This window comes from Dipodomys merriami, unplaced genomic scaffold (assembly GCF_024711535.1).
Source record: "Dipodomys merriami isolate MVZ:Mamm:240054 unplaced genomic scaffold, mDipMer1.0.p SCAF_141, whole genome shotgun sequence".
In the NCBI taxonomy this organism is placed as follows: Eukaryota; Metazoa; Chordata; class Mammalia; order Rodentia; family Heteromyidae; genus Dipodomys; species Dipodomys merriami.
In genome coordinates this window covers 924,914-1,069,092 of record NW_027202727.1, presented here as the reverse complement: position 1 = coordinate 1,069,092, position 144,179 = coordinate 924,914, and the positions used below count along the sequence as shown (strand labels likewise).

General features: G+C 44.2%; 1 pseudogene; it reads left to right on the top strand.

The window, feature by feature from the left end:
- Positions 1-64,439: 64,439 nt before the first annotated feature.
- LOC138826293 (uncharacterized) lies at positions 64,440-130,815 on the top strand (annotated as a pseudogene).
- The last annotated feature ends 13,364 nt before the right edge of the window (positions 130,816-144,179 follow it).

Below are 144,179 nucleotides of genomic sequence, written 5' to 3'. Positions count from 1 at the left end.
TGCCTCAGAATAGCTTCACATACCAAATCCATCGGTTGATGAGTCTCCTCTTCTCCTGTAAATTGTGCTGGTTTTCTTGAGTCTTTTCCCATACAGCATGCATCTGCTTTGAAATCATCTCCCTCTGCTCCTCAGCAGCCCTTTCTATGGGATGGTGTTTGTGAGCCCTGTGCTCCTGAGACTGGGAGCAGCTCCTACAGAGCAGGGCCTTGTCTACCTCACAGAACATCTGCTTTGTCTCTCTGTGTGTCCCACACATGTATTCTTCAGAGCTCAGAAAATGCCTGAGGCTGGCTCTTCTGGCAATGGCCACCAGGCTCCTCAGAACCACGTTGGTTTTGAGGTCTCTCTGCTGGCAGGGTCCCCTGCACACAGGGCACGTGGCTGGAGTCTGGGTCTCTTCCCAGCAGAGGCAGAGACAAGGTCGACAAAAACTGTGCCCGCACTCTAGGGTGACTGGCTCTATGAAAGTATTTATACAGATGGCACATCTCAGTTCTTTCTGGAAGGCCTGGGCAGTGTCAGGGTCCATCATTCCTAGAATCTAATGAGGTACTGGTGGCTCACGCGTAGAAGCCTAGCTACTCAAGAGATTGAGAGCTAAGGATCAAGCTTTGAAACTGCCTCGGCCACAAAAGTCCCCCTGACACAGATTCTTATCTCCAATTAACCACTCCAAAATAACAAGTGGGCTGTGGCTCCAGTAGTAAAGCACTAGCTTTGACCACAAAGTGGCCCAGGGACAATGCCCAGTCTTGAGCACAAAGTGACCCAGCAACACTGCCCTACCACTGGGTTCAATCCCAGCAACTGACAAAACAATACCACCACCACCACCACCATACCAAGGAGAGAAGAATTAAAAGAGGAGTAGATTCTCCCACTCTAATCCTCACCTGGAGTATCTAAGCTCCAAATGGCCTCGGTCCTGCTGATGTAGGATCTTCAGCAATGCCTGAGTCTCAGACTTCCACTCTATTTATACTGAAAGAGGGTGGGTCCAGGAAAGGAAGTCTCTGATTGGTTGCTTAGGGAAGCTGATTTACATATCAATAGGAGCTGGAATGTACATCCTGGCAAGCACACCTTTCACTTCCTCTTTCAAGGACCTACCTCTTACAATTTGGTTAGGTTATTTGAGTTAGGTGCAATGTAGGTTTGTCCAGGATTAGAAAAGTTTATTGTGTTTGTTTTATTTTGTTTTGTTTTGTTTTTTACTTCTCTGTATGTTTTATAATGGAACTATGCATTTATTAATTTTCCACAGGACTGTAGGCCATATTACTGACATTATCCACTGTATCTTGTGGGTCTTCAAAAGTAGCTGAGTTCGTATTTCTTAACAGGTGATCATCCTATACTTTTTTTATTTGTAATTTCTCAGGCCTGATGTTGGGCTGGTACTTTACCAGTTAGGCCTTGTCCTCTCTGTGTTTGCTTTTGTTTTTGGAATAGAAACTTGTGTTTATTCTTAGGATCTCCTTGACTGAGTTCTTCCAATTCACACTTTGCACAAAGCTGAGATGCCAAGAATTATCTCTTGCTTGAGTTGTGATCAGGATTAAATCTGCCCACAGACCAGCCCCTCCCAGCTTTCCCATCACCTGCCTGAATCATACCAGTAATCACGTGACTATCGTTGATCACCTGACTATGAGGGAACAAAGATCCTAGGCTCAGAGATCACTTCCTCTTGTCTAATGTCTGTACTGACTCATCCTTGTGATGTTGTTTTTCTTGTTGTTTGTCTGTCAGTGCTGGACTTGAACTCAGGGTAGAGGATCTGTCCCTGAGCGCTTCTTCCACTCTATTTCTCTTATCTTTCTTTCAAATATTATTTTTGCCTTTTTATTATAAAATGATGTGGTATTCTAATATATAATTTAATAACTCAATGCCGTTATTGAGAATGATCTAAAAATTATCACAAACATAAATATACATATATATATATATATATCTATATACATTGGATTAAAAGAGCACATTATCAATATTCAATTCGCTATAAATTTTATCCTATCAGAATATTCTCTTTAGGGTTATAGGTTCTGTAGTTTCCCTGGCATAACCGTTCCCATTTATGGTTTTTTTACTATAATCAATTTTGTACCTTTCTTGCTGTTGATCCACTAGCTTTGAAAGCATAATCCCCTATCTGAATTTTCAGCAGAGAAATAGTAGCCTAACACTATGTTTGCATCTTTGACTCTCAGGCATTGACTCTCAATCTTTTTTTAAATTTTTCTTTTTAAAAAAATTTTGTCATTAATCAATGGCTTTTCTATATGCCAACAATGAGAAAAGTGTGGCTGAAATTAGGAAAGCAACTCCATTTGTAATAGCCCCACAAAAAATAAAATACCTAGGAATTAACTTAACCAAAGAAGTGAAGGACCTCTATGATGAAAACTTTAAAATCTTGAAAAAGGAAATCAACACAGAACTTAAAAAATGGCAAAACCTCCCATGCTCCTGGATTGGAAAGATTAACATCGTGAAAATGGCAATACTTCCCAAGGCTATCTACAAATTCAACGCAATACCTATCAAAATTCCACCCTCATTCTTCAAGGAAATAGAGGAGGCAATCCAAAAATTCATATGGAACAATAAAAGACCCCGAATAGCAAAAACGCTCCTCAACGGAAAGAACACTGCTGGAGGAATATCAATACCAAATTTCAAACTCTACTATAAAGCCATAGTAATCAAAACAGCTTGGTATTGGCATAAGAACAGACCTCAGGACCAATGGAATAGAGTTGAAAACCCAGAAATGAACCTACAGACCTATAGCCATCTAATCTTCGATAAGGAAGCTAAAACAATAGAATGGAAGAAAGACAGCCTCTTCAGTAAATGGTGCTGGCAAAATTGGTTAACTACATGTAGAAAACTAAAGCTAGATCCTTATATATCACCCTGCACCAGAATCAACTCCAAATGGATCAAAGACCTTGAACTCAAAGCAGACACTCTGAAAACATTACAGGATGGAAAAGGAGAAACCCTAGGTCTCCTTGGCTCAGGTCGAAATTTTCTGAATAGAGACCCGGAAGCACAACAAATCAAAGAAAGGTTGGACAAATGGGACTGCATAAGATTGCAGAGCTTCTGCAGGGCAAATGACATAGCTGGCAAGATCAATAGAAAGCCCACCGATTGGGAGAAGATCTTTACTAGCCATACAACGGACAAGGGTCTCATATCTAAAATATACTTGGAACTCAAAAAATTAAACCCCCCAACAACAAATCCTCAAAGAAACAACTGCCCAATAAATAAGTGGGCGAAAGACTTAAAGAGAAGCTTCTCTGAAGAAGAAACAAGGATGGCCAATAGACACATGAAGAAATGTTCAACATCCCTAGCCATAAAAGAAATGCAAATCAAAACAACATTGAGATATCACCTCACTCCAGTTAGAACAGCAAAAATCAAGAACTCTAACAACAACAGATGCTGGAGGGGATGTGGACAGAAAGGAACCTTACTTCATTGTTGGTGGGAATGTAAACTTGTTCAACCACTTTGGAAAGCAGTATGGAGGTTCCTCAAAAGACTTCACATAGATCTCCCCTATGATCCAGCAATCCCACTTTTGGGCATTTACCCAAATGTTTACAAACAAGACCACACTAAAGCTACCAGCATAACTATGTTTATTGCAGCATTATTTACCATAGCTAAGATATGGAACCGACCCAGATGCCCCTCAGGAGATGAATGGATCAAGAAAATATGGTATATATACACAATGGAATTCTATGCCTCCATCAGAAAGAATGACATTTCCCCATTTGTTAGGAAATGGAAAGGTTTGGAAAAAATTATATTAAGTGAAGTAAGCCAGGCCCAAAGAAGCATAGGTCCCATGGTTTCCCTTATTTGCAATATCTAGTATAGGTATGAGTCAAGCGGAAAAGGTCAGATAATGTGATGTTAGGAAAATGAACCCTTAAATATGTATTTTAATGTTTTCGTTTCTTTCATGCATGTGTTTCTAACGCATTTATAAGATTATTTCTTTGTTGCTTTGTATGTCCTTCCCCCACAGTGTAACCCCGCTTTCACTATATTTGATGTCAGTATAACATGTGGAGGAGATGGGGACAAACAAGTCGTTTAAGGATTCAGGTGGACCTGTTGCAACAATGAGAAGTACAAAATGTCATGTCAAAACCAGCTTTACAATGTCGGTGTGGGGGGGGGGGAGGGGGGTTATAATTGGGTGGGGGAGGGGGGTATAATTGGGTGGGGGGAGGGGGGAGGCGGGGAAGGGAAGTGAAGGGTAAACAAAGGAGGAGGCTGCAATGCTTGGTAAGAAATATATGCATTATCCTGCCCATGTAATTGTAGCCCCTCTGTACAGTATGTTCTCAAATAAAATAAAATACAATTTAAAAAAAATTTTGTCATTAGTGCTGCGGAACTCTGGGTCTCAGGGAAACCTCAGCTCTTCAGCTCAAGGTGAGCCCTCTACCACTTAAGCCACAGCACCACTTCCAGCTTTCTAGTGGTTTATTGGAGATGAGTGTCAACGACTTTCCTGCCCGGGCCAGATTTGAACTGAGATCTCAGATCTGTTTCCTGAGTATCTAGGATTACAGGGGTGCACCACTGGTGCTGGCTAAGCATTATTTTTTACCTTCATATGATAATGACAGCGGGGATGAATGCACAATAATTGGGTACATAGAGTGAAAGACAGACACCAACAAAGAACCATCACAACTGGACAGCAAACAGTTGTATTGTTACAATTGTTGGCTATTGTTAACCACTCAGTATGCCTAATGGGTAAATTGAGCTTTGCCATTGTTATTATTAATCTCTTAGCCTGAGTTAATATTCTCTTCATTTTTACCCCAAAAATTATGACTTATTTTTTCTGAAGCCATTCTTTCATCTTTAGTGTTCAACCCTGCATTTTCTTTCTTCTCCATTATTACCAGCTATTTCTCTAAGTATTCCAATTGATTTTATTTTATTTTAGTTTTAGAAATTAGTACTGAAACTTAAAGAATCCAATCTAATAGAAAGTTTAACACCCCAATGGTCTAGTATAGAGGTGTTTCTATTTTTTTCTTCCCAGGTAACAGGATCTAGTAATCAGAAGTCTGCTATAGAGCTTTGTGTCACTGAAACCAGTACTGCTTTTTTGTTCTCGAATGTACCTGGGGCTTGAACTTAGGGCATGAGCACTATTCGTGAGGGTTTGTTGTTGTTGTTGTTGTAGTTGTTGTTTGCTTTTTTTTTTCTCCTACTACTTGGACCACAGCTCCACTTTGGTGGTTAATTGAAGATGAGTCTTTTGGACTTTCCTATATGAACTGGCTATGAACTGCCATCCTCAGAGCTCAGCCTACTGAGTAGCAAGGATTACTGGGAAAACAACAATGCCCACTGAATTAAATGTTTTTTTTGTTTTGTTTTTTTGCTGTTATTCTGAGATACACCTTCTTTCATGGTGAAAAGCAGTCACTGGGGACTCATTTTTGCATGGGTTTATTTTTATAGCATTTTTTAAATATTTTCTTGCTCTCTTGTTGCATTGTTGCTACTTTATCTTATCTTCATTTTTTACATGCAATGTTTTATTATATGTTACCTCCATGTTTCATAACAAAATGGGATTACTGTGCATAAAATTCAAATTAGTACAGTATTAATGGTTTGCTTCATTTGAGAAAGGTTCTCTCCTATACAGTTCCCAATGTATAGAATCTTCACTAGTAGTGGTTTACCATTGGAGAAAAGGGTCTGACAGGAAGTTGGAAATAGCCAATAGCGAATCTCCAGAGAAGGGAACTCTTAACCACATTCCAAAAACTCACACTGCCATTGTCAAGATAAAGAAACACCACAACCGCAAGAAACTTCTCTATATAATGTGACAGCAATGGGGAGGTGGTAAAAAAAAAGTGTAAAGAAAGTTCCTTTTCACAAAAAGAGGAGGAATAGGTCCTCTGATTCAGGGCGGTGGGCCAAGAAAAGGGTTTGTACCTGAGTTCTCATTTAGGGAAGTTGATTTACATATCATCTGGAGTTGGAATTTCCATCCTGGAAACCACAACTTTAACTTCCTCTTTCATGGAAATGCCTCTTACAATTTCCTTAGACAGTGACAAGTGTTGTTTATTTTGGCTAGGCGAAAGTTAAATTTGAACAGGATTGGAAATTTTTTTTTCTTACCTTTTTGTATCTTTTATTTTTGTACTATGAATTAATTACTTTTCCACCATACTATAGGTGACTTTTTATCTTGTGATTTTGAAAATTAGCTGAGCTTTCATTGTGGAGTTATTAGATGACCATCCAAGTCTTTTTATTTGTAAATTGTCATGCCTCCTGCTTGTCTGGTGCTTCACCACTTGAGCCATTTCAATCTTTATATTTTCATCGGATTTCTAATCTCATAAAAATACTGTATTAATTTCCTATTGGTAATGTAGTTCCCCAATTTTAATTTGTGCAAGAATTCTGAACTGATTTCAAAAATGAAGGACATTTTAAAGTAATTCATTAAAAAGCTATGAATATGGAGCTGTATATAATTCATTACTTTTGTTTAATTTTTCACACCTCAGTTGTAGAGTATGCTCAAAGGTGATTTTTACACTAATCTTTTTCTTTGAGGAATTTTTTTAATTAAGAAAATATTTTAGAGATATTAATGTTAGTTCAGCTATTTTTCTCCTTCATAAGGAATGTGATTTTAAGTTAATAAACAGAAAATCTAAGACAGATGATACATTTGGTATTTACATCAATTTGTGTAATTACTTTTTTATTTAAATACTGAAGAGTTGTTTCTGAATTTTCAATTTATTACCTGAGCCAAAGGTATATCATTACACTTGCAGAATCTAATCCACTTTACAAAAACTAAGTAACATATTAGTTTGAATTTTATTTTTTAATTCAACAATAATATTCAAGTGGTATCATTTCAATAAGTTTCACTGAAAAATTATTAAGATATGCCATATCTATAGATATTTCATAATTCTATATTCTTATTTTTGGATTACGTTTCTGTAATCCATGAGTCTGTACTCCAATTGTGTTAGACTTCCAATTGTTCATCTCACATCTTTGCTTTGTTCCAGGATTTCAGCAGTAATGTTTTCTTGTTTTCCGTGGTTTTTATTATTTTTTCATCTCACTATCACCGTTGTAACTTTTTAACAAACAAAAAAGAAAATTCACTATTGCCCAGCTCAGCATTCTTTACATTTTCAAAAAGCCAAGTGATGCTAGTGACATACAACATACATCATGAAATGATTGATATAATGTATACAATACAGTAATATCAAAATATTGCATAAAATGTAAAAAATGTAATGTTATGAAATTAAAATACACTATTATTAAACTGTGACATCAAACATTTTCTATTATTATCATAATATAATAATATAAAACCGTGCCATCACTCTCCAACTTCCTTTGTAAAGAATTTACACTTTGTGGAAACCTACACCTGAGCCCCTTTCCTGGTAATGAATGGACTGTTAAATGTCTATAAAATTTGGGCCAGCTCCCAGAAGCCTCTGGTATGTTTGGCTCCTCCCCTCTCTCACTCATTATACTTAGGCTTAAGAGTATGCCACCTAGTACTATGGCGACAAAGTAAGTTAGAGGACAAGAGCCCTGTTCCCCAGCTGGAAGCCTCCAGGTCTTCATGCAAAAATGATCTCCAAGTTGTCATTTGTCTCAGTCCTGCAGCCATTATTGCCCATACATGTAAGCTCAGGTAGGTGCTTGAATAGCAAGCTGTTGTAGCACAATCTGCTCTGTAGTAGGTGTCCTTGAGATGCCAAGGTACACCAGCCTCTCCTTGGGAAGGATCCACATAGTCTTCAAGCTTTAAATTCTTAAAATCTTGTTTCTTCTTCATAACTTCCCTATTCCTGAAGCCTGAGAGGTCTGAGGGGCCCTCATCCGCAGGGGTCTGGATGGCTGCCAGGATCTTGTCCTGAAACTCAGGTGCCTTCATCTGTAAGAAGCAATAGCAGCTCCTTCTTCTTCTCCTTCTCCTGGAAGAGCAGGTTGACACACTCATCTTTCTTCTGATATAGCTCATCCAGTACTTCCATCTGTTCTTTAAAGAAATGTAGGGACTCTTCAATGGTGCTGATAGGTTTTGACAGCTGGCTGCACCCATGTTGGAGTTTATCCATTTGCCTCTAGTAGCCCACTTTTTCCAGGCAGCTTGTGGATGAAGCAGAATTTCAGGGTCTTCTTGGGCACTTGTGTGTCCTGCTTCCATTCCCGTGGTTTCAACTTCTGGAGAAGAAACCCTACTGCTTCAGATTTCTCTGTCTCTTGACTACCATATTGGCCAGGAACCCATAGTAGGTCTGTTGCTCCTGTAGCTGCTGGCTAAGCTTCACCTTCTTTAATTCATCAATGGATAAAGATAAAAATCCCACCTAGTCTTTGGGTTGTCTGTCCTCTAGGACAGTCACAGCAAGTAGAATCACCCCCTTTACTTTTTACTCACTCCTCCTTCTCTAGTGAAAGCCAGAAAGCTCAGCTGGGGCCCATAGCTGCTCCTGCTTCTGTCTGTTGGTTTTAAGGCACATCACAAGTGTTGTGTAATATTTGATGGTCCTTCTTGGTCCTCCAACTTTTTTCAGCAACTGTGTCTGCTTCTGCAGGTGCTGCGGCAAGGCCTCATTCTTTAAGGTCAGCTGCAAATTGTAGGCCCTGTGCTGTTCACAGGTAGCTCTGATCTCCTGCAGCTGTTCATGAAGCTCCTGAGATTCTGAGCCACTTGGCTCCTTAACTCAGCCGTCTCTTTCTATTCTTCTAACTTCTCCTTTTGCTGGTCCAGCTTCTTCCTTCACTTGGAGCTTTGAGTGCAGCACACGAGAGAGCTCCTCCTTCTGTTTCTTAGCCTGTGGAAGGCATCCTGCAGCTGGCCCAGCTGCTCTTTTATCTCTAGGTTATGCAAAATTGTGCATCTCATGGCCTCATTAATGTGTAATCTGCCCAATGTCTTGAAGAGCTTATGCAGATCCCAGGCCTTTTCCTGCTGCTCCAGTTACCACAGCCGTTCCTGCTGCTTCAAATTTTGGAGACTGAGGCTCTAGTTTTCCTGCCTTTGAATGTAACACTGCTTCTCACATTTCTGTTGCTACTTCTGCAACTAATAGGTCTTGGATGGCAGCTGTAGCTTGGTCTGAGTTGGTCCTGCAGGCTGCTGCTGGAGGGTAGCTCTGCCAAATGCCATTGAAGTTCCACCATGTTTATCTCTAGGTCAAACACTTATCACGCCCATTGCTCTTTCTCATCTCTCAGTTCGTTCATCTGTTGAACCTTGTCTTTCCTCATGGACCTCTCCAACTTCAAGTCCTCTGCAACATGGTCTCTCTCCAGGCTTAATTTGGTCATTAATTCTTTCATGTTCTCTAGCTTTCTCCAGCCATGCCTTCTCTCTTATTATCTTTGTTTATCTTTTGGTTACTCTCTTGGGGTAACGTAGGACTTCTGACATATTGTTAGTTATTCCAGTGTCAGAGGAAAGGACACTAGCAGGAAAGGAACCAGAGGAAGATTCCAGGTCTGCATGGTCTTTGGTCTCACCCTTGGTTGATTTACAGTCCACAGTAATTATTGTTATGAGGTTACCTGTTTTCAGTTTTCTTTTTGTTGGTGTTAGTGGGTCCACCAGGTCAATTCCTCTCCAGATACTCTTGCTGTTGTTTCTTGCCTAAAGAAAATTTTATTTTGCATGCGTTTCTGGTTTGGTTAGATATCCCAGCAATGGGATAGGGAAGATGGAGGGGCCATATTCCCAAGCTTTCTGAAATCACTTCTATTCTTGCAATCACCCACTTCCTACAGGATCTCTGAAATTCACTCAGTCACCACATAGCACCTTTACTTCCTTCACCTGCTGGTAGTGATATGATCCAATAGAGGAAAATGCCAATGGTACTAGGCAGCACAGAATGTGGATGTGGCCTCGATTCTTGTATCTTATTGTTCAGCTAGAAACAGGTATGCATTGTGGGATCATTGTGATCCAGACACAGTGGGTGGAGTCACCCCATACCTGCTCTTACAGTCCTCCCCCATTTACATATCTACTTGGGGAGCAGGGCAGCACCAGCTCCTGTTTGCCCTGCCCATCAAACCTGCCCACTTGGGCTGATAACTAGGATTAGCTCTAGTTGGGTGCCTCCACAGTTGTACTGGAGACTGCTCAAAACAATGTCGTCCATCCCACAATTACAATCACCAAGTGATCCTGAGTGGTTGTTCTCAGGAATAAGCACTCAGGATCACTGTCATAGTCCCTCTTATGCTGGGACTATGGAGGGATCAGACCCAGAGCTTAGGGGATGAGTGAGTGACAGAGAGTAGGGATACTGGATACTGCATCATTTTGCAGTCTATTTCCTCATATTACAACTTGGTCCACATATTTTTACATCACAGAAATACCGTCCAAATAATTTCCATCCACTCCTCCAGACTGCAAGACTGTGCTAGTCCCATAATTCGCTCACTCCTTACTGCAAGTTTCTAATCTGGGTCTGAATCTGTTCCCCTGCCAGCCAGGTCTCTATTCCACACCTAGCATACCATGTTCCCATAAGAGAGAACAATGGATTGAACCAGCCTTTGTCTTTTTAAAAAAAAATTATTGTGAAAATACCATACATCGGGGTTACAATTACATGGGCAAGGTAATGAGTACATTTCTTATCAAGAATTCTTGGCTCCTCCTCTGTTTCCTCTTCCCACCCTTTCCCATCCTCCCCCCGATCAAAGTTGTAAAGTTCGTTTTTCAACATAACGACTTGTACATCTCATTGTTGCAATGGGTCCACCTGTATCCCTATTTAAACGCTTTGTTTTTGCCCTTCCCCTCCACAAATTATACCAACATCAAATACAATGAAAGCAGCGGTTATGCTGTGGGGGAGGGGCATATGAAACAACAAAGAAATCATCTTATAAATATGTTACAATCACAAGAAAAAAAAAACAATTCAATACTTATAGTGGGGTTCATTTCACCTAAAATCAACTTATCTGATCTTTTCTGCTTGTCTCAGACATATACTAATTACTGCAAATAAGGGAAACCATGGGACTTGTGTTTCTTTAGGCCTGGCTTACTTCACTTAATATAATTTTTTCCAAGTCTTTCCATTTCCTAACAAATGGGGCTATGTCATTTTTTCTGATGGAAGCCTAGAATTCCATTGTGCCGGAACCTGCCGGCAACAAAAGGGAATCCTGAATTAGGGGGCGAGGATGCAGAAAAATAAAGACATAAGACATAGGATGGGGTCGGGAGGTCTGCACCTCAAGATTACAGTCCCGTTTATTTTTAATTTTTCCTATTATATACTATTAGAAGTCAAGAGGAAACATAAGGTTACCATATTGCAGAAAAACAAGGAAAGTTTTATTAAAAACAAAGTGCAGTAAAAACAAGACAAGATCAACTGATAGAAAGTAAAACAAATTCTGTAGACATAGCAAAGCAATCCCGGGCACCTAGTGTTTTTCATGAAAGCCAGTTCCTTATGCGTGCCTTTAAGTGAGCACAGGGGTCAAGATGACCATAGAGCTTTACTGTGGACTCCCAACATCTCCCCCATCTTTGTTTGAAGAAGCGAACCCACCTGTCTTAGGCTGGGTGGATCACCTTGTCTACCTTACCCGTCATCGGGAACTTTTTCAGAGCAAAGCTGAAGGCCCTGTCTTAGGTTGGTCAGACTGGCACCCCCTCTTACCCGACTCTGGCTACAGTTCCTCTCGGGGAATTCATTTATATAGAGCTTGATCTTATGTAGCTGTATGGCTAAACTCATAAGAGAGTTTTGCAGTGCACGTATAAGGAAGGCATAGAAAAACTATCAGCAAAAGCATTCCCACGCCAAGCAATGACATTAGCAATCCTTTAACATAAGTCAGGGAAGTGATATAGAGTTGAAATTGTTTAAACAGTTTTTTTTAGCAGTTTTTGCCACTTTAGCGTCCAGAGGTAGGGCTTGTGTAGTACTATGAGCAAGCTGATTAAGATAATGGACAGTTTGTGCATTTTGTGTTAGTGCCACAGCAGCTGCCGCTGAAGAGGCAGCTAACAAAATAAAAGCCAAAACATCAGCTACAAGTAGCCCAACAAATCGATGAGGGCGCATTAGTTTTTTCAATTGTCTTAACACCTGAATGCCAGAATCTTTATACCAAGTTTTAGAAATATTTACAGGAAGCATAACAACAGATGGTTGTCTAACAATAAGTATGGATTCAGTTATGCCGCTATACAAGCAATTAGTAAAAGAACAATTAGAACAGGTGACATTAAAATAATTAGCTCCTATAGAGATATTGAATGGTCTATACATAATGACATGGGGTGGTGATACACAACTCATAATATTTTTTGAAAGGGATGAATTGGGCCAGGTTATGTTGTTGAGTGCAGCCACTAGCATCCAAACATGATGTTGAGGATGCCCATTCATCCACCACAGTCCAAAATTGTACTTATTAGTAAGATTAGCTCCAAACCAGTCCATTAATTGAAATTTAGTTCCAGAAATATTGGTAACAAATGGCTTCACATGCCTGCACCTTATTGGATGAGGCTTTCCTGTAGATACTACTATTTGTGAAGAATTAATGCAACGGGGTATCATATAGGATGGAGTAAAATTTGCATGAACTGGGTAACCAGTTGGTAAAGATGTCATCTGTATATTGTACATTTGATTTTTGTCTGGGATCCAAATTTTATGAGTCATGGATAGCATTATAATACAGCCTGGAATGGAGCCTTTAGAGCTGGTGGTAAAGTAGAATGGAGTTCCAATGTCTGAAGCTGAGGTATCTCCCATCTTGGTGTGCTGGATGAAGTGATCAAGTGCTGTACTGTATGCTGATCTATTGACGTGAATGAGAACTTCAATTCCCTCCCAAGTTGTAGGGCGCACAATCGGGGGATCTGGCACGTAAGCCCAATGTGTCAGGGTTTGTGTCATCAGAATGAGCCTCCACAATCCTAACGCAATGCTCAGGCAACCAGAGGGATTCATTTTCTTCCTGCGAAAAAACACAAACATGTCCTCAACCCCATGTTAAAACTGGATCGAGCCCATGCCAATCACCTGTTAAAGGATCCTTCCACTTAACTCGGCCAAAAGCTCTTTGCTCTCTTTTTTTCCCAAAGTCACTGTACTGTGGAAAGTCCATTACAATCTAAACTTAAAAATTTAGTACAAATAAAGCATGAAAAGAATATTAACAGGAGAGAAGGGGTATAATTCCCCCCTTTTAATTCAAAAATTTGGTGTTTTAACAGCCCATTGGCTTGTTTAACAATTTCTTGCTCTTGAGGAATATAGGGAATATCTGTAGAGTGAAAAATCTGGTAAGATTTACAAAAAGTTTGAAAAGCTTGTCCGACATATCCCGGACCATTATCAGTTTTAATATGTTTAGGAAGTCCCATAAAGGCAAAGCAGTGTAGGGAATGAGCAATACCATGTTTGTTAGTCTCCCGGCAAGAGGAGTAGCCATAATAAAATTAGAGTAGTTATATGGTAACATGGACAAAATGAAGCCATCCAAAAGATGGAATCAGGCAGGAGTTTAGTCTACTTTTTCCATGGTGGAGGAGGTCAGGGTAACTATGTCGATTTCCTCCCCGTGACTGTAAGGCTGTAGCAACCGCAGCAACAGCAGGGTCTTTCAGTGTCTCCAAGGGACTGTCACACCTCGTGCTAGGCTGTATATTTCTACACAGACTGGTTAAGGATACAAGTAATACCTAGGCTTGGCAGGCTGTGGCCCCACTAGTTTTTAAGACTATTTAGACAATAGCCCAGGACAAATTATCAAAATGACAAGCTTTTTAACTAGATAGTTCTTTTAATAAGGCTGATTTTCTAGGCAGATGTAGAGGGCTCAGGCCTGTACTACTATTTTCCATGCGTTTTTCTTCTGTCTATTTTGCCACATTTTTTTTATGACTCTGGTCCCTTATTCTAAAAAGGGGATGATGGGTGAAGATTCATCTTCTGTAACTTCTTCAAGCAGACTCAGGGGTGTTGATCCTACTTAGCCAGGATCCTATAACCTTAGTCTATTTTAGAAAGAGGTTACAAGGGTTAGATATCATTAAGAACAATATTTTAACTTTTGACAAATGCACAGACTTTTTCTCCAGCTACAGCAGTGTAGCTTGTTTAGCACTCTGGTTTGTAAAAGCATCTTTTTTTTTTTTTTTTTTTTTTTTTTTTGTCTGTCGTGGGGCCTGAACTCTGGGCCTGGGCACTGTCCCTCAGCTCTTCAGCTCAAGGCTAGTCCTCTACCACTTGAGCCACAGCGCCACTTCCGGCTTTTTTCTTTTTGCTTATGTGGTGCTGAGGAATCGAACCCAGGGCCTTGAGCATGCAAGGCAAGCGCTCTACCACTGAGCCACCTTCCCAGCCCTGTAAAAGCATCTTTAGGAATGTGACCCCTAGTGACCCTAACAATGCCTAAGTCACCCGTGCAGATGTAAATAGACAGATGTTAATAGAAACACACTCTCAAGTTTACAAACGATTTTCTTGAACAGATAAATTTCTTGTAGCTGGTGTTAGCTCAAAAGTTACTGTCAATTAGGGCTTTTGAAACATACAGGGGCTGGGATTTAAACCATCTCACACATTTTATAACTTCACTTTTTAGTACTATCACAGATTACTAATGTTTCTGTCCCTACAAGGTAGACAGTCATGGACATTAGGCATGCTTACAAACTATCTTCCCATGACATTCTGGCTCTGACCAATTTTTGAAGGGCCACACACAAATGACTCTAGGATCTGACATTTTTGCCATCCGAGCAGTGGCTTACTGCCTCTGTATGCTCCTCCATAGCTCTTGTCTCACGAATGTCTTCTCTACACTGGGATAAATGCCTCATCTGCATTTCCCTTAGCTGGTTGCTGGACTTGAACTCGGGGCCTGAGTGCTATCCCTCAGCTTTACAGCTCAAGGCTCGTGCTCTGTCACTTTGAATCCCAAAGCAATTATTTTGGTAATCCTAATTTTTCCACTTTGAGGCAAATGTTAACAACAATTTTACTTTTAAACTTTATATCCAGAAATCCATTCCTAATTTTTAAGCCTCCTATTAATCTCTTTTATTATTTTATATTTTAGTTTTTAGTTACATTTTTAAAAAATCCTTTAAAATCTTGAGGCCAATTGTCACTCATTGTCTCTTGGATGTTTGTTTTAAAACAGATACACATTAAAACTTTTAAACTCACATGACAATTTTTCCTTAATGCAAGAATTACAATCACCATTACTGTACCAAGAAGGTAAACTTAACACCTTTATGACTTTTCTTTTTTTTTTTTCTTTTTTTTTTCCCCCTACCATCCCCTCCCTCCCTCCCTTCCCCAAGGTTCTTTTTTTTTTTTTTTTTTCTGATTGTGATTAAGTGATTACTTAATTTCCGGAAATTCACAGTATTGTGGAATAATGATGCTCATTTAAAGTCACAAGTTCATTCTAACTTTCCTGGAGCAAATTGTCTATCACAGTCTGTAATATATAACGGTGCTCATATGTTATATACCATATATGTGATCAGCAGCATGGGGATATTTAGTAGTGGTTCAACCAGATGAGTGGGAGTTCTTTGTTTCTTAAGTCCTGTTAGTTTTGTCATATCACCTAACATTTTGGATTCATCATCCACTTATCAGGGAGACCATGTACTGTTTGTCTCTTCGTTCTTGGCTTACCTCGCTCAACATGATTCCTTCTAGCTCCATCCATTTCCCTGCAAATGCCATTATTTTGTCATTTCTAATGGCTGCATAATATTCCATTGTGTATAGATACCACAATTTTTGGATCCATTCATCTGTGGTGGGGCATCTAGGTTGTTTCCATATCCTAGCTATTGCGAACAGTGCTGCAATAAACATGGAGGTGCATGTGTCCTTGTATATTGGTTCCTGTTGTTCAGGGTAGATGCCTAGAAGTGGTATGACTGGGTCGTAAGGGAGGTCAATCTTTAGCTTTCTAAGGACCCTCCAGACTGCTTTCCAAAGTGGTAGTATGAGTGTACATTCCCACCAGCAGTGTAATAGCGTTCCTCGTTCTCCACATCCCCTCCAGCATTTGTACCTTTATGACTTTTAAAAACATATCCTAATTGTAGAACATCATTGAAAGCAAGTCACATTATACAAATACATTTTAACCCTCTTTTTAAGTCCAAGGGGCAGTTTTAGCAATACTAATCAGATCATCGCATCACTAATTTTTTTTACCATCATGTTTCTAGTATTTACCTGTAGAGAAAAAGGACAGAACAAAGTGGGCCACTTGGCCCCTCCTGTGGAATGGGCACACACCTAATCTCACTCTTTAGGGTATGATGAACTGCGTTTGTGCCAACTTGTCCCCTTTCACCATGCGTGGACTCCTCCCATGGCCTGTCCCACCATGTATGACCAGCTGAACTGAACTATGGCCTGTTTACCCCTTACTCCTAAAGCTAGGTCTTTTGTTGGCTTTTACATTTTTTCCTTTTCTTATCTCTTGGTTTTTTGAATGAAAATACATACTTTTAGACAGACAGGACAGTAATGTCTTTGACAGTGTTAAACAAACTTTTACATTTAAACTTTTAATATTTATTCCCAAATTTTAGCCAAGAGAACTAAATTCCAAACAGCCAATGCATTTTGTTAAGCCAGATAACTTGATTACAGTGTAAACAGCCTTATGCATTTTAAAATACCAGATTTTTTAATTTTTTAAGTTAAAGAATCCTTAAAAGGTCATTTAAAACAATGTGAAAATTCTTTAAAATTTTTGGTAATGTCCAAACCTCATAACCTTTTGAATTTTAAACTTAAACTCGCCCAAATGTTACAGCATGCTGATAATTCTTATCTTAAACATGTTCACAAACACACACAAAACACACACAGATCTTAAAGCGCACAAAAATCAATCAGTTGTATGAACATATAAAACTGGTACCAATTCTAAAACAGAACTAGACAAGACAACAACAAAAGGCTGAGTTGGGGACTAATGGGCCCCCAGTTCATCCCTACCTCAGAAAACATAGAACAGAAAACACACCGAAGTAAACAAGACAAACAGTGGCCACAAAGACAAAATCAGGTCTCAGTGAATGGGGCGACATCTCACCACTACTCACAAGTGGGACTCAAATCCACTTACCAGGGGATTCCAACCCCCTCTACTCACCTCCGGAGGATTTTTCTTTTAGATTCCTGCAAACATTGACCCAGGGGCCTTCCAAGGTAGAGGAAAATTGCCAGTCATGTTGGAGAAAGGGAAAGAAGTCCCTAGTGGCCGTCCCCTCAGACTGACAGGTTCTCCCCCATATTCAGACCCCCTGGGTCAAGGCTGGAGGCTAAGGTCTTGCTGGTGTCACTTGTAGGTGGTCAGTGGCATTTTCATCCGGCTGTGAGTTCTCCCTGCCGGCCCTTTTAAGTTATTGTTAGATCCTCCAGGTTTTTCACCCCCACCAACCCCCGACTTCTTGATCCAGAGAGGGTGAAGGAGGTGGCTGTGAAGCATAGAAAAGGGGGTCAGTTTAAAGTATAAGTAAAAAAGAAGGAGCTAGAGAGAAACAGATATTGAGCGAGTGTTAGCCAGTCTCCTCTAGGCTCTCACATCAGGATGAATCTGAGAGAAGAAACATTCCAAGAATTCCAGAATACATACACACAAACATTGAGACAAAACACATTTACAGCGTGTGCATTGTAGACTGTCAGACAGAAAGTGTTGGACTACAGATGGGCCCAAATGTCCGCACTAGTGGATAGTTTACCCTGATGGGGATCTGGGGGACGGCTCCCATTGGCCCAGTTGCCTGTCTTATAGTGCGTCCGCCAATACATCTTGCCAACCCCAATACAGAACCTGCAGGCTACACAGATACCAGACAATTACAAAGCAGCAATGTTTTAACTTACAGGGCATTTGCATCATAGTGTCCCTGAAAGTTTTTTGTTTTTTGTTTTTTGCTAAGTTTCTAAACTAATGGTTCCTTCCTCCAGGAACCAGGGGTATACTTCCTCAACAAAGTAAAAGAAACATTCTAACTGACTCTGTCTAACTTTCACTGCTTGAGCATGAAACATACCCTTGAGAGCCTGCACATATAACATGTGGCTGTTACCTTGCCCCATAATTTCTTACTCCCGACTATACTCTCTCCCGCTCTCTATTTCTGGATGTCCTCTTACCTTAGCTGGGTCCTCTGCCATGATCCCAGGTTTTCAGTTCCCTGTTCGGGTGCCACTTGCTGGAGCCTGCCGGCAACAAAAGGGAATCCTGAATTAGTTGGCGAGGATGCAGAAAAATAAAGACATAAGACAAAGGATGGGGTCGGGAGGTCTGCAGCTCAAGACTGCGCACCATTTTTTTTTAACTTTTCTTAATATATACTATCAGAAGTCAAGAGGTAACATAAGGTTACAATAGTCCAGAAAAACAAGGAAAATTTCAGTAAAAATAGAGTGCAGTAAAAACAAGACAAGGTCAACTGGTAGAAAGTAAAACAAACTCTGCAGACATAGCAAAGCAATCCTGGGCACCTGGTGTTTTTTAAGTAAACCAGTTCCTTGTACTTGCCTTCAAGTGAGCACCAGGGTCAAGATGAACTTTAAACTTTACTGTTGGCTCCCAACACCTCTCTACTACTTTTTCTCTTTCTTTCTCTACTTTTCTCATCTTCGTCTTCATCCTCCTTCTTCTTCAACCCCCTCTTTCTCCTCATTCCCACCCCAGCCACCATGATAACCAGCCCTGTGTGCACCATGTGATCCATAGACTCACCCCAACCCCAGAGATCAGCAGACACAGTCAGACCTGGATCCAGGCCTCTGAGACCAGAGCTAGAAGTGTTCCTTTGCCCTCATTCCTACACGGAGACCAGAGATGTGGGCTTGGAGCTGGGGAGAAGATACTGTTGAAACTGAATTCCCCATGAGGTGCTCAGAGACTCAGAGTCCGTACCGCTTCCTGAGAGATGGAAGGAGGCTCAGGTCTTTGAAGAAAAAGTTATCTCAGAAGTGCCGCGTTCAGGCAGAAAAGCCTGGGCCTGTGTTATATAATTTGAGAAATAAAGGACACGCAAGCCTGGTTCCTGATGGACATACCTGTCATCCTAGCTGCTCGAGAGGCTGGTTCAAAGCCAGCCCAGACAGAAAAGTCTTTGAGAATCTGTCTCTCAAATTACCAGCAACAATTCAGACTGGAGGTATGGCTCAGATGATAGATCGCCAGCTGTGAGCAAGAAAGCCAAGCAAGATTCTTTGTATGTTTCTTTTCATCTCTAGAGTGAATACAAGGCCCTGAGTTCGAGGGAGGGAGGGATGAAGAGGAGGGCGAGAAAAAGGGAGGCCTTGGGTTCAAACAAAAAATGCAATTTGAATTTCTGTTTAATTCAGTTTTTCCCTTTCCACAGCCACCCCTTCATCCTCTCCCTTCCCCTGCCTGCCCTTGCTGCCCACTCTCTTGTTGGTGAAGAGAGGGAGATCTATCCTCATGTCTTTATTTCTTTGTTCCAAAGCCTGGTAGTGATGTGGAGACTCCACATACCCAGGGAGCCCTCCCCCATCTCCTACCTACCCTTTAGCCCTCAGACCTCCCCTCCCTTAATCAAAGTAGCTTCAGGAGTCACACCCAACTCACATCTCCCCAAAGCCAGCCCAGTGAGCCTGCCACCCCACTCCCACCCCAACTCCCACCTGAACTCAGACTACCTTTGGGGTCCACGGGCATCTGGGCATCAGAAAATTAGCTGTAATTGCTCTGTACTTAGCACCTTCATCTTCCCGGCGCTCAGCTGGGGCATCGTGTCTGCGATTTCACTCTTAATCAAGAGGCCTTACAGTCTGACTTCAGAGACTAACTTTTAAAGCTCCTCCTGTGTATGAAAATGAAGGATGTCTTACTTGCTCCACCATGCAGTAAATCACAGAGGCCTGGCAGAGAACTGAGACTGTATTTCACAAAATGTGAAGGGAAGAGCCTGGCACAGGGAAGGTAGAAAGGGTGGCAGAGTTGAAGGCGAGACTCAAAGCTCCGGTGAATCCTGGGCTGCTGGGGAGGTCAAAGTAAAGAAGATCATAGATCACAGCCAGCAAAGCAAAAAAGCTCCATCTGGTTGAGCAAGCAGGGCATGGCGGCTCACACCTGTCATCCCAGCTCTGCAGACAGCATCAGTAGGACTACAGTCGAGGCTGACCAGGACAAGAATGTGAGGCTCTATCTAAAAAGTAACTAAAGCAAAATGAGCTGAGGGCTCTGGTTTGCATCTGCCTTCCAAAAGTGCATGTGTTGCAGGCTGACTCCCATGGGCCTGTGTCCATGGCCCTTCAAAGTGGGGACGTTGAGAAGTGACAAGTGTCCCATGGTGTCATGAGGGTAGGCTATCGATGGTGGCATTTGTGGCTTTATCACAACAGGAAGAAACTGGCACCATGGCACGAGCCTGTATCCCTAGCTACTTCAGAAGAGGAGTTCCGAGGGTTGTAGTACGAGGTCAGCCCAGACATGTTAGTTTGCGAGACCCCATTTCAACCAGTAGCTTGGAGTGGTGGCCTGCCCCTGACATGCGGACACAGTGGAAGCACAATGGCTAGGAGTAGTGGCACGCTTGTGCCATCCCCAGAGGTATGAGACAGAGCAAATAGTAGGACCACAGACCACTCCAGTGCAGGCATGAACAAGACCCCACCTCGAAAATAACCAACCAGCGAGGGGCAGTAATTAAACAACACAGTATATCTAATATGTCTACTAGTTTTCCTTCCTCTTCTTTCAGAGTCTTTTTGATGGTGCTGAAGTTTGAACCGAGGCTTTTTGCTTGCTTCTTGCTGACTGACCAGTGCTCTACCATTTGAGCCATGCCTCCAGCCCAGATGTTTCTTGATTACATTGGAGATGGAGCCTCATGTGCCTGGTCTGGCTTTGAGCCGAAATCTTCCAGATCTCAGCCTCCTGTGTACCTAGAATTATAGTTACGAGCTTCTTGCCCCTGGCTCTTTCTAGATTTTTGAGTAAAGCTCTGTTCTCTTGACCCTAAGGTCATATTCTTCCCCATCTTTTATTCTTCTGTCTCTTCCATCTTTTCCCAAAGCCTCAGGAAAAAAGTAGAAGAAAAAGAACAAAGCTTTGGGGCTGGGAATGTGGCTTAATGATAGAGTGCTTTCCTAGCATGCATGAAGTCCTGGGTTTGATTCTTCAGTACCACATAAACAGAAAAAGCCAAAAGTGGTGCTGTGGCTCAAGTGGTATAAAGCTAACCTTAAGCAAAAGAAGCTCAGGGATAGTGTCCAGACCATGAGTTCAAGCCCCAAGACTGGCAAAAAGAAAAGAAAAGAAATTTCCTGCCCAGGCTGGCTTCACACTGCGATCTTCAGATCTCAGCCTTCTGAGTCACTTGGTTTACAGGTGTAAGCCACCAGCACTCAGTAAAAACACTTTAAATATAAACTAACAGACAAGTCGAGTTGTAGATTTACAGCAATGATATTACTAAGCAGCCACAGGTCCCTTGCAGGAACACCAGATGGGCAGGAACCACAGAGCCCAGCACAGCTCTCTCCCACATGGCCTGTGTGGGAGCAGTTCCACTGGGACAAGAGGATGCCCTCCACTCTCACTTGCCAGGGGAACCTGAGCCTGAGGCCCTGGGGGTAGCCAGGGACTCCACATGGAGAGAGAAGGAAAAGGGCAGGTCTGTGCTAATCAAGTGTCCCATCACATCGTGTAAGACCATGTCAAACATGTAACCAGTTATTTTCTCTTGGTTTACCATCAAGTGACCACCAACTCATGCCTCATCTCATGGGGGGGTGCTCAGGAGCAACTGGACAGGTGGTCTGCCTTGTTCCCGTCCAATGCCACTCTGTGATTCCCCAAATGACCCCCATGGCAAGGTGCAAGGAGTGTGTGATGAGTTCTTGTGTTCCAGTTCATAACCACAACTCTGTCATCGCCAAGAGTTCCCACTACAGAAAGGACCAGCAGCCCTGGGCCTGGGTCATGAGGCTGCAAGGTCCTCCACACTAAAACTCCCCAAACAATCACATGTCTGCTTTCTTGTAAATTCCCTCTTGTCCAGTCCTGAGAGCCTCAACGACAAGCACGCATCCCAAGCTTCTATTTCCAAAGGGGAGCTGGGAGTGGAAGTCAGTCCACAGTGAGCAACAAGCACCCGGCATAAACCAGCCCTCAGCCGGTGAATATGCCAACAGCCCAGTGGGCTTCTCTACCCAGGCCCAGGTGTGCCACAGTGACTCTGGCCCCATGCCTCTTGTCCCCAGAAGGTGGTGCTCAGATCATCCATAAAGGCAGTGCCTACCTGAACCTCCAAGATCTGAGCTAGTCAGCTGGGAGTCCAGGACAAACTTGCTCTCAAAAGATTCAGTTGGAAGTAATCACATAAGCCAAGTAGTGAAAGAACAAGGCCTGGGATGAGGAAGGTAAGGAAAAGAAAAGGAGGAAGAAAGGGAGGAGAAGTAGGAAGAAAGAGGAAGGGTAGTTGAAGAAAGAAAGGGAAGAAGAGAAGAAGGAGGAGAAAGCAGGAGGAAGAAAAGAGATGTGAAGAGGGGAGAGGAGAAGAGGAGAAGGAGGAGGAGGAGGTGGAGGAAGAGGAGGAGGAGGAGGAGCAGGAGGAGGAAGAGGAGGAGGAGGAGGAGGAGGAACCTTAACAAGCACACTATAAGATAGAGGACAAATGTAGATCTGAGCCAATCTTCCCATGTCTTGATGTTTCAGCCAGTGACCAGAATTTTTGTGAATGTCCCCCAAGCCTCTAAGTGTGAGGAGAGCCACAATTATGCCATGTCCCCTCATCCAGCCATGTAGCCCTGGGTGCTCTCTTTCTCAGAAACCTTGTGACACACTACACACATTGGCAGATCTGTAGAGCACACTGTAGAGCACACCATCTCCACCCTGTCCCCAACCGTCACAGCCTAGAGATCATAGCAAGTCCAATGTGAAGCTTCTGGTAGCTCCAGAGTGCCCCCCTCTCGGGCCTGCTCTGAGCCCCCTCCTCTCCTCCACCTCGCCCCTCCCCATACAGCCTCAGGTCCTTGAGCTTGCTCTCACAGACAGTGTGGGTCTGCTTTCCAATGCTGTGACAAGATCTAAGGAATTGAACTCGAAGGAAGAAAGGTTTCTTTGGGCTTGTCTCCATCTGTGGTTGGCTGGAGCTATAGCTTTGAGCTGAGGTAGGCAGCACATGTGGCAGCAGAAACACAAGGTGGAGAAAGGAGAGGGGAATGGGCTGGGAAAAGTTACTCCATTCAAGGTCACATCCCCCACCCTGTGGAGGCATTAATCCATAGATGAAGGTAGCAACCTTGGAATCCAATCCCCTCTCAAGGCCCCACCTCCTGATAGCTCACTCAGCTATGAGGTCATCAGTGGATGAGCCCGTTGCTAGAGCCAGAACCCCATGATCCAATCACCACTCAAGGTCCCGCCTCCTGACAGCCCATTCAGCTATGATATCATCAATGGATGCCCAATGGTGGAGCCAGATACTTCCTGAGGAGATCCAATCACCTCTCAAGGCCCCGCCTCCTGACAGCCCACTCAGCTATGAGGTCATCAGTGGATGAGCCCATTGGTAGAGGCAGAGCCCTCAGGATCCAGTCACTTCTCACTATGGCCACCAGCTGGGGAGCAAGCCTTCAACTCAGGAGCTTTTGGGGATATTTCAAGTACAAACCATACCAGAGGGCATCATTGTTCAAGTACCCCAAAATCCTCCACCCCACCTGGTACCCTCCTACAGTGGGGCACCCTAAATGGAACACAGTGTGCCACTGTGGATAGCTGAACACAGGATCCAGGACTCCCTTACTGGAATGTTACATTTGCATAAAAACAGTCTGAGGCCTTATTATGGTTGTTGACAATCATTGTGTTTGTCTAATTGAGCTTGTAAGAACCAAGAGGTTCCCCCAAATCCTGACCAGCTGCTCTGATGGATTTTAAAGCAGGAGCTCTTCTTGATATTCAATATAAAGAGACCATATTTCCTCTCCAGGGAGACACTAATGACAGAGAAATGTGATTTCCTGCTGCAAACTTACCAATCCTACTCCACCTCCACCAAGCCATGTGTTAAACCCTTGGTCCCAACAGTGCTCTTTCCCCTTCACCACAGTAACTACTTGCAGAAAACATCGTCCTCCATCCAGCTGTTTATATTTTTGCAATATCAATTTGTGATACTGATTGATATTCAGCTTTGGGTAAGGAGAAAGCACAGAGAACCCCTAGGATAGGAGTGTGGCTCTGTCACAAGTCAGCTCTGTGTTTTCTGCCAGTCACTTGACCTTGACTTGGACCTTCCCTCTCAATGAGAGAGGTTCCTCATCTGTAGACTAGAGATAACAAAAGCACACATTGTGGCTGTGAAATTCAAGGGCAAAGTGCATATAAACTATTTGGCATGGGTGTCATACATCTGGTGGGTGCTCAGCTGACCATTTGGTCCAATTACTTGGTGGTAATTGAAAAGGTGGTCCAATTACTTGGTGGTAATTGAAAAGGGGAAAGGGGACATTATTTCAAAGTATTGAGATCCGTGGCCTGAACCAGGCCCCTCTATCTCGCTTCTCCTCTGACCCTCATTTCCCACTCCGCTAATGCAAGGTAACAGCAACAATATTCTGGAAGTATTGAGTGACTTCTATGACAACCAAATAAAATGTCCAACCATAAAACATACCTTCTTCGGTGGGTTACTTTTATGGCTCCCCACTCAGAGTTCATCTCCTCTGTGGCCTGTCCCTTCTATCATAGGTAATGGTGAAATAATTCTTCTCTCGGCTTCATCTCCATGTCCCACCAGTCTGTAACTGAGGAAAAAGGAGTTGCCACATGATGAGAATCAATCTGACTCCATTTTCGGTTCTAGATGATGAATATAAATGATTGGAAAATTAAAAAACCATTAGGCTATTAAAAATAACTTCCAAGAACCATCTCTCAATAAATTATTTTCAGTCTTAAAAAACACACCTGCAAAGAATATAAATGGTAATGCCAAACATCTGAGAAGTCAGTAATCAGATATAATGGTAAATTTCTCTGATATTATTGTCTAATTAAGCAATTTGGCTTTCGTGGAGATTGTATGGAATTGAGTCAGTATAGTCTAAAAGGGATGTAGAACCGATTTCTTTTGAGCTAAAGACAAAAAAAAGTATATTAAAACTTTAGTACAAGGAAGAATAGGTTACAATTTATGTTTTCTGCTCAATTGGCTGCTTTTCCAAAGCATAATTCAAGAGTTAAAAAGAAGCCTGACAGATGAACTGTGAGGGGAGCGGGACTCCATGTAGAGACCCCGACCCTGGGTAGGTACCAGTGCTCTGCATGGAGGACAGGTCTTGAAGCCAGTCTCAAGCAGATACCAAAGGGGCCTGACATTCATTCAGAAGTATGGCTGTAACCAGGAGAGGAAAATTGAGACAGACTTCAGTCAGCACCGTGAGCCTCAGAGTGATATAACAGAAATGATTTTAAATAACAGCACTTCCGTTGTCACTTTTCTTTCTTGGATACTTCTCCTTTTGCACCAATGGATTTGTTGCTGCTTCTGCTGCTGCTGTGGAGACAAATACAGGAGACAGAAGTTATTTAAAAGGTACAGAATTTCATCTTAGCTCATGGTTTTGATCCAAGGTTTACCAGTTCGACAACTCTGGGCCTGCACTGAGGCAGAGCATCATGGCAGCACATGAGAACCTGTGCAGGGGGAAGCTGCTCACCTTATGGCCTGGGAGCAGAGAAAGAAAAGGAGGAGGAGCAGGAGGAGGAAGGGGAAAGGGCAGGGAAACAATGAGAGCAATGAAAGCTTTCTCCATCGGCTGGTGGCCCAGGGAGGAGGAGGGAAGAGAAGAAAGGAAACATGTGGTTTAATCCCATTTTGGGTCAGCCATGCTGCTGGCCCCAGGCCAATGAGTTTTACGTCTGACCACATTGAGACAGGTAGAAAGAGGGAGATGAAGAGCTCCAATGGAGACACCACTTGGTGGCTCTCATTTGTGTCAGCTTACAGCAAAATGACTGGGTCCCCCACATGCATAGCCAGAAACTGCAACACTCCCTCTGGCTGGAAAGGACAGTGGGACCACTGGGCCAAGTACAGTTCCCTGCATCCAGGACCTTTAAGGCAGCCTGGAGTGTCCTTCCATGAGGTGTTGGAATGTCTGAGCTAGCTAGCTAGCTGTGTGAGCCTGCAGGAAGGTTACAGCCAGCACCGACAGGTGCTCACTGCTCACTGGCCATTCTGGGGCACCAGCTACACTGGCTTATCCTTGGCCCCATGAAACAAAGACACATGCACTCACCTATTTACACATGAGCAAAGACAGGTACAGAAAGATTCCATATCAGCCTAAGGCTGCAACAACTGGATTCGAACCTGGCTGGATGCCACAAGGAGTGCCTCCTGCTAAAGCCACACCTGCTGAAGTTATACCACTGAGGCCCTACCCCTTGCTGAAGCCACACCCCAGCTGAAGCCACACCTCCTGCTGAAGCCACACTCCTAGCTGAAGCCACACCTCCTGCCGAAGCCATACCTACAGCTGAGACCACACCCCCTGCTGAAGCCACACCCCCAGGTGAATCCATACCTCCTGCTGAGGCTATACCTACAGCTGAGGCCACACCTCCTGTTGAAGCCATACCTTCTGCTGAAGCCACACTTCTACTAATGCCATATTATCCACTGAAGCCACGCCTCTAACAAAGGCCATGCCTTTAGCTCATCTTCAAGCCACCCTAGAACTATGTTGCACAACGGTAAGGTTTGTAGAGGAAAGTACAGCAGTTTCTAAAAGTCTTCCACTTTTTATCCAAACTCACAGTGATCTGCGAAAATGAATTACATGATAATTGGGCAGTATGGGTTTTCTGACTGGTAATTGTTGTAATTAATTCAGCCTCGGTGAAATGCAAGGAGTTAAAAAAATGCCTGTATGAGGGAAACACTCATCTTAATACAAAGTACTTAACCAAATATGACGTCTTCTAATAAATCCTCCTTATGCGTTGCCAGCTGCATACGCAGCTGTCAGCAGAGCAAGAGCACTGCAAAATTGCTCTACATCTCTCTCTAATTTCCTCTTGGTATGGACAGCTCATTTGGCGATAACCCTTCCCTCTGGGCTTGGAGGCAGTATTTCCCAAGAGGGCTCCATGCAAGGCCCAGGGCCACATGCTGCCTCATCGAAGGTTCTAGAAACATCCACTCTGACAGTAGTTTGGGGAGATCTGCCAGGAGAAACACTGTGCTGGTGTTGGGCAGCCACTGGGTTCAAACCTCTGCTCAGTCGCCCAGGACTGATACTCATTCTGCCAAGGAGGCTCCTGACTTTCAGACATAACCACACAGCCCTCTCCCAGGACCACTGCTGGGATTTAGATTTGCTGTTCCAATGCTATTATCAGGGTCTGAACCAAAGACACCCCCAGCGGCTCATGGGACAAAGGCCTGGTTCTGTACGATAGGATTTTGAGAGCTGACTTAGTCATAAGCTCTCATATTTATCCCTGGGTAACACTCATGATTGGACACTGGAACTGAAGCCCTGTTGGAGGAGGGCACAGTCACTGTGGAGTATCCTCCCAGCGTGGGTCTTTTTCCCAGAAACAACTTGTCTGCCTCTACTTCTTGGCAGCCAGGCAGTGCGCAGCTCATCTTGGCCCCAACGTAGCCCTCATCACAGGCCCAGAAATGAGATAGTAGAGCTTGCCACCAGCGTCCAATTACAGTCACCCCCTGCTTAGCTGCTTTTTGTCCAAAATTTGATCACAATTGGTGAAAACCCAAAGCCACGATAATCTGCTCAGATATACGGCTAAAACAAAAGGCAAAAAACTTTGTGTATTATTATTATTTTTTTAGCATTTCCTTTCCTCCTGAAGACCACTGTTGGCATTTGAATGGGTGAATGAACTGGTCTTGTTGGCCACACAATCATTGACAAGATGGAAACTTCACCCTATAGAAAAAGTCATGAAATCAGACAGCACTGGGCATTTGGCACAAGTAGCCTAGCGAGCTCAAAGACCTGAGTTCAAATTCCAGGCCAAAGAAGAAAGGAAGGAGTGAAAGGGAGAGATAGAAAATTTGGTTTTATCACCTCTTTTGCCTTTTCTGTCCATAAATCCGCATTTAGATGACAAAGGTGTCTAGAAACCTTGAATCCAGAAAATCCACCTTTCTGAGAAGAAATCCCCCTGGATTTGGGAGGAGTGCATGAGGCAGTGGTGAGGTACAGGAGTACCGGGTGCTGAGCTCCTGGGCAGGTCAGCGTTCCTGGTCACAACAGGAGATACACCTGCTCTGTCCACCCCAGTGCTAAGGTTGGTGTCTGCAACCTCACTGACTCTTGACAGAGACTCTGGAGGGTGGGGACAAAGGCCGGTCTTCCATGGCAGGGGAGAGGCTAGGACAAGGGAGAGACCTCTCCAGAGGACCCAGCCCAGTACCAGTGAAAAGTGTACATGGCCAGCAAAGGGCCCATCAAAAGGGAGCCGGGATTCCTGAGGCTACACGGCCTGGTCCCTAGTCCCCTTGGCCAGAGTTACCTGAAGAAGCAGAGCCCCTCACCAGTGTGGGATAGGATGGTGAACTGCAGTGACCCCTAGGCCCCAGTGCAAACACAGGACAGTGACCTACAGTGACCCCTAGGCCTCTTGGTGCCCGGAAGCCTTGGCAGGAGGCCAGTCTAGCTCTACTAACTGCACATGAGCAGTCACAGCAAACTTGGGCATGTGCAGTTGCACACCAGGGGCGTAAGTTCTACCTGTCGATCAAGCTTCCTATCAGTTCACACTCAGTGAGGGACGGGTTCACCTGATCCCTACCTGAAAAATCTCAGCCAGGCCCGCGTTCCCTGCAGCCGACTCACTGTCTCTATAATAACCTCTTGAATGTGTTTTTCTCCATCATTTTCCTCACTGCACATAGCAAAGCAGAGCAAGTATGCTAGCCCAAGTCTGTTCTCTCTTTAGAAAGCCAGGAATTCCTTCCTGGGAGCGTCAGGAAGGACCCATCCTCACAACAGCTGCCTCTCATCTCCAGACAAACTAGGAGCACACCACAAACCTCACCCTCCTGCCACCAAGTCAGCAGCTGAGGACTCACCAGATCTGAGCTGGGAGCTCCCTGGCAAGCAGGGAGAGTGGATCAGCGTATTCTTCCCCAGCTGTCTAACTTCCAGCTGACTACAGTTCCCCCACACACACTGGAGTTGTGCGAACACAGCCTGCCTCTGCAGTTGTGGCACACAACAGCACCCAGTGGGCACCAGCTGTCTCCACGGCTTGTGCCAGCCTGGCTGGGGCAGAGAGAATGTGTTTGCCTTCTCTGCCTCCTCCCCCCACCCCGTACCTGGCTACAAGTCACCTCTGTTTCTGATCAAAGATGTTCCAAATTACAGCCTGTCATATCTACAGCACATTAAAAACAAGCTCCTCTCTCTTCCGTATCTATACATTCTCATTCCAATTGTTCGAGAGAGAATGTGCTGGAGTTGCTTCTGCTTCTCTGCATTTGAACATCATCTCTTTTCTCCACATTCCCAAAGGCAGGGTCCTTGGTTAGCATGCTGGTTACCTCTCTCTCCCTGTCTGCACCTACATGATCTAATCTGCCTGGGGCAGGCCGGTTGTTTGGCAATCAAACTTGGTGATCTAACAATTGGAAAGACAGATTAATTAAAGAAGAAAGGATTTTTCTTTCCTCCTTTCTCGCCTTTCAAAGGCTTTTTGAATAAGAATCAACAGAAATCAAAATAAAGGAGTGAGAATACCTCCCCGCCCCTGTCCACCCCCAAGTCCATCCCAGCCCCCCACAAGAGTGTGCTCTTGACATTCATCTGCTTAGCTTCCATCTGACACCAAAAGTCAGCCCTCAGCCCTGGGGAATCAGAGGGACAGGAAGAACTTTGAATGGGATATTTATAAATTCCTCTGATAACAGCACAAAAGAGAAGCCGGACAGCTTTATTGATTTAAACATTAAAATTACATGTGCTTTTTTCTTCATTTTCCCAGAGGTGATAATGTTTCTTATTTTTAATGTAGATTGAAATCTCAGAGACTTTCCACAAGCTCCTTGTGGTGATTACGAAAGATTAGTGATAACACGTCTAATTAGTGTAGAGAGACATAAAAATCAATGGCAGCAGTGTGGAGAGTTAAATTGATGGACTCAGAGTGTCCAAGCCAAGATGGGCCTGCAGGCTGGGCTTTGCCAGGCCCCAGGCATGCTCCTATCCCCAGGCATTGTGGAGGCCTTCCAGGCTCCCAACAGTCCTTCTACTGCTTGCTGGAAATGCAAGGAAGAACAGAGCCCCGTTCATTGCCAGAAAAACACAAGCCAGGCCAGCAAGTGTCCCATGCTCAGAACCACGTGCTAGAGAGACCCAGGTGGTCACCAAGGTCCTCCAGGGGCTGATCCCCCCCACCTTGACCCAGAGGTCAGGAGAGCTAGGGGGATAGAAGAGGCCCAGGGCCTTCTCTGAGAGTGGGGATAGATGTGGACCTGAAAGGCTTGCTCCAAGACAGCTGTGCTCCAACTGTGCCACTTGTGGAAATGGCTGAACCACAAGGGCTATGACACCACTCATGGGGACAGAGCTCTGGCTGGTCCTCAGATGCTCCCCATGGTATCCCTGGGACTTTGGGCCTGCCCAGCCTGAGAGGTTGACGTAAGGTCAACAGCGCCACCGTGTGTCTGTAAAGAGCAACATCAGACTCTGACCAGATCAACATGGTGGTTTTTCAGTGTAAGAGAGATAGGAACTTCAAGAGAGGGATCCTAACTTCCTGAAGGAAAATGTGTTTTAATCAATTGCTTAGGGGAAATGAGAAATAAACTCAAGAATCTGGGTGGTGGTATTTCACACCTGTAATCCTAGCCACTCAGAAGGCTCACATCTGAGGATCGAGGTTCAAATCCAGCCAGGGCAAGAAAGTCCTTGAGACACTTATCTCAAGTGAATCTCCAGAAAACTGCAAGTGGTGCTATGGCACAAGTGGTAGAGTACTCATCTTGAGCTGAAGAGCTAAGGGGCAGTCAAGGCCCATAACTGACAAGAGAGAAAGAGAGAAGAAGGAAGGAAGGAAGGAAGGAAGGAAGGAAGGAAGGAAGGAAGGAAGGAAGGAAGGAAGGAAGGAAGGAAGAAAGAAAGAAAGGAAGGAAGGAAGGAAGAGAGGAAGGAAGGAAGGAAGGAAGGAAGGGAGGGAGGGAGGGAGGGAGGGAGGGAAGGAGGGAGGAAGGAAGGAATTCAACAGAGCTATACCAATAAAACAAATAACTCATAACTGCCATGTGTGCCATTTACCCCTGCTGGCCTCACACTGAAGATCCTCCTGTCTCTACCTTCTGAGTAGCTGAGACTACAGCTATATGTCACCACACCTAGCCCAGAACCTGCGTGTTTGTAAGAGCTTTAAGAAGATAACAAGGAAGAAGTGCGATTTGTACTGTGAGCTCTTCACTACATCGTCCTGTATAATCTGTGCCTAAAGAACAGAGCAATGCAGTGAAGATGGCTGCTGGGTGCTTGTACCTCACACCTGGCATCCCAGCTACTCAGGAGGCTAAGATCTGAGGACCTTGGTTCAAAGCCAGCCCAGGCACTTATCTCCAATTAGCTGTGGCTCAAGTGGTAGAGCACTTGCCTCGGGCAGAGACAGGACCTAGGCTCTGAGTTCACTTTTCTTATTTCCAACCAAAAAGTTTAAAATGTCTGAAGAAAGCTGAGTGAGAAAGCAAGCGTTTGCCTCTGCAGCCAATCCGACTGAAGTGCATCCTGTGTCTCTGCTGACAGGGAGAGAACGATGGCAAACCCAGTCAGTCCTCTGCCTTCTATCTTCTGTTCCCTTCTTTAAGTGGGGGCGCTTCCTAACCTCCGGCACTTCTCCTGAACAAGGATGTGTACTTTTCAGGCTCTGAAGCTTGCCTGCCTGCCTGAATGTGTCCCTGGGAACTGAGCCACAAAAGACACTCGAGGAGCAAATGTTCCTGCCTGTGGCAGGTGGGAACACAGGGACAGGGAGCGCTCTTCTCTGTTGTGTTTTAAAACACAAGAAGTTTGCCATCTTTCAGGACCAGATGCTAATGTGGTTCATGGCCGAGGTTGGCCTGAGCAACCAAGATCTTGGCAGGTTTCAGGATGAGGCTACAAACCAGCATCAGGAGAAAACAGGGCATGGTGTCAGTTTTTAAACAGGCCAGAGAATAAATCTCTTGTGTGTTGTTTTTTTTTTTATGAAATTGAATATCTTTTAAAAGCATACGCAGGGCTTACCATGGTGACTGACTCACCTGTTATTCCAGCTACTTGGGAAGTGGGAACAAGAGGATCAAATTTCAAGACAAACCAGGACAGAAGAGTCTGAGTCCCCCATCTTGACCAGTGGCTGACTGTGGTGGTGCAAATATGTGTAATCCCAGCCAAAGATGAAGCACAATGGCTAGGCATGGTGGTACACACTAGGCATCCCGAGCAACACAGGCAATACGTGCAGGAGGACAACTCAGGCCAGGCCAAGCCAGGCATAAAGTGAGACCCTACCCGGAAAATAACCAGTGCACAAAGGAGCTGGAGGCCACTGGCTTAAGTGGAAGAACACCACGTGTAGCAAGTGTGAGGCACTGTGAGGCACTGAGTTCAAACCCCAGTGCTGGCACACACACACACACACACACACACACACACACACACACACACACACACACCTACACATCAAGAATAAGTTCTGGTGTAATTTTGGAATGGAAAGAAAAATAAAAAGGGGGAAAATTCCTAGCCGTTGACTTCAATTTTTCTACAAATTGGTCAAAAAGAATTGCAATTACTGCATATATAGGAACAAATCTTTCCTTTTAATACAGACCCGACCCCCACTGCAGATGCACAATAAAATCTATGTGGAGGCAAAAAAAGCCATCCATTTACATCGCTGTAAATCTCCTGTTTGAGTATTTTTTCCTAAAGGAGACAGGAAGGGAAGGCTCAAGAAAATAAAATTTATTTAGAGATTAATGTGGTTCAAGAGATTTGACATTGTTCATGCTCCACAACATTTGTTCCAGCTAACATCAGTGAACTCAAGTTTCCCCATGCATTTTAGGCTGGCCTTTGCTTGAAGTGTTTGCCCTGCCTCTTTGGGAACACCAAATTTATAGTAAATGCATCTTGTTTCCATTTTTATTTCCTTAGTTGGAAACATATTTTCCCACATCTTGGAAACTGCAAATTACCATTTGTGTCTTTTACCCACTATTTTGACAAAGGTAATCAGCCTTCATCTTATTGATTTGTAAATGCTCTTGATATATTATGATCACACTTGCTTTCTATGATGGATGCTACAAACGGATGACAGCCCAGATCTTGCTAAGCTATTTTTTTGTTTAGTCTATGGTGGTGATTTTCCAAACTAAAAGTTTTTAAACATATTAAGTTGTCAAACTTACCTATCAGGGGTTGAAGGTGTGGCTCCATCGGTAGAATGCCAGTCAATGAGGAAAGTGCCAGGTTCTAGTCTCAGTCTCAGACTTAAAAGAGAAAAAGAAAGTTACCCATCCATATTTAAATTTCATGTTGGACTAGAACATAAAAGTAAGCACATATACTGTTCCAAGGTTTGTATGCTTACTCACATATATATATATATATATATATATATGTGTGTGTGTGTGTGTGTGTGTGTGTGTGTGTGTGTGTATGTGTGTGTGTGTGTATATATATATATGTGAAGTATATGTACATATATATGAATATATACAAATTAAATATATTAAATATATACAATAGAATTAAATTAAGAATTATATTATGTCTTTCTCAGGGAAACAAGTAGCCTGTGGAGTGAGTCAAGCTCAGAGGACAGATGTGGAAGTTAGATCTAAAATGTGACCATCCCTGAAGGCACACACTGCACTACAAACGCACTTCCACAACCTCACTGCTTACGCAGGGAGGATTTCCATGGTGTGACTCCTCTGAACAATGACCTGACAGTCTTCCAGATGAAAGCTGCAGAGCTGAAATATGTCCTGTCTGAGGGGCTGGGACGAGGGGAGGTGGGCAGACAACGTGAGAGGGAGGGTGAGCCCTGATCATTTTGGAACCCCACTTGCTCCTCAGCCCCAGTCAGCATGTAGAGCCTCTGAGGCCATCCATGCCTCAGTGGATCCTTGAGAGTAAAGGTGGCTGTGGCTGTGGTTGTGGCCATGGAAGTGGCTGTAAGTCCATCAGTCAGGTAGGCTGCTGTACCCACAGGGTTCAGCTCCATCTCCTCCCCAAGCACCAGACAAGGCTGTGGAAAGCCAACCAAGCCTCCCAGTCATTCACCCCTACCTCAAAGCGATGGGAAGTGAAGAGGCCAGAATTACATCCCCATTCTGTTTCCAGGGAGATGAGGAATTCTGCAGGAAGGGTTTCTGTCTGTCTGAAGGAATTGGGGGTGTCCCATCCCAGCATCCCAGAAGCAACATTGCTCACTGCTGTGGAAGATCTGGGGGTCACAGCCTCTTAGACATAAAAGCAAAGAATCTTGGAGCCCCATTCACTTGGGCCTCCCAACCTAGAAGCCAGCCTTGTGGAAGCAGTGGCCAGGACAGGCCAGGACAGGCCAAGCATGGACACGGACTTGGAGGGTCCTTGCACCCCACCATGCCATCGTCCTTCTTGCATGGAGGGTGAAGGTCGTCAGGAAAGCAACGTGGAAGTGCACCTTGTCCCTGTCTCTGCGTCTCATGGCTACAGGACTGGAAAGCTGTATAAACTCAGTGTCAGGCCCTGGCTCAGATTACACTACTGCCATCCCAACTGCTCAGGAGGCTGAGGTCAGAGGATTGCAGTTCAAAATCTGCCTCACCAGAAAAGTCTGAAAAACCGCATCTCCAGGATAACCAGCAAAAAGTGGGGCCAGAGACATGGCTCATGTAGTAGTGTGCCAGCCAAGCAAAAGTAAAATACTGAGTTCCAAGTCCAGCAGCCCCAAAGAAGAAAAAAGAAAAGAAAAAACACCAGGACCATTCAGAGAGTGGTGAAGTACTTTCCCAGAAAGTGAGAGGCCATGAATTCAAACCCAAGGCCTGTCAGGAAGGAAGGAGGGCTGAGTCACATTGGACAGCAGGGATTTCCACTCTCCTGATTGCCTCAAGGTGAACACAGGTGTGGGGGGACGAGGCCACACTTGTCCTGATAATCCCACATCTCATTTTCTGCCCCATTTCCAATGCAAGTTTGCAGGTGTGTGAGTGAGCGGGATGCCTATACTCAGATTTCTGGTCCTATTATGTAGAATGCATGATTCCAAGCCAGAAACAAGGCTTAGAGAAGATGAATGCAGACTTGGGGTTCTCTGAGTCATAAACCTGCTTGGGGGAGTCATGTCCTATGGTTCTGTGCACATTTCCACCTCTCCTCATTTCTCTCCCAATTTCATTATGATTTCCTTTCGGGCCCTGTCCCGTACTGGGCCTTAAACGTCATGCCCAGCTCTCATATTTGTTACTGTGAGTCAACAGCAGAAGGGAGGTGTTGAGTCCCGGCCTTGAACTCATTGGATACAGTCCCCAGAAAAATATCCCTCACTGAGAACGAAGCCTCAAAAGTGTGGGGGGTGTCTCTCTGTCCCCAGGGTGACACTGGCCATTTCCCAGGTCTCTCAGCATCATGTCATCAGGGAACCCAATGGAGAATGTCAGCAAGGCTGCGCTAGGAGGGTGGAGGACCCCAGCCGACAGAGCCATCACCTCAGGCCAACTCACTGACTGATCCACAATCCCGGCTCCTGGGCTGGCTTCTGTCTTTCTGAGCACATGAATCCCAGCTGAGATTTCTTCCTGCAGCATCTCTGTGCTGAGGCTGGGGGGGGAGGGGCGGTCTTCATGCTTGCCAATTCACTTGTTAGATTCACACCAAACACCTCACAATTCAAATTTCCCGCAGATCTCTCCTTCTGGTTGACCTGTGGCCTTGAGAGAAGGAGTTTGGTGTTGGCCAGACACAGTTGGATGAGGCTTCCCTGCATGATAGAGAACAGTATTTTGCTTCTTGTTTTGAGCAGGCTGATCTACCCCAAAATGAAAGACGAGGTGGACCCCTGGGAAGCAAACCCTATTAGTGGTGACAACTTCACTTGTTCCATCTGACCTTGCCTAATACACCCCAAAACACACAGTAGGTCTACTGACCCACCCTTGACTAGCATACCCAGGAGCACACAGTAGGTCTATTGGCCGACATGAACTGAACTTCCCAAGAGCACACAGTGAATATAAAACATTCAAAGACACACAAGGGCATAGTATGCCCAAGCACACACTAGGTCTATTGGCTTATCCCTGATTAATATACCCAAGAGCACACAGTGTGCCTACTTCAACCAAAAACACACCGTAGATGTTCTAACCTGCCATTCACACCCAAAAGCACACACTGGGCCTAGTGACCAAGCCTTTCTTAACACAACCAGGAGCACACAATGGGTCTCAAATGCATAAGAAAGAGTACACAGTGTGTCCAGACTGGAGACCAGCCTTCAAGAATGAAGAACCTACTCCATTCCTGGGCCATGTGTGGATGGGTGTTCGAGGTTTTGAAAACTCAATGTAAGTGCTACTCCAGGGGTGAAAAGAGCCAGGAAATCTCACTTCCTCCAATGCTCAGTGGAGCCACTTCCCTGCTCTGTGTCCAAGGGGAACTCTTCCTCCCGGGGGTCCGGCAAGGAGCAAGCACCACCACCCCACAACCTAACACATACGTTCCCAACCCATAACACCCCAGCCTCCCTAACCATCTCCCCATTTTCCAGCCAACTCCATCCTTGCTCTGATAGCACCACCACACTCCTAAACCATTGCAGGATCCCCAAAACAGAGTTTCCGTTGCCAAAGGATTCCCTAACACCTAGCCATGAATATCCACCCATGAGCCCATTAGAGATTACGAGAAGCCCAGCCATATCCAACTCCACACTGCCCGCTGCACTTGGCAGCATACTTTCCTTTGTCTGTCTGGTTTCACCAGCTGACCCCGGCCACCCCTGTTTGCTGGGACACATGGGTGGAGAGGAGGCCCCCCTAGATTTACAAAGCCAAGATCTGAGGCTCCTGGAGGGCCCTGGGCACATTTGTCATTTATTTCATCCCTGCCCCTCCCCTCCGGGAGCCCAGTTTGGTAGTCCTGGCTGCTGGATGGAGGGTCCCGTTGCCTTGACAACCAGCACCGAGCTGCTATTTCGGGACTTTTTCTCTCCATCCTTGGAGCCCCAGGAAAGCAGGAAATGCCATAAGGCATTTGTCTGAGTGTGTGAAATTTTCAGCAAAGCGACATTAATAATGTCATGGGGTACCTCAACATCTAGGGCTCTCCCAAGATGGGCAAGCAGAGACAGGATGCCAATGGCGACATTTCACCCAGCCTGTCACCTCAAAAGCCACTACTAATGGCGACAGCCAGGCAGTGTAGTGGGAGTTTGTTCCTGAGGGAACCCCCGGCCCCCATCATGCCATGTTCTGTCATAATCAACAGCTGCTATGTGCCTGCTGAGCACTGTACAGCAGCACCATCTAAGCCTGGGGGGGCAGGGGGTTCTTCAGGACCCTCATTATAAGAACATAATTTCCACACAGTCCTTGGGAAGAGAGGCAACTGTGCCTTCCTCCACACACTCAGCCATCACCTGCCAGTCTGGAAGGAGCCCCAGGGCCCCACCAGGAACAACGAGATGCACAAAGCTTTGTCCTGATGACACCCATAGCACTAAAATGGCCCATAGCACTAAAATGGTAAGCTCATGCAGGCGGCAGGGGAGTGGGGGCTTGGGAGGGGGGGGTTGGGCTCACAGGGATCTGTGGGCCAGATGAATAGCAATGGTGACAGATAAGCCATGTTGGTGTTAGAATGGATTTTCATAACGGCTTTTGCATGATCCTGTGATCCTTCTACAATCACTCTGGAGTCCAGCATGCTGTTCTCACCATGTGACGTGTGTTTTCCAGCTAGCTGTGGCTCTGCTACAGACTACCCCAAGATGGAGGGTTGCTATGGCTTGAACAGGTGGGGAGGAGAGGGTGGAGAATGTTGCCTTTTATAGGTGGAGCCTCCTGGATGGTAATTAGCTTATGAGGACCGTCCCTCATGGATGCATTAAGGCTGGCCTTGGAGTAGTGTGGGTCCCAGAAATGGATTTGTTCGCAGCCACCGCTGCCCACTTACTTTGCCCTCAAGTAGTGGATATGGACAAGGCCAGGTCAAAAGGGTGTTCCATTGTGGACACATGGAATGCCTGATGGGCAGCATCTCCTGGACTCCAAGTTGGCACATGCGTTCAACATCACAGAGGTGCTAGCTGTCCTCTGGTGGCTCTGGGTAGAGTGAGGGCCCCAGCTCCTTCCCAACGGGTCCCACAGGCCGCCTGGGCATCCTCATAACATGCAGCCAAGGACATTTGGATGATTTTGATAGCAAGATATAAAAGCTGCCATTGTCTTCAGATTTGGGCCCAGAGGTAGAATATGAAGAATAGACATCGTCTATTCTTCATAAGTTGCCAAGGCTCAGACACATGGGAGCTACCAGAGACCCCCCTCTTTCCATGGGGTTCATCTTTAGTCAGTGTGATCACTTTTAATCTAGGAATCCCCTGGGAGCACTATCACCCACAAGGAACCTTCTCTGAGCTTCTTGCCAGGGTGACACCCATCAACTCATTGTGCCCTGCTCCTCTCACCATGCCAACTGAAGAGCTGAGCTGAGAGTAGTTTTTTAAAAATCCCCAGGGTCACACAGCTAGGAATGGGTGGAGTCGGGATTGGGCTTCCCTGCAAGTGTCCAGGCGAATCCCCTCCTCTCCGTTCCCCATACAAGTCTGTCATGGAGATTATAGCACAGGCTGGTTGCCTGTGCTGACATTTGCTGCCCCCATTTCCCTGCTGACCTCCTGCCCTTCAGTACGCCTTCCCCCGCTCTATCTGTGCCTCTTGAATCTGCCCCAAAGCCTCCCCTTTGCCCTTGATTCTCAGGCCAAACTTCCTCCCAAGTACTCCCAGCATCCTCCCAGCAGGGCCCCTACAAAAACACCCATGGTCCGCCCAGCCATGTGGAGGCCTGGCATACCACCTGCCATGTGGTGGCTCACCATCAATGTCAGCCTGACACCAACACATCTGCCCCAAGCCCTCACCAAAAGCCAACTGTGCTGGCCTTGAATTCAGACTTCTAACCTCCGCCTCATGAAGATCTTTTCTATTGCCCAAGTCAAACTGCCTAGCTGGGCACTTTTCTGTCATGACAGACTGCCCAGGTCCCAGGGTCCCAAGAGATGCCCTCCCCTAGGGAGAGTCAGATATCTTTGCCCTGCAGCCACCACCACACAAAGCTAGCATGAGTTGAACCAAAGGATTTCAAAAATCAATGCCTTTCCTTGATTCTCACTGCATCCCTCTTACAGGAATGTAAAAGCTAAAAATGACTTATGAATGCATTTATGAGAGGTACAAGATGCAGATAAGGAAAGCTATCATATTTGCTAAAATCCATAAAGCAAATTCAGGATGTAATATGAGGTCCCCAAATTGTAACAGATAATTTGACACAGTTCTGCTCTCTGTTGATCTGTTTCAACTCTGAAATTGCATGCATATTTTAAACAGTCATTTACTGGGTGCCAGTGGCCCATGCCCATAATCCTAGCTGAGATCATGGCAGCCCAGGTGGAAAAGTCTTTGAGAAGCTACCTCCAAAACAGTCAGCCAAAACCCAGGCTGGAAACATAGCTCCATTAGTAGAGCACCAGCCTAACAAGCAAGCTGAGCAAGTGCAAGTTCTTGTGTTCGAGCCACTTGATAAGGAGAGAAATCAGAATGTGATGCCCTTTGTGTATAAATACTAAATTATGAAAAGATTAGTCACTTAGTTGTAAAATAAATACTGGATTCTTTATAAACTGTTGGGAGACAGTGCATTATCAATCAGAAAATTTTGAAAGAGGAACCTCATCCACTTGTAGGATAAAATCAACATTACATATAGATGAAGACATACATGTAAAGTGAAAAACCACAGGCCTAGTGTAGCAGCACATGCCTACAATCCCAGCTATATGGATGGCAGAGATAAGAGTATCACAGTCCAAGGCTGGTCTCAGACACAAGCATAAGACCCTAGGTGGAAATCAACTAAATCACAAAATGCTGGGGACCTGCCTGGCAAGCACAAAACCCCAAGTTCCAACCCCAGAAAGCCTTTCCAATAAAAGTGTAAAAACCAAAAACTGCAAGAAGATCACAGGTGCCATTAGGGAATTAAACAAACTTTCTAAACAATACTGGAATTCCTCCCACCCTAAAATTAAAGATATACATATATGAATGATTAAAGGAGTGAAGTTGATTGACTTGTCTGCATGAATAACCCCTTGGCATAACTATTTTAAGATAATTTTAATAATTAAATATGTATGCCTACTTAATTATGTAAAAATGTAGAACTTCACCATGTAAGAAGGACCTAAAGGAAGGTGATTTGGGTCTAGGAAGAGCTTTTGTATACAGATGCGGGACACAAGGTGAATAACTAACTTGCAAAGAGCTCTGGGGAATTCACAGGAACTGCTATACTTCAGAGGGTAAACATGGAGTTGGGCAGGAAATGGGCTGGCACATGCCACTAGTGAAAGAGATGTGAATTCCAGTGGAACTCTGTGTCATCAGCACCTGGAATACACTGACACCCACGGGGGAAGAAAGTGCTGCCCCACCTACAAGGTGCTTTTATCTCTGAGAAATGCCACCAAGTGGCATTCATCACAACATTAAAATTAAGTATCTTGAACCCAGGATTTCCACTTTGAGAAGCCATGACACAGAACTGAAAATAGTAATGGATTTCCAGCCACCTTCTTTCTGTGGTGACTTATGCACACACAACAGATTGTGAAATGAGGAAGCAGAACACATAATAGTCCATTCAGAGTGTGAAGTAGTATGCAGTCTCTAAAAAGGTAACATCAGACTCTGTCCAAATGGTTAAAATGTAATGTCTCACACATTTTGTCTAGGTTATACCCACCATGAGATTTTTATCTCAACAGATAATCAAATAGAGCTGATCTTGGAAAGGTCACTGATCATTGAAGACCCAAATAAGGTTTCTTTCCCTTCCCAAAAATATCCTCTCTGTTAAAAAGGGATCTCAATCCAGTCAGAATGACCATCTTCAAGAACACAACAACAAAAAAGGCAATAAAGGGACATAAAAGAGATTCATAGAGGGAAAGAAGAAATCAAACTATCCCATTTGCAGATGATATGAACTTATACCTAAAGGACCCAAAAACTCCATCCCCAAGCTCCTAGAGCTGATCAACCACTTTGGTAAAGTAGCAGTAAACAAAATTAACCCACAAAACATCAGTAGCTTTTCTGTATGCCAAAACAAGGTACAATCTGAAAGGGAAATCATGAAAACAACTTCATTTGTAATAGCCTCAAAGACAAGTACCTAACAATCAAAGACCTATAAGATCTTTACAATGGAAACTATAAAAATCTGAAGAAAGAGCCAGGTGCAGTTGGCTCACTCCTGTAGTCCTTGATACTCAGGAGGCTAAGCTATAAGAATCATGGTTCAAAGCCAGCCTGAGCAGAAAAGTCTCTGTTGAGACTCTTATCTCTGATAAACCACTCAAAAAAGCCAGAAGTAGTATTGGGGCTCAAGTGGTAGAGAACTACCTTGAGTAAAAAGAGGCTCAGGGACAGTACCCAGTTCCTGAGTTCAAGCCTCAGGACCAGCAAAAAAATTCTGAACAAAGAAATCAAAGAGGACACAAGGAAATGGAAAGATAGTCTATGTTCATGGATAGGTAGAATAAATATTGTGAAAATGGCCATACTACTAAATTCAAAACAATACCCATCAAAATCCCAATGATGTTCTTTACTGAGATAGAGAAAATTATCCAAAAATTCATATGGAACAACAAAAGACCTAAAATAGCCGTAGCAATTTGGGGGGAGATGGAGCAATGTGGTGGTATCACAATACCAGATTTCAAGCTCTACTACAAAGCCAAAAAAACCCAGCTTGGTATTGGCACAAAAATAGATCCAAAGATCAATTGAACAGATTAGAAGACCCAGAAATAAAATCACTATAAAGTCATCTGATATTCAACAAGGGAGCCAAAGACATACAGTGGAAAATACATCACCTCTTCAACAATTGGTATTGGGAAAACTGGGCAGCTATATGAAGAAAACTAAAGTGGATCCCTGCCTTTCACCATGCACTAACATCAGTTCAAAGTGGATCAAAGACCTCAACATCAGACTCAAAAACTGAAACTACTACAAGACAGAGTAGGAGAGACATTAGACTTTCAGGTATAGTCAGGAACTTCCTGAATAGAGTCCTAGGGGCCCAACAGATAGGAGAGAGACTGGACTACATGAAAATAAAAAAAGTTCTGCACAGTTAAGGACAGAATCACCTAGAAATACAGCCAAACAATTGGGAAAAGATCCTTACCAGCAATGCATCAGGCAAATGCCTAATATCCAATATATACAAGGAGCTCAAGAAACTAACCCCTCCCCAATCTAGTACACTAATCACTAAATGGGCAAGGGAGCTAAGGACAGATTTCTCAGAAGAGGTGAGAAGCGGGCACCGGTGGCTCACACCTGTAATCCTAGCTACTCAGGAGGCTGAGATTGGAGGATCATGGTTCAAAGCCAGCCCATGTAGGAAAGCCCATGAGACTTTTACCTCCAATTTACCACAAGGAAACTGGAAGTGGTGCTATGGCTTAAGTTGTAGAGTACTTGCCTTGAGCTGAAGGGCAGTGCCCAGGCCCAGAGTTCAAGCCCCATGACAGACAGAAGAATAAGGAGAGGAGATGGGAGGAAGAGGAGAAGGAGGAGGAGGAGGAGGAGGAGGAGGAGAGGGGGGAGGGAAGAGGAGGAAGAGGAGGAGGAAGAAACGAAGAAGAAGAAGAAGAAGAAGAAGAAGAAGAAGAAGAAGAAGAAGAAGAAGAAGAAGAAGAAGAAGAAGAAGAAGAAGAAGAAGAAGAAGAAGAAGAAGAAGAAGAAGAAGAAGAAATGGTAAGCAAAGAAACATAGAGGAAATATTCATCATCCCTGGTCATAAAGTAAATTCAAATAAAAACAACCCTGAGATACTATCTCACCACAGGTAGACTGGCCAACATTTTGCATTCCAACAAGAAATGTTGGGAACAGAACCCTACTGTACTGCTGGTGTGAATGTAAACTAGTACAACCATACTCTGGAAAGCAGTCCCAAGGTTCCTCAAAAAACTAAACACAGATTTCCCTTATGACCCAGCCATCCCCCTCCTGGGCATCTACCCTGAATATCATGAGCCAGGATATGATAAGGACACCTGCACATCCATGTTCATTGCTGCACTATTCACATTAGCCAAAATATGAAACGACTCAGGTGCCCACAATAGATGATGGCATCCAAAAAATATGGTACCTTTTCACAATTGAAATTTACACATCATTAGAAAGAATAAAATAATGTCAGTTGCAGGAAAATGGCTGGAACTAGAACAAATCATGTTAAGTGAGGTAAGCCAAGATCAGAGACAAATGGCCTATGTTCTCCCTAGTATGTGTTTTTAGTTTTTGATGATTCAGTCGTCTTTTCCTTATGTATGGTATATTCACGTGTATGTCTTTGGAAGAGTGTGGGAAGGGCACAGAACTGGAGGGGAAGAAGGTGACAAGTGCAATAGTGGAGGGCACTAGACACTGGTGAACGTGAACTACGCAACTCTCGGGTGGAGACAGAAGAGAGGGACTGGGAGAGAGCAAGGGAATGGAAGACACTGTAGGAAAGGAAATGTACTTGTTACCTGACTCATGTAATCAGAATCCCACTGTAGATCATCTCTAGAAGAACAGTGAAGTAAATTAATGTAAAATAAATAAATGAATTTTAAAAGATGTAGGATTTAGAGGCACTTCCACTGGTCCCAGTGGAATCGGCAAGGCACCGTGACCTGTGAGGAAGGGCGAGGCCAGAAGTTCTTCTGTGTGGGGCTGCGTGGGGCCACAGATGTGGGCCCAGGCCACTCAAACCAAATCTCAGAAAAGTCTCATCTCTATTTTATTTCATTTCTTGTGTGTATGTGGTGTGTGTTCATACTTGCATGCATGTGCATGCACATGTGAACAAGTCCTGGTATTTGCTGTCCCTGAGATTTTTTCACTCAAGGCTGGTGCTCTGTTATTTGAGCCACAGCAGTACTTTGGCTTTTTGGTGGATAATTGGAGAGAGGAGTCTCACAGACTTTCCTGCCCAGGCCAGCTTCAAACCGAGTCCCCAGATATCATCCTCCTGAGTAGTTTGGATTACAGGCATGAGCTTCAGTGCTTGGCTTCATCTTTCTTCTTTGCAGTTTTTCTTCTCACAAGTATTTGTCACAGAAATGGTAACACTCTAACTCGGCTCCATTGTCCCAAGCCCAGTCCAGCACCGAGTCCAAAGCCAAGACCTCAAGAATATTTGTTAACTGACTGGGGGGAGGGTGAGGAGGAGGTCCCAAAGCAAAGCTTTCAAGGGTATCCCTAAAACCAGGCAGGCTGCAGAGCAAGCAGGAGGCACTGTGGACAGTAACTCTTCTGTCTCAGCAGGGCTCTTCCATTCTTCCAAATCAACTTAATAATGAAAATGTCTTTAATGGGGGCAAGATGGTGAAAAGTAATGAACTCTCTAATTGAGATCTAGAACTTTAAAAGTAATTAGTGACAGGGCTAAATTGTCCTTAACAGGAGTGCTGGAATAGACCAGGCAGCGGCTGGGAGGGCAGAGACCAGCTAGGAGGGGATATGTATCATTAGCTTCCCTTAACCTGTGCACAGGTGCCTCCCACCAGGCTGGCACCCTCTTAGAAGGAGCTTTAACAGAAGACCAACACAAAGAAAGAGAGAAGGATGGATTAGCTAGACAAACAGATAAGACAGACAGATAGATGGATTAGAAAGAGAAGATAGATAGATCAGACAGACAGATAAAATAGACTCATTAGATAGGTAGCTAGGTAGCTAGGTAGGTAGGTAGCTAGCTAGGTAGGTTGATAGATAGATTAGATAGATAGATAGATAGATAGATAGATAGATAGATAGATAGATAGATAGATAGATAGATAGATAGATAGATAGATAGATAGATAGATAGATAGATAGATAGATAGATAGATAGATAGATAGATAGATAGATAGAGATAGATAGATAGATAGATAAAGATAGATAGACAAGTGAGCTAGTCAGGCAGACATTTCCTCCACAAGGAGGCCCTGGTTCAGCCCTTGGGTGAAGCCTGCAGGTCTAGGCCTCCGGTCCTCCAGGCCTGTGTTTTGCCCTGGCCCCACAGACACCCCCCACCCAGCAGCCGCAGGAAGTGGTTGTTAAATGGGCGATCAGTGATTACAAGTTAGCTGGCGTCAGATGGCTTCTATATTTAGAGGAGGAATTAATGTGATTGAGAACACATCACAGGCCAAGAAAATGAGTGCAGTGAGGGCTCCAAATGGCTCCCAAAGGGGAAACAAGGGGCAAAGAGAGCCTTCGCTTGTCCTCTATTGTGGCCTGCCATGTCTCCCCAGACCTCTCCTTGTCTCGGTCCTAGCATCCAGGGTGGGTCGGGCTGTGTGTGCACCCCAGGATGAAGATGAGGTCTGGCTTTGCTGGCCAGGGACAGGGAGGGAGACGTGTGTATGGGATCCCAAAGACCAGGAACCTGAGCACCTTCTGTCTCTCCCTCCTGATCCCAGACATCCAATCTCCAGGAGATTCACCACCTTCTCCCTCTCTACCATAGCTGGCAACGGTACCCCTTGCTAACCAGCCCCCACCCACCCCTCCAACCCTCTGCCTCCTGTGCTCCCACTGTTCTAATCACTTCTAAATACCCAGGGCTGGCCCCGACTGCAATCCTCCCACCTACCGCTCCTATATAGCTGGGTGATAGGCATATGCTACACACCTGGCTTGTTTCATTGAAATGAGGTCTCACAAACTTTTTTTTTTGCCTGAAATAGTCTTGACCCATAATGTTCAAACTAAGAAGTATCTGGGAGGCCAAAAGAAAATGTCCAAAGATGGGGGCTGCATCCTGAGGTTGATGCAGGAATCAGATAGCAAGGTGGGGTGCAGGCTCACCCACAACTGCTCAATTCCAAGACCCCAGGATACACTCAGTCTCTGTGTTTGTGTGAAATCATGGCACAGTGGGCCCAGTCAACTCCAGATGCTTCTATTGTGTTCCAGATCCCTAGGAGAAATGAAAAAGCTCTAAGGTCAGTCATTAGTTGAGATGCATCTGTTCTGATTGGTGGAAACTTCTCCCTCACATAAGTGTGCACACACTCACCCAGGCACATATTTGCACACACCCCTGTCTTTTCTTGGGAGAGCTATGTGTCCCATTATTTAGCTTAGGGAAGAGCTATGAGGCTTCGAGTGGAGGATATGAAATTGAGGGGCAAAGGGCCAACACTGGGACGCTGTCAGCTGTCAGCTGCTGCCGATGCAGATTTTACCCCGCCATTGCCAAAAACAAAAGACCACAGCCTGCCACATCTCCATTTGTCAACCTGAACCTCTGATAGAGCCAGAAGGCACCGTCTCTGAATTCTTCATTCTCCAAGAAGCCCAGGCCTGCTCCATCCCAGCGAATGGAGTCATGATCATAGGCTGTGTGGCTCTCCCACTGCCATCTGAAAATGTCCACAGCAGGGAGCAGCAGGCAAGGATTGCTCAGGACGACACATAGAAAATTCCACAAGTCTGGGAGATGACGCTCCTCTACCTGAAAGAGAAAGGAGAGCCTGCAAGTCTAGGAAAGTGCTGGATCCAGGTGGAAGCAGCTCCTATGTGCCCTGCGGAGGCAGTCCCACCACACCCTGAGCAGCCTGGCCTGTGCCCATCGCAGCAGAGCATGGAGATGCACAGTGCCCACCTGTCTCACAGGACCCCGATTTCACTTAAAAGCAGGAGGAGACAGCATTTCCCACAAGGTGTCACTGATAACACAGTCCTCTGTGCAATGGGAATTTTGTTTGTTTGCCTTTGTGCCGGTCCTGGGGCTTGAACTCAGGGCTGGGTGCTGTTCCAAAGCATTTTCATTCACGTTCACAGCTCCACTTCTGGCTTTTGGTTGGCTCCATGGAGATAAATGTCTTGAGGAGTTTCCTACTCATACTGGCTTTGAACCATTATCTCAGCCTTCTGTAGTAGCCGGGATTACATGTGTGAGGCACCAATGCTGAGCCAACATGAATTTCAGATCTCCTCTATCTGACAGACAAAGTGGAAGGGTGGGGTCTCCAATACAACAAACACTTCTGTACCATGGTGCCCTTCCCAGGAGGGGTTCCCAACCCTGAGGTGTGGAAATGGGGGTGCTGACATCGACAACCCCGCTCCCCTCTCCCCTCCCCCGAGCTGTTTTGATCATGAAGACCCTGCAACAGGTTGCTGCATACAGAGCCAGACCCCATAAAGGTTCAATGAATCACAGCTATTACTGCCGTGGCTCTCTTCCCTCATCAAATATGGAAAAGGGCAAGAAAAATAAACAACTCACTGGGAATCTCTCTACAAAAATAAAAACTTTAAATTAAAAGAAGAAGAAGAAGCCTGTGACCTCAGTGCATTGGTAGCGGGCGGCTCGGATGGGGCTTGGGCTCACTGATCGCTGGAGGTCCCTGTCAGGTGCTCGGCAGATGCCACGTGGAGCCCGGTCGCTCAGATTCCCCCCACTAACCCATTGATGTTTTCGCTGCCAGCACAGACACGTGGGAGTGATGGACCCTGAGCCAGTCCACAGACAGGGGGTGGACCCAGGATTAGGAATGGTCTGCCCTCAAACAACATCCCTCATACTACTCCAGCTCCCCATCTATACCAGAGGCAGACTGGACAAATGGAAATCAGTCCTGTATTCTGGCTATGGCTAACAGGAGTCACTAGCTTTCAGGCTAAACCACTCTAATTTCCTGAAGATGAATTAAAAACTTTATAAGAAATCAGGAAGTAAGCCAGAGAAAATACTCACATCCTTCCATAAAGCAAAACAGACCACAGAACACCTGTAACACCTTCAACAATTGGAATTCACAGCTCATCTTCAGGTAGAGCTTGTTTAATTTCCAACATCTTAGTCAGTTTCTAAAAGCTTGGCAGAATGTCAGAGGGTTCCGAATTACATTAGAACAACCCATAAAACAAGCTCTCAATGGAGGTAGGGATCAGGAGGATTTAAATTCAAGGCCAGCGTAGCAAACAAGAAGATTCCCCATCTCAACCAATAAGCCAAAAGTAACTGCATTCCAGCTCCTCAGCAATCAAAGGAGGGAAGATCTTGCTCTGAGTCCAGCTGTAAGCAAAAACAAGAGATGCAATCTAGAAAAGAAAGCAAAAAAAGCATGGAGGGAGTGGCTCAACTGGTAAAACACTGCCTAGAAGGGAAAGGCCCCGAGTTCAAAACCCCAGCAATAGGCAAAAAAAAAAGTCACATCTTGACCTGCTGCCCTTCATAGAATGAGTCGTGACATACAACGAGGTCTTGCCATTCCCACAGTTTTGGAAGGGGACAGTCCTAGTCTGACCATCAAGTCCTGCCCAACATGCCGGTGTTGGTGCTGCACAGCCCTGAAGTTATGGACATGGGTTACCAGACATGACCACCTCTAAGTTCCCGGAAAAGATCGAGGGTCCTTGGACCCTCAAGGCCATTAGTCCTTCATTATTCTGCCGCCTTCGCCCTTTGCCTTCACTTTGTATTAGTAAGCCTGCTCCCACTAGTGTCTCCTCTCCATCTATCCTTAAATTCTTTCTAGAAGCTTCCAGCCCCTCTGACCTGGCAACAGCTACAGCTGCCATACAACAGATCTCTAAAACATTTCCTCTGCTTTTCCCAGTGTTGTACAGAGCAGTGGAGAATTCCTGGGGCCCATTGTTCCAGAAAGTGTGGACACTGATAAAAGGCCATGGGCTTTGAAGTTCTTAGCCCATGGCAGAGCAACTGAATAAGAGAATTCCTGCTGAGTTTCCTCAGCTTGGAATTGTGTTAGGCAAGAAATAATCCTCAAGCCGGGTGCCAGTAGCTCATGCCTGTAATCCCAGTTACTCCGGAGGCTGAGATCTAACGATCTCAAACCCAACCTAAGCAGGAAAGTACATGAGACTTATATCCAATGAACCACCTAAAAATTGGAAGTAGAGCTGTGGCTTACCATGGTAGAGCATTCGCTCTGAGCAAAAAAATCTCAGAGGAAGTGTTTAGGCCCTGAGTTCAAGCCCCATGACTGACAAAAATAAGAAGAGTCCTTAGTTGGAGGAAGCCACTCAGATTTTTGGAGATGTTTCAACAACTTGTTTAATGATTCCTTTCACATCTGGCTAGGGAATCTCACTTCCTGAATTCACTCCCTGCACACCCTCCCACACGCACTCTGCCCTTTGCACGTGCACTTTTCTCTGGCTATTGGGCCATCAGCAAATATAAACAGAAGCTTGAAAGGTATTTATGCATTGCAGTTTACCCCCCTCTTCCTGGTGAGAAGTCTTCCACCAAGTGAAGACACTTAGATTAGCCAGCCAGCAATCAGGACTAGTGTCAGATCAATGCAAAAAGCCGTATTGGAAAGCTGAGCCTCAAACCAGCTGCCAAGTGAAGTTAGCTTTACGCCCACCTTTGGTCCTCAGCTCCACCCAGCCCTGAGCTACTGTCTGCCCTGGAGTTCCCGCCCTACAGCTGGCCACTCCCTCTCTCCACCCAGACCCACCTGAGCAAACACCCACCTCACTTCCTGCTCCCAGACCCTCCTGCTACCTGAATAGGGACGGATGCCATGTGCTCCCTCTTTGGGGAAATATGGCTTCTCTAATACACCTTGTAGTAATCTTTCTCTTGTGCCTGTTTGCCTTTGGGTGGTCCACTGGGATGGGCATGAAGGATCCTTTCAAGCAGGACACCTGTAGCTCCCCAAACACCCAAAACTTCTGTCCACACAATACATGAGTCAATAAAAGGGATACAAAACCAGCAAAAATAAATAAATAAATAATTTTAAAAAATAAATAAACAAAGAAGAAGAAGAAGAAGAAGAAGAAGAAGAAGAAGAAGAAGAAGAAGAAGAAGAAGAAGAAGAAGAAGAAGAAGAAGAAGAAGAAGAAGAAAGAAAGAAAGAAAGAAAGAAAGAAAGAAAGAAAGAAAGAAAGAAAGAAAGAAAGAAAGAAAGAAAGAAAGAAAGAAAGAAAGAAAGAAAGAGCTGTAGATTGTTGGGAGCCAATAGCAAAGTTTAAAGGTTATCTTGACCCAAATGCTCAATGTGGGGCATGTACAAGAAATTGGCTTACTTAAAGAACACTAGGTGCCTGGGATTTCTTTTTTATGTCTGCAGAGTTTGTTTTACTTTCTAACAGTTGACCTTGTCTTTTTTTTAGTGCACTCTGTTTTTACTGAAATTTTCCTTGTTTTTCTAGACTTTGGTAACCTTATGTTACCTCTTGACTTATATTAGTATATAATAGAGAAAGTTAAAAATAAATGGGGCTGCAGTCTTAAGCTGCAGACCTCCCAACCCCATCCTTTGTCTTATGTCTTTATTTTTCCACATCCTCACCCCCTAATTCAGGATTCCCTTTTGTTGCTGGCAGGCTCTGGCAGGATATAGCTGCCACTTCTCAGTGTTGAGCATTTAAAAATAATTTTTAAAGCAAGGGAGGCAGGCAGGCTGGTGGGAGGGGGAGGGGAAGGAGGGGAAGGAGGGAGGGACGGGTTTTTGGAAGGGCAGACAGCATAGATGGGCCATCAGGAGCTTCTCACCGTGCATCCAGGGTGGCTGCCAGTGCCACCAGGGACCCATCTTCCACTAGAACTAGATGTTGCTACTTGGCGAGGAATCCATGCCTACAGCCTAAAGAGCAGAACAAATTCTTTGTCACCACATGTTTGGTTTTTTTTTATTCCTTCCAAGGGAAAGACATTAACTCTCAAATAACAGCACCACACTGGGCCTCCCCAAACCCACAAGCACAACAAGAGACACCTTCATGGAGATGCAGGGGATGGGGAGGGAACACTGGGGTGGCAGGGGCTCTGACCCTTTGCTCCATCCTAGTCCATCCTTGGTTTCTGACCCCTGGGGCTCTGAGCCAGTAGGGACCCTGGAGAAACGCTGGGGCTGGATGTCCAGTGTAGGGCTGCATGCACCGGCTTCCCAGCACTGTGACCAGATCCCGGTGTGGGATCACTCACCACAAGAGAAGGTTTAGTTTGGTTCACTGCCGCATAGGTTTCCATTTAAGGGCAGCAGTCCCATTGCTGTGGGTTTACCTGTAGCAGAGAAGACTTCTTACCTTCTTACCTCATGGCAGCTAGGAGAGAGAGAGAAGAGAGAGAGAGAGAGAGAGAGAGAGAGAGAGAGAGAGAGAGAGAGAGAGAGAGAGAGAGAGAGAGAGAGAGAGAGAGAGAGAGAGAGAGAGAGAGAGAGAGAGAGAGAACAGGGTCCCAAACCTCACTCCTCCTGGAGATGCTTAAATATTAAATCATGTTCTTCTGGCAGCTCCCAGACAGAGGACCAATCTTTCCATGTGTGGGCCTTTGGAGCATCTTCTACACCCAGACCATAGCTGAGAGTCAGCTCACTTGGCCCCATTCCCTTAGAGAGTTCCCCCAGGCCCCTCTCCCACCCTCAGGTAAGAGGGTTGATCACCATCACCTCTGTCCATGATCACGGGGTTTAGTCGAGTTCTGGTCACTGCCTGTGTCCTCAGCATCCACACTCAAACAACCACCATCCGCTGCCTGGCAGAATGGCTCCCCATCTGCATGTCTCTTTTTGTCTAGGGACCAGGACAAGAATGGACCAGGTAGACCCAGGGACAGACATGGCAGAGCAGGGCATCTGGACTTAGCCTGTCAGTGCGGTGCTCTGCCCACCCTCACAGTTAAGGCCTTTTTATCTGCCCTTGCATGCTGTGGTGCTGTCTACTGCAGTGTCCATGGCCATGTTCCGGGGCTGAGCAGTGTCTCCAGCCATGGCAGAGCCCGCCAGGCCCAAAATCATCACATTCCAGTCTTGGCAGAGAAAAACTGCCCACCTTCCTCCCAGACAGAAGGGAAGCAGACACAAAGGAACCCTGGGGTGCCTGGGTCATGGAAGGCCATAGGGGGAGGTCTTCTTCACCTCCTTGTACCAGGAATACAACACCCCCCCAGACTAGCTGGGCACCAGTGGCTCACACCTTTAACTCCAGCTACTCAAGAGGCTAAGATCTCAGTATCCTAGTCCAAAGCCAGCCTGGGCAGGGAAGTCCATGAGACTCCAGAGAACCAAGAGGACAGAGGCTGAGCTCTGGTTTAGGGGTTCAAAACACATGGGCACCCAGGTGCCAGTGGCTCATGCCTGTAAGACTAGCTACTGAGGAGGCTGAGCTCTGAGTATCATGGTTCAAAGCCAGCCTGAGTACGAAAGTCTGTGAGACTCTTATCTCCAATTTTCTGTTGAGAAAACCGGAAGTGATGCTGTGGCTCAAGTAGTATAGTGCTAACCTGTCGTCGGTCATGGGGTTAGAACTGTGGGCCTGGGTTCTGCCCAAAGTTCTTCCGCTCAAAGTTAGCCTCTACTACTTGAGCTGCCCTCAATCAAATTGAAGATCCTCCCATCTTTCCTCCTAAGTACTGGGATTGCAGGCATGTATCCCTGCACCTGACTGCTTTTTTTCTTCTTAGTGAACATACAATATTTGTACTTATTTATGGGGTACTGTACATAAGCCAATACACACACATGATGTGTAATTACCAAACTGTCATTAATCCACATCTCCATCTCCTTAATCCCCTCCATGTTGTGACCCTCCAAACTTTCCCCTCCACTCATTCTGAAAGAGGTGAGAAACTGTCATAGACAACAGATACCAAAATCGACTCCCAAGGATGGAATTGTCAGAAAGTTCTAGAAGAAGTCCATATCCAAGGTAGGAATCTTGAGAATGTTCTGGAAGAAGTCCACATTTACTGATTTGGGGTAGAAGATAAACTCAGGACTGTCAAAGCAGCCATACCCATGAGTGAAAGAAACAAATTAGCCAGAGCCCATTCATAACCAGTCATGCAGAACCTTGAACCCAGTTCCATCCAACAAGATCTGAGTCCCAAGCAGGCACGAGGAGGATGAGCATGAAACCCTGTCCTGTTCACTTGCAGAATACTGTGAGGGCCACAGCAGTGCATCACCAGGAACTCAGCAAATTAATTCCCTCATATTCTAACACACACCTCCAAGCTGGCTTCCTAAATCACGGTGGTGTCCCCTTGCATTACCTCTGCTCAGATAATTCTATTTTATTTCTTGGATTAGCGCGGTCTAAACAAGTTTCATAAGTATTTAAGACAAGAATGGGGAAAGGGAAAACACTGCATAATGCATGAAGAGAGCCAGCTGGCCAAAGCAGAGCTGCCCCTGAAAACTAGCTCTGGAAGCTTCCGAGGCTTTAGTACCCACATTCTGCACATCACAACAGGGAAGATGGGATCATGCCATCCTCTTTTGATTTGTTTTCCATTTTATTGCTAGATTTTTTTAAGCCACTGCTTGAAATACACTAAGTCCTTTCTGAATTCAGTCTTTATGGTCAGGAGGTTTTTTGTTTTGTTTGTTAAGTAATTTTGTAACTTGGCAATCTGTGGTTTCTTTAGAGAATGTGTGTAATTGTGTGACTAGCTGGTTACCTGCCCAAACCCCATGTCACCCTCATTTTGGTTTCAAGATAAACCTAAGGGGGAAACATGGGAAGCATTTGTCACTGCTCATACAGAGTTATACCCAGCTGGAATGGGAGCTCACACCTGTAATACCAGCTGCTTTGGGGGCTAGGGTAGGAGGATCACAGTTTGATGGAAGCCAAAAAATCTCTTGAGACCCCCCCATATCAGTCAATAAGCCAGTCATGGAGGCTCCTGTCTGTCATTCCAGCTACACAGAAAGTATAAACAGGAGGATCACAGTTCAGAAAGGAAAGAGCAAGGCCATGAAATCCAGTTAAAAAAGAAGAAGGCAAACAGAACCAGGGTTGTGACTCAAGTGGTAGAGCACCTACATAGCAAGCTTGAGCACCTGAGTTCAAACCCCAGGACCCCCACAACAATTTAAATACACAGAATCACCAAGGCAGTGGGGCAGGAGGTGGAGTGAATTTTGAGGAGACATACACATCCTGCAGAGCGTGTTACCAGTGCACTTGCCAGGCTCCAGGCATTTCTACTCTCAGCAGAGTCCATCTGTGGCTCCTTCTAAAGAATCGCTGTGGGGGAAGCACCCCCTCCCTCCCTGTAAACACCTGGCTGGTGAAACCAGCCCTCACCCTCACCTTCCAATCCATTACTCATTTATCAGCTCACTCATGCAGTTCCCAAAACACCCTCAGACCACAAGAAAATGCAATTTCACTTGCAAAGCTGATTGCAAATTATCTTCTGATTACAGATTGATTTTGTTTGTGACAAAATGTTTCCTTCTTGCTGCTAAAATAATCTTGGAGCGGCTCACCGTGGAATACCTCAGTTATTAACCCACTGTAGCTTTCCCTAATCCCTGTTTTCACCTTTTTTATTTACACCTATTTACAACATCATTAATCCTCATTAATATTGTCTAAGTGCTGGTAAGCACCCCAAAGAAAACTACAGTCAGCCAGGCACGGAAGTGCAGCCCTATAATCACAGCGATGAAGAGGCTGAAGCAGGAAGTCAGTAAGTTTGAGACCAGCCTGGGCTATGTACCAGGAAAAGGAAGAAGAAAAAGAAAAGCACAGTGGTTCACACTTACAATCTCAACTACTAAGGAGGCAGAGATCAAGGAGTGTGGTTTGAGGCCAAACCAGGGCAAAAACTTAAATCCACATTTCAACCGACAAGCTGAGCATGATGATGGATAGCTATAATACCAGCTATGGAGGAAGCATAGATAGGAGGATCATGGCCTCTGTGCTCTACACTGGGTGAAATGAAAATGGTTGAGCCAGGTGCCTGTGGCTCACACCTGTAATCATAGTTACTCAGGAAGCTGTGATCTGAGGATCTAGGTTCAAATCCAGCTCAGGCAGGAAAGTCTGTGAGACTCTTATCTCCAATAAACCACTAGAAAACCAAAAGTGGAGCTGTGGCTCAAGTGGTAGAGCACTTGCCTTGAGCTGAAGAGTACAGGGACAGCACTCAAGACCGATAAAAAAAAATGGTTGAAACATAAGTTCTTCACAGGGAGTTATCAGTGTGTATATTTGATATTTGATATTATTCTTGTCTTTGTGATTATCCCTGAGATAAACACATTGAAGAAAGAATGGTATCTCCTGCTCACAACCTCAGAGGGCTCCATCCCTGGTTGCTCAGCACCAGGTTCCCAAACATCATGGCAGCTGGGGGGGGGGAGGACTTCATGTCTTGATAGACAGGAAGTGAGGAGAAGCAGTAACAGGAAGTGGCCAGGCAAGATACAACTCCCAAGGAGACATTCCCAGCCACCCATTTCCTCCACCCAGACCCCATCATTTCCACCAGCTCCCAAGGATCTAATCAAATCCTGAATCCATCAATAATCAGATTCACTGATCACATCATGATCTGATGAATTCACTGATGATCAGATCTACACTGATCACTTCATGATCTGATGTATCCATCCACAATCATCACCCTGATGTGATTGGATCATTTCAAAATCCATCATGGACTTTGGCAGAAGTGAGCCTCCCCAGTCTCCCCCAAGTCTCTCCATCCAGTCAAGTTGACCAATCAGGGCTAGGACTTCTCAAGCCCTATCAATGGGAGAGGAGGGCGGGATGCGGGGGTGGTAATGAAGAGGATGGAGAAGAGGATTTACACAAAATGGTGTTCAGTAGACAGAAGTGGAGGAAAAATCCTAGGAACAATTAAGAATCAGGAGACAAAACCTATAGATTCAGAGCCAAGTCAATGACAGAGTGGTGGGAAGTAAGGGGGCAGAGGGTCTGCAGTTCTGGAATCCCAGGCACGCAGTCCAGAGTGAAACTGCTCTAAGCCTGCCTGAGAAGGAAAGGAGAGGAGTTTAGTCTACACAGCTCTCCACCACACTGGAAAACATGAGTTTGAGCAGCTCAGGCAGCCAAAGCCATGTTCCACCCCACTTGAGATGGAGGACTGCCGGGGATCTATGGAGGACTCTTCCAAATGCATCCCCCAAGGCCAGCACGGAAGCTGTGGCACAGCCAGGGCCCCCTGCTAAGCCTTTTCCATAAGAGCTATTGGTCCATTTGGCTGTCCGCAATGTAGTATTCAGTATGTATCGATAGAACAATTGTCATCCCAGCAGACATTTCCCATTTTAATAGTTCTCATGAGATGCTGTATTATTGAGCTTACAGCACTATATAAAAAACTCCTTTGTCAAGGGAACACGAAATGGCTTTTAATGCACACAGCCAAACACGTGCTACTAGTTTTGGGAAGAAAAATAACCAGCCTGATAGAGGAGATTTGGAAGTGTGTCGAAATCCTTTGGCTTGGGGATTTTTTGGCTTTTTGATGACACTGAATATTTCTTCTCCAGCTTACTATCCAACGGCTTACTCTCAATGAGAGGAGAAAGAGGAGCCATTGGCCTGAACTTTGCAATGTGCAAGTGGCATGTTTTCTGTGCCTCATCTTCCATAGGTCTCCCCACCTCCCTGACAGCCCCAAATACATGACTCTATCCCCAATAAAAGCAGCTAGGCACTGCAAACATTAACTTCTCACTCAGACAAAATCTGTTAGTGGATGGTTCCAGGATAGGTATTTTCACTCCTTAGGTTTAGAGTTCTGAGTCACCATCTCTGCTGTCCTCTTGATGTGATCAACTGGTCCATTAGGACTGCAACCAGCCATCCCTGCTATCCCGTTATGTCATCTTCTTCACCTGGGAAGCATGAATATGGTCCAAAGGCTCCTGGGTTGAAAGCTTGCTGCAATCTGGAGACAAGAGAGAGGTGATTGGGTCATAGAGGTTCTGACTCCACCAATGGGCTCATCCACCAATGACATCATAGCTGAATGAACTGTCAGGAGGTGGGGCCTTGATAAGTGATTGGATCGTGAGGGCTCTGGCTCTACCAATGAGTTCAGCAATCAAGGACATCACAGCTGGGTGGGATCTAGCTCCTCCTTGAAAGACAGGGATCAGGAGGCTTACAATTTGAAGCTAGCTCAGACATACACACTCCCACACAATTTCAATCAATAAGCAGGTTGTAGTGGCAGCTATGCATGTGGGAGTATCATACAAACAGGAGGTTCACACCAGCCCTGGCAACAACATGAGACCCTATTTCAAAAACAAACACCCCATCCTTAACCTAAGCAGTAAGAACTGGAACAGGGCTCAAGTAGAGCATCTGCCTAGCAGGTGAGGCCCTGAGTTCAAATCCTAGTACCACCAAAATATAATAATAACAATAAGTTAAGGTACCCTTGAAAAGTCTTTATCGATGTATGTTCTTCCTGGACATCTCTACTGGGCTCCTCACTGAGGATAGGGGACAGCTTGATTTCCTGAGAAGGGATTAAGAGTTGTGCAATCTCCCTGGTCTTACTAAAAAAAGACACTGAGCAGATAAATAAATCTCATCATTAACAAGTGGTGGCCATATATTTCCATGATAAATCTCATCATTATAAATTGTTTCTACTCCTTATGGAGCTGTTGAATCATAACTCAGAGCTGAGGCTACATGTGGGACATACATAGGACAACAACGGTCCTCACACCTATTTCCAAATGGAAGAAAACTGACAAGGACTCTGGAACTTTACAAATACAAATAGACCCCCTGAAGCAGGAGAAATGCTGAGACAAGGAAATCATGTCATTTTTAATAAATAATAAAACTGTCAAACTCAGAAATCAGAACAAAAAGTAGTTAGTACCCTTCCACCAACTCCATTTAGATGTCAAATCACAGCCAGGGCATCTGTGACTCACACCTGTAATCCCAGCTACTCAGGAGGCTGAAATGTGAGGATCATGGTTTGAACTTAGCCCAGGCAGGAAAGTCCATGAGATATTTATCTCTAGTTAACCACCAAAAAGCTGAAAGTAGAACTGTGCCTCAAGTGGTAGAGCATCATCCTTGACCAAATTAAAAAAAATAAATAAATAACTAAGGGGCAGCACCCAGGCCTTGAGTTCAAGCACCGGGACTGGCATGAAGAAGGAGAAGGAAGAAGAGAAAGAGGAGAAAGAGCAGAAGGGAGGCGAGGAGGAGGAACAGGAAGAGGAGGACTGAGGGATCCAGTGTAGTTCAGACCATAGGCAGGCTCAGCTGACTCCTTGACATAAGAAGGACCGTTCAGACCTCTTTTTTAATTTAATTTAATTTTATTTGTGAACATACTGTACAGAGGGGTTACACTAAAGCTACCAGCACAACAATGTTTATTGCAGCATTATTTACCATAGCTAAGATATGGAACCAACCCAGATGCCCCTCAGTAGATGAATGGATCAAGAAAATGTGGTATATATACACAATGGAATTCTATGCCTCCATCAGAAAGAATGACATTGCCCCATTTGTTAGGAAATGGAAAAACTTGGAAAAAATTATATTAAGTAAAGTCAGCCGTTCAGACTTTTGTAAGTAGCCCAGACTGTCCTAGAACTCTTGATCTTCCTGCCTCAGCCATGCAAGTGCTAGGATTTCCAGTGAGTGCTATTAAGCATAGCCCCAGCCCTCTTCCCTCAGAATGGGTCACCATAAGCAGTGAGACAGGCTGGGCCCATACTAGCATCATCAGCAAGCGGCTCCGTGGAGCGCTGGCTCCCAGGAAGGAGAAAGGATAAAGTGTAAAGGTCATTGTGGACCCTGGATCTCCCACGGTCACACAGTGCTTCAATCAGAGCCAGGGACCCCAAGCCACAGCACCAGATGCCCCACATTCCATTGGGCCACTTGCTCCTCTGAGCCAAATAAAGATGTGTAGCAAAGGACAGAGAAGGGGGTCTGTTACAGGTAATAGATAAGGACAGCTCTTCTGTATTTCTTTGGCTATCTTTGGAGACAGATGTTTGCTTTAGGTTCAACAGGAAGGATGAGGGTGAGAGTAGAGGAGGTGAGCAGAGGGAAAGCAGGGCCTGGTCACCAGTGCATTCAGATCTGGCCAGAGGTGGCTTCTGAAGTGGAAGGACAGTTTGTGGTCTTAGGAGAGGTCAGGTGATGGTCCATGGTCTCAAGAGGGGTCAGGTGACAAGCAGCTGCACCTCACTCTTCAGATGTGGGGAGCCAGAGCCCTGCTGGTCATTGTGAAGGACTATCCCTATCCACTGCAACGGCCACGGTGCTCCAGACTCTATACCCACTGTCACATCATGACCTCACTCTCCCAACTCCCGACCCACTGCCATGGCCAGAGCACTTCTGATTCCCCAACAGGTGACCATCTTCCCTGATGGCTGTTTGCAGCCATGGGCTCTGACCACCAAGTCCACCCCAATCCCAGCCCCCCTGTGGGCCTCTGTTTCCCATCGCCAACCCCTGCACATGGAGTTTCTTCTGGGCAGAGCTCACCCCTTCTCCCCGGGCAGTGGCTCTGAGGACCCCATCTGGACACAATGGATGCACTAAGCAGACACCGAAATGCATGCTCTGGCTTTCCACAGATATCATTTATCCTAGTGGAGCTCTATTATCCATGTTTTAAAAGTGAATACTGCACTATGTATCTGCATTAGCTTGCTGTGAGCAGTGAGCACATGAAGGACATGATCTCAGGGTATAGAAGGAGGAGGAGCAGAGGAAGAAGGAAGCCCACTTGTGGGGGAGGGAGAGGCTCAAAAGAGCGACATAGAAAACTCCTGGGTTTCATTACTCTAACCTCGGGGCCTTAAGGACCTTCTATCCTTACAGGAACTGCCAGTCTCAGCAAATTCTCCAGCTGCTGTTTCTTGAAAGTATATTTTAATACCAAAAATATCTCTTAGCAGGGGTAAGAACACAGAGGCCCACGGGCCTGTTCACTCACCTGCTGGCTTGGGGCTGGGGGGGGGTGCTGTTTCATCTCCGCTATTGCATTAAAGAAGGTAGAAAAGAAAAGGGTGGCAAAGAGGGGACCTCTGTTCTATCTAACTGTGTGTGTGTGTGATTGCTCCCACCCATCACTCCAAGCAAAGCCTCATTATTTAGCAGGGATAAAAAAAGAAGCTAGATCAACCTAACAATAGTCTATAATTACTTGGCAAGTGGTTTCACAGAGCAATTATGCCATTAGTCCAAGTGCCTTTGATTTCAAAGATTTCTCTCTGGCTATCCTCCACACTGGGATGTAAAGGTCAATTCTTCCATGGTGGCCATGGGGTGAAAGACAGCTTGGGCACATCTTCAGCTATCTTTGGGGTACAGACATTTGTCTTAAGTTAAATAAGGAGACTTGGCTGGGAATGTGGCTTAGTGGTAGGGTGCTTGCCTAGCATGCATGAAGCCCTGGGTTTGATTCCTCAGTACAAACTACACAGAAAAATTAAAAAAAACAGTACTGTGGTTCAGGTTGTAGTGCACTAGCAAAAGAAGCTCAGGGACAGTTCCCAGGCCCTGAGTTCAAGCCCCAAGACTGGCAAAAATTAAAAAATAAGGAGACTTGAGGACAAAGGTATGCCATGTTAAAATGGCCACCAGTCCCAGTGTGGCCTGGGTGGTGATAATTCTGGTCCTTGTTTCTGGTGGATTCTGGAGAGGCATGATGGCTGTCACAGCTGGTCAGGATCAACATGTCCTGTGTCCTGCGGGGTGAGCTGTCCTGGGGGGCTCTGCCGGCCCTCAGGGGTGGCTTCATCCCTTGTCATTAAGAAGTTATCAATTTGTCTGGTCCTTCCTGAACCCCAAGGTGATTGCAAAGCAATTGCTGGAAAAATGGTTCAGAGCAGAGACACATACAACATGGGTTAGCAGCACGAGACTCTGCCTCCACTTATAGTTTATTTGTGGGCCCAACAAAAGTGGCTTTGAAGCACCTGTCACTTGATGCACAATGGGAATCAGTCATTTTTCTTTCTTTCTTTTTGGCTGGTCCTTGGGCTTAAACTAAGAACCTGGGTGCTGTCCCTTCACATTTTTGCTCAAGGTTAGTGTTCTACCACCTGAGCCACAGCTCCACTTCTGGCTTTTAGGTGATTATTTGGAGATAAGAACCTCATGGATTTACCTGCCCAGCATGGCTTTGAACTTCCATCCTCAGATCTCAGCCTCCTGAATAGCTAGGATTACAGTGCACCAGGGCCAGTAGAATCACACACACACACACACACACACACACACACACACACACACACACACACACACACACACACATATTTAAATGGGGTTGTCTGAAATGTTTTTGAGGGCCATACTGGGGTTGTACTTAGGGCCTCATGCCACACTCAAGTTCTCCTCACTCCAATTATCTTTGAGATGTGGTCTCAACCAATCAGCTGGCCTGTTATAGTCAGTGGTCCAGCCCATGCAGGCCACCTCCCAAACTCCTTTAAACCTCCTTTAACCCTCCATGGACACTATCTGAGGGCTTCTTAAACAGGGGAAACTGATCCTTTCTCTCTCAGCTGTACATTTGAGTGAACAAGCTGAGCAAGACTGAATTTCCCACAGCCTCATGGAAGGCAGCCTGGGAGACTACTTCCTACCAGTGGCCTCAGGGGGACCCTGAAGCAGCCATGTCCTTTTGGCCACAGCCCCACACAAACCCCTCTGAGAATGTCTCTTTCCCCTCCCTGTCAAACCCCAGGCAGTCCTGGAATCTGAGCTAAATTGCCTGTGCCACTGTGATGATGGACTCATTCTGCAGGGAATTGGAAATCAATTCTTGTCATCACCCAAAAGAGTTTCTTTATCAAGCAGTTCCTGATAATGCAACCGACAAGGAGCTGAAGGGACATGGAAATGGGGGGAGGGGCGGGAGGAAACAAGCCTCCATGTGTGTGTGTACATGTGTGTGTGCATGAACTGCATGTATGTTTGTGTCTGTGCACATGTGTATATGGATGTGTATATGCTCATATGTGCATGTGTGCATGCATATGTTTGTGTGTGTTTGCATGTTGCATGTATGTGTGTGTATCCCAAACACTCCCTGATCCAATGCTATCCCACGTGCTCCTCTGCCTCCCATCTGTAACATAACACCTGAGGTAATTGGCCTACAGGATGAAGGGTTTCTTCTTGTTCTTACCCACTTGGCCCTGTTGCTTTGCGTTGTGGAGGGGTAGAACACCGAGGTGGAGATCACCAGGTGGGGCAAAATGGCTTCATCTCGCTGGAGTCAGTCAGAGGAAGAGCAGGGCCAGGCTCCTAACAGCCCCTGCACGGCCACCCTCCAATGACCTCACTTCCTCCCTGTGGATCACGACCCCATTAGCCGTTCTTCTCTAGGCCACACCCCCATGGCCTTACTTTCTTCTCTAGACTCCAATGCTCTTACTTCCTCCCTCTACGCCATGCCCCAAATGCACTGCATCTCTAGGCCACTTTCCCAATACCATCACTTCTGCCTCTAGGCCGTGCCTCTTACAGGTTCCACTGCCTGCCCATGGTGTGGGGCTGCTGGCCAGGCTGTCAGCCCTGCGCCTTTTCAGGACTAGGACTCAGGCCTTGCACAGCCTCCCCAAGTGACACCTGGTTGGTGTGGCCCACGCCCAGCCCACTGCAGAGCTGGTGTCTGGAAGCCACCTGGGCTGCCCAGGCAAGCATCGACGCCCCATGCCCCACTGCTCCTGGGAAGCGGGGCAGGGCCGGACGCCAAATGTCGGGGCCCATATGATCTCAACTACCGGCTGAGAACCCTGAAGCCGAAGGTGAAGGCATCAGCCAAGGTCAGCCAGGATAGGAGCTGCAGGGACAGTGCCCAGGCCCTGAGTTCAAGCCTCAAGACCCGTTCTCCCCCCTCCTCGCCCACAACTAATCTCCCCTAAGGTTCATTAGCTGCTGTACTTGGATAAGTAATTTGTCTCCATTGTGCGTGTCATGCAATCCTGGTGGAGCTGTGTTCATAGTAGGTCTGCAAGGAACGTCCATGACTCAATAAAGAAGAGTCCAGGCTGCAAAAATAAAAATAGCAACACACACAGGGCCAGGGCCAGGGCCAGCCTTGGCTATTCTCCTCCTACACACACACACACACACACACACACACACACACACACACACACACACACACACACACACACACACACACACATGGATAAGCCTTCCAGCCTCCTGAAGCAAAATCTGTAACCTAATAATGTCAGTCCCAACAGAGGGAATGAATTTGATCCAGGAAAAATACCATCCCTGGCAACCCTGAAGAATATTAAGGTCTTAACAGCCCTCAGTTTAGAATTTTCTTGAAAGGAGAGCTGGAAATAATTACACACCTGTTACTCAAAACTCAGGAGTAAAAAGGAGTTTACATGAGTGTATAAATTACCTTCCCAGCAATATAAATTAGGATTTGAGGCCTGAATGACAACAGTGCAGGCTGAGATTTCCTAGGAAGCCAAGTGGCTGGGGCCCATCCCCAGGCACCTGAGGACCTCAGCTGAGGAGGGAATCTAAAGGCCACTGTCACCAGCCCTGCTGGAAGGTTCCACGGCTCCACAGACCACCCTTGCAGAGGAGTGCTGGCCCCTCAAAGTCCAGCCTGAGCTTTACAGAGAACAAAGCAGTCTTCCTCCCTCTCCTCCAGGCTCTCCTGGACAGAGATTCTCCCAGGGTTTTTTTTTTTTTGGGGGGGGGGTCCAGTCATGGGCCTGAACTCTGGGCCTGGGCGCTGTCCCTCAGCTCTTCAGCTCAAGGCTAGCGCTCTACCACTTGAGCCACAACACCACTTCTGGCTTTTTTCTTTTTGCTTATGTGGTGCTGAGGAATTGAACCCAGGGCCTCATGCCTGCAAGGCAAGTCTCCCAGGGTTTTTTCCAGCTCTAAGTTCACATTATCTACACTTCCCTTACAGATGTCTGGAGACTGTCTCCTGTGGTTCGAGCTACCATGATGATAGGGTACTTGAGGTGGGCTGGTTTAGAAGACATGGAAGTTTCTTTCTCCAGCATTCAAGGTCAAGGGCAAACTTGCTGCACCAGGCCATGGCAGAAGATGCCAGATCAGAGAGCAGGATGGAGGTGAACCTCAGCCTCAGGAGCCCTCCTGCCATACCTGACCCACTCTGCTCCATGGTAGCAGCATTTAACCACACCACAGAGCCACTCTCCTCACTTGGGATTCAGTTCCCACCTTCAAACCTCAGCCATGACACCAACTGCCTCTGGTCATACTCATGGCAAGCATGGACCAACCAGTTTGGAATCCCAGACAGTCTTTGCAAGAGCTTCGGAGTCTGCAGAGGCATTTCCACTGGCCCTCCTTGGGTCTGTAGGAGACATTCACATTGGTCCTCCTTGGGTCTGCAGGAGAAATGCCCATTGGCCCTCCATGGGTGAGCAAGAGGTATTCCCATTGGCCCACCTTGGGTCTGCAGAGGCATTTTTATTGGCTCCTCTTGGGCACACACCCATCTCCTGCACCAATCACTCTTTTTTTGTTGTTTATTTATGTGGTACTGAGGAATGGAACCCAGGGCCTCATGCAGGCTAGGCAAGTACTCTACCACTTAGCCAATTTCCCAGCCCCCAATCACTCTTTTTTTTTTCATTAAAAACTAATTTTTTATTGTGAAAATACTGTATAGAGGCAAGATACTGTAGATGGGCAACATAATGAGTACATTTCTTATCAAGCATTGTAGCCTCCTCCTTTGTTTCCTCTTCTCATCCCTTCCCATCCTCACCCTGCCTCCCCACACAATCCTCCCCGCCGCTCACATGCCCCCCACAAAAGTTGTAAAATTCGTTTTCGACATAACGTCTTGTACATCTCATTGTTGCAATAGGTGCACCTGTATCCCTATTTATTTTTTTTCCTTTGCTGTAACTTCTTTTTTTTTATTTTTTTATTTTTTATATTTTTTTGTAAACACACTGTACAGAGGGGTTACAATTAAATGAACAGGATAATGCGTACATTTCTTATCAATCATTGCAGCTTCCTGCTTTGTTTACCCTTCACATCCCTTCCCAGCCTCTCCCCCCACCCCCCCACCCAATCCTCCCAGCCTCCACCCCAAACCAATGTTGTAAAGCTCGTTTTCGCCATGAAAACTTGTACTTCTCATTGTTGCAACAGGTCCACCTGTATCCTTAAACGACTTGTTTTTCCCCATCTCCACTACAAGTTATACTGACATCAAATATAGTGAAAGCAGGGGTTATACTGTGGGAGAGGGACATACAAAGCAACAAAGAGATAATCTTATAAATATGTTAGAAACAAATTCATGAAAGAAAAAAACATTAAAATACATATCTAAGGGTTCATTTTCCTAACATCACATTATCTGACCTTTTCCGCTTTACTCATACATATACTAGATATTGCAAATAAGAAAACCATGGGACCTATGTTTCTTTGGGCCTGTCTTACGTCACTTAATATAATTTTTTTCATGGTTTTCCATTTCCTAACAAATGGGGCAATGTCATTCTTTCTGATGGAGGCGTAGAATTCGAATGGGTTTATATACCACATTTTCTTAATCCATTCATCTACTGAGGGACATCTGGGTTGGTTCCATATCTTAGCTATGGTAAATAATGCTGCAATAAACATAGTTGTGCTTGTAGCTTTAGTGTGGTCTTGTTTGTAAACATTTGGGTAAATGCCCCAAAGTGGGATTGCTGGGTCATAGGGGAGCTCTATGTGAAGTCTTTTGAGGAACCTCCATACTGCTTTCCAAAGTGCTTGAACAAGTTTACATTCCCACCACAATGAAGTAAGGTTCCCTTCTGTCCACATCCCCTCCAATATCTGTTGTTAATAGAGTTCTTGATTTTTGCCATTCTAACTGGAGTATCTCAATGTTGTTTTGATTTGCATTTCTTTTATGGATAGGGAGGTTGAGCATGTCTTCATGTGTCTATTGGCCATCCTTCTTTCTTCTTCAGAGAAGTTTATCTTTAAGTCTTTACCCTACTTACTTATTGGGCAGTTGTTTCTTTGAGGATTTGCTGTTGGGGGATTTAATTTTTTGAGTTCCAAGTGTATTTTAGATCTGAGACCCTTGTCTGTTGTATGGCTAGTGAAGATCTTCTCCCAATCCGTGGGCTTTCTATTGTTCTTGCTAGCTATTTCCTTTGCCATGCAGAAGCTCTGCAACTTCATGCAATCCCATTTGTCCAAACTTTCTTTCATTTGTTGTGTTTCCGGTTCTCTATTCAGAAAGTTTCGGCCTGAGCCAAGGAGACCTAGGGTTTCTCCTATTCCATCCTGTAATGTTTTCAGAGTGTCTGCTTTGAGTTCGAGGTCTTTGATCCATTTATAGTTGATTCTGGTGCAAGGTGATATATAAGCATCTAGCTTTAGTTTTCTACAAGTAGTTAACCAATTTTGGCAGCACCATTTACTGGAGAGGCTGTCTTTCTTCCATTCTATTGTTTTAGCTCCCTTATCAAAGATTAGATGGCTATAGGTCTGTAGGTTCATTTCTGGGTTTTCAATTCTATTCCATTGGTCCTGAGGTCTCTTCTTATGTCAATAACAAGCTGTTTTTATTACTTTGGCTTTATAGTAGAGTTTGAAAATTGGTATTGATATTCCTCCAGCAGTGATCTTTCCATTGAGGAGCGTTTTTGCTATTCGGGGTCTTTTATTGTTCCATATGAATTTTTGGATTGCCTCTTCTATTTCCTTGAAGAATGAGGTTGGAATTTTGATAGGTATCACATTAAATTATTTGTAGATAGCCTTGGGAAGTATTGCCATTTTCACAATGTTAATCTTTCCAACCCAGGAGCATGGGAGGTTTTGCATTTTCTAAGTTATGTTTTAATTTCCTTTTTCAAGATTTTAAAGATTTCATCATAGAAGTCCTTCACTTCTTTGGTTAAGTTAATTCCTAGGTATTTCATTTTTTGTGGGGTTATTACAAATGGAGTTGCTTTCCTAATTTCAGCCACACTTCTCTCATTGTTGGCATACAGAAAAGCCATTGATTTTTAGGAGTTAATTTTATACCCTACTACTTTGCCAAAGTTTTGAATCAGCTTGAGTAATTTGTGAGTGGAGTCTATGGGATTCTTTAAATACAAGATCATGTCATCTGCAAAGTGGGAGAGTTTTATTTCGTCTTTCTATATTTGGATCCCCTTCATGTCTGCATCTTGTCTTATTGCTCTAGCTAGGCATTCTAATACTAGATTGAAGAGAATTGGAGAGAGTGGACATCCTTGTCTTGTTCCTGAGTTAAGAGGAAATGGCTTTAGTTTTTCACCATTAAGTATAATGCTGGGTGTAGGTTTTTCATATACAGCCTTTATTGTATTGAGGAATGTTCCATGGATTACTAATATTTCCAAAACCTTCATCATAAATGAGTGTTGGATCTTGTCAAATGCTTTTTCTGCATCTATTGAGATAACCATGTGGTTCTTATTCTTGCTGTTGTTGATGTGATGAATAATATTAATTGATTTTTGTATATTGAACCAGCTTTGCATCCCTGAAATGAATCCTGTTTGATCGTGGTTTATGATTTTTTGGATGAATTGTTGAAGTCCATTGGCCAAAATTTTATTGAGAAGTTTTGCATCAATGTTCATCACCCCAATCACTCTTGAGAGGGGCTGGAGTGCTGTGATTGTCTGGGCTTATGTCACATGCCCCTCACTGGTGATGCTGGTGATGGGAAGAATCGTTTTGTACCACCACAAAGGTGAAGAAATGGGACAGGACAACACTCAGAGGAAATGGGGCTCGTCCTGAGGCAATGGCCAACCCAGGTGCTCGGAGCATCAGTGAAGAAGGAAGCACAGGCCTCTGCCCTGTGGCAGGTTCCTTTCCCCTGCCATGGCCACAACCTGGGGCCTGCCTGGTCTGAGGCAGCCAGTCTCTTTCCCAGGTATCCTGGTGAGCCAGAGAGTAGCCCTGAGCTTGGGCAGTGGTCTGTGACCTTCAGCAGATCCCCAGGATGCCCCGGGACAGAGCCATGTGGAAGTCCATCCAGTTAAGCCCAAGGTCCTGCATGCATTGCCAGTGGAAGGGCAGACTGTGGTGTGAACTTTCCTGGGAAGCTCTCCACAGAGCTGGGGGCCTGGGAGCTGGGTTGAAAGGGGCAGACTGGACGTCTTACTAGGGGTTACTTACAGAGCAGGAGACAGCTATGAGCCCCTGGCCTGTGCCATCCAGAGACTCATTACCAGGACCCTGGAAGACAGACACCCATATACTACCACCCCCAAATTCTCCTGTCACTCTGTCTTTAACAGAAATCTAGGTCAGAGCACCACCTAGTGTCATGCCCGCAGGGTAGCTGCAGGTGAAATACTGGATGGCCTTCTTGCACCCTGCTAGCTGTCACCCAGGATCCAGCCAAGGGAAGGAGGTCTTGTGTGCTGCAGTTCACCTGGTCCAACAGCTATGTAATGGCTTGCTACAAGATGGCGTTACTCCAACTTCAGCAAGGACCTATCCACCTAGAGATCAGTGCTGTGACCTGGAGCTCAGCAGTCCTCATGGATGAACAAACCCCTGAGGGTTCACCTAGCCTCACAGAATGGCCTCTCTGGGAAGAGAAGGCTGGATGGTGAACCCAATTTCAGAGGTGCAAGATAAGCAGAGCTTAGTTAAGGTCATGCCAAGGACATGACTGCAGTGAGACTAGATTCCTTCCTGAAACCCATCTGCAAAACGGGAGAGGAGCTGAGCACATCAGGGAACTCCTGTTATCCCGTTTACAGAGAAGACATAGGTAGAAGGATCTCAGTCGGAGGCTGACACTGGGCAAAATTTCAAGGACTTTCTGAAAAAGTATTTATAGCAGCTGGGCACTGGTGGTTCAAGCATTTCATTCTAGCTAATCAGGAAGCTGAGATCTGAGGATCATGTTTCAAAGCCAGCCCGGGCAGGAAAGTCCATGAGCTCTTAACTCCAATGAACCACTAGGAAGCCAGAAGTGGTGCTGTGGCTCAAGTGGTAGACTGCTCAACTTGAGCTGAATAGCTGAGGGACAGTCCCCAGGCCCAGAGTTCAAGCCCCACAACTGACAATACAAAAAACAAAAAAACTTAATGAAAACTGTTGCTGGTGTTCCAGTGCTTCTCGCCACCATCCCCAGACTTCAGCCCACCAGTCCCTAGAGAGATACCAATTATCTCCCAAGGAGGATGTGAAGTGTTCAACATGCTCTCTCCTAAATGACATGAATCTTTAACATATTATACCTAAAAAATAAATTCATATAGCACTTTTCTGAGAAAAAGAAATGCCCCAAGTTTGAATCGATGGATGGATGGATTGTGTACAGATGGAGAATGAATGGATGGATGAACAGATAGTAAAGAGGGGGATAAGGGATGGAGGGTAGAAAGATGGATGATAGATGAATTGATGAGTGGGTGAATGTATGGATGGGTGGATTGTGGATGGATGAGATGGATGATGGATAGATTATGGGTGGGTGGATGGATGATGTGTAGATAGTGGATGGGTGAATGGATTATGGATGACTGACCAGTAAAGGGGATTGGATTAATGATGAATGCATGGGCGGATGGACAGATGGTGGAGAGATGGATGAGGAATGGATGGTTAGATATATGGATAATGGATGAATTGACGGGAGGTAGATGGAAATATATTTGGTCTTTGCTCCTCCTAGCACAGAACTTCAAAAATCTTCTTCAAGAAGATATTAAAGTGAATCATATTTTCAGGATGAGATTCTTGCTAAGCTATCTTGACAGGATTCTTGCTAAATCTAGGTGATGTAAGGATGAGCGAGCTACCTGGAGAGACTTCAGAAAAGCCCCTAAACTTTGGTGCCATTGGGTTATTATGGGGGAGCACTGCCACCTAGTGTCAACAGAGGTGAACAGCAGGAGCCTGAAGAGACCATGAAATGGTCAAAGGAGGGTGGTTGCCAAAATGCAAAAACTCAACAGAGAAACCACAGATCAAAACAGCTGCATAGATCAACTAGACGTAACAGACTTCTACCGAACATTTCACCCAGCAGCATCAGAATACACATTTTTCTCAGCAGCACATGGAACGTTTTCTAAAATAGACCACATTTTAGGCCACAAAGCAAACTTGTCTAAATTCAGAAACATAGAAGTTATACCTTGCATACTCTGACCAGAAGGGAATAAAATTAGAACTCAACACCAAAAGCCACCAAAGAAAGTCCAGGATCACTGAACAACACACTGCTGAATCATGAGTGGGTCATGGAAGAGATTAGAAAGGAAATTCAAATGTTCATGCTATTCAACAAAAATGAACACACAAATTACCAGCTCCTCTGGGACACAGCAAAGGTAGTACTCAGAGGAAAGTTTATAGCTCTGAGCTCCTACATCAACAAATTGGAGAAATCTGAAACTAGCAATTTAATGCCACATCTAAACCTCCTTGAAAAAGAGCAGCAAGATAAACCCCAATCCAGTAGATGGAAAGAAATAATCAAAATAAAATCAGAATTAAATGAATTAGAATCCAAAAAAACTATAGAAAGAATCAACAAAACAAAGAGTTGGTTCTTCGAAAAACTTAACAAAATTGACAGACCCTTAGCAAACCTTATCAGAAAAATTAGAGAACACACCCAAATTAATAAACTCAGAGATGAGAATGGAAACATCACCACGGAAACAACCAAGATTCAGAACATAATAAGGGAATACTTCTCCAAAATTTATGCTAATAAGTTTGAGACTTGACAGAAATGGACCTTTTCCTAGCAAATATTGACATGGCAAAACTAAACCAAGATGAGTTAAACTATCTTAACAGGCCCATATCAAGCATTGAAATAGAAACAGCAATAAGAGACCTCCCAGCTAAGAAAAGTCCAGGACCAGATGGTTTGACAGCGGAATTTTACAAGGCCTTCAAAGCAGAGCTCACACCAATACTCCTAAATCTTCAATGAAATGGAAAGAGAAAGCTCACTACCGAACATATTCTATGAAGCCATCATAACCCTCATTCCAAAACCAGGCAGGGACTCATCAAAGAAAGAGAACTATAGACCCATTTGTTTGATGAACATTGATGTAAAACTTCTCAACAAAATTTTGGCCAATCGACTTCAACAACTCATCCAAAAAATCATACACCACTATCAAACAGGATTCATTTCAGGGATGCAAAGCTGGTTCAATATACGCAAATCAATTAATATTATTCATCACATCAACAGGAGCAAGAATAAGAACCACATGCTTATCGCAAAAGATGCAGAAAAAGCATTCGACAAGCTCCAACACCCCTTGATGATGAAGGTTTTGGAAAAATTAGGAATCCATGGAACATTCCTTAATACAATAAAGGCTGTATATGACAAACCTACACCCAGCATTATACTCAGTATTGAAAAACTAAAGCCATTTCCTCTTAACTCAGGAAGAAGACAAGAATGCCCACTCTCTCCAATTCTCTTCAATCTTGTATTAGAATGCCTAGCTACAGCAATAAGACAAGATGCAGACATAAAGGGGATCCAAATATAGAAAGAAGAAATAAAACTCTCCCTCTTTGCAGATGACATGATCTTGTATTTAAAGAATCCCATAGACTCCACTCACAAATTACTCAAGCTTATCCAAAACTTTGGCAAAGTAGCAGGTTATAAAATTAACCCCCAAAGATCAATGGCTTTTCTGTATGCCAAAAATAAAAAAAAGTGTGGCTGAAATTAGGAAAGCAACTCCATTTGTAATAGCCCCACAAAAAATAAAATACCTAGGAATTAACTAAAGAAGTGAAGGACCTCTATGATGAAAACTTTAAAATCTTGAAAAAGGAAATCAACGCAGAACTAAAAAAATGGCAAAGCCTCCCATGCTCCAGGATTGGAAAGATTAACATCGTGAAAATGGCAATACTTCCCAAGGCGATCTACAAATTCAACGCAATACCTATCAAAATTCCAAATTCATTCTTCAAGGAAATAGAAGAGGCAATTCACAAATTCATATGGAACAATAAAAGACCCCGAATAGCAAAAACGCTCCTCAATGGAAAGAACACTGCTGGAGGAATATCAATACCAAATTTCAAGCTCTACTATAAAGCCATAGTAATCAAAACAGCTTGGTATTGGCATAAGAACAGACCTCAGGACCAATGGAATAGAATTGAAAACCCAGAAATGAACCTACAGACCTATAGCCATCTAATCTTCGAAAAGGGAGCTAAAACAATAGAATGGAAGAAAGACAGCCTCTTCAGTAAATGGTGCTGGCAAAATTGGTTAACTATATGTAGAAAACTAAAGCTAGATCCTTATATATCACCCTGCACCAGAATCAACTCCAAATGGATCAAAGACCTTGAACTCAAAGCAGACACTCTGAAAACATTACAGGATGGAATAGGAGAAACCCTAGGTCTCCTTGGCTCAGGCCGAAACTTTCTGAATAGTGACCCGGAAACACAACAAATCAAAGAAAGGTTGGACAAATGGGATTGCATAAAGTTGCAGAGCTTCTGCAGGGCAAATGACATAGCTAACAAGATCAATAGAAAGCCAACAGATTGAGAGAAGGCCTTTACTAGACATACAACGGACAAGGGTCTCATATCTAAAATATACTTGGAACTCAAAAAATTAAACCCCCCAACAACAAATCCTCAAAGAAACAACTGCCCAATAAATAAGTGGGCAAAAGACTTGAAGAGAAACTTCTCTGAAGAAGAAAGAAGGATGGCCAATAGACACATGAAGAAATGTTCAACATCCCTAGCCATAAAAGAAATGCAAATCAAAACAACATTGAGATATCACCTCACTCCAGTTAGAACGGCAAAAATCAAGAACTCTAACAACAACAGATGCTGGAGGGGATGTGGACAGAAAGGAACCTTATTTCATTGTTGGTGGGAGTGTAAACTTGTTCAACCACTTTGGAAAGCAGTATGGAGGTTCCTCAAAAGACTTCACATAGAACTCCCCTATGACCAAGCAATCCCACTTTTGGGCATTTACCCAAATGTTTACAAACAATACCACACTAAAGCTACCAGCACAACTATGTTTATTGCAACATTATTTACCATAGCTAAGATATGGAACCAACGCAGATGCCCCTCAGTAGATGAATGGATCAAGAAAATGTGGTATATATACACAATGGAATTCTATGCCTCCATCAGAAAGAATGACATTGCCCCATTTGTTAGGAAATGGAAAAGCTTGGAAAAAATATATTAAGTGAAGTAAGCCAGGCCCAAATAAACATAGGACCCATGTTTCCCTTATTTGTAATATCTAGTATATGTATGAGTCAAGCAGAAAAGGTCAGATAATGTGATGTCAGGAAAATGAACCCTTAGATATGTATTTTAATGTTTTTTTTCTTTCATGCATGTGTTTCTAATGCATTTATAAGATTATCTCTTTGTTGTTTTGTATGTCCCTCCCCCACAGTATAACCCCTGCTTTCACTATATTTGATGTCAGTATAACTTGTGGAGGAGATGGGGGAAAACCAGTTGTTTAATGATACAGGTGGACCTGTTGCAACAATGAAAAGTACAAATTGTCATGTCCAAAATGAGTTTTACAATGTTGGTCCAGGGGGGGTGGAAGGGGGGGAAGGAGAAGGATTGGGATTGAGGAGGAAGGGGGAGGCTGGGAAGGGATGTGAAGGGTAAACAAAGGAGGAGGCTGCAATGCTTGGTAAGAAATGTACGCATTATCCTGCCCATGTAATTGTAACTCCTCTGTACAGTATGTTCACAAATAAAATAAAATAAAATTAAAAAAAATCCAATGAAACACTTCTTGCCATGTTTTTGGGGTGTGTGTGTGTGTGTGTGTGTGTGTGTGTGTGTGTGTGTGTGTGTGTGTGTGTGTGTGTTGTGTGTTCTGAGACTTGAACTCAGAGCATAGGTGCTCTTCCTGAGCTTTTGTGTTCCAGACTAGTGCTCTATCATTCAGGCCACAGCTCCACTTTCAGCTTCTTTGAGTGGCTAATTGGAGAAGAGTCTCACAGGTGTTCCTGCGCAGGCTGGCTTTGAACCGTGATCCTCAGATCTCGGCATCCTGAGTAGCAAAGATGACAGGAATGAACCATCAATGCCTTGCTTTTGCCACCTTTTAATATTTGCAACTGGTTACATTTTTTTTACTTTGTTAACTTAGAGGTGATATACAGTGAGATTACATTTACATACGCCAGGTAATAAGTGCATTTCCTTTCACAGAGTATCATCTGTTTCCCTCATCCTCTTCCATTCCCTCCCTTCTATCTGCACCCACGAGTTGCATAGTTTGCTTTCATCCATGTTTAGTACACTCCACTGCTGCACTTTTTCACCCTTTTTCCTCAGATTCTATGCCCTCCCCTCCCTTTCCACAGATGTTCATGTGAATACACTATCTATAAGGTAAAGAACACAGAGTCATCATATAAATAAAAAAACTAAGAAAAAAGTTAGTTTTCCATCTCTTTGGAGTTCATTGCAGTATGTGTATTATATAAATAAAAAGAGGTGCTTGGGTAATACACCTTTGTGATTCTCTCCTAAGGCGATCCTCTTTTGGTCTCACTGTATGTGAGTATCTAGAATTCTGTATAATTTGTCATATACCAGTGTGTTTCAGATCTAACCCACATATCAGGGAGAATATGAGCTATTTGTCTCTGTAATCTTGGCTTACCTCACTTAACATAATTTGTTCTAGTTCCATCCATTTCCCTGCAAATGATATTATTTTCTTCTTTCTGATGGTTATGTAAAATTCCATTGTAAACAAGTACCACTTTCGTTGTTGTTGCTGTTGTTGTTGTTGGTGGTGGTGGTCATGGGGCTTGAACTCTGGGGCCAGATGCTGTTCAGCTCAAGGCTAGTACTCTTACCACTTGAGCTACTTCCAGCTTTCTGGTGGTTTATTTGAGATAAGAGTCTCATGGACTTTACTGCCTGGGCTGGCATTTGCCACGCCGACCCCAGTAGAGTCTGCTTAGCATGGGAAACCATCTATCAGACCATGATAGGGGCCTCGAGACCTATCTCTGAGTTTTGGGACTTCACCGAAGTCTACCTCAGAGAATGGGGCTTTACAGAAACCTATCTCCAAGTTTTGGGACTTCACCGAAGTCTACCTCGGAGAATAGGGCTTCTAAGAGGCCTACTCCTGGGAAAAGGCTGGCAAAAACCCCTGGAAAAGATGTGTTTCTGCCTATCTTTTCCTCATAAGAGTGCCTATTAATCTTTTACTGTTTCTACTGCTCATTGTACTTACTCATTGTCAACGTTCCCTTATTCAAAGCTCTTTAAGAGTGTTGACGACTCCAATATCTGATGAGTGTCTTAAAAATATGACTAACTCACCAGAGTTAAGTGCTACCCTGAAACCCCTCTTATGGAGGCTAGTAGACAAGTTATAAGTAAATATAAAAGTATTGGGGGTTTCACAAAGTCACTCCAGCAGAAGGAATTGTAAGAAATTTACAAAAAGTTGTAGGTGCGGCTAGAACAGAAAGAATGTATGGCAATTGCTGAGATAACTACTTAGGAGAAAGAACTTCCTCATTTACTAAGAGACTTGCTAAATCTAAGTCTCCTTGGTGCTTACTATTAAAGAAGAAACAGGAAAGATCTTAATGGGACAGTTAAGGCCTCTATAGAAAAAAGTAGTGGTTAATTGGTGACAATCATCGAAACCCATTGTATTTCTTAAAAATAGAGGTAAAGCTGGAAACAAGTGCCTATCAGGCGACCAGTTGGTGACCACCCAAGGACGAAGCCCTGCAGCAAGGTTGTGTAACCTTTTGCCCTTTCAGGCGACCAGCTGGTGACCGCCCAAGAATGAAGCCCTGCAGCAAGATTATGTAACCTTTTGCCCTTTCTTATGGAGACTTTTGCTATAAAAGTTTGTTATCCTCTGCATTAAATCGCACTCAGCACTCAGCATCCATTCCTAATGTGTGTGAGTTGTCTGTTTGCCATCTCCCCGTCCTATTCCAGGTTCCTCCCCTAGGTATCCTCCGTCGTCCCGACAGAACCCGGTCCGCGGCAGGCATTGAACTGTGATCCTCAGATTTCAGCCTCCTGCATAGCTAGGATTACAGGCATGAGCCACCAGCACGCAGCACCACATTTTTTTGATCCATTCATCTATTGTGGAGCATCTGGGCTGTTCCCATATCTTAGCTATTGTGAATAGTGTGGCATTAAACATGGATGTGCAGGTGTCCTAATCATGATGTTCAGGGTAGATGCTGGGTATGGCTGGGTCATAGGGAAGGTCTACATTTAGTTTTTTGAGGAACCTCCAGATTGCTTTCCAGAGTGGTTGTATTAATTTACATTCCCACCAGAAGTACTGTAAGGTTCCTTTTCCCCACATTCCCCGCCCCCCCCCCCCCGCCTCAGCATTATTTGTTGTCCAAATTCAGAATATTGGCCAGAATAACCAGGGGTGAGATGATATCTTGGTGTTTTTTTTTTGTTTTTGTTTTTTGGCCAGTCATTGGCTTGAACTCTGGGCTTGAGCACTGTACCTCAGCTCTTCAGTTCAAGCCACAGTGCCACTTCTGCCTTTTTCTGCTTAAGTGGTGCTGAGGAATCGAACCCAAGGCCTCATGCATGCCATTCAAGTACTCTACCACTGATCCACCTTCCCAGCCCATAGGGCGGTTTTGATTTGCATTTCCTTTATGGCAGGAGGTGATGAGCATTTTATCTATGGACAGGGATGATGAGCATTTCTTCCTGTATTTCTTTGCTATTCTTACCTCATCTGAAATTTCCTCTTTTGCTTCCTTGCCCATTTAGTGATTAGTATATTAGGTTTAACAGAGGTTGGTTTCTTGATCTCCTTGTATTTTTTTGGCTATTAAGCCTTTGTCTGATGTATTTCTGGTAAAGATCTTCTCTCAGTCTGCTAGCTGTCTTTCTAGGTGAATAACCATGTGCAGAAACTCTTTTATCTTGATGTAATCCCACTTATCAAGTCTCTCTCCTCTCTGTTGTGCCCCTGGGACTTTATCCAGGAAGTTTCTGCTGTACTTGTAAGTTGTAATATGTTACATTTCTTTAAAGACCCAAGCAAAGTCTTTTAAAAATGCAAACCTTGTTCTTGTTTTCATTTTGTATTTTGAGAGGATGTTTTGTTATGTAGCCCAGGCAGACCTCAAACTCATGATCCTCCTGCCTCAACCTCCCAAGTGTTAGAATTTCAGACGTGTTCACACCTAGCTCCCCAGATATTCCTAGGCAGGACAAGCCAGTGGTTTAGAAGGAGGTCTCTTGATTTGGGTTTGTTTGGTGGTTTCACAAAATATGAAGTCAGGCATGGTGGAGCATGCCTATAATCCCAGGAACCCAGAGGTGGTGGAGGAATTTAAAGCCAGCCTGGGGCTGGTAATGTAGCTCAGTAGGAGAGCACCTGCCTAGCATGCCTGGAGTTCTGGGTTCAATTTCCAGCACTACAACAAAAAAGATAAAAAAGAGATCTAAGTGTTTGCAAGTAGAATGTGTCTTAAAGTTGTAAAGTGCTAGCTTTGAGCACAAAAGCTCAGGGACAGCACCAGGCCCCAAGTTCAAGCCCCACAACTGACTAAAAATAAATAAAAAATAAATAAAAACAAATCAAGCCAGCTTGGACTAACTGAACATTTCAATCCAGTTTCTATACCCCAGTTGGGACCAAAAGGTTTGTTGTTGTTTTGTTTGTTTTCTTTGTTCATTTGTCTTTACCAGTCCTGGGGCTGGAACTCTGGACCTGGGTTCTATCCATGAGCCTCTCTGTGCTCAAGGCTAGCACTCTACCACTTGAGCCACAACACCACTTCTGGCTTTTCCTTAGTGGCTTATTAGAGATAAGACTCTGAAGGACTTTCCTGCCCAAGCTGGCTTCCAAACATGATCCTCAGATTTCAGCCTCCTAGAGTAGGTAGGATTACAGGCGTGGGCAACTGGCGCTTGGCTTCAAGGATTTTTCGTTTTGTTCAATGAGATTGCATAATATCAAGAGTGGTAGTACATGCCTGAAGTATCAGCAACTCAGGGGACCAAGGTATAGTAATATTTAAACTCAAGAATTCTATGGCCTAGCCTAGACATCATAGGAAGATCCCTTCTCAAAAGAAAGAGCTTCAGGGTGTACCCATGTCTGACACTGGGTATGGAATGAGCCAGGCTGGTGAGCTACATGGATGGTGTATGTCTACTCTTCTAGACTCAGTGCCCCTTCCCCTTCATTTCATCCTGAAATGCATTAGCTAAACTCAAATGCTCCTGACATCACTAAGAGCATGTCTAGCAGCAAGGGACCAACTTAGACTCCTAAATACTTTAGGATAGCACCCAAAGAGGAGTTCCAAATGCTCAACATCAGAAAGTCCTTTTTTGTGCCAATCTTGGGGCTTGAACTCAGTGCCTGAGTGCTGTCTCTGAACGTTTTTTTTTCTTATGTTTTGGCTGGTGCTCTACCACTTCTGGCTTTATGGTGGTTGATTGAAGAGAAGAGTCTCACTTTGGTTCCCCAGCTGGCTTCAGGCCATGATCCTCAGATCTCAGCCTCCAAAGTAGCTGGAATTCCAGGAGTGACCTGGCAGCTCCAGACTGAGCATCAGCAATTCTTAAGACACTTCCTCTCCTGGGGGACTCCCTCGCCAGATGTTAGCTGTAGCCCCAAACCAAACAAGCAAACCCCATTCCTCCCCCTGTATGCGCCTCATAAATATTTTATGGAGCTGTTCAATTGCAGAACGATGTAGACAATTAACGTCCATCCTGGTTTTATTAAGGGAAGATGTTGCAATTGCAAGAACAGAGCGGGTTCAGGAGGCAGGGCCGCCAAGCCCAGGGGACAGGCTGAACAGGTGCACACAGGCTGGTGGCTCGTGGCTAATGGGCTGCTGGCATCTGGCCCTCAGAAGGCTGGCACGCAGCTCTGGCAAAAGTACTGGACAAGCTGGACTGAGCCACCTCCCCACGTAAGATGGGTGAAGGTGAGTTCACCCCCAGTGGGGTTTGAGTCATAAAAGTCTGCCTTGTTGCCATTCTGGCATAAACTCGTGCTGGCACACATCCCTTCCCCCCATGCACATGCAACTTCATGTCAGATGTATCTACAGGGAAGGGGAGGGAGAGGGAGAGAGAGGAGGGGGGAGAAAGGTGGAGAAGTGGAAGGAAGGAGGAGAAAGGAGAAGGAAGGGAAGGGAGAGGAGAGGAAGAGAGGAAAAGAGGGAGAGGAAGAGGGGAAAAAGGAAGAGGGAGACAGGGGAGAGGCAGAGGAGGGAGAGGGAAAAGAGGGAGTGAGAAAAACAAGAGGGAGGGAGTTAAAAGAGAAACAGAGAGAGGGAGAGGGAGATAGAGGAGAGGTAGAGAAGAGAAAGGGAAAGAGGGAGGGAGGGAGAAAGAAGAGAGAAGGGGAAAGAGAGAGAGGAAGAAAGAAGACAGGGAGAGAGGAAAAGGGAGGGAGGGAGAGAGGGAGGGAGAGAGAGGAAGGGAGAGAAAGGGAGGGAGGGAGGGAGGGAAGTAGAGGGAGGGAAGGAGAGAAAGGGAGACAGAGGGAGAGGAGGAGGGAGTAGGCACAAAGGGAGAGAAGAGAGGAAGAGAGAGGGAGCAAGGGAGGGAGGGACGGAAAGAGGGAGGGAGAAGAGGAAAAGAGACGGAGAGAGGGAGAGGGAGAGGGAGAGGAGAGAGGGAGGAAGAGAGAGGAAGAGGACTTGAGTCCCTAGAAAGCTGAGCTCTGAGCCAGGCCAGCTGGGAACCCAGCCCCTCTCGCTGTAATTTGCATAGGTGTCTGTTTTCCTAGCAACAGTCTCTGATTGGCCCCAGCCCTGTCTGTCTGCCCACCGCCCTCCCCTCCCCTAAGGCAGGGCTCATAAGGGTGACTGACAAAGAAACTGGGAGGCCCAGCCCTGCCCCAGAGTCCTGGATGCAATCACCAAGAATCCAGCCAATTCCGCAGGATGCAGCACCTCCTCCTGGCTGTCTCCTTTTGGTCGAGCAAGGGTCTGGATGTGGGGGGAAGGAGGCGCCTCCCTTCCTGCTTGGCCCAGGTTGGAGTGAGGCTTTTTGGGAGGCCCAGCGGGGAAGCTCAGCCAGGGAGGCCAGGCAGGGGAGAGGAAGAAGAGGGGGACTTTGCTGCGGTTCCAGAGGCAGAAGTCGGGGGCCTGGACTCCCACCATGCCCTCGACCTGGGATGAGCAAGTGAGGCAGTGACAAGCAGAACCAGGACCACCGGAACAGGGGCAGTGGAGAAAGAAGGTCCACGTCAAAGCCCCTCTTGAAAACCTCTTCCCATCAAGCCAAGGGCACGAGACACTTCTCCCAGTCCGGGACAACTAGATGGCTATCTGCTATTAGAAGTGTGTTTGTGGGGGGGTGGAATTCCTGGGCCAAGCTTGGTAGCACATGCCTTTAATCCCAGTTACCATTGAGGAAAAGGGTACTAATGCTCCCCAGGACAAAGCAGGAGACCCTATCTGAGAAAGAATCTCAAATAAAAAATGGCTGGAAGAATGGCTCAAGTGGCAGAGCAACTGCCTAACAAGCAAGACATCCTCAGTTCAAACCAACAAAGCAAAAAAAAAGTCTGTCACACATGATCTCCTGGTTCCACCCTCTTCTTACCCTGTCAACCCTTTCCTGATGCACCCATATAGTTCTGCAGTTCAAGAACACTGCTTCAGCACCCAGAGCAGACACAAAGACACTGGCTGTGTTCAAGGCCAGCTGCCAGGTGCTCATCCAAATCCACACTTTGGAAAGATGACCACAGCCATCGTTCCTCTCCAAAAGTGGCTGTGGGGTTGCTGTCCGCTCAGAACTGTCTGCAGCTTTACAGACCCATGCCACACTTAAGACACAGACCACTGCTTTCCCTTCAGGACTTGATGGCACCTGGCTTTGCTTTTTATTTACCTTGACCAAGACCCAATTCCCAGGCTGGGAATTCAGTCTCTTCCCGTCTCTTCCTCAAAAATTGGTTTGACCTGAAGCTTTGAAAATATTAGAGGAAACACTTCAAGACCACCAGGTAGGTGTGGTGACTTCTGCCTGGAATCCTGGCTACTTGGAGGCTAAGAACAGGAAGACTAGACAGAAAAGTTCAAGATATCCTACCTTAACCCATAGCAGGGTACAGTGGCATATGCCTGTCATCTCAAGCTACATGAGAGGCTGAGATTGGGAGGATCATGGTTCCAGGCCAGTCAAGGCATAAATAAATAAATAAATAAATAAATAAATAAATAAATAAATAAATAAATAAATGCCCTCAAAACTCCATCTGTACAGAGGGAAGTGGAATGTGGCAGCCTGTTCCTGTGGTTCCAACAACAACTAAGCACCTAAAGCCGCCAGGACATGGGGAATGGAAAGCCTGCCCTATAAACAATAAGGAAAAAATAAAGATGGAGGTGTAGCTCAGCAGTATTATGCCAGCTTAGTAAGTATGGATCTCTGAGCTCAAACACAAGCACAGAGGAGGGGGCAAATGTAGGCACAGGCAATAATTTCCTAAGGACTCTCATAGCTCAGGAAATAAAAGCAAGAACTAACCGGGTACCCGGTGGCTCACACCTGTAATCCTAGCTACTCAGGAGGCTGAGATCTGAGGATCATGGTTCAAAGCCAGCCCAGGCAGGAAAGTTCATGAGACTCTTACCTCCAACTAATCACCAGAAAACCAGAAGTGATGCTGTGGCTCAAGTGGTAGAATGCTTGCCTTAAGCTGAAAAGCTCAGGGACTGTGCTCAGGCCCAGTATTGAAGCCCCACCACCTATACACACACCCTCCCTCCAAAAAAGCAAGGACTAACAATTGGGATTGCATCAAATTAAGAAGCCACAGAGCTGGTTTGTTTTTGTACACCTGTAATCCCAGCACACAGACTAAGGAAGTATTGGGTAACCTAGTAAGATCCTGCCTCTAGAAAGAGGTAAGCTTTCAGAGCAAGCAAGGCCTGCTGACACCTGGTTTGAACAAAGAATAAATCTCTGTTATTTAAAGTCACCAAGCCCATGAGAATTGGCTGTGGCAGGCTAGAAAAGTACTACTATCCCCTACCGTCTCCCTCTCCTCGGGTGTCATGCCTTGTTGATTCTCTGTGTCACCTTGACTGGGCCACAGGGTGCGCAGATATGTGGTTTCTGGCCTCCCTACGAGTTTCTGGATGGCATTGGCATTTAACTTGGTGGGCAGAGTACAGCCAGGTTGGGCTATGCAGGTGGACGTCATCCAACCCAAGAATAGAGCACAAAGGTGGAAGAAGCTTGATTCTCTCAGCCTGCCAGCTGGAGCTGACACCTAGCTCTTATCCCCTTGGACTGGGACTGGCACCTCTGGCTCCTACAAGTATCAGAGAATCTGAACTCAGGCTGGAATTCACCCTCTGCCTTTCTCAGGTCTCCAACTGACAGATAGCATACTAGATTTCCATAACTCAGGAACAAATTGCTGACGATAACTCTTACTATAAACAGATGCTCCATGCACAGCCTACACCCCGACTTCCCATAGGGTTACATCCCAAGTCTCCCATCAAACATTTTGACAGACTGTAAGTCAAAGATGCCTTTCATCCACCTCCTCCCAGGCATTGTTGCTTAGCAACACAGCACACCACAGTGAGTCCACTGATTTCCCCGGGGATGTGTAAGCTCACTGTCACCACGCAATGTCCTGGACATCACTAGCCAGGGGACCAAGCAAGACCTGGTGAAAGTGAACTGCTCTTGTCTTTGTCCCATGGTGGGATAGTGCCATTGAGAGTTCAGCCATCATAAATCAAGGACTGTCCACTCACCTACAGATCCATCCTTTGCATCGCCAAGGAAGATGACATAGATCTCATCTAAACAACAAACACAACTGCTACAGCAGGGAGAGGGCCTTCTCTGCTCCCCAGGAGGATGGCTGTGGCTGAGCCAGGTCATGGGGACAGAGGCAAATGAGAGCTTGTGAGCCCCTGGAACAGAGGCCCATGCCATTCCTTAAGGCTCCTCTCAGTTGTTCACTCCCTAATATCACCATTTTGGATTCAATGTCAACAGATAAATTGGGGAAAAGAGAATCTGGAGACCCTGCCTGTGCCTGTCACACTAGCCAGTGGCTCTGCACACTGAGGTCAAGGTGGATCTGCAGACACCAGGAAGGCAGGGCTGGATGGAGGTGTCCTAGTGCTACTTGCTGTTTATATTTGAGGGACAGCTTATAGCCGAAGACCTGTGCTTTTATTATTGGTGTGTGTGTGTGTGTGTGTGTGTGTGTGTGTGTGTGTGTGTGTGTGTGTGTGTGTGTGTGTGTGTGTGATTGGTACATGCACACACACTGGTTCCAGAAGCTTGAACTCAGGGACCCACTCAGCTGCTTGGCTTTCTTGCTCAAGACTGGCATTGTAGCATTTGGACCACCCCAGGCCCACAGGCAACCCACCAGGCCACACATAGATGGATCCTTTTCCACTGTAGAGATGGGCCTATGCAAGAGGCAGAGGCCCCGTGTACTCCTTCACCCCAAGACAAGGAATGTCTACTCTGTTTCCTACACCAGGCACCTAAGACTTGAGGAACACAAAATGACCTGTGAGGGCTATAAATCCTTTGATGTTCCTCTCCCCTAAACATGTAGTGAGATAAGGCCCCTCCTCTTCTCTCTCTCTCTCTCTCTCTCTCTCTGTCTCTGTTTCTGTCTCTGTCTCTGTCTCTGTCTCTCTGTCTCTGTCTCTGTCTCTCTGTCTCTGTCTCTCTGTCTCTCTGTCTCTCTGTCTCTCTGTCTCTCTGTCTCTCTGTCTCTCTGTCTCTCTGTCTCTCTGTCTCTCTGTCTCTCTCTCTCTCTCTCTTTCTCTCTCTCTCTCGTTGGTCATGTGGCTTGAACTCAGGGCCTGGGCACTGTCCCTGACCTCTTGCTCAAGGCTAGCACTCGGCCATTTTGAGCCACCAGCTCCACTTACACTTTTCTGGTGGTTTATTGGAAACAAAGGGACTTTCTTGTCCAGTCTGGCTTTGAACTGTGATCTTCAGATCTCAGACTTCTGAGGATTACAGGTGTGAGCCACCCATACCCAGCTATGTCCCATCCTTTTGATCCTAGGCTAGCTGCAGCACCAGGTCTGTGCAGGGCAAAGCCATGCTGCGATGCACTGCTAACTCCACTTCTCCTCAAGAACATGCATACTGTAGTCCTGTGCTGCCTTGAAGACCATGTGCTGGAAAGAAATACACACACACACACACACACACACACACACACACACACACATACACACACACACCCTGCATATGACCTGAGCCAGCACAGCATGGCAGATGGCTCCAGCCGTTCCACATGCCTCCACCTCCACCCCCAGCCAGTTCCAGCCTCTTGGGGCCTGAAGCAGGTGGCAGAACTACGTGAATAAGCACCTCTGGGATCCTGCCCCACACAAGTACATTGGGGTTCCACTGCTCATGTTTGGGGCTAATCTATGCGAGCAATGATGCTCTCTTTGAGTTCCCTCAGTAATTAAACTTGACCTTCTCAGGGTCACAAGCAAGGCAGGAGTTTGCCTCTGTAAAATTCTAGAACCTTTTATATCATTATGGATCATGGGATCATGTGACTCAGAGAGAGAGAGAGAGAACCAGTTAAACACAAAGAGAATAAAAATAAGAGCCAGGCACTAGTGGCTCATGCCTGTCATACTAGCTGCAACTAAGGAGGCTAAGATCTGAGGATCAAAGTCTGAAGCCAGCCAAGGCAGGAAAGTCCATGAGACTCATATCTCCAATGAACCAACAAAAAAAAAATGGAAGTAAGGGATGTGACTCAAGTGGTAGAATACCAATAGAATACCAAAGAAAAAGCTAAGAGACAGTGCCCAGGCCCTTAGTTCAAGCTCTAGGACTGACAAGAAGGTGTAAAAGGAAGAGAGAGAAGGAAGGGGAGGGGAGGGGAGGGGGGAAGGGAGGAGGGGGGAGGGAAGAGAAGGAAAGGGAAGGGAAGCTGCAGCTCTGCGGGACAGGGGCAAATGCATCATGCTGACCACAAAGGGCAGGCCTTGGAGGCCAGAGGCAGCCAGAGAATTCTGTGAAGCCTGTCCCAGGAGGGAAGGAGAGGGGAGGGGAGGGAGGGGAAGTGAGGGAGAAAGGAGAGGAGGGGAAAGAAGGGAGAGGAGGAGAGGGGAGAAGAAAGGAAAAGAGAGGGGGAGGAAAGAAGGGGAAGAAGGAAGAAAAGGGAAGGGGAGAAAGAAGGGTTATAGGAGAGGAGAAGGGAGGAAAAGAAGGGAAGAATGTAAAGGGGCAGCGAAAGGGAGAGAAGAAAAGAAGGTAGAACAGAAGGACTGAGTTGCATGAAGGGAGCTGATAGGAGGAAGGAGAGGGTTGGGCTGCAAATGTGGGGTCAGTGACCTTAGAAATAGAGACACAGTTCAGGCATGGTGGCTAGTATCTGTAATCACAGCTGTGTGAGAAGTGTAGGTTTGGAAGATCTCAATCAAGCAGAAGGGTGAAACCCTTCCGGAAAGAAAGTAAGAAAGGAAAGGAGGAAGGAAAGAAGGAAGGAAGGAAAGAAGGAAGGAAGGAAGGAAGGAAGGAAGGAAGGAAGGAAGGAAGGAAGGAAGGAAGGAAGGAAAGAAGGAAGAAAGAAAGAAAGAAAGAAACGGGGCTGGGAAGGTGGCTCAGTGGTAGAGTGCTTGCCTTGCATGCCTGAGGCCCTGGGTTCGATTCCTCAGCACCATATTAAGCAAAAAGAAAAAAGCCGGAAGTGGCGCTGTGGCTCAAGTGGTAGAGCGCTAGCCTTGAGCTGAAGAGCTGAGGGACAGCGCCCAGGCCCAGAGTTCAGGCCCCACGACCAGACCCAAAAAAAAATAAAAAAAATAAAAAAAATAAAAAAGAAAGAAAGAAAGAAAGAAAGAAAGAAAGAAAGAAAGAAAGAAAGAAAGAAAGAAAGAAAGAAAGAAAGAAAGAAAGAAAGAAAGAAAGAAAGAGAAACAAAACCTTGTTATGGCTGAGGGGAAGAGGGCTTGGTTCAAGGATGTTCCAATGGCAGCTGTGTTGACCCTGGACTCCGCAGAGTTAGGAGCCATGAGAAGCTAATGTGTTCAGTGCTAAGCCAACCTCTGACCTTGTGACAGGAGCCCCAGCTAAGAGACCCCATCACATGGGGTAGTGCTTCTCCCAGAATCCATTGGGGGGGAGGGCAGGCGGAGGGTAACATGACCCAGAAGGATCTCACAGTGAGGGGGGAAACAGAGCTATGGGCTCTTCTTATCTTCAATCAACCAGCATAAAGCCAGAAGTAGAGCTGTGGCTCAAGTGGTAGAACACCAGCTTTGAGCAAACAAGCTCAAGGACAGCACTCAGGCCCTGAGTTCAAGCCCCAAGACTTGCCCCCCCCAAGAAAAGAGAATAAAAGAATCTATCACAAGAGCTCCAAAAGTGACCTGGGCCCCCAAGAGCAGCAGACCCTGGAGTGGGAGGCAGACAAGGCCAGGCTGCCCTCCAGGGCTGCCACTTTGGGACAGGCCCTCCCTGTGCCTGGGGTGGAGGGGAAAAGGCTCCTATGTGCCAAACACATCCATGGTCAGGGATTGCAAATCTGCTTGACATTGTCACTCATCAGTTTTTTTTGGGGGGGGAGGGGTTGTTTGTTTTTTTCAGTCCTGGGTCTTGAACCCAGGGCCAGGCCACTGTCCCTGAGGTCTTTTTGTGCAAGGCTAGCACTCTACCATTTTGAGCCAATTCAATTTTCCAGGAGATGTGGTGTCCCATGTATCCCCAGCCCCAGCTCCACTTTGACTCTCTGGGGGTTACTTGGAGATAAGAGTCTCTTGGAAACCCTCAGATCTCAGCCTCCTGAGTAGCTAGGATTCTGGGCAGGCATGAGCCACCAGCACCTGCCTGGCTCCCTCCTCAGCATTTAGCACCAGGAAGCCACATGAGCAGGAACCCAGAGCTAGGGGAGTGCAAAGCAAAGGCAGATCACAGTCCAACACCAGCTCGCATCTTCTTTACATATGGAGGGCTCTGGCAGCCCCTCTTCAGCGTTTTGGGGGCCACCAGCTGTGCCAGCAGGCTGGGCCATAGTCTGGACTTAGCCACACGTGCTGGAATGGACTGAAGGGGACTTGAGCTGCCATTCCAGAGAGGCAGTAGTCTATCAAGTGGCAGATGTTTTCCTAGGGTCTTGATCCAGTATTCTAGCCCCCTGGAGCACAAAGGTACAGGGCCCTGGGAATCAAGCCCTACCCCCAGGTTTAAGCCCCACCCCTGTTCCTCTTAACCAATGACTTTTCAAATTAGCACCTACATCACTGCAAGTTTCGTTGTGACATTTCCACAGGTCTACAGCGCATCTTGATCAATATCTCCATCTGTCTCTCCCATCACTGAGCCCTTCTTAAAGAAATCTCAGGCTCCAGGGTTGTGGGTTTCATCTGTAATTCCAGCTACTCCGGAGACTGAAATCTAAGGATAGAGGTTGGAAGCCAGCTGAGGCAGGAAACTCAAGAGTTTCTTATGTCCCATTATCTTAACAATAGAGCTCCATCCTCAAGCAGAAAAAAACAGAGTTACAGGCCCTGAGTTCAAGCACCAGTATATATAAAAAAGTGGTCTAGGCTCCCAGAAATCATGATCCTATCTCAAAAATAACTATAGCAAAAGTCAGTATACACTGTGGAAAATGAACTGTGTAACTTGCAGGCAGGCTGGGAGGGAGAAACTGAGGAAAAGCAAAGAAAGGAGTGAAATGTATTCATTGTCTGACTTATGAAATAGTAACCCCTTTGTATAACATCTTAATAACTGAAAAAAATAACCACAAGCTGGGCCTGTAATCCTAGCTACTCAGGAGGCTGAGATCTGATGATCATGGTTCAAAGCCAGCCTGGGCAGGAAAGTCTGTGAGGCTCCTCTCTCCAATTAACCACCAGAAACCCAAAGTGGCTCTGTGGCTCAAGTGGTAGAGCACTTGCCTTGAGCTGAAGATCTGAGGGACAGCACCCAGGTCCAAGAGTTCAAGCCCCACGAAGACCACCCCCCCAAAACAAAAATTTTTCCTAGGGGCAGGGAATGTGGCTCAGTGGTAAAGTGCTTGCCTCGCATGCATGAGGCCCTAGGTTCGATTCCTTGGTACCACATAAGATTAATAAAAGAATCGTAAAAAAAGTTTTTCCTAGAGTTACAAGGATTTTCCCTTATGTTTCTCTCTGGATATATGTATTTGATCCTAGGGCATGAACTGGACCTGAATGCTGTCCCTGAGCTCCTTTTGTGCAAGGCTAACACTCTACACTTGAGCCACAGTGCCACCTCCAGCATTTACTGTGATAAATTGGAGATAAGAGTCTTATCTCCAAAGCCCAGGCTGGCTTTGAACTGCAATCCTCAGCTCTCAGCCTTCTCAGCGGCTAGGATTACAGGAGTGAGCTACCAGCACGCGGTTATATTTTATTTTCAGTTTGCCTTTAATTCTGTGATCCATTTTAAGATCACTGATCCAATTGTATAAGCTTGGTTACTGTTGTTGTTGATGATGATTAAGCAGATGTTTCGATGACCTGTTATCTTCTCTTCTGAACTTCCTCTGTCCCTACAGCCACACAGCTGTGCATTTATTTCTAATTGACTAACTTCTAATGCATGAAGAGCAGGATAAAGATTTGCCTGCAAAGATGAAAGGAAGGAGAATTTAGATTCAGAAAATTGTTGAATTTTTTAAACAAATATTCCTTGGGTACCAGTGTCCAAAAAGAAATATAGTCATTACCTGACTTACATAACTGTGACCCCTCTGTACATCACCTTTATAATAATAAAACCATTTATAGGCACCATGGCTCATACATGTAATCCTAGCTATTCAGGAGGCTAAGAACTCAGAATTGCAGTTCGAAGCAGCCTGGACAGGAAAATCTGTGAGACCCTTATCTCTGATAAACTACTCAAAAAAAGCTAGAAGTGGAAGAACGCTAGCCTTGAGCTTGAGCTGAGCAATAGTGCCCAGGCCCAGAGTTCAAGCCCCACAACCACCACCACCAACAACAAAAAATCCACTTCTAGACTCCTTATAGGGCTGAGACGGTGGCTCAGTGATAGAGTGCTTTGCCTTGTGTGCTTGAGGCCCTGGGTTCAATTCTTCAGCACCACATAAGCAGAAAAATCTGGTAGTGGTGCTATGGCTCAAGTGGTAGAGTGCCAGTCTTGAGCTGAAGAGCTCAAAGGACAGTGCCCAGACCCAGAGTTCGGGCCCTAAAACTGAACAACACAAAAAAAGCCAGAAGTGGCACTGTGGCTCAAGTGGTAGAATGCTCACCTTGAACAAAAGACACCTGAAGGAGACAGCACCCAGTCCTTGTCTCCAAGCCTGAGGGCAGACAAAAAAAGCAAAAGAATAAAAAAGAATAATAATTTTCAAAATCCACATATTTCAACCATTATCCTACTGTGGTCATGGGACGGAGATAGGACATTTATCAAGAATGCCCTCCAAACCAAGTCCATGGAGAATTATTGGAAAATCTTGGCCAGATGCTGGTGGCTCATGCCTGTAATCCTAACTACTCAGGAGGTTGAGATCTGAGGATCGCAGTTCAAAGCCAGCTTAGGAAAAAAAAAACCCTGAAAGACACTTATCCACAATTAATGAGCAAACTACTGGAAGCAGAGCTGTGGATCAAGTGGTAGAGCACCAGCCTTGAGCAAAAAGGCTCAGTAAGAGCACAAGGCCCCAAGTTAAAGGAGATGGAGGGAAGGAAGAAAGGTAGGAAGGAAAGAAAGACGGAAAGAAGGAAGGAAGGAAGGAAGGAAGGAACTAAGGAACAAAGGAACAAAGGAATGAAGGAAGAAGGAAGGAAGGAAGGCTTATCAAATGTCTTCCTGAACAGAGAGCCAGGCAAGGTGGTGTGTGTCTGTAATCCCAGCAATCAGAAGGCAGAGGCAAGAGAATTATAAGTTCCAGGCCACCTGGAACTCCATAGCAAAACCCTGTTTCAAAGAACAGGAGAGGAAGCCAAGTCCTGGTGGCTCCCATCTATAATCCTTGCTACTCAGGAGACTGAGATCTGAGGATCACAGTTCAAAGCCAGCCAAGGAAGAAAAGTCTGTGACACTCATTTCCAATTAACTAAAAAGCCAAAATGGAGCTCAAGTGGTAGAGTAACAGCCTTGAGTGAAAAAACTCAGGGACAGCACCCAGACTCTGTTCAAGCCCCAGAACAGGCATGAGTGTGCGCATGTACGCTTGCATGCACACATACACACACACACCACCACCACCACCACCACCACCACCACCACCTCCACCACCACCATGATCGCCACCATCCAAGCCTCTCACCAGGCAGACACTTCAGACAGCAAAATGAAGCTGCCATCACTAGTGCTTTCTCTGAAACGCACATTGCTAAGTGGCTGGGTGTATTTTCCAAAGATGGCTACAAGAATAGTTTCACCTACATACTTTTCCTTAGTTTGTTTTGATTTTGAAACAGTGTCTCACTATATAACCCAGACTGGCCTGGAACTTCTGATTCTCCCGATTGCCAGCACATACCACCATACTTGGCTTTGAATATTTTTTACCAAGACCCATATTAAGAAATGGTTAGGCCGGGGACACACCTGTAATCTTAGCTGCTCAGGAGTCTGAGATCTGAGGATCATGATTCAAAGCCACCCCAGGCAAGGAAAGTCCAAGAGACTCTTATCTCCAATTAATCAGCAAAAAGCCAGAAGTGGCGCTGTGGCCCAAGTGGTAGAAAATTTGCCTTGAGCTGAAGAGCGCAGGGACAGAGTCCAGGCCCAGAGTTCAAGCCCCATGACTACCACCAACAACAAAAACACGTTTAGGCTAGGCAATGGTGGCTCCCACCTATAATCCTAGTTACTCAGAAGACTAAGGATCTGAGGATTGTGGTTGGAAACCAGCCCAGGCAGGAAAATCTATGAGACTCTTATCTCCAATTAACCACTAGAAAACTGGAAGTGCAGCTATGGCTTACAAAAAAGAAAGAAAAAGAAAGATGGATGTTTAGGCCAGGTGCTGTTGGCTCACACCTGTAATCCCAGCTACTTAGGAAGCTGAGGTCTGAGGATCAAGGTTCAAAACCAGCCCTGGCAGACAAATCTGAGATTCTTCTTTTTTTTTTTTTTTTTTTTTGCTGGTCATTGGTCTTTCTTTCGTGTATGTGTGTGCATGTGTGTGTGTGCTGGTAATAGGACTTGAACTAAGAGAATGAGTTTTTGCTTTGAATTTTCTGTTCAAGGCTGGCATAGCACAAATCAAGCCAGAGCTCTACTTCTGGCTTTTTGGTGATTAATTGGAGATAAAAGTCTCAAGGAATTTTCTGCCCTGGCTAGCTTGGAGCTACGAGTCTTACTTCTTACCCTTTAGAGTAGCTCAGAAAACAGGCATGAGCCACAGGCACCCAGCTAGCTCCATGATATATTTATCTGGTTGGACAGTTTATGATGTTTCCAGGTTAGTTTTTGTTGTTTTATTTTTTTGCCTTTTAAAAAGGATCTGAAACAGCACAGTTGTAAATCAGTAATGAAAGTACATGCGATTCTTTCTATAGGGTGATTTCTTAGTGGTAGAATTTCTAGGCTAAAGGAGCAAATGCTTTTCTTAAACAAACAAACAAACTTATTTTCTGCCAGGCACCACTATAATCCTAGCTACTCAGGAGGCTGAGATCTGAGGATCACAGTTTGAAGCCAGCCAAAGCAAGAATGTCTGTGATGCTTGTCTCCAATTAACCACCAGAAAACCCGGAGTGGCTCTGTGGCTCAAGTGGTAGAGTGCTAGCCTTGAACTGAAGAGCTGAGGGACAGCACCCAGGCCTAGAGTTCAAGCCCCATGACCGACAAAAAAATTAATAATTCTATACTCTTCAGAAACACACACATATACATATCACTTACAATTTCAAAAGGGTGTTCTCATACTCTGTCACTAGTTCGTTCAATGCTCATGACTCCCCCAGAGAGAGGAGACCATTATGAATCCCAACTTTTCAGAGAATGCAAAGAGGTTTCATTGAGTGAAGCCATTCGCTTAGTGTGACACACACCACCAGCCAGTTGCTGAGTCTGCCTGCCCTTCATGTCACCTGTTCCACACTCCTCCATTCCACCACCTCATGTCCACTCCTCACTTATAACATTCCTGTGACAGAGACCTTCTAGACCCTTCTAGATCCACAATGGTACCTGATCTTGCAACCCCCATGAATGGAGCCAGAACGGTTTCTGTAAGAGCAATGGATCTTGGCCAATTAACTTTTGTAGGATGATGTTCAGGGGCTCCATTCAGCATGAAGTAGATAATTTCTGGGGGTCAGATGGTTCTAGCATTGCTTTCATGGAGCCCAGGTAACGCCCTTTGGTCAATAGATCCTTGTCAGTTCACTAGTATAAATTAAAAATTCCATCATAAGATTTATTTACTGATTTATTTATTTTTCCCCAAAGAAGATCATTGTAATTCTGGTTAAAATGCAAACCTGCACAAAAGGGCACAGAGTCTGACCATTTGCTTACACGCCTCTATCTCCTTCTAGCTTTATTGGTTTCCCGATTGTCAATGCTACAGCACTGGAGCCATAGTACCTGTCATACGTTACTGAAGGCAGTGCAGATGTAGCCCTCAGCAAGGTGCTCACAAGAGTCCCTAAGTACTAAGTAAAACCAGGTTTTCTGGGTGCTGCTTGGTTGTGGTGGCTGCAGGTGAAAGGAGCTGTAGGAGGGTCAGCACCTAAGAAATAGCAGTGCACCTGGGAGGAGCAGCTTGTGGGCCATGTGAGAAGGGATGTGGCCCTGGTAGGAGGTGGGGTTGGTAGAGAGGACAGATGGATGGTAGGGAATTCCAAGTGCTGTTGTCCTGCTGTCTGGAAAACCCATATAGGTGACAGACCAAGGCTGCTTTCCTCTTTCCTTCCCATCTTAGCAGGTGCGGCCCACTCTGGGTGGCCGAGGGAAAGAGGGAAGGAGGAGGAGGAGGAGGAAGGCAATCAGGTTCTGGCTAAGGATGGGTTCACACTCTCCAGGAAACTATAACATGGGCTCTAGAACAGCCTGGTGCAGAATTTGGAGCAATGCGGCCAGGCGGGGCGCATGGCTGTGGATGATAGCAGGCGTGGGTGTTTTATGGCTGTGGTGGTGCAGGTTTGCCGGTTTATATGACTTGACGTTTAATGTTCTGCATCTCAGGCATTGTTTCTGCAGTGCTCTCTCTTTCTCTTTCTCCCTCTCCCTCTCCCTCTCCCTCTCCCACTCCCCCACTCTCTGTCTCTCTGTCTCTCTCTCTCTCTGCTCCTTTGTTTCTGATCTTCCCTTTGTTTCTGATCTTTGGAAATGCGGAGGCATCACATAGAAGTGCAGAAACAATGCAGTTCCTATGACATGCACCACATGTCTGTACACACAGGTCACCGCTGTGGCCCACGTCATCCTGCAGCTCAAGGATATCCACACATATAGGACCAAGGATCAGGCTTTGTTAAAGCATGAAGCAGGCAACTTGCAACTCAGACTTTGCCCTTCACCCTTCTCTCCTCCAAAGATCTATTAAATGTGCAGACACAGAAATATGTTTATGCTGGCAATGAGGCTTGAACTCTGGACCTCATGAACTTGCTTAGCTTGTTTTGCTCCAGACTAGTGCTTTACCCGCCATTCGACTGACCCCTCCAATTTTGACCTTTTTCTGGTTAATTGGAGAGAAATTTTCCATGGATTTGTCTGCCCTGGCTGGTTTTCAACCCTGAGCCTCAGGTCTCAGCCTCTTCAGTGGCTAGGATTAGAGACATGAGCTATTAGCACTAATGTGAGAAAAAGTCTTTTCTATAAAAGGAGTTTTCTTCATTTCTGTTAATATTGAGAGATTTTCTTTTCTTTTTCCATTTTGTCCACTATGGGTCTTTAACACTGAGCCTGGGCACTGTCTCTGAGCTCTTCAGCTCAAGGTGAGAGCTCTATCACTTGAGCCACAGCGCCACTTCTGGTTTTCTGGTGGTTTATTGGAGATAAAGAGTCTCATGGACTTTCCTGCCCAGGCTGGCTTTGAACTGTGATCCTCAGATCTCAGCCTCCTGAGTAGCTAAGATTACAGGTGTGAGCCACCGGTGCCTGGTGAGAATTGTTTTTCTGAAGGGTTCCTGCTTTGGCCAGGTGGCTCGGCCCTTGTTAAATACACTTTACTTACAAACTTCCTTTTCCTGAGCACCTGAGAAGCTCCTTGAATTTTAATTACATCTACTTCCCTTTCACATTGTGAGCCTGAGCTCAGCCAATGGGAGCAGAGGAGTGGTGCCTGCTGGATCAGGGATAGAAAGGGAACAGCCAGCCAGCCTGCCTGCTCTGTGTGGTTGCTTGCCAACTTTTTGACTGATGGTGGATTCTTCTGTAGAAATAAACTTAGCCTTGGTGATTTCCTTTTGAGATACCCAGGAACTGAAAATCCACCCTACTGTCCAGATCCTTAACCTACACAACCTGGAAATCTGCATGTACACAGAAGAGTTAGGGCTAGCTGCCTGTCCTGAGCACAGCAGGGTTGCTCTATAACTGACCATAATGCACTTGTACTGAGACAGGAGACAGCATGGGCTAGACTAGAATCTCCATCAGCGCTGTGACCTTGTCTCTATCTCCTGGCTGTTCATTTGCCCATTCAAACAATAGAGTTCATGCTTTGCAATCTCTATGTTCTTCTCCAGTCCCGTTGGCCTTGTCCTCTTGCTTTTCCCAGGCTCCTTCTCTCCTATATATTTAAGACATTTTTTAAATTTGTTTATTCCTGGTGCCAGTTATGGGGCTTGAACTCAGGACCTGGGCAATGTCGTTTATTTTTTACTCACAAAGCTGGTGCTCTACCACTTGAGCTACAGCCTCACTTCTGGCCTTTTTTTTACCCATTAATTGGAGATAAGAATTGCACAGTCTTTTCTGTCCAGACTGGCTTTGGATAGCAAGCCTCAGGTCTCAGCCTCCTGAGTATCTAGGATAACATATATGAGATATTAGTGCCCAGGAATCAATTATATCTCTAAATTAAGTGAAACATACATAAAATATTAATTTCAATGTTGGACAATAAAGTGCTATAACGAATCCTCCATATTAGACTGTCTCTTTGTCAAGCATATAACTTTCTACTCTGTCAAGTCCCTTAATAATGGCAGCCCTTATGGCCAAATGGTTCCTAACAGGTCAGAGCCCCCTCCCCCACACCAGGGAGGGATTCGAGGGAGACACATCTTTTGTAAGGCAGACATTCAGACAATGGCACTCATTCATGCCCCTAAACTCATGTCTTTTCTACTTGCAAAACACCTTAACTCACCTGGCACCAGTGGCTCACACTTGTAATCCTAGCTGCTCAGAATGAGATCTGAGGTTCATGGTTCAAAGCCAGCCCAGGCAGGAAAGTCCATGACACTCTTATCTCCAATTAACCACCAGAAAACCAGGAGTGGTGCTGTGGCTTAAGTGATAAAGTGCTTGCCTTGAGCTGAAGAGCTGAGGGACAGTGTCTGGACCTAGAGTTCATGTTCCATGACCAAAAACCCCCCAAGAAAACAAAATAGACACATTAACTTCATCCTAGTATTCCCCATCCCTCCATCCACAAAAAAGTAACCTTCGTCACTTATTCCAGCATTAACTTTAAAGTCTAAAATCCCTAGTATGACCTAAGTCACATACAGACCAGCTTTAAATCACACTTCCTTCTGAGTTTGTATGCCAGTGGAACCCAATGTATAGTTCTAAAACACAAGGGTGGATTGGCATAGAATGGACATCCCCATTTCTAGAGGGCTACATAGAACAAAAGAAAGGACTAGCCATTAAGTCTCCCAAATCCAACAGAGTAAGCAACATTAAATCTCAAGGATGGAGATGGGTCATCTTAATGAAATTCCATTTCGTGGACACTTAAGGCCTCAGGAAGACTTTCCTAGGTGACGCTCAAGTTTCTGCTCATGCTGAAATTTCATGCCTATGATTTCTTTAGATTGAGGCTGTACATTGTAGCTTTGTGCTTGTGTGTGTGTGTGTGTGTGTGTGTGTGTGTGTGTGTAGCCTGGTCTTCAATCAGTCCTCTCAATATTGTCCTAGCAGAGATCTTGATAAGACTCCATTGTCACAGCCTGCTCTCTATAGTAGCTCTGTGATAAAGCGCTTGCCTTGAGCTTAAGTCCTGAGGGACAGTGTCTGGACCTAGAGTTCAAGGCCCATGACCAAAAAAAACCCCCAAGAAAACAAAATAGACACATTAACTTCATCCTAGTATTCCCCATCTCTGCACCCACAAAAATGTAAACGTTGCCACTTATTCCAGCATCAAGTTTGTCTAAAATCCCCAGTATGACCTAAGTCACATACAGACCAGCTTTAAATCATGCTTCCTTCTGAGGCTGTATGCCAGCAGAACCTAATGTATAGTTTTAAATACAATGGCAGACTGGCATAGAATGAACATCCTCGGGCTCGGAAGGTGGCTCAGTGTTAGAGCGCTTGCCTTGCATGCCTGAGGCCCTGGGTTTGATTCCTCAGCACAACATAAGCAAAAAGAAAAAAGCCAGAAGTGGCACTGTGGCTCAAGTGGTAGAGCACTAGCCTTTAGCTGAAGAGCTGAGGGACAGCACACAGGCCCAAAGTTCAGGCCCCATGATTGGACCCTCCCAAAAAAAATTGCACATCCTCATTTCTAGAGGGCTACATAGAACAGAAGAAAGGAATAGCCATTAAGTCTCCAAAATCCAACAGAGTAAGCAACATTAAATCTCAAGGCTGGAGATGGGTCATCTTAATGATATTCCATTTCGTGGACACTCAAGGCCTCAGGAAGACTTTCCTAGGTGATGTTCAAGGTTCCGCTCATGCTGAAATTTCATGCCTATGACTTCTTTAGGCTGATGCTGTACATTGTAGCTCAGTGTTTGTGTGTGTGTGTGTGTGTGTGTGTGTGTGTGTGTGTGTGTGTGTAGCCAGGTCTTTCATCAGTCCTCTCAATATTTTCCTAGCAGAGATCTTGATAAGACTCCAGTGTCACAACCTGCTCTCTATAGCAGCTCTGTCCCTGAAGTCGGACCCTGCCTGGTCTTCAAGGCTTTTGCAAGCATCCTTTGAAATCTGGCCGGAGGAAGCCATGCCCCCATAGCTCCCACCTTCAGATTGCCTGTGGAATTCACTGTTTGTGGACAGTATACAAACAAGGCTTGCATTGTGGTGGCCTGAGGCACATCTTGGCCCTCAGAGCCACACCTGGGGGTGTGGCAGAGAAGTGCTGTGGCAGAATGTAGGGATCAGAAACTAGAACAACTCTGGGCAAGGATCCCCGTAGGTCCCACACGTACTCTGGGCCTGTGAGGGGATGGGTAACCCTAGAAATCTCTGAAATGCCTTCTAGAAGCTTCTTTCTATCCTTTGCTAATCTCCATATGATTACTTGGTCACAACTTTGCTTTTCTGTCCTCAGCACACTTTTTTATGTGTGTGTATGCGTGTGTGTGTATGAGCACACTTGTATGCATGCATGTGTGCATGCTGGTCTTGGGGTTTGAACTCAAGACTTTGTGCTCTCACTTAGCTATTTTGCTCAAGGCTGGTGCTCTCATTTTTGGCTCTTTGCATGGGTACTAGGCCTTGAACTGAGGACTTTGAGCTCTTGCTTAGCTTTTATGCTCAGGGCTGGTGCTCTAACACTTGGGCCACATCTCCATTTTTGGCTTTGCTTTTTGGTTGGTTAGATGAAGATAAGAGTCTCATAGAGTTGTATACCCAGTCTTGGTTTGAACCATGATCATCAGATCTCAGGCTCCCTGAGTAGCTAGGATTACAGGTATGAGCCACTAGTGAACCGTGATCCTAAGATCTCAGCCTCCTTGAGTAACTAGGATTACAGGTATGAGCCACTAGTGCTCAGCTTGGACATGCTTTTTTGACTCTTTACATGGACAGTCTCAGAACTTTCCAGATCTTTCTATGCTCATTCCGTCCTTAGTGTAAATTCTGGGCTTCAGATCATTTGATAATTCCTCTCTTCTTGCATTTTACAAGAAGCTGTTCAGAGAAGCCACATAGATTCCCGAACCTTTGCTGCCTGGAGAGATTTCTCCTGCCTGATTCCAGAGCATCACCCCACACATTCTGCATTCTATAGCATCTGAGGAGAGGGACAGAATTCACCCAGCATCTTTGCAACGTCACAGCAACGCTGGCCTTTCCTCTTGTTTCTTTCTCACACTTTGCTCAGCATGTCTAATTTCAGCTGATTCTAAGTCCTGACTGCAACTGCTGAGAACACAGTTGTTTTCCCTCCCTACCACTTTATTCTCACAGAACCTATTGCCTAATGCTTCCTTTACAAAAAAGCAAGACTCCTCATGGCATTCATCTCCAAACCCTTCTAGCTTGGGCCCTGTATCCAGCTCCAAACCCACTTCCACGTTGTTAGATATTTAGGAGAGCCACCATAGTGTACCACATGGCTCTGGGACTCATCTTTGTCATCTTAGTCCATTGGTATGACTATAACAAAATACCAGAGGCTAGACACTTTATTAACAAGAGAAACTTGTGTTTTATTGCCTTGAAAATGGAGACAAGTTCATGGCCCAGCTGTCAGAGGCTCAATTGTCAGATGATGCTACAGTTGGCTTCCAACATGGTGCTTGGAACACAGCATCTTTGGATGGGGACGGACACTTGCTGAACATGGACACCAGCAGTCAGACTCCCCTTAGATTCCTTTCTGATAGCATTAATCTCTCCACAAGGTCAGAGCCCTCTTGTCTTAAACACCTCCCCAAGTCACCACCTTCTAACACTGAGAGGATGGGGATTAAATGTTCAGCGTGTGAACTCGTGTGTGTGTGTGTGTGTGTGTGTGTGTGTGTGTGTGTGTGTGTGTGTGTGTGTGTATGTGCACTCAGACCACAGTGATCTCACTTTCCACATCTCTGCTATAAAACATTCTGAGTGCTAAACAGGTATATTAAGGAGTTCCATGTGAAATCATATGAGCACCAGGAAACATGCCACGAACATTAGATAGAGGGAGAAGGCATGATGGCTAGGATTTTTTTTTTGCCAGTCATGGGGCCTGAACTCTGGGCTTGGGCGCTGTTCTTGTACTTTTCAGCTCAAGGCTAGCGCTATACCACTTGAGCCACAGCACCACTTCCTGTTTCTCTAGTAGTTTATTGGAGACAAGAGTCTCACAGTCTTTCCAGCCTGAGCTGGTTTTGAATCATGATCCTCAGATCTCAGCCTCCTGAGTAGCTAGGTTTACAGAAGTGAGCCACCAGCGCCTGATTTTTCTAGGATTTTTTTATCCCTTTCTCCTGAATAGAATTAAACACACTGTGAACAAAAGTGTCAGTTTGTCCTCTGTATCTTGGTATTATTTCCAGGCCACCATTGTGATTTCTGAGTACTGGGATAAAAAGATTCATGAAGTTATCTTTCCAAATATATAGCATGGAGCTATATTTGGTGATGCCCATTCAAACAGCATAAGCACGTTTATGAATTCTAATTTGTATTTCATTCAGGAATCACATGGAATTAGACACCAGACTAAGGTGAGCTATATGGAAATGAAATGGACAGAATTCGAGACTTCAAAATTCTGTTGGTCAGGCAGGCCCTGTGGGCTTATGCTTGTAATCCTAGCAAGTCTGAGATCTGAGGATTGTAGTTCAAAGCCAGCCCTGGTAAGAAAGTCAATGAGACTCATGAACCACCACAAAACTGGAAGTGGTGCTGTGGCACAAAGTGGTGGAGTGCTAGCCTTGAGCAAAAAGAGCTCAGAGACAGCATCCAGTCCCTGAGTTCAAGCTCCACAATAGATCAAAAAGAAAACAAGACCATGGATACTAGCCAGGCCACACGATACTAGTTCAAGCCCCAGGACAAGCACAAAATAATAATAAAAATAGATGCAATCATGGTTCTAATGTCTGAATTAGCTCTTACTTGTTGGAATTCTCTTTATGAAGGGATCGAGCTATTAGGGGACACTGAGAGGAGGTGAGGAGTACAGAATTCAGGCCATTCTCAACGTTTTTGTGTGACCCAACACTCAGTTCCATAACCTTGATGGCTGAGCTGTGGGGTGAGTTTTATAGTCCTTGCCTTCCCTCTCAGGGGTGCAAAGCATTCATTGAGTTCTTCAGGTAATAATGGTAGTGTGCATGCTCTTAGGAGGTCTCCTCATCTCTATAATCATGTGAAGTAAAAATGGTGTTTCCACAGCCCTGCAAAACCACCTCCACCAGCACATTGACCCTATGGGAAGGTAAACATATGGGAATTAAAAACACTCAGGCTGAGTCTGAAGCAGTGAGACAGAGGGCCTGCACCATGCACAGCTCCTCTAGGGTGGAAATCTGCAGCTGGTGGGTTACCATTTGAGCCAAAGCTCCGCTTTCAGATATATATATATATATATATATATATATATATATCTGTATATCTGTATATATATATATATATATATATATATATATATATCTGTATATCTGTATATATACATGCTATGTATATATACAGATATATATTGAAATATATATTATGAAACCTTTATTTATTTAATATATTTTTTGTAAATATACCGTACAGAGGGTTACAGTTACATGAGTAAGGTAATGAGTACATTTCCCATGGAAGCATTGTTACCTCCTCCTCTGTTTTTCCCATACCATCCATTCCCTCCCTACCTCCCCACTCCTCCCTCCCCACCCTCCACCAGAAGTTGTAAACTTCATTTTCAACAAATTTCTTGTACATCTCATTGTTACAATGTGTCAACCTGTATCTTTATTTCAGCATTTTGTTATTTCTCTTCCCTTCCCCAAATTAGAAAATTGTATATCCAAGATGCAGGGCACTACAATCAGTGAACCAGGGGTTATACCATGGGGAAAGAACAGACAAAAGAAACAAAAAAATCACATAGTACATTATACATACATTAAAATAACAGCAAGAAAGATAAAACCCTTGTTTCCCCATCTTGGGGTGGGGGGAGTTCATTTCATTTAGCATCATCTTATATGGTCATATGACAGGCTTTTTTTTGGGGGGGGGTCCGGTCATAGGGCTTGAACTCTGGGCCTGGGCGCTGTCCCTCAGCTCTTCAGCTCAAGGCTAACGCTCTACCACTTGAGCTGCAGCGCCACTTCCGGCTTTTTTCCTTTTGCTTATGTGGTGCTGAGGAATCGAACCAAGCGCCTCAGGCATGCAAGGCAAGCGCTCTACCACTGAGCCACCTTCCCAGTCGCGACAGGCTTTTTTATAACCTGGGCTTTGAACTACGATCATCAGATCTCCGCTCAGATTAAAGATGTGAGCTACCCATGCTTGGCTTTGCTCAGAATTTTTATCCCAAGGGTCTTCTGCCAGCTCTCATTTGGCTGGGGGAGGAAGAGACACCAGTGGGAAAAGGAAATGTGAGCTTTTGGTGGAGGGGGCTAGTGGAAGCTCAGTAGAACTTTCTGGAAGATGGAGTTCTGTATCACCATCAGGGCTTCAATGCTTTGGACTTCCAGTATCCACAATCACTTTTTTTTGTGCTATAAGTGGGGCTTGAACTCAGGGCCTGGATGTTGATCTTTAGGCTAGCACTCTACTACATGATCCATAGCTCCACTCTCATTATTTTGGTGTAAATTGGAGATAAGAGTCATAGATTTTCTTGCCTAGGCTAGCTCTGAACCTTCAGCCTCAGATCTCAGTTTCCTGAGTAGCTTGGATTACAGACCTGAGCCACCAGTGCCCAGCTTACAATGACTTTTTAACGAGAGGTAGCTATAGGCAGCCTGTAGGTAGCTGACTTGTTAGATGGGTTTGGTTTAGTACCAGCAAATTGTTCCTGGAACTTAAGCTTGGAGCTTGGGTGCTGTCCCTGAGTTTTTGTGCTCAGGGCTGCTGCTCTATCACTTGAGCCTCAAGTCCACTTCCAGCCTTTTGGTTAATTGGAGATTAGAGTCTCATGAATTTTCAGGATGGCTTTGAATCATGATCCTCAGATCTCAGCCTCCTGAGTAGCTAGGATTACAGGCATGAGCCACTGGTGCCTGACTTTAAAATGATATATATTCACATGCAATTCATATGTGTTTCTGGCTCCTCTGGGACACCAGATTTTTTAATAACATTGGTCTTTTTTGCCATTCCTGGGGCTTGAATTTAGGGCACTGTCCCTGAGCTTCTTTTGATCAAGGCTAGCATGCTATCACTTGAGCCATGGCACCACTTCTGGCTTTTTCTATTTATGTGCTACTGAGGAATTGAACCCAGGACTTCATGCATGATAGACGAGGACTCTACCATTAAGTCACATTTCCAGCCAATATTGATCCTTATACGTCTTCAGTAGTATACTATGAAAAATTGGTGTGTGTGTGTATGTGTGTGTGTGTGTGTGTGTGTGCATGCATGCATGTGTGTGCATATGTGTGTGTACATATGAATGAGTATACACCTTGCTTTGCACTTGCCCAGAGCTCTTTAGTTCCATAACTCTTGACCTGTCTAGCCATTTTAATACTTGATGGCCCAATCATTTATGACACCTGATCCAGGCAATCATTTTACCTTAGAAGTAAGTACATGAGGCCCAGATAAGGTGTGTGACTTTATCAGAGTCACACAGCCTCCACCACAAACAAAGTAGGCATTGTTTACATAATATGAAGTTGCCCTGTGGCTCAAGTGGTAGAGTGCAAACTTTGAGCAAAGGAAACAAAAAAGCCAAGAGCAAGTGCAAGGTCCTGAGTTCAAATCCTAGTACTGGCACAAAAGACAAGGCTTTCTCTGCATCTCTATGTCATGGCATCTCATTTACCTCAGAGATGATCATTGTTAAGATTCCTGAGTGCTTACTTCAACATTTTATTTGGATGAATCTACTAAATTCTTTCTCCCCAGTATTTTAACACAACAGTAATTAGGCCACTCATGCTATGTGCAGACCTCCTCCATTTTTGCTTAACATTTCTGCTTTCATTTCAGCACACAGGACTCTTTTATTTATCTCTTTGATTGGCCGGTTGTGGGGCTTGAACTCTGGGCCTGAACACTGTCTCTCAGCATTTCAGCTCAAGGCAAGTGCTCTACCACTTGAGCCACAGCACCACTTCTGTTTTTCTGGTGGTTTATGGAATAAAAGAATCTCATGGACTTTCCTGCCTATGCTGGCTCTGCGACCCTCAGATCTCAGCTTCCTGAGTAGCTAGGATTACAGGTGTGAGGCACTGGCTCCTGGCTTTATTTATCTTTGATGGCTGCTTATGACAGATGAACTTTAGGCTATTACTCAGGACCAACAAAGTTAATCCACCAAAAAGCACAGACAAGAAACATCGTAGACTTTGTGGATCCTAGGATGTCTGTACCCACTCTTCTTCCTTCCTCTTCTTTTGAAAACTGCTTTAACAATGCAAGGATTATCACTAGCACACACCAACAGTCTGATGCGGCTACTACCTCTGGTCTCGAATCACAGCTCATTTACTCAGGCCTAAGGTAGAAAAAACAATATGTATCTACCAGACACTTTGGGGGCACATTTCAAGCAAAATCATGACCAGTCTTGCCTCAACCTTTGCATCTCTGAGTAAGAGAAGAAATCATGTGGAGACAGTGATTCACAGACTCCAGGCTATTCAGTGGGTACAGCAGAGCTGCTGGAAGCTCTTCAGTCATTCCTTCAGAGAGCTCTGTCCATTGTGCTGAAGATTCGTCCCCTGCTAGAGGCTTACTTGGAACTTGTCTTGGAATACAGAATTGGAAAGACTCATCTTTTTCTCAACTTGAGAGGGAGGCTCAGAGAATAGCCGCACCCCTCCCCCAAATGCTGCTTTATCTCTTTCCTCCTTTTCTTTATTGGTCCCACTTCTGTTGTTCACAGTCTTTGGTGATAGCCCTGCTGCCCACACTTTTAGGGCCAGTGAGTGAATCCATGTGGTCAGGAGGGGAAAGGAGTTGTTTCATCACTTTGGAGGCTTCTGGCTACCATGAACAGAACCCCCTGGCACAAATGAATTTAAATAAAGAACATATACCACATCAGGTATATACCATGTGCAGGTACAGAAGGAGGGATGTGTCAAGGTAAGACGCAGAGAGTAGCTGGGTGGGGATGCAACATGGTTTATTTTGGCATATCTATTCAACATATTAAGTCCATCTTTGGGAATAAGATGGGTGGCCTTTCTCTAGGAGACATTGCCTGCCGCTGCTTCACAGAGACGGGAAACTTCTCCCCTCCTCCCTTACACCCTTGACATGCATTCCCTCATTGGCCAGAACTCGGCCACCTGGCCAATTGCTGAGCCAATCATTGATAAGAGGGATTTAGAAAACCAGCCCTGGCGGAGAAAAATTCTCTGGGGTTGAACAGATAGCTGTTTGGGCTGCCACTGCCCTTTTTAAAAATTCAGTGTATTTTTGTTTGTCAAGCAGATCACATATAGGACACTGGCAGAAAGGAAAGTGGGAAGAACTTTTCTTCTTCAGGGGAGAGATAGGAAGAGTTCTTTCTCTGCAAATCCCTTATCTGAGTAAACCTAGGTCCTGGGGATGAATGGACTTGGAGGAAGGCATTAGAGTGACAGAGAGGAAGAGGAAGAGGTGAAGCTTCAGAGTGAAGCCCGCCTCCTACTTCCTTTTCCATCTTTCTTTGCTTTTTCTTTTTCTAAAATTTCTGTTCTCTGCAGAGACCCAAGTATCCAGAATAGAAGCTCCCAATAGGTTTATCTACTCATTTATCCTTCTCTGGGAACATTTGCTTTGTTAGTATTGGAAAGATTTATTCACCCCATCTTTGTTTTCACCCTTGTGGTCTTTTTGCTTATTATTGGTTGTTTTTTTGTTTGTTTTCTTGCTTTTTCTTTTTTTACCAGTCCTGGACATTGTCCCTGAATTATTTCTTGTTCAAGCCTGCACTCTACCACTTGAGTCACATCTCCACTTCTGGTAGTTTCTTTTGTTTAATTTTTTTTTGGAGGGTCCGGTCGTGGAGTCTGAACTCTGGGCCCGGGTGATGTCCTCAGCTCTTCAGCTCAAGGCTAGCGCTCTACCACTTGAGCCAAAGCGCCACTTTCCAGCTTTTTTCTTTTTGCTTATGTTGTGCTTAGGAATTGAACCCAGGGCCTCAGGCATGCAAGGCAAGCACTCTACCACTGAGCTACCTTCCCTGCCCTTGTGGTTTCTTTTGGTAGTTAATTAAAAAGAAGGGTCTCACAGGCTTCCCTACCCAAGCTGTCTTTGAACTGCGATCCTCAGATCTCAGCCTCCGGAGTGGTTAGGATGACAGGGGTGAGCTACAGGCACCTGGCTCTGCTGATTTTATTTTAAGTTTAAAATGGAAAAGATTCTCTTTGAAATCTTTGCTTATGTATATCAAATGTCACTGGAGAGTTGGAACCAATTTACCAAGTGTTTATATCATTTCATTCATTCCCTAATGCATTCATTCTTTCATAATCCTGTAATATCATAAGCACAAGTCCAATGCTGGCCCTTCTTTCTTGCCATAGGGAGGATTTGGGTATGCCCTTTGAGGCCAGACTCCCAGGAGAGTCAAATGAAGAAATACCAAGGACTTAGGCAAGTACTGAGAAATATAGTCCCCAAATTCCTTCCATGGAATTTTGCTCCAGGATGCATGCTGCCTGAATCCTGGAATAGGTCACCTGCCTAATCTTGTTTCACAGACAAAGATGGCACAGGTCAGCTGATGCTTTCTGTTGATCTCTCCTCCACATCTTCAGAAAGGAAACCACATGATTGCATGACCAGAAGATCATGTGATCGTGTGACCACACGTCTCTTTCACTGCTCCAAAGATGGCAGACACGTGGGATGGGGAACCACATTGGTTTCTGCATCAGGCAGACTTATTCCTTCCTTCTCTACTCCTGTTCTTCAGTTTTCTGGTCTACCTAATGGGAACAAAAATAATGTTTACCTCACTGGGTGATTGCAAAGATAACTCATGGGAAGTCTCTGGTCTAGGCCCTGCCTCTAACAGTGCTCAATACAGTGTATTCTTTTACCTACCTGAAAGTGTATTTTAGTCCCAAACAGTACTATTTTCATAAGCAGAGAAGCATGATCATATGCTGTTGCTGTTTAGAAGGAGGTCATCAGCAAAAGGTTGTTGCTCAGACTGGGTCTCTGTCCTGCCTGGGGGCTGGAGTTGTTTGGTCACCCCATGCCTGTCGCTCCCTCAACATGTTAGAATTGAGCTGCATGCATCACTTTGAACTATGATTACTGCCAGTAAACATTGGGCAGATGACTGCATTGGAAATGATTCTTGAAGAGTTCAGCAGGACAGAATATACACAAATGCAGAACATAGACAACTAGACTAGGAGCCTTGACCATTGACAAATGTAGAGTAGCAAAGAGATCAAGGAGAAAATTCCATGATTATTTCATCCAAAGAAATACCAACTGGTTGTGGAAGTTTGGGTAGATGGGTCTCTCTGCCTTCTCTTGTGTGTGTGTGTGTGTGTGTGTGTGTGTGTGTGTGTGTGTGTGTGTGTGTGTGTGTGTGTGTGTTAAAAGAGACAATATTATGATGATATTATATTGTGCTATAGATCCCCCAGATTGTTAGCCACAGATGGTTTTGCTTGACCCACAGAAGATTTTAGACTTTCAAATTAGTTTGTCAGCTCTGGTGCCTCTGGCTCACACATGTCATCCCAGCTACTCAAGAGGCTGAGATCTGAGGATCAAGGTTCAAAGCCAGCCTGAGCAGACCAATTGGAGAGGCTCTTATCTCCAATTAATCAGCAAAAAATCCAGAAGAAGAGGTGTGGCTCAAGTTGGTAGAGCACCAATCTTGATTTTTTTAAAGACAAAGCTAAATCAGAGCATGAAACCCTGAGTTCAAGTTTGAGTGCCCACTACCACACACAAATTAGTTGTCATCATTTAAAGAATAGATGGTTTCATTCTGCATCTGTAGGAACAGATAGCTGGAGTTGAAAATTGCTACCATTAAAAAATGTCATTGTAGCCGGGGGCTGGTGGCTCAGGCCTGTAATCCTAGCTACTCAGGGGGCTGAGATCTGAGGATCTCGGTTCAAAGAAAGCCCGGGCAGGAAAATCTGTGAGACTCCTATCTCCAATAAACCACCAGAAAACCAGAAGTGGTGCTGTAGCTCAAGTGGTAGAGCGCTAGACTTGAGCTGAAGAGTTGAGGGACAGCGCCCAGGCCCACAGTTCAAGTCCCATGACTGACAAAAAAAGAAAAAAAAATCCTTGTTATTATAAAGATGATGCACAGAGGGGTTACAGTTCCATAAGTCAAGTCATGAGGACAGTTGTTCTTGGCCAGTGGTCACCCCTTCCCTTGCTCTTCTGCAGTGTTCCCTACCCTCCCATCTCCACCAGTAAGTTGGATAGTTCATTTAAAAGTGTCCTTTGAGTACCGTTACAGCATTGGTTCACCCTTTGTCCCTCCATTTCTATGCCTCCAACTTCGCAACATTTGAAAGGCCAAAAAGGTGATTTGGGGGGGGGCGCAGGGGAAAGGGGGTGCTACATTTCCTGGAACTTCATCTCCACTCACCCAGATGGCTCAGTGGAGTTTGCTGCCTGCATCCCTTAGCAGATCATCTGGTTAGCATGATCCAGATTCTCCTGAGGGTTCTACCTACAGCAAGGCTTGCTCCCTTCTTCCAGCCAAAAGGGGAAATAAAGGCAGATTGATATTTTTCTGTCTGTCTGACATTTCACCCCCTCTCCCAGAAAGAATGTGTATCATTAACTTTATTGATCATAACAGCCATTATTTAGTAGAATTTAGGATGATTTCAACACCATCTCTCAATGGATTCTTTTGAGTTGTACGCATTAACATCTCCCACTTGGTAGAAGAGGAAACAGAGGTTCAAAGAAGCTAAGGAATTTACCGGGCCAACCTCTGATGCAGATTGACTGACAAAACACAACCCCCTGCCCTGGAACCACTAGAATCATCCAACAGCAGAGATAGGGCCAACTGCTCATCCAATTAAATAACACCAATAAGGCGAGTTTTCAAAGCAGGAAGTTTCCATCTGGGATAGATTTCTCATTTCACATGTCATAGGAAAGAATCCTCAGCCCTCTGAATATACCATCTGTGGGTTTGGGAGGAGACAGTGTCCTCCAGAGAGGTCAAAGTTTGGCATTGTGATGAGATACTAGCTGTCAGGCTGAATGTAGCCAGGAAGTAAAACATTGCTTCCAAAGTCAGGGAGAGGTGAGAAAAGAGCTCAGCTCCGTGACACTGGCAGAGACCTGAGGCTGGTGAGCTGGGCAACATTTGGCTCAGCAATCTCTGGTAAGATTAGACCAGCTGGGCCTGTGCAAACATTGCACAGTTACAAAACTAGGAGATGTTATAAAGATCATCTGGACCCATAGATATAGGGAAGATTTTCTTATAAAAGCTCAGCAGTGGGCTGAGAAACTCAGCATAGCCTGGTGCTGGTGGCTCACACCTGTAATCCTGGCTAATCAGAAGACTGTGATCTGAGGATCAAAGTTCAAAGCCAACCTGCAAAAGAAGGTCCATGACACCGTTAACTTTAATTAACCCTGCAAAAACCTCCACCTGTAGCTGGGCACTGGTGGCTCACACCTGTCATCCTAGTATTTAAGAAACTGAGATCTGAGGATCATGGTTCAAAGCTAGCCTAGGAGGAAAGTCTATCATGAGATTTTTTTGGGGGGGAGGGAGCGGTTGTGCTGCCTGAACTCTGGGCCTGGGCTCTGTCCCTCAGCTCTTCAGCTCAAGGCTAGCACTCTACCACTTGAGTCACAGTGCCACTTCCGGCTCCTTTTGCTTATGTGGTGCTGAGGAATTGAACCCAGGGCCTCAGGCATACAAGACAAGCCCTCTACCACTGAGCCACCTTCCCAGCCCCATCATGAGATTTTTATCTCCAATTAATCTCCCCAGAAAGCTAGAAATGGAGTTGTGGCCCAAGTGGGAAAGTGGTAGCCCTGAGCAAAACAAAACAAAAAAAAGCAAAAAAGATTCAGGGACAACTCCCAGACCCTGAGTTGATGTCCCAGTGCCAGCCTCCAGAGAAGACAACAACAAAATAAAGCAATATGCTACAGCACACTCTTCTACAGATTTGGTAGAGATGTGCTTGACCTTCATTGAAATGATGAGAACTCTGCTTGATGCTGCTCAGTGGAGCAGAGGGGAACCCTCCTTTCTCTGCGGGTGTCAACCATTCACGTTGTACGTTGAAGTTTCTATTCCCACTGGTTACCATTCCTCGGCCAAAGCTGTTCTATGTGATTGAGTTTTCAGCTCTCGCCAAATATTTGTCTCCTGGGAGATTGGTCCTTCTAGGACACTTCACCTGGATGAGTTTTGCTGGTTGGTCTCACATGGAAAGGAGCCAGTGAACTATTACACTTGGATGTGTTTTGATGGGGTGGGTCAGTGGGAGGCAGGAAGGAGGCCTAGGCCATTCTCTATTGCTTTCTTGATTCAGTGTGACATTGGTGATCATCATGGCTTCCATCTGTGTGGTCCCTAATGGACGGTCCCTTGTGCACAAATCTGACTCTCTGTGGACTCTTATAACACTTCTTCTGAGCTTTCATCTCCTTTGGCCTTGGGGAATCCACAGCTCTCTTTTGCTGCCAATCTCCATGTGGCTCAGTGGCCCTTGTTTATTCTTTAACCTCCTACCCATCACTTCTTTCATCCAGTTGGTTCACACAAGTGAACTGAATTTATGTGTGTGTATGTGTGTGTGTGTGTGTGTGTGTGTGTGTGTGTGTGTGTGTGTGTGTGTATGTAAGTACTTAGACTTGGGTCTCTTTGCTTGTTTTGAGTCCACTCAAGACTTGTGTTCTACCCCTTGAGCCACAGCTCTACTTCCTGCTTTTTGGTCAATTGGATATCAGAGTTTCACAGACATTTCTGCCCAGGCTGGCTTCAAATCTTGATCTTCAAACTTCAGCTGCCTGAATAGCTAGGATGACAGGCATGTGCTACTAGTACTGGGCTTTCCATGTGGCATTTTGTTTCCTGCTGAGACATGGAGCAGATGCTCCTGCTGAATTCACTCCTATGTGTTCCAAGTTGTTTTTTGGTTATTTCACAACCAATTACGTCCAGACCATCACCAAGATCATCACATTGGCTGCCTGCCCCGGCACATATCGTTGCCCCTCCCTGAGTTCTTGGTCAACTAGAAATGTGAAGTCATTATGATGAGGTCATTCTTTTTGGAACTTGATTTCAGAACTAGGTTACCCAGGCTACAGGCTTGCCGCCATCTTAAGGACTGTTTATGAGTTAGCTACTGTATTCCTTCATTCTCAACATTCTGCTCTTAAATAAGGGTATCATAGCATTCCTTTCAAGCTAATTACTGATAGGATGAAGTGAATTGACATACATGGCAAACTTTTCATACAGGACAGTGCTTACGGGTGGCCTTCATTGTCAAGGTAACCATGCTTTACATACTAGAGCAAACATTTGATCAAAACACATCACTTGTCTTTTATTGGATGCCGATTGTCTCATGGGCACTGCAAACAGTGATGCTGTGGTGCTTTCTGGAGCCAGGTATCTTGGGAAGGAAATGGTGAGCCATTGTGTGTGTATGTGTGTGTGTGTGTGTGTGTGTGTGTGTGTGTGTGTGTGTGTGTGTGTGTGTGTACACGTCTGTGTGCATGCATGGGTGCATGTTCTGGTCCTGAGGCTTGAACTCAGGACCTGGGCACTGTTTCTGAATTTTTCTGCTCAAGGCTTGTATTCTACCACTTGTGCCACAGTTCCATTTCTGGCGTTTTGGTGGTTCATTGGAGGTAAAAGTCATAGGGACACTCCAGACTAGGCTGGCTTTGAACCATGATCCTCAAATCTTAGTTTCCTGAGTAGCTAGGATGACTGTTGTGAGCCATCAGTGCCAGAATTGTAATTGTTTTTTTTTCTTTTTTCTTTTCCCCAGCCTTGTTTGAGTTTTCTCAGGTGCTCCCTAATGTGTGATGGAGATGTATGTGAAAAGATGATTATAAGCAAAAAATATTGTGTGTTGGAAAATGTGTTTAATTCACCCTGGCTACTGGATATCTTTGCCTAGCAACAATGTGCTAGAGTGGTTATTTATTAACTCTCAGAATTGCTGGGCTGATCTGAACTGTAGGTACCATCTCTGGTCAGCTTTGCAGGAGAAAATCCCATTCATCAGCCTGAGAAAAGATTCACATTGAAAATTCAAGATATGAGCCAAGTACTGGTGGCTCATGCCTGTCAACCTAGCTGCTCAGGAGGTTGAGATATGAGGATTGTGGTTCAAAGCCAACCCAGGCAGGAAAGCCCATGAAACTTTTATCTCCAATGAACCACCAAAAATCCAGAAATGAAGCTATGACTCAAGTGGTAGAGTGTTAGCCTTGATCAAGGGACAGTGCTCAGGTCCTGAGTTCAAGCTCCAGGACTGGCAAACGTGTGCATGAACTTACCCTTCAAACCCCTTACCCACAAATTCAAGATATGATTTCTACTAAATGGTTGTCATTTTCTGCCATCTATTACAATAAAAAAAGAATCCATAGTTGGGATAATATAGGGAGGGTAAGGTGATAGGGAAGCTAGAAAATATATTCAAAAAATTAAGCTGGAATTAGGAGTGAGGGTATAATCAGGCTAAAAAAATAAACAGTCTGGCTGGGTGCTGGTGACTCACATCTTTAATCCTAGCGACTCAGGAGGCTTGAGATCTGAGGATCCTGCTTCAAAGCCAGCCTGGGCAGGAAAGTGCATGAGACTCTTATCTCCAATAAACCAAAACTGGAAGTGGCACAATGGCTCAACTGGTAGAGTGCTCGGCTTGAGCTGAAGAGCTGAGGGACAGCGCCCAGGACCAGAGTTCAAGCCCCACATCATCAACAACAACAACAAATAATAATCGGTGGAAAAATCATTAGAACCACAAGAAGTTGAATCAAAAACTGTTTCAAGAACCCACAGACCTGCCTTCTTTCTAACACTTTCGTTTTTTTTTTCTTTTTTCCATATGTAGAGTAAAGATTTCTGCTCCAGAGAAGTAAATAGGTGTGGGAATAAAAAGTGCCATTTTTTGGTAAATCTATGACCAGAAAGAATATCTTAAATACGATCATGAGGAGCAGACTTCCATGTCACAAAACCCCTTTGCCAATCCAGATCCACCGTGCCAGTCTTGCATAATAGTAGCAAAATGAAGAAAAACAACCAAAGGATAATTGAGAAGTTGTTAGGCAACCCTTCATCCAGGTGACCAGTTTGTGAATAAGGGGCTCCAACCCACATAGAGACATGAAGTCATCTACGAAGGTCCTAATTCTCTGTTTGTCAAAAGCCGTCAAATTTTCCCAGTCCTGGCAACTGGCAAGATACTGTCAGCTAACTTGTGTGAGGTTTTGTGGATGATTTCAACCTTGTATTGTTAATCTGAGTTCCTCAGGGGTCACAGTGGGTCATGGAAAATCTTAGGGTTCCCTTTTCTTTCTTTTTCTATCTTTTTTTTTTGTCAGTCATGGGACTTGAGCTCTGGGCCTGGGTACTGATCTTGAGCTCTTCAGTGCCCTACCACTTGAGATACAGCACACTTCTGGTTTTCTGGTGGTTAATTGGAGATGAGTCTCACAGATATTCCTGCATTGGCTGGCTTTGAACTGTGATCCTCAGATCTCAGCCTTCTGAGTAGCTAGGATTACAGGCATGAGCCACAAGTGTCCAGAGGGTTCTCTTTTCTATTTGGGAAATCTCTTTTCCACGTACCATTCCAAAGATACCTAAGAAACCAGAAACAGAACTTGATTATTTTGTGGCCCTTAGGATTGAATTTAAAGTCTCACATTTACCATGCAAGTACTCTACTATGTTAGCTATACCCTCAGTCCTGTTTACTTTTAGAGTTTCTTTCTTTCTTTCTTTGTTTCCCTCAGATAGGGGTCTCATGTTTTTACTCCTACTGACCTTGGACCACAGTCATTCTACCTTTGCCTCCAGAGTAGCTGGGATTATAGTCATGCATTATCATGTCTGGATTTTTTTTAAAGTATTTGTATTAAAGTTTGAATTCAGGGCTTTGAGGCTCAAGGCTGGTGTTCTACCCCTTGGGCCACACCTCTACTATTTGCCTTTTGCTGGGTGGTTGGATATAAGACCCAGAGGATTTTCTGTCTTGGCTGGCTGAGAATTTGATCTTCAGATCTCAGCCTCCTGAATAGCTAGGAGTGCAGATGTGGGCCACCAGTGTCTTTTCCTTCCTTCCTTCCTTCCTCCTCCTCCTCCCACTCCTACTCCTCCTTCTCCTTCTCCTCCTCCTCCTCCTCCTTCTCCTCCTCCTCTCCTCCTCCTGATCCTCTTTTTCTTCTTCTCCTCTTCCTCCTCCCCTCCTCTTCCTCCTCTTCCTCGTCGTCCTCCTCCTCCTCCTTGTCCTCCTCCTCCTCCTCGTCCTCCTCCTCCTCTTCCTCCTCCTTTTTAGGTAGGGTCTCACTAAATTTTGTCTTGGCTAGCCTTCAACTATGGTTCTCCTATCTCTACCTCTAGAGGAGTGAGGCAGCATAGCTGGAAAGGAAATAGAACTTTTGCCTGACTCACTGGGGTGACAAGAGCAGCAGGAAATCATATCATCTCAACCGTCTCTGAACCTTTTCTAATTCATTTCTTCCTCCCTCTAAACTTTGTGTGTGAGTGTGTGTGTGTGTGTGTGTGCACGCGCGCGTGCACGCACATTTATAATTGTGCTAGTACTAGGGCTTGGACTCAGGGCCTGGAGCTCTCATTTGGCTTTTATTGCTTAAGACTTACTTTACCATATCGACCACAGCTCCATTTCCAACCTTTTTTTGCCAGTCGTGGGGCTTGATCTCAGGGCCTGGGCACTGTTCCTAAGCTTTTTTTGCTCAAGGCTAGCGTTCTACCACTTGAGCTACAGTGCTACTTCTGGTTTTTCTGTGTATGTGGCACTGAGGAATTGAACCCAGGGCTTTAGCCATGCTAGGCAAACACTCTACCACTAAGCCACCTTCCCAGCACCTGTTCCCAATTTTTTGCTGGTTGATTGGAGATCAGGCTCTCACAGACTTTCCTGCCTAGGCTGGCTTCAAACCGAGGTACTTAGATCTCAGCCTTCTAAAGAGCTAGGATTATAGGCACGAGCCACCAGCATCCAGATTCATGCCATGTTTTTTTGTTTGGTTTTTTTGTTTTTGTTTTTGATTCTGATCCAGATTGTAAGCATGTCTTGGATGGATTTATATCCTGCTTAGGGCCATAGCCCACACAGTACAAAGTAGAGTTTATCTTCACATGAGGTGAATTCTCATGGGCATTTAGTGGTGAGGATTACATAGTGTGGGCTATTATAGGACCCAGGCAGTATGTGATAAAATGGGAAAGCACACAGCAGAGACCCTGACATCTCTTTGATGGCCACAAAGGGAAAGTCTGGATTTCCTCCTTCTTGACATAAGTTTCCGTTTTGGATTCTCCACATGTGAAGTTGCTCTGAAGCGATCCTTCTTTGATCTCCAACAGAACACACTTTGTAGAGCATCTCCATCCCTGACCCCCTGTGCCTCTCCTTCCCACAATAGCCAGATATTCTTCAGAGATAATGCCATCTGCACAGTAGCTTTGTGTCTCCTTCATGTCCCTCAGAGGTAGGGGCGGGGAGGCTTCAAACTTAGAGACCTACCGCATTACTGAAAGGTATTTGTTGCTTTTCTTTGAGATAAATGGGTGTCAGTGTCTCTGGGCAAAAGGAATCAAACTTTGCACAGCGATTCTCAGATCTCAGCCTCCTGAGTAGCTAGGATTACAAGGTGTGTGTCACTGACACCTGGCTGGATTTTTTTTTTTGTCAGACCTGGGGGTTGAACTCAGGACCTGGGCACTGTCCCTGAGATCCTTTTGCTAAAGGCTAACACTCTACCACTTGAGCCACAGCCCCATATCCAGCTTTTTCTGTGAATATGGTCCTGAGGAATCAAACTCAGGGCTTCATGAATGCTAGGCAAGCACTTTACCACTAAGCCCTGCATTTCAAGCCCTGCATTCATGTTTGAGAATGGTTTTCTTTCTCTTGTCAGCCCTTTTTCCTTCTTGTAGTTTCATGAGAACCTCAATTCCTTTCTCCTGAACACCACCAGTTTCTCCTCCAAGTGGAAAAGAGATGGAAAGGATTCAGAGTTTCGTAATGCTTTGTTTTGGCTTTATTTTTCTTCTATTGATTTCTTTGTAATTAAAAAGGTCATAGAAATGTGAGGGGCTGGGAAGGTGACTCAGTGGTAGAGTGCTTGCCTTGCATGCCTGAGGCCCTGGGTTCGATTCCTCACCACCACATAAGCAAAAAGAAAAAGCCGGAAGTGGCACTGTGGCTCAAGTGCTAGAGTGCTAGCCTTGAGCTGAAGCGCTGAGGGACAGCGCCCAGGCCCAGAGTTCAGGCCCCACGAACTGGCTAAAAAAGAAATAAAGAAATGTGAGAGAAATGGTAGAAAGGTGGACGGGATCCTAATAGATGAGGTGGGTGGAATATGGTGAATAATGGTGAAAGCATGTGGTTGTAGAGAATGTGGACTGACAATCATTCCTTCATGCTGAGTTTTTGGCGTAGGGAAGCCAAAGGCCCAGGGAGGGGACTTGACTGGCCTGTGGAATTTCTGTGGGCAGGGCTCTCAGCGAACAGCGCCCCTGGTGGCCAAATCTAGTGTAGCAGCGCAAGTTATTTTGGGAAGCAAAGAACTGTCTGGCTCCCCACTCACCATGCAGAGACAGGAGAAATGAATACACCCGGGGACAATTTTTTAGATACAGCCATAGAATGCACACATCTCTCTAGAGAATCAGCCTCTGTGGGCAGCTGGTGGTTTAGCTAAGAAGTACAGGGTTGGAAAAGAAAGGAGGGAGAAAGAGCAGGGATGTTGGTTTCTTGTTTTTAGCTCTGTTAGCGTCTTCTGTCCCCTGTGCTAAGCAAGGTATTGTCAAGTGACTTTTTCAGAAGTGCAGTGTTGGATTGCTCTGCTGGTACTCAGAGACTCTCAGACAAGCATCTTCTTCAGTCCTCTATTCAATAGTTTTCCTGCTGACCCATAAACCACACATCATCTCTGGGCATGGTTCTGTTTCTCTCTCTCTCTTTTTTCTTCTTGGTGCTGGTTTTGGGGCTTGAACTCAGGGCGAGAGTGTTGTCTCAGAGTGCTGTCTATAACTTGATCCACAGCTCTACCTCTGTTGTGTGTTTGTGTGTGTGTGTGTGTGTGTGTGTGTGTGTGTGTGTGTGTGTGTATGTGTTTGGTGCTTAATTGACAAAAAGAGTTTCATACATTTTCCTGCCTAGGCTGAGCTTGAATGATAAGATCTCAGATCTCAGACCTCTCCTCAGATCTCAGCTTCCCATGTAGCTAGGATTACAGACATGTGCCACTGGTGCCCGACTATGGTTACCTCTTCTTCCTTTTCTCCTGTTTCTGTGGTTCCTTTTGTTCATTCCTGGCCACCTCCATTTGGTGAAGAATGTTTTAGCCATCTTCTTTTCAATCCCTTACCTTTTCAAGAATCCATGTGTGATATGATCACCAGATGCAATCTCTTTGATCATAAATGGGATCCCATTTTACTTCCTGAACTGCCTGTTACACAGTGGCCTCAACAAATGGCCTATCTCCTTCCGTTCTCACAATAAGCCTATGATCAAAGCAGTTGTCTTTTATAAAAATTGCCAAACTGTGGGTCAGTGGCTTATACTTACAATTCTAGCTGAGATCCGAGGATCATGGTTTGAAGCCAGCTTGGGCAGACAAATCTGAGAGCCTCTTATCTTCAATTAACCACCAAAAATAAAGAGCTTTATGTACAGCACCAACCTTGAGCTGCAAAAAAGCTCAGGAGCAGTGCCTAGGTCCTGAGTTCAAGCTCTAAGACTGTCAGATGCACATGCACATACACATACATGCACATACACACACACACACACACACACACACACACACACACACACACACACTTGTCATTTTATAGTTAAGAAATGGAGACACAGGTTAAGCAGCTTGTCCAAGATTAACTCACTGACAAACAGCAAAGCTAGGGAATAGACTCATGCCTCATGGGCTCCATCAGTCACACTTGTTCTTCCTGGACTGCCATATCAGCTGCAGAGCTCTGCCTGGTTGTTGGCAACATGAATTATGGCATCTTGAGATGGGTGGCAAATTCCTGTGCATCACTTGGCAGAGCTGAGCCTGGTGAAGCTATCTGGGTAGCCCAGGTGGACATTGTCTCAACAACAGTGATATATGAGAGAGAGAGACACCAGGGCCTCTTCCTTCTTCTGATTTTGTGCAGGAGGAGTTACAGCTTCAAGGAGAGTGAGAATTTGTCTCTGGTTCCTGGGCTATTGCCAAACCTGCCTTGTAGAGGCTGCTTCTGCTTAGGGATTATCACAAATTGCTGGGCCCTGCACCTGACAGCCAGCCAGTTGCACGATGTGTTCAGAAAGCCAATAGAAGCCACCACTGCAGAAGCTGTCTGTTTATGTTCCGATCCTCCTCATCCATCATGCCAGACAATGGAATCAGTGTAACAGTCACCTTCGTCCCAGATGAGGATTCAGGGTTGAGGTGTCACGTCTCTGGGGGACAGAGGACCTTAGCTCCCTCGGGGAAGGGCGGTCACCTCCTTCTGGCACGTTTGGCAGGCATTTCCTCATTCAACTCACATTTGTTAATGCATGTATTGAGCAAGTTGCTGATGCCTAGCTACTGGTAGCAGCCAGTAGTCTCTGAACTTTTCTAAAAGATGAGATGAAACAAGTGCTACCATTCCTCCAGGGTAGTCAGCAAGAGTCTGAAAGTTTAGTTCCGAGATTGCTGCTAACCGTGTGTGTGTGTGTGTGTGTGTGTGTGTGTGTGTGTGTGTGTGTGTGTGCGCGCGCGTGCGCGTGCGTGCGTGCGTGCACGCGCACACACTTGCCAGTACTGAAGCTTGAACTTAGAAGCTTCTGCTTGCTCTTGTTCAACTTCGTTGCTCATGGCTGTTGTTCTACCACTTTATCCATACCTGTACTTTCTTATGCTGGTTAATTGGAAATAACAGCTTCCCAGATTTGTCTGCCCAGGATTCTCAGGTCTCAGCCTCATGAGTAGCTAGGATTATAGGCATCAATGTCGGCACACAGCTTGTTGCTAATTTTTGAATAAAAGTTCAGAAAGCCATTTTCATCCTTGGAGCCAGAACTAATCCGTTGCTTTTCATGCATGATCTCTCTCTTTACAATTGCTGATTTAAAAATAAATAAATGAGGGCTGGGAAGGTGGCTCAGTGGTAGAGCGCTTGCCTTGCATGCCTGAGGCCCTGGGTTCGATTACTCAGCACCACATAAGCAAAAAGAAAAAAGTCAGAAGTGGCGCTGTGTCTCAAGTTGTAGAGCTGAAGAGCTGAGGGACAGCGCCCAGGCCCCAGAGTTCAGGCCCCTTGACTGGACCTCCCCCCCAAAAAAATAAAAAAATAAAAAAATGATCCTTAGTTATGGTGGGCCACTAAACCTTTCAAAAGGCTTAGAAGGGGACTGGGAATGTGGCTCAGTGGTAGAGCGCTTGCCTTGCATGCATGAGGCCCTGGGTTCGATTCCTCAGCACCACATAAGCAAAAAGAAAAAAGCCGGAAGTGGTGCTGTGGCTCAAGTGGTAGAGTGCTAGCTTCGAACTGAAGAGCTGAGGGATAGCACTCAGGCCCAGAGTTCAGGCCCCAGACCGGACACCCCCCTCCCGCAAAAAAGATACATTTCAAAAGGCTTAGAAACCAAGCAAAGGCTGGAAGTATAGCTTGATGGTAAAGCATTTGTCTAATGTATATGAGGCCCGGAGTTCATCCAAAAGCACAAAACCAAATAGCAGCCAACCAAAATTCTTCCTCCTGAGCTCTAGCCTCTCTCCAAAGTGACAGCTTTTCCTTTCTGGAAAGCCGTTTGGGGACACGTAAAAAAATATGAGGGTGTTCTGTGTAGAACCTTGATTTTCTTAGCTAAACCATTTATCTTAGAAGCCTTTCTGTGCCAGTGCGATATGTTGAATTTATTCTTTTTAAAGATTGTGCAGGATTATATTGTAGGGATGTGCAATACTTAATGATGCAACTCAATGGATCTGTGTGTGTGTGTGTCAGTACTGTTGTCTAGCACTACCACTTGAGCCATAGCTCCACTTCTACTTTTTGTTGGTTAATTGGAGATAATATCTCACAGACTTTCCTGACTGGGTTAGCTTCAAATTTTGATCTTCTGATCTCAGCTTCCAGAGTAGCTGGAATTACAGGTATGAGCCACAGGTGTCTAGCCCCGTTTGATATTGACAGATGCTTGTCGGTTTTTTTTTTTTTCTTTTCTGGTTGTTTTATATACAGCTCTACAATTTCATTGGCATACTTTAGGCTAAATGCTTAGTGAAGAAACTGCTGATTCAGAAATGTGATTTAATTTGTTATAGCTGTTTCCGTATTGTCTTCTGAAGCATCCTACTATTGTATGAGACTATTTTTTCCTTACGATTTTCCTTCTTTTGGCCAATCTTGCAAAACCCATTTTCTAGTATGTGGAAGGAATATCCTGTTATCTCTAAAAATGACTTACAACTTCATTTAAAAAATTCTTTTGTGCTACTATATATGTTTGTATTCTGTCCTTTTTTGGAAGGGAGTTTAGTGAAAGTGTTATTGTTCATCTGTGTATTCATAAAGGTATTTTTGCTTTTTTTTTTTGGTGAGTCGTGGGGCTTGAACTCAGGGCCTGGGCACTGTCCCTGAGCTATTCAGTTCAAGGTTAGCTATCTATCACTTTGAGCCACAGTACCCCTTCCAGTTTTCTGATGATTTATTGGAGATAAGAGTCTCGGAAACATGGAAACATTCATTCATGGGCTGGCTTTGGACCTCAATCCTCATATCTCAGCCTCCTGAATAGCTAGGATTACAGGTGTGAGCTACCAGCACCTGGATTATTTTTATTTTTTAAGTTGTCTAATAAGAAAAAGGTTTTAGAGAGAAAGTCCACCTATATGAATGTAACCAAAAGCTGCTTGGCTCTAATTGAGGAGGCCAGAAGGAAAGGTAAGAGTGTGAGAATCATTTGATTGTAAAAACAATCCCACCTCATTATTCTATAGGGACTTAGCCTGTGATGGCCTTGATCCTTTGTGAGTTCCTGTAAGTAATGTACTAGTCTGCTTTTCCTAGTACTTGTGCCTAATTTGCAATTGTCATAGAGCAATGGTGTTTGGGGTTGGAGGCATGGCTCAGGTGACAGAGCACCAGCCAATGAGCAAAAACATCACATACCCAATTTGAGTCCCAGTCTCAAAAGAAAATGTGTGAGGAAAATAAAGTATTACCTGATTGAAATATTACATATAAACATCCTAATCACACAGTTTCAAATCTTTATTTAAATCATGGACCCATTTGAGTTGATTTCTTCTTTTAAAACTGCTTGAGGTAGGGATCTGATTTTATTCATCTGCAGGCAAGATATCTAATTTCTCCAGTCTCATGTATTGAAAAGATTGTCCCTTTTCCAGTACCTTCCTGTCTTTTCTGGGCATGGTCAAAAATCACTTGGCTCTAGATAGTGGGGTTTATATATAAGCTCCATATTCAGTTCCATGCATCTAAATGTATTTTTAAATATATTTTGTGCCTGTCCTTGGGCTTAAATTTAGGGCATTCAGTTCCATTCATCTAAATATGGTTTTAAATATTTTTGTGCCTGTCCTGGAGCTTGAATTTAGGGCCTGGGTGCTGTCCCTGAGCTTCTTTTGCTCAAGGCTGGTTTGACCACTTGAGATACAGCTCCGCTTCCAGCTTCTTTTTGCTTCAGATTAAGATCCTCAGATCTCAGCCTTCTGAGTCTCTAGGATTAAATATATGAGCCACCGGTGCCTGGATAGTTTTTCATTTTGAATAAAAGTTTACAGAATCAAATACTTCTTTCAAGGATAATTGAGTATATATAGTAATCAACAATTTGAATTTTGTACCTTTAAAAGGGTGTGTCAGCTAGGCACTGGTGACTCACATCTATCAGTCCTTGCTACTCAGGAGGCTGGAGATCTGAGGATCATGGTTCGATGCCAACTCAGGCAGAAAAGAAGTCCTTGAAATTCTTATCTCCTCTTAAACACCAAAAAGCTAGAAGTGTAGCTGTGGCTCAAGTCGTAGAGTGCTAGCCTTGAGCACAAAACCTCAGGGTCAGGGTCCAAGCCCCGAGTTCAAGGATCAGTTCTGGCACACATGCTCCACTAAAGAGAAATAGTAGTTATTGATCATCCCCAATACCCCTTTAATGCACAAATCCCATCTTCATCATGTGAATCCTTCCTGTGAGTACTACATAGGTGATTGCATGAATATTGGAAGCTTACTTTAGGTGAATGTCATTCTTTGCTAAGCCACAAAGACATGATTCTAATTTTATTTTCTGTGGACTTGCATATGTGCATATATACATATGTATATATGTATATATGCATATATATACATATATACATATATGTATATAATTTGTGCATAAATACATATATGTGTATATGATTTAATGTAATTATAATGCAATATATGTATAATATAATGTATAATATAATATATGCTAATGTATATGCATACATAAATTATATAAAATTATATAAATATGTAAGTAAATGTATACATAAAATTTATGTATAAATTATATACATATGTGATTTAAAATTAAATATAATTAAAAAATTTAAATTAAAAATTAAAGTATGCCTCCATCAGCCATACTGTCCTTATGTGTTCTAATTTCTCTTCACTATTTTCAGACATATTGAGTGTACAACCGATTGTAGAAAACATTGTACAATAGATTCTAGAATATGTTCCAGACCCAATCCTGGAGACTATTCCAGTGCCTATTCTAGAACCCATTCAAGAAAATACTTTCTGGAAATGTTCTAGAACATATTTTTGGAGCTATGACCTTTTGAGTTTCTGACTTGTTTGAACCTGTATATGCCCCTGTTTCTCTCTGTGTTTTCTGTCTGCTCTCCTATAGGGGTCTCTCCTGTTGTCATCTTTGTGAATTCCTTGTCTTCTTTTCCCCAACTGAACCTCATGTCCATCACCTTGCTTTTTTGCTCTTGTCATCTTGGTGAAGAGCTTGTTTTGTTTTTTAAATATATATTATTATTGTAAAGATACTGTACAGAGGGGTTATTGTACAGAGGTTACAGTTGCTTGAGTAGGGTAATGAGTACATTTCTTATCGATCATTGTTATCCCCCCTTTGTTTTTCCCCTATGGTTCCTTTCCTCCCCACCTCCCTAACTCCTCTCCCCACTGCCCTCCTCCGTGCCTGAAGTTGTAAAGTTTGTTTTCAACATACTGTCTTGTACATCTCATTGTTACAATGAGCCAACCTCTATCCCTATTTAAGCATCTTGTTTTTTCCCTTCCCCTCCCCAAATAAGAAAAATGTATATACAAGAATCAGGACACTAGAATCAAATACAGTGAAAACAGGGGTTATACCATGGGAAAGGAACATACCAAAGAAACCAAAAAACCCACATACTACATTATAAATATGTTAAAAACAATAGCTAGAAAGAAAAAAAAAACACTGTCTATCTTGGGGTTCATTTTGCTTAACATCATCTTATGGTCATATGTACAGAGCTTTTGACCATTGCTGCATGTCCTAGACACATACCAGTTATTGCAAATAAGAGAAACTATGGGACCTATGTTTCTTTGGGCCTGGCTTATTTCACTTAATAATTTTTTCCAAGTCTTTCCATTTCCCAACAAATGGGGCAATATCATTCTTTCTGATGGAGGCATAGAATTTCATTGTATATATATACCACGTTTTCTTGATCCGTTCATCTACCAAGGGCATCTCAGTTGGTTCCATACCTTAGCTGAGATAAACATAATTGTACTGGTAGCTTTAGTGTAGTCTTGTTTGTCATCATTTGGGCCCCAAAAGTGGGATTGCTGGGTAATAGGGGAGCTCTATGTGGAGTCTTTTGAGGAACCTCCATATTACTTTCCAAAAGTGGTTGAACAAGTTTCCACTCTCACCAATAATGCAGTAGGCTTCCCTTCTGTCCACATCCCCTCCAGCATCTGTTGTTATTAGCTTTCTTGATTCTAGCCATTCTAAGTGGGGTGAGGTGGAATCTCAATGTTGTTTTGATTAGCTCTTCTTTTATGGCTAGAGAAATTGAGCATTTCTTCATGTGTCTATTGACCATAGTGAAGAGCTTCTTTGGGGAGTTTTCTAAGAATAGACACACAGGAACAAACATTGTAAAGAAAATTGTTTTCTGAAATTTTACTGGTTTAATCTCTGAACTTCATTGACCTTTGACTTGGGAAGAGGACTCTCGGTTAGAAATTATTTTCTCTTCTCATTTAAAAGGCCTGGTTTCATTTTTAAAGTTTCATGAAGTTCTATTGAGTCAGCATTGGTATGTATTCACGTGGTTTTTTTTTTCTATAAGGGAATTTTTAGCTTTTTAACTATTATTTTAATATTAATATAATTTAAATTTTAATTAAAAAATCTAAATATAATTTTAATGTAATTTATTGTTAATATATTTTAATATAATTTTAATGTGTTGTACAGAGGGCCTACCATTTCATAAGTCAAGTAATGAGTACATTTCTTCTTTTGGAAACTCTCACCCCTTCCTTTACTTTCTCTGTTTCCCCTTCCCATCCCTGCCCACAAGTTATGTAAGTCATTTTCCACATAGTGTCTGCTGAATAACATGAGTTCATTTGTTTATTCTCCCTTCCTCCCTTTCTGGGCCCTTTCTTTACTCATCTCACAGAAGAAGAAAAAATCAAAAATACCATCACCACCAAAAACAACATTTGTATATTTTGCTCTTCATCTGGAGAAATCGGAAATTTCTTTGGTCATTGATTGTTGAGCACTAGCCTTGACTTATGTCTGTTTTATCCTGTACTGATCTTTTTGTTGTTGTTGTCTGTTGTGGGGCTTGAGCTCAGGGCCTGGACACTGTCCCAGAACGTTTTTATGCTCACAGCTACTGCTCTACCACTTGAGCCACGGCACCACTTCTGAGTTTTTGAGTTTTAGAGATAAGAGGCTCACAGGGACTTTGCTGACCAGGTTGGCTTTGAACAATGATCCTCACATCTCAGCCTCCTGAGTACCTAGGATTACAGGTGTGAGCATGTAATTACAACTCAGCTTGGGCTGAGCCTCTCACTGTGGAAACTTAGGTAGGAAAGAATTAGAAAGTATTCTGTGATTACTGCCTTTCTATTCTTCCCCCATTTCTGTATCAGACTTCCTATTACACAGGTGCTGGAATTTCTGGATGGATTACCTGTCTTTCTAGTATTTTCTTCCTTGTTATCCATTGTTTACTCTTTTATGTATTTATATTTGCTAGATTATCTTCTACTCTGTCTTATGATCCTTAGGTTTTTTTTTTCCCCCTACCATCCCCTAATCCTTAGGTTTTTATTTCTCCAATCACATCCTTATTTTCCAAGAGTTCTTTCAGTTTTGTTATGACTCCATTAATAGAATCATATTTTAACTTTATGGATTCAGGGTCTCTGGCTGCTCTCTCTCACAGGCTACTAAGGACAAATTTTGTTTTTCTCTTTCAGTTTTTCATCTTCCTGAATAGTGTATGTTCCTGTCTCCTCTCACCTCTGACCCCTCCAAAGTATATTTTTCCTGTCTTGTCTTTTTCTGTTGTTGTTCAAGTCTTTTCTCATACATCAATCTTCTTTGGTTATCTGCTTATATTTAAGCATGGATACCACTGATAGGGTTCATCCAGAGCTTTTTCTGTGCATGTATGTTTGCATTTTAAGAAGATTGGTTGTGATGACTTAGGAGAATTCTGAGGGGTATTTTCTTCTTGAGGTCGTTTCTCCGTGAGATGTTTGGGTTCTGCAGAAAACAATTTCTCATATCTTGCTGAGAAAATGTGGCTATCTCTGCTTTGGTATTCCAATTGGAAATAAATGCTAAGCCCAGCGCTGGTGGCTCATGCCTGTAATCCTAGCTACTCAGGTGGTTGAGATCTGAGGATCTCAGTTCAAAGCAGCCCAGGCAGGAAAGTCCTTGAGGCTTTTATCTCCAATAAACTACTCAGAAAACCAGAAGTGGTGCTGTGGCTCAAGTGGTAGAGTGCTTGCCTTGAGCTGAAAAGCTGAGGGACAGCGCCTAGGTTCAGAGTTGAAACCCCACGACTGACAAAAAAAAAAAAAAAGACAGAAGGAAGGAAATGCTAGAGTCTCAGCAACCTCAGGCTTCCTTATCTACTCTGAGATCTTGGTTTTATTCATGCTTCAGAATCAATTGTCAGCATGGTTTGGGGTACAACTCCCCTAAGTTACGGAGCAGGTGTGGAATGGTTTTTCTTCTTTTTTTTCTCCAAGTTTTTTTTATTATGAAAATTTTCAACCTTTGTTTTTTTTGCTGATCCTGGAGCTTGAACTCAGGGTCTGCTTGCTGTCCTTTAGCTCTTTTGCTCAAAGCTGGTGTTCTACCACTTAAGCCAGACCTCTACTTCTATCTTTGTGTTGGTGCATTGGAGATAAGATTCTCTCTAATTTTTGGCTTAGAGTGGCTTTGAACCATGACCCTCAATATCTCTGCCTCCTGCATAGCTAGTATTACAGATGTTAGCCACCAATGCCTAACAATTGTGTTTTATATGACAACTCTTGGATCCTTTCACCCTTTTAGGTTTTATACATAAACCCTTGCAATCTCCAATTTCCATACAGGCACAGAGAGGCAGTTTTACACAAGAAGAGATTCATGTCATGGAGGCAAGGAGGAGGAACCAGGAATGGAGTCCCAGTTTTCTACTTCTGGATTCTGGCAGGTAATAGCTATTTCAGATCCAATTGTACAATAAACAAGCACATTTATTCTCACATGTTCGGATGACCAAACTGATGAGTTTTGGGGGGAAAATAGGAGGCTCCAACTGACCACTCCTCCAAGAGATTTCTATTTGCCTGAGGCACTGGATATTATATTTGCAGTCCAATGATAATGGGGTTAACACGGATATTCATAATGGCGTGCATTCATCTGTTGTCTGACCTCTGGAAACCTTCAGAATCAGAACAGGTTTGCTCAAATGAGTTCTATATTTAGTCCTCATCCAGATGTTATACAGAGTCCCTCAGAGTGCCCGATATTTAGTAGGGTCTTCAGTTATTTGTTGAAGGATTGCCATAAATCACTCAAGTCCTATTAATCAAATGGTCAATCTTTTAATCATTGAGTTGTCAAGTTGAAAGGGCCTTTTAGTCTGTGTCATACCTGAGGTCTAAACATTTTTAAAAATGAAGTCAGGCATTGACTCTACCCTCTTGTACTCTGTTATTAACAATCTTCTTTATCCTCCCATTGATCTCAAATGTCTGGCTCCAAATTCTATTTGTGTGACTGTTCTTTCCCCAAGAATGCCCATTTGCAATTGCTCTTGTTTTATTCTATTTTTTCTTTCCTTTGTGTTCTTGAGCATAAGGTCTCCCTGTATAAGCCAAGTTTGACTTCTAAGGAGTCCCGAGTGGCCTTGAACTCATGACTTTCTGCTGATTGGGATTATAGACATTTACTATTTCATACCCACCCTGCAACAAGTTTTTCCTGCATATCAATTAACTAATGTTTATATCATCAAACATACCTGCAGAATGGCTTTTGATGATAATAGGAGTTTCAGGACCAAACAAGTAGCCATGAGCCTTAGAGATTTTGTGCTTTCTCCTGCGGTTATATAGCCTGATAAGCATTGCAGAAATCTTTGCAATATTTCTGCCCTCTAGAAACTCATAGTCTGGATGGAAAAAGTAAATCCAGACCAATTAGGGGAGCTTTTGTTGTGGTTTCTTTGAAAAGGGAACTAGTAGCGTGGGCTAAGATTGAGTGCACATGACAGGAAGTGCACACCCCAAACAGCAAATTTCTTCTTTATATTTGCCTAACTTTCCACCAAAATGTCAAGACTTTGCCTACTTTCATCACTTGTATGGCCAGTGTCTAGAACAGTACTCAGATATTTCAGGGAAGAAGAGGAAGAGGTGAAGGTAGATGCATGGGGTAGATTCAGAGACTAACAGCTATAATAACTTTTCTTCTGAGGATACGTGTTTATTGTTGCCCCTAGTAAGTTATCTCATGAACACATATCCAAAACAAAAGCAAACAAAAAATTCCCTTCCATCTCTGAAAGCATCTCATTCTATGACTTTATAAACTGTACAAGTGCTAGTGGTTAGTAATAGCAGAAGTTTGGTTATTTCAATAGCTGGTGGAGGACAACATAGTATGTATTTTTGAACTGGATATTGAGCTATTTTATTCCCTGAGGTTATACTTCTGTTAGTTTTTCTTTAATGTAGCCAAAGGTAGGGAGCGTCTCCTAGTCTATCACCAGGTTCTGTTTGCAGGTCTCAAGGCGGCTGCACACCGACCTACTAATATGGCTAAAGTCTATGATGTTAAGATAAGGACTAGAAGAAAGTCCGGCGGCATACCCAGAGAAATTACAGGGAGCTTTTTCACAATATAACCCTTATGATTTGAACACTCCCGAATCTACTCAAATGCTTATGTTTTCATACATAAATCAGGCTGCCCTGGACATAACGAGAAAATTACAGTCATTACAGAGATTAGGAGAAAGAAATGTGAGGGAATTAGTTGACATGGCAGAGAAGGTGTACAATAAGAGAGAAACTTCAGAGCAGAAAGAGGAAAGGAAGAAAGGGAAAGAGAAGTGGAAAGAAAAGAGAGAGAAAATGAACAAGAAAAGAATCTGACCTGGGTCCTGCAGCAACAACAGGCATTACATAGGAAGGAATTGAAGGAGATTCTGGCTGTGACTCATGTCGGGGATAGGGGACCCTGGAGACCCAGAAGGAATGGAAATGATTTCCAAAAACCCAGGCTGAGACTGGGGCGAAACCAGTGTGCATATTGTAAGGAATAAGGGCCCATGAGTGTCCCTTTAAGAAAGAAGAAGACAAGAAAACCAGGAACGGAAAGTCCTTTCCACCCAAAAGTCCCCAAGTCCTAGCAGCCAGAGAATTAGACTAAGACAGTGACTAAGGGGGACGGGGCTTGGAACCCTTCCCTGAGCCTAGGATAACCTTAAGAGTGGAAGGGAAACTTGTGACGTTCCTGGTTGATACAGGGCATAAAACTCAGTATTAAGGGCCAACAAGGGAAAAATAAAAAATAAGAAAGCTATAATATAAGGTGCCACTGGTATCAAAACTTATGATTGGACTACAAACAGGACAGTGGACTTAGGAAATGGCCAAGTGACACATTCCTTCCTAGTTATCTCAGAGTGCCCATATCCTCTTCTAGGAAAAGACCTCTTGTCAAAAATGACAGCCCAAATCCAATTTACTGGAGGAGGAATGAAGGATCTAAATGAAGCAGGAGAACCAATGAAAGTGTTAGTGACTTGTGCCCAGAGGAATATAGATTTCATCAGACTGAATCCCCCAAGAAAATTGAGTCTGAGGTTGAATTATGGTTGAGAGAATACCTGAAAGCCAGGACAGAAACAGCAGGAATGGGGTGGGCACAGCATATGCCTCCTATCTTTGTGGAGCTGAAATCAGGAGCAGATGCAGTTTAAATAAAACAATATCCTATGTCCATTGATACCTGAAAAGGCATAATTCCACATATACGGAGGTTGATAAAAGGACTCCTCATACAGACTCAATCAGCATGGAACACCTTTACTGCGCATTCAGAAGCCCAACAGCTTTGATTATAGGCCAGTTCAGGATCTGAGAGAAGTAAATAAAAGAGTAATGGACATTCATTCAACCGTGCCAACCCCTTATGCTTTGTTGAGTTCCTTACCTCTGGACAGGAAATGGTATTCAGTCTTGGACTTAAAAGATGCTTTTTTCAGCTTTCCCCTGGCCCTTAAAAGTCAGGTATTGTTTGCATTTGAGTGGTATGATCCTGAGGGAGGCGTCAGCAGACAGCTAACATGGACTAGACTTCTCCAGAGATTCAAAAATTTCCCTACTCTGTTTGATGAAACACTTCACGAAGACCTACGTGAGTATCAGGAAATGAACCCAGGTGTGAGTCTGTTGCAGTATGTTGATGATCTACTGATAGCCACTAAGACCGAATTAGAATGCAGAGAAGGAATTGCCAATCTGTTACAAACTCTGGGAGAGCTTGGGTATCAGGCATCGGCCAAGAAGGCCCAGCTTTGTAAACCAGAAGTACAGTATTTGGGATATATCCTCAGAGATGGGCAGAGGTGGCTGACTGAGGCAAGAAAAGAGACTGTGTTAAAGATACCAACTACAAAAATTCCAAAGCAAGTGAAGGAGTTTCTGGGGACTGCAGGATTCTGCAGAGTGTGGATACCAGGCTTTGCAGAAATAGCCCCTCCCCTGTATGAGGCCACAAAACTAACACAACAGCAGGCCTTTGAACTTCTGTAGTGACTCCTCTTGCAGGCTCCAGCATTGGACTTTCCAGGTGTATCTAAACCTTTTACCCTTTTTTGTGGATGAGGAGGGAGTGGCTAAGGGGGTGCTAACCCAGAAGCTAGGACCATGGAAAAGGCCTGTAGCCTATTTATCAAAAAGGCTGGACTCTGTGGCAACCGGATGGCCACTGTGCTTATGAATAATAACAGCAGTGGCTCTCCTGGTTAAAGATGCCACTAAGATAACGCTGAGAGAGCCCTTGACTGTGGCCACTCCCCATGCTCTGGAAGGAGTTCTTAAGCAACCACCTGATAGATGGATGAGCAATGCCAGGATGACCCATTATCAGACTCTCCAGCTCAACCCAGGACACGTAACCTTTTGCATGCCAACTTCCCTCAACCCAGCTACTCTTCTGTCAGATCCTGACTATGAGAAGCTGCTACATCAATGTGAGGAAATACTAGCTCATGTCCATGGGACCAGAGCAGACCTGCAAGACCAACCACTGCAGAATCCTGACCTGACACTGTACAACGATGGAAGAAGTTTCATCAGGGATGGACACAGGTATGTGGGAGCTGCAGTGACCAGGAAGATCAGGCAGTTTGGGCAGAAGCATTGCCCAGAGGGACCTCAGCCCAGTGAGTGGAGCTAGTGGCATTAACAAAAGCCTTAAACATGGCTGGAGGGAAAAGAATGAATGTCTATACAGACAGTAGGTACCCTTTTGCAACAGCCCATATACATGAAGCTATATATGAAGAAAGAGTCCTGCTAACAGCAGAGGGAAAACTATTAAAAATAAGGAACAGATTTTTGGGACTGCTTAGAGTTGTGTGGGACCCGGCACGGTTGGCCATCATGCACTGTACAGGGCATCAAAAAGGGGACACCAAGACAGTGAAAGGCAACAGATTGGCCGATCAGACTGCTAGACAAGCAGCAGCAGGAAAATTAATCGCCTTGGTGGCCAGACACATACATTCTGGACCTAGAATGCTACCAGTACAGGCAGACTACACTAAAGAAGAAGAGGAATGGGAATCAAAACTTCCTATGGCCCAAAAACTAGATGGATGATGGTGCCTAGCTAACTCAAAAAATTTAATTCCCTGAGTTCTAGGACTACAGATGTTAAAAAGAATTCACCGTGCCTCACACATGGGAACCAGGAGGATGCAGGACTTGCTAAGAGGCTCGAAGATCAAGATAAGAGAAGGAAATGAACTAATAGAAGACATTGTTAAAAAATGTAGAGCATGCCAGCTAACTAATGCCAGAAGGGGAAAAAAAGTTAATGGAAGTCGAATAAGGGTGACTAGGCCAGGAACGTACTGGGAGGAGGCTTTCACTGAACTTAAGAAAGGAAAGTTTGGTGACAAGTATTTACTAGTGTTTGTAGACATCTTTTCAGGATGAACTGAGGTTTTCCCAACCAAGCAAGAGACTTTGGGAATAGTGGCCAAGAAGATTATACAGGAAATTCTCCCAAGATATGGGTTTCCTGCAGTAATAGGGTTGGACAATGGGCCAGCCTTTGTATCCAAGGTAAGTCAGGGAATAGCCACTGCACTGGGGACAGAATGGAATTGCACTGTGCTTGTAAACCCCAGGGTTCAGGACAGGTGGAAAGAATGAATCAGACACTAAAAGACACCTTGACTAAATTAGCCTTGGAGACTGGCCCAGACTGGGTGACCCTTCTCCCCTTGGCCCTCTTCCGAGTTAGGAACTCTCCTTACCAGTTAGGATTGACTCCCTTTGAGATCATGTATGGCAATCCACCCCCAATGATCCTTAGCCTCCAATCGGAATTATTGGAGGAGCTGGGTGATGGAGACTTAATAACAACTGTTCCATTCTTGCAGAAGGTGCATGGAGAAATCTGGCCTAAGATAAAAGCCATTTACGAATCTGCTTCTATACCCAATCCTCACTCTTTCAGGCCTGGAGACTTGGGTCCTGGTCAGAAGGCATCACCCAAGGCACTGGAGTCTAGGTTGAAAGGGCCATATATGGTGATTCTGACCACTCCCACAGCTTTAAAGGTGCATGGAGTAACTGCGTGGATCCACCACACCCACACCAAGCCACCTGATCTCTTCAATCCTGAGGAGGAGGAGCCAGAAGCATCTTCAGTGTCAGCATGGGAGGGTGTGCCTCACCCAAACAACCAACAACAAGATCAGATCACCCAACAACAAGATCAGAAGATGGTCCAAGGACTGTTTCTACTATTGATAAGTACTGTGGTAAAGGGAATTAACCCTCATGCCCCTTACCAACTAACTCGGCTGGTGACTCCTAAATGGGGCAAACCTATCCCTGTGGCAACAACAGAAGCCCCACTTAATACCTGGTGGCCAGACTTAACAATAGACTTATGTGATTTAGCAATTGGGAGTTGGGATATTCCCACCATTATGACCCTAGCAAACTGCATGAATACAATGGCCAAACAACTTGTACAGCAACAAAAAGACATTGTAACTCACATGGGCTAGACAATAGGCCAGGAGGATGTGCCACCCAAGCCAGAAGATATTACTTAGGGAGATGGCCTATCTATGTGTGTCCTAGGGATGGGAGGAGCCCAGATCTTGCAAAAGGTGCGGTTATGAATGAGACTATTTTTGCAAAGAATGGGGTTGTGAAACCACAGGAGATGGACATTGGAAGCCATCCTCTAACTGGGACCTTATTACTATGGCTAGAAAATGGACCTATCAGGGTGAAAAAATTTGTGGAGCAATTCTAGATGGACCGTGCAAAAAATTCCGGTGTAATCCTCTAACTATTATGTTTACTGAGAAAGGGAAACAATTTCCTGTTTGGGCCCAATGGAGGACATGGGGACTGAGGTTACATAAGGATGATTATGACCATAGATTAATTTTCAGAATAAACCTTAGACAAGAAGTCATTAGAATAGCCCCGGTGGGCCCTAACCAGGTTATTCAGCCTATTTGGCCCAAGAAAGCCCCACCTGTACCACCCCAACCAGAAAACTAACTAGCCCTATAGTTACAGAGTAACACCCTACATTATTAGGGCAGCAACCCCCAGAAAAGTAGAACCAGTGAACCTAGTACTAGCATTGCCTAAAAATCCACTAATAGAATTGGTTATAGGTTCCTTTGCATTATTAAATGCCTCTAACTCAGAATTAACTATCTCTTGTTGGCTATGCTATGACACTGTACCACCTTATTATGAGGGGATAGCAGTGGTAGGTAATGTAACCAGGACTGTGAACCAAAAGGAGTGCAGATGGACTAGTCAAGTTGGATTAACAATGGGCCGAGTTACAGGTCAAGGGATCTGCATAGGTGAAGTACCTCAGGATATGAATTAGATTTGCAACAAAACCATAAAACTGCCTGAGAAGGGGACTGAACAGATGAAATATTTGATTCCTCCTAGCAATATATGGTGGGTGTGTAATCAATCTGGACTAACTAGTTGTGTGCATATAAAAATTATAATGTAATGAGGAATTTTAATATTTATATGAAGCTCCAAAATTTAAGAAAGATAGATATAAAAGAGAGCCTTTCACAGCTCTTACAATTAGCCTGCTGTTAGGTGCAAGCATTGGAGGGTTAGGAACAGGAATAGCGGCTTTAACAAGACATGAACAGCATTATTCAGCCTTGAGGGAATCAATAGATGAAGATATTAAAAGAATAGAAAGCTCGATTTCCCACTTGCAAGATTCCTTAACTTCTTTAACAGAGGTGGCCTTACAGCACAGAAGAGGACTAGACTTCTATTTTTACAACAAGGTGGACTATGAGCTGCATTGGGAGAAGAATGCTGTTTTATGTAAATCACTCAGGGGTAGTGAAAAATAACATAACAAAAGTTAAGGAAGGATTAGAAGAACGAAAGAAAAAATGAGAGTCTGGACAGAGATAGTTTAATTTTTCTCCTTGGACAACTACCTTAATTTCTATGTTAATTGGACCCTTGCTTATATTACTGCTATTGCATACTGTTGGGCCTTGCTTGCTAAATAGATTGTTACAATATATAAGGGAAAGTTTGGAGACTGTAGAATTAATGGTACAACACACCTATAGTCCTGTAAACATATCTGATGTTGAAACTGAGATGTAATTTCATCAAGATTGATAACTGTGTCAAAACTCAAGGGGGGAATATCAGAACCAAACTAAAGCCATATTGTGATAGCTTCAAAAGTTGACTTGTGTCAGTCTTTAATTCCTGTTCCAAGTTAATGTTGCAAAGGTTGCAAAAATGAGATGAACAATAACATGTTTGCGCAAAATTTTTGAGAACTGTTATTTAAAGATTACAGAACACCCGAGAACAGGATGGTTTTATGACCCAGTCAGCAGAAGATTAACCACAAGAGTTGTCTGCCTTGACGGCTCAAGCAGACACCTGGTCCTGACCAATCAGAATCGAACTTGTCCCTAAACCATAGCATTGCTGTAATTTTGTGGTTTTTGCCTTTATAGGCCCAGCTGTACTGTTGCTCAGGCCCCCCTCCCTTCCTCTGCTGCGTCCGGGGGTACAGGACGAGGCCTGAGCCTTGGCTTGTTGAATAAACCTTGCATTTTGCAGTTCGGGTTGCCTGGTCTCTCGGTAGTCGTCAGAGGGTCTCTGGGACTTGGGTATAACACCTTCAAATGGGAAAGGGAAAGAGGAAGTAATAGTGGTGGGAGGGATAGTGGCAAGTGCTTTTCTAAGGCATGCCTGTGTGCAGCTGAGTGGACACACCTCAGCCTCCAAGATACCACCTGGTTTCTTGGAAATAGCTGCATTCCATCCCCACTCTTCTTGTGTTGTCTTCCTTGGGCCACCCTTCTGAGGGGACAGTGCTGTCAGCTGTCAGTTGAGTACCACAGACCAAGCACATCAGCCATGCTAAGGACATTCAGGTTGTGTCTGCTGGACCTACTGATCCTGTGTCCATCCTAGGAACACATGCCTGGTCACAGCACGGTCAACTACTTTCCACATTCTGGGTCTACTTCCCCTTCACACCTCAGGAACTGCACAAACCAGGAATACATAGGGCCTCTCACACAGACACTTGTGACTTCAGTGGTAACCTCCCAAGCCTCTCGCTGCCCATTGGGTCTGGGATTTGAGGCAATGAGTAGGGCTAGACCCCTATGCCCACTGCATGAGGGATGATACCCAATGAACACCTGAAGTTTCAGACTTAAAGTCTCCCATCTGCGGTTGTTTAAACAACATCTCTATATGGGCACTGTCATAAATAGGACTTTGTAGCTGGGCGGCAGTGGCTCGTGCCTGCAATCCTAGATACTCAGGAGGCTAAGATATGACATGTTTGACACCAGACTGAGCAGGAAAATCAATGAGACTCATATCTAATTAACCACAGAAAGCTTGAAGTGGAGCTCTGGACCAAGTGGTAGAGTGTTATCCTTGAATGAAGAAGCTGAGGGACAGCACTCAGGTCATAAGTTCAAGCCCTAGTTAGGCAGGTGGTAGGGATCGAAAGGTGGTGTAAATAGTTAGCAAGGCCTAAGATAAGCTCATTATCAAAAACGCGAAAGAGATTAAGAAAAACTAGTACGAAGAATGGGAATGAAGAACGACATACCATCATTGAGTATCCTACAAACAACACCAATAGCTCCAAATATTAAACACCATGGAAAAATATCTAGAGGTTACAAAAACTGACTTCAGAAATTTCAGAACATCTGGGTGGCTTTAATTAATAATGCATGACATCCTTTTAAAAACAGAAGAAGTGTGGCACACATTTGACTTCTTGATGGATTCTACCAAATATTTATGAAATGAAATTTGTAAAGATGAATTTGAAAGTTACCTGGGTTAATGGTTATGTGAAGAGACAGACATATTGATGAACATAGAAAAGATAGCCAGGCCCAGGGGCTTTTTTATCTTTTTTGTCGGTCATGAGGCTTGAACTCTGGGCCTGGGTGCTGTCTCTCAGCTCTTCAGCTCCAGGCTAGTGCTCAACCACTTGAGCCACTTCCGGTTTTCTGGTAGTTACCTGGAGATGAGAATCCCGCAGACTTTCTTGTCCAGGCTGGCTTTGAACTGCGATCCTCAGAACTCAGCCTCCTGAGTAGCTAGGATTACAGGTGTGAACCACCAGCGCCTGGCCCCAGGGGCTTTTACCTGTCATTTTAGCTCTTCACGGGTGGGGTAGGAGAGCTTAGGATCACCATTAGGATAGTTCATGAGACACTTACCTCCATGAACTACCAAAAGGCCTGAAGTGAAGCTGTGGTTCAATAGTAAAGTACTGGCTTTTAGGAGAAAGGGAAAGGACTGTGCTCTGAGTTCAAGCTCCTGCAGTGGCACAAAGCAAAACAAAACAGAGATCAAAGTAAAAAAAGTAAATAGTGGGAAATGTGTGCTTATGTAGACCTCTGACATAAGGACTGGACAGGCCTACGACAAATCTTGGCGAAGTCACCTTTGCCAATACACTGGCAGGGCTGACCATGGCCAGTGCATGGTTCCTTGAACTAAAGGCAGAGGTCCAGAAGCAGAGGTCCAGAAGCAGAGGTCCAGCTCCTGAGTAGCTGGGATTAAGCACACCAAGCTAAGAAATAGGCTAGGATTTGAGCCAGAATTAAGTGCAGCAAAGAGGTTAAGTGCAGCAAATCCGTCTGCCTGACTGAGCGTACATGGCATTTGACTATTTTCTCTGCCACTGCTTAGCTGTATTCCAGAAAGGATTGCAGAGGGAAAAGCAGATTGCAGAGGGAGAATCAGATAAAAAGCTGATAACCTGAACGAAAGCTCCAATGAAATAAAAACTACCTCTGAGTACTGGTGGCTCACATGGGTAATCCTAGTTACTCAGGAGGCTGAGATTTTGAGGATCGGGTTCAAAACCAGCCAAGGCAGGAAACTCCATGAGACCGACCCTTCCTTATCTCCAATAAAAAAAACCACAAGAAAACCAAAAGTAGTTCTGTGACTCAAGTGATAGAGTTTTAGCCTTGAGATGAAGAACTGAAGGACATCGCCCAGGCCCAGAGTTCAAGCCCCACCACTGACCAAAATAAACCAAAAACAAACAAACAAACAAAAAAATCCTGCCCTTGCTCACTAACCAGCAGGCTCACCACGAATGGGTGCCTACATTTTCAGAATAAGTAATGGGAGATGCTTATGATTCAATGCTTAAACAGAAAATTAAAAAACAAAAACAAAAACAAAAACACTTGAGAATTAAAAGCAGGCCCATCATGAAAAAGAATGAAAACAGAAAAGTTAGAAGATAGGCACTGAGTTAACATCGTGCTTCTTGCTTTTTAAGACTTTTGAACCTTGTTAGCACAGTCTATATTCTATTTTGTGTACGTATTTTGCTTACGATCATTTATGCAAAAGAAAAAGGCAAACAAGTACACTCTGGAGCAAGAAGCAGCTAGATGGAGAACAGGAAAAGTGAAAGTGATGGAGATGAAGATGATTGAAATGCATTATATAAAGTGTGAGAGTGGCCATAAAGAATGGGAAGAGTGAACAAATTCTGTTTTAAAAGTACACTTTGTATATTATTAGCTTGTGCTTTTCCAAAGCTATCCCAAATAAGGAGTTAAGTGCATCAGAGCAGTTGTTGGAAATATCTTGGTGTTTTCTTCTCCTATATGACATCTCATATCCCAACTCGAAAGGAACCCAGCAAGGCATAAGTTACTTCTGCAGAAGAATGTGCTACTGGCTGGAAGCCAAACAAGCATGTTGAGTAGGCAGTCAACCATTGGCTCTCACAACCTCGGGATCATAATCTTCCTTGCTCAAACTTTCAAACTAGACAAAACCAGTATATCTGGCCAACGTTTGTCAGAAAAGCAATCTTAACTTCTTGTAAGAGTGCAGCTATCCTTTAAAAGGCAGTGAATATGTCAAGCACTTTGGCAGATTCTAACTCCTACAGTTCTCCCTTCTTTTATCTTTTCTTCAAACCTGGTCAGCTTTAATAGACATTCCGATTCAGCAGTATCCAAAGGGAGAATATTTAAGAAATGGGTGTTGTTTGCTGTATGAATGAGGGCAGTTTACAAAACAAACACAGGCATTACTATGAAAACAAGTACTAGAGGCAAATATGGACTGCAGGATTCCTTTGTCTTTCAAAGTATTAATCAACAAGCTAGTAATTGTTTTACCTATTGCCAGTCTTCAATCTTTGTAAGACCTTTGCGCAGTATTGGTTTCTAATCACCACAGACACAATTCCCTTTCCAGCTAATATACCTAGATCTAGCCTTTCCATGCCATCCTACTAGTGGCATTTAGTTGTTCTGTTATTGCCTTGATTATGTATAATTATCAAGTCTCTGGTGATAAGAAATCGAATCCAATCTATTTATGTGTAACAAAACCTACATTTTATAGGTATTACCAATTTAAAGCTAGAAATCAAATAGCAGGTTATGATTAGGAACTCTTTGGAAGACCCCAATAGCATCTATGTAAATATGAGGATTGGAAACCCTCTGGGGATAAGATCTTTCTCCTTACCTGGTGTTAGGATTTTATTAACCTGGCCAGCCCAAACAGCTTGAATGCAATGGGTGTACGTTGAACCAAAATGCAGTTTCCAACCCAGTTGGCCAGTAATGTCTTCAACACTAATCCTCTGCAATACCAGGCATCTTTCTAGGACTTAAATAATAAAGTTGCTTTTGGATTCTATTTGTCCTTTAATGAACAAACATTGCTCATAATAGTTGGTGGTTTTGAGCTCCCTGATTAAGTTGTGGGACTGGGTCAACTGAGGTCATGTGGTTCTCACCTCTTCAATTACCCTGGAAGATCCAGGGTATAAACAGAGAGTTTATCTTTATCAAAAGGAAGGTTCTCACATGTCCAGGCTGAACTTTTCTCGCTCTCTAAGTTTGACAGTCATGCTTGATAAAATATGACATCAGCTCTCCCATTAAAATTTTTGTTGGCTTTACACAATTGCTTAGATGGTAAATCATCCCTCCCACCACCCGCATTCCTCACCCAAGGCTGTTTGAAACATTTTTTTTCAGTCGTGGGGCCTGAATTCTGGGCCTGGTCACTACCCCTCAGCCCTTCAGCTCAAGATTAGCACTCTACCACTTGAGCCACAACACCATTTCTGCTTTTTCTGCTTATGTGGTGTTGAGGAATCGGACCCAGGACCTTATGTATGCATGGCAAACACTACCACTGAGCTACCTTCCCAGCCCTTGAAACAATCTTATATTGTTTATATAAGATTGTTTATTACATAACTATTATTACATAACTATTCCAAAAGCATGTACTCATCATTCCTATGTTTCCCCTATTTGCTGGTCTTTAAAACCTTCAAACTTAAATAACATCCTTTTAAATAAAATATTCAGGAAAATAATCCTATATGAAGTTTTTTTTTTATCAATAGTCATAAAAAGAACTTTTTAGAGCTGGAACATTGTAAATAAACAAATTTCAAGAGCCTTTTGCTACTAAGTCGGTTAATTACTGAATGTCTGTAACAGATCCTTCTGAAGATATTTACACATAAACAGGCATATAGAGGATTCAGTTTACCAAACGCACATTAAAATTAGATCACAAAAATAAAAATCAGGCTTAACGCATATTTTCATATCTTTCTCCACATTCTCCCTAAAAGACGACAATATTAAGAATGTCTGATGGAGCATTCTTAGCTCCAATTTTCTTGGGCTTCCTAGGTTTAGAATTCTTATGTTTAGAATTCTTAATTCACAGAGACATGCTGTAATGGGAATAAGAATTTTTGGTGCGCTTTGCCCTTCAGACTGAGTTTCTTATTCACTGCTTTTCTCAACTCCCTTACTAGAGAATTTTCTCAGAGCTGACTCCATCTCCAACTTTTCATTCTTCTCAGCTGGACAAATGAAGTTGTAGATCAAGACTCTTAGAAACAAAGGATTGAAGATCCAGAATCTAAGACACTTCTCTCATACACAGTCTCTGCAAACACACAACTACCAAAGCAATATTTATAGTTTCATTTTTTTTTCTACTAAGGCCAATGCATTAGATTGCTTGCTTCTGAGGGTACATGTTTGGGCCCCTTCCTGATGTTATGGATTAACTCTACATCTTAGGTCCATTGTCAGCAACAAAGGGTGGCAGGTTTAGCCCATCCTGGAGGTTGGCTTAACAGGGCAACTGGATGTCTCTCCTCTGGAGGGCTCCTAGGATCCTTCATGAATGACATGGAAAATCTGTGTTGGAAATACCGGGGGAAATTAATGTATCCTACGAACACCAACTTAGCAAGGCAAAATTTACTCCTGCAGAAGGCATCCTGTCTTTCGCATGCCCAAGTTCAAAAAGCACATTGGATACGCAGCCCACCACTGGTTCTCACGAATTTGAAATTTGGGATCATCTTTCATGATGGCTCAAACTTTTGACCCCTTTAAAACTAGTCAAAAGCTTTAATAATCAACCAAATCCAGAACACCTGTCCATAGTAAAAAAAAAAAAATAACCAACTTTTACCAAGCTGGTATTCTACCGATAGTTCCATGTCTCTCGCCTCTAGCACTTCTCTAAAATAGCATTGGTAAGGTTGTGACTATCTTTACTCGGGCAGTGCTTATATTAGTAAAGCACTCCATGATTTAACTTCTACAATTATCCTATATGATTTTACTTTCTTTTCTTCTGACCTAGAAAGCACTAACTTTCCTGTTCAGCAGTATCCAATATGATATTTTCAGTTAAAAAAGTGTTTGGTTAGTGTTTGTTTAAGGCAGTTTTTCAGTCACAACAAAACTTAAACAAGAGATAAAGCACACATCCACACATTATTCTGAAAACAATTACTAAAGAGGTAAATATTGACACCATGACTCCTTTTTAAAATGTTTGTTCCATCATGAAACTAGTAACGGGTCTGCCACAACACACAGACACACAAACTTTTTTTTTTAACTGACTGTGGGCTGGTCTTGGGTTTGGTCTCATGCTCTGGGCATTGTCCCAAAGCATTTTTTCTCAAGGCTACCATTTTAGCGACAACTCCAGTAGTATCTTTTTGCAAGGTAATTGGAAATAAAGTCTCATATTTCCTGCTTTGTTTGGCTTCAAACACAGCTCCTCAGAACTCAGCTACCTGAGAATCTAGGATTACACTTAGCTTCATCTCAGTTTTTTTGGTAACTTGTTTGCCAGAATTCAATTCTTGTAAGATGTTCTGTAGCACTGGCCTCCAACCACCACACAGATTCCCTTTCAAGTATATTTATTATTTTTAACAGTTTTTTTTGTAAAAATACTGTACAGAGGGGTTATTTACATGAGCAAGGTAAAGTGTACTTTTCCTATCAAGCATTGTTACCACGTCCTTTGTTTTGCCTGTACCATCCTTAACCTTCCAGCTCCACAACTACAGTATACACTTCCCCCCACCCCTGCCTAAATTGTAAAGTTTGTTTTTCAATATTGTCTTGTGCATCTCATTGTTAGAATGGGTCAAACTCTATCCCTATTTAAGCATTTTGTTTTTTCCCCTTTCCCTTCCCAAATTAGAGAACTGTATATACAAGATGTAGGGCACCAACCTCAAACACAGTGGAAACAGGGCTTATACCGTGGGGTGGGGGATACAAAGAAACAAAAATCATATGGAACATTATAATATGTTAGATACAAGAGGAAGAAAGAAAAAAATCACTTGTATCCCTATCTTGGGGTTCATTTCACTTATCTTCATCTTATCTGGTCAAGTATTATATTTAGACCAATTTTTTCCCATTTAATCCTACCAGTGGCTCCTACTTATTTTTCCTTTGTGGCATTTCCAATTAACAAACCCTGAAGATGAATAAAAGCACATATTGGAATAATTTGATTGTGGAGAACATACATTGTGGAGATTAGCAGAATACAACTAATTTGAATTGCTGTTTCTGGTTTCTGGCTTTAAGCTCTTTGGGAGATTTTCAGGGGCCCCTAAATAGCATAGTTGTAAATATAAAGTTTGAATGACCCCCTAACTATGAAGTCTCTCCTTACTTAATGTAAGGTGTTTGAGAATGCTCAAGTGTGGGTTGGCCAACTGAACCAAAGCACAGATTCCACTACAGTTGGCCAGTAACATCTCCAATAGTGGTCTTCTTCAATGCCACCATACATTACCCTGGCTATGCTTAGTACTTACTGCTCATCTCAAAGGGTTGGCCTTCACTACATCCAGGTAATTTTTCCAGAAATATCAAATTTTCCAGAGGTATAGATTGACCTTGACAGAATGGAGTCGGTCAGTTTCAGGGGCTTTTGAAAAATACTTTTGCTTTTGAGAAGAGCAACAGCGTATTCCAAGTTGTCTCAAAACACATTTTGCTGACCTATCATGAATTTCATGCCCATGGGGTCTGAGCTCCATGACAGCACAAAGAGGACCTCTTGTGTGGCATCCCTGCCACATAGTCATAGCAGTACTCAGTATGTGGGCACAATGATCACGGTATTTACCTGGCTTATCCACTAACAATTTCAATCTGGGTAGACTCAAAATTGGAAGGCATACATAGAGTGTCTGCTCCATGACTGAAGTTGCAATCACACCAAAGGATTAACTTTAGGGTCCATTGAGGCCCTTGAACTAAGCAAGTTCACTTTAAGGGCATTAACACTGGAGTTGCCCAAGCCGGATGTTTTCACAAGTCAATACCTGACAAACATTAGACACTTATCTGGACATTATGAAACTGGATGATGTTTTTGACCAATTTGATCTTTAACACCCTCCTTACTAGAAGGCAATCCCCCTCCCCACTAGAAGGGAAACTTGCATTTCTGCTAGACAGAAACCCCCCAAACTCCCTCCCACTTAGTAGGAAACCCTCTGTCCTACTTGGTAGGAAACCCTTTAGGAATAGCTTGCATTTTTTTTTGGTCGGTCTTGGGGCTGAACTCTAGGAGTGAGTGCTGTTCCACAGTTTTCAGCTCAAAGAGAGTGCTCTATCACTTGAGCCACAGCAACATTTCTGGTTTTCTGATTGGTTTATTGGCAATAAGAGTCTCATGGACTTTACCTGCCTGGCCTAGCTTTGAACTTCCATCCTCAGATCTTAGCCTCCTGAGTAGCTAAGATTAGAGGCATGAGCCACACTTGCCCTTGTTTTTTTCTTTTTCTTTTTTCTTTGTTTTGGGGGTTGTGAGGCCTGAAATCTGGGCCTGGACAGTGTCCCTCATCTCTTCAACTCAAGGACAGCACTCTACCACATGAGCCACAGCACCACTCCTGGCTTTTTCTGCATACGTGGTGCAGAGGAATCGAACCCAGGGACTCATGCATGCAAGGCAAGCACTCTAACGCTGAGCCAGCTTCTCAGTCTTTCATCTGATTTTTTTTCAGATAATGTTTCTAGAATTAATTTTCCAACCCTACTATAGCATTTAGTTTATGGATTTAAAAAAATCTTTTAAGTGAAGTAAGTCAGTCCCAAAGAACCATATACCCCATGGTTTCCCTTATTTGCAATAACTAGTATATGTCTGAGACAAGCGAAAGGGTCAGATAAGTTGATGTTAGGCGAAATGAACCCCAAAATAAGGATTCAAATGTTTTTTCATTCATGTGATTGTTTCTAACATATTTATAAGATGATTTCTTTGTTGCTTTGTATATCCCTCCCCCATGATATAACCCCTGTTTTCACTGTATTTGATGTTGTTATAATTTGTGGAGGGTAAGGCAACAAAATCTTTTAAATAGGGATACAGGTGGACCCATTGCAACAATGAGATTTACAAGTCATTATGTTGAAAACAAACTTTACAACTTTGGTGGGGGGAGGGGTGAGAGGGGGGACTATGGGGGCTGACGTGGGGATAGGAAGGGGAAAGGAAGGAGGAAGCAACAATGGTTGATAAGAAATGTACACATTATCTTGCCCATGTAATTGTAACTCCTCTGTACAGTATTTTCACAATAAGAAATCATAAAAAAAATCTTTAGGTATAATTAACAAACCTCTGTTGATCTTATTCTACTTTACATTTTATTTTTGTCAATCCTGGAGCACCCGGAGCTTCTTTTACTCAAGGCTAGCACTCTACCAGTTGAGCCACAGTGCCACTTCCACCCTTTTCTGTTTATGTGGTGCTGAGGAATAAAACCCAGGGCTTTATACATGTGAGGCAAACAATTTAAAAACTAAGCCATATTCTCAGCCCTCAAACTATATTTTATTTATACTAATTATCAGAATAAAGCTGATTCATAAGCTGCTCTCTGAGTTCTGGCTTTTAACTTTTTGGAAATTTTGGGAAGATCCTGAATAGTACCTTTTAAATATGAAATATGAATGACCTTCTAGGGAAGGGGTCTCTCCTAACTAATATAAAATATTTTAGAATGGACTGGTGGATGAAGTGCTATGGTGAAAGGGAAGGCCAATTGAACCAAAGCACAGGTATTACTCTAGTTG